The sequence below is a fragment of the Passer montanus genome, unplaced genomic scaffold (assembly GCF_014805655.1).
Source record: "Passer montanus isolate IOZ18808 unplaced genomic scaffold, ASM1480565v1 scaffold16, whole genome shotgun sequence".
NCBI classification, from domain to species: domain Eukaryota; kingdom Metazoa; phylum Chordata; class Aves; order Passeriformes; family Passeridae; genus Passer; species Passer montanus.
This window is the reverse complement of record NW_024363160.1, coordinates 7,530,756-7,674,934: the sequence shown is the minus strand read 5'-3', so window position 1 is coordinate 7,674,934 and position 144,179 is coordinate 7,530,756. Positions and strand designations below refer to the sequence as shown.

General features: G+C 37.4%; 1 long non-coding RNA gene across 1 annotated transcript; it reads left to right on the top strand.

Moving 5' to 3' along the window:
* Positions 1 to 44,264: 44,264 nt before the first annotated feature.
* On the top strand, positions 44,265 to 90,859 carry LOC120499375. Its single transcript, XR_005626865.1, has 3 exons — positions 44,265 to 44,331; positions 64,147 to 64,250; positions 90,786 to 90,859. It is a non-coding gene; the product is annotated as an uncharacterized LOC120499375 (long non-coding RNA).
* The last annotated feature ends 53,320 nt before the right edge of the window (positions 90,860 to 144,179 follow it).

Here is a 144,179-nt window from a genome sequence, read left to right as displayed (position 1 = left end):
TCTTACTGAACTCTATTTGTCTTTTTGCTGGTATTTTCCCAAACTAAAAGCTGGAATTTAAAGCACTGCAGCCTTTACTTCAGTCCCCTTGACAGCATAAAACAAAAGAGGATAAGTATCACTTTGCAAATGACAAGTGAATTTTATAAGAACAGGATATAAGTGGTCATATAGTAATAGCTTTATCACAACATTGTCTTAAGAAAAATAACACAATTTATGTAACACAAAAACAGTCTAAGCAGTTTGAAACATTATACCTTTATAGATATTCTTTATATTACGTGGTTTATAGATGTTATTATATTATGTGGATCTACTTTTTCACTGTTTTTTACTTCTTCTGTATTTGGCCCTGTATGCGGTGAAATTTAAAAAAAAAATTAATATTAAGGGCTAGTTCCAAAGAGAGTAGCAAAGTTAGGCACAGAAAGAAGTTGGCATGGGATAACTTAGTGAATTGGCAATGGGACTTGGAGTCTCTCAGTCTGTCTGAACCTTGCTGATGGGAACTGCACAAATGGCTAATAGGGATAAATGGTTTGTGCTCCTCACGTAGAAGTGGAAAAACTGCAGAGTGCTGGAATATGTGGCACTTTCTGAGAAAGAGCTGGAAGCAGGAAAAAAAGGACAGGTTTGTGGAAATAAAGTAAAGAGAGAGGTTGTTAAAATGAGATTATCAATGATGATACAAAGAACCATTGCTGTCTCTTCTGGATTTTCTTTGTCTCATCTTCACTGAACAAAAGATTATTTAAAATAAAAATATGGATTTAAATGTCAATTTTCTTTTGATCAATGCAATAGTTCTCAGCAAGGGGTGGGTTAATGGTTAAATATAAGTAGTTTCTATGGACAATTAGAAGGTGAGAGTGTTTAGAGCTACTTGCCAAAATATTTTGTGACCAACAAAATCCTATGGAATAGTTTTGTTTCAATAGGCAATACAGACTGCTACACTTTCCAAGCTTCAAGGTAACTTCAGTTTGTATGTCCTATAAGCTCTGATTCAGGCCTATCTGTTGTCATCATGTTTTATTTATCCTTTCTCTGAATGATTTACTTGTTGACAATTTGAATTTTAGGCTTCATGACATTCATATTGTAGTCATGATACATAAATAATTTAGAACAATTATCAATGTTGTGACTTATTTTAGTGTTTTGGAGATATGCACTTTTGAGAGGCTAAAGCAGGAAGAAAAGGACATTGCTTTGCAACATATATTGATCACAAGTATGTAATAACATCTTTGACTCTGAGGACATTGCTGCTTGCAGTCAAAACCACAGTTTGCTTTTAGCCTTATCCAAACAGCCTATTAAGCTGGCAGGTGAATTGGTCACTGCCCTTCTTTTTCCTCCTCAGCTTCTCACTGCAGTGTATTAACCTCATGAACATGTTAAAACAATGTTGATTTCAATGTAAACTGATAAAAGTAGCAGGGAAAAATTTCCAGCTTGGTATCTTCTTACCTAAGCTGACCAGAAGATTCTACAAAGTCTGCGGGGACTGGAAAAGAAAATTACCTGTCCTAAGGGAAAAACTAGTCATAATTTCTGGTACAGATACTGCTCCTAGAGCCTAAAGTCAGCTCTACTTCCCCTGTGGCAATTTCTAAGGGAACTAAAAATCATGCAGTAGAGCACAAATGTGCCCTGAAATTTTAAGGACGACATGCATTGACCTTTAAGCAACAGGCACACCGTGAAGAACCCACCTACCAACAGGCAATTATAAACCTCCTGGGATCCGTGGGGAATTCAGCTGCGGTTTCCTGCCTGCCCCTTTCCTCTCTTGGAAGCAGCCATATTTTGCAGCATGACCCTGACAGGGAACACTGTGGAGATGTGCAGAGGGGCTGAGCTGAACTGGCTCACCAATTGCTGCTGTGGTGCCACAAGTAAGAAATCTGCAGCTCAGTTGCTGCCTCTGCCTGGTGCTTTGTCACTGCACGTAGTAAAGAGAATTTTCTTTTGCTCTCAGTAAATTGCTCACTGAAATTCTGACTCTTCCTGGATTTTGCTGACACTGATGTGTCTAAGCCTTCTGAAGCTGGTTATACCCCAGTCTGGGAGAAGAAAACTTTTCTGCATGCCCATTCCAGCAGGTCGTGTATGGAAGAGAATAGAGCAGCAACAGAGCAGCTCTGCAACCTCCTGGGAGCAAATGGAGTGATAGCAGGGGTGAAGGCTTCCTCAGAAGGAGGGTTGGGCAGGCTATTCTGCCAGGACCTTTCTGCACGTCTGGGGGCTGCTTAGTGATGCGTCTTGCCAGCCAGTCGCTGTCCTTGTCCCAGTTCTTCTTCCTCAGAAGGAGGGTTGGGCAGGCTATTCTGCCAGGACCTTTCTGCACATGTCTGGGGGCTGCTTAGTGATGCATCTTGCCAGCCAGTCCCTGTCCTTGTCCCAGTTCTCGGCACCCTGCTGGCAAAGTCTGAAAGCAAGGGTCATGTCTGCTGAAGCACATGAGCCTTCCTGCACTCAGAGAGGTGAGATCTGAGCACACATCACATCCAGGTTACTTGATTTAACCTTCATTTGTTCCACAATGTTTTGTTGCATGGGGGACACCTGGCAACACCTTTCTTTCATTTTATTCTGGGACAAGTGCAACCTTGCAATGTGTGCCTCATGTTGCCTTTCTTATTTTACAGTTTTAATATAAGTTCATCAGTTATATACACAGTCAAACAATTTCAGAATAATTTTGGTGTCTTCCTCTGTAAGGTTGTATCCTGTAATTATTTTTTAGAATTATTTTTCTTGTGCATTACAAATCTGAGATTACATGCAGTGTTTGCATTAATTTAATTTTATTTCTGTTATTTTTTCCATGTAAGACTAGATTTGAATTTATATTCCCTTTAATGTCATTGTTATTGCATTCCTTTAGCAGTCACACCCATACTCTATCCATTCGAATCTGTTACCTGTGCCACTCTGGGCAAAAAAGAAGGGAAGAAATTTAACAAGGACAGCTGCAATTTTCCTAACAGGGTAGAAATCAGCCAATTGGAAGCCCTTTCTCAGCAGACACTGACAAGACAGCAGAATACTCTCTCCTCAGGTGAAGGCAGCAATCACGTCCCTCGCTAGCACTACGGCGTGTCAGTGCAGTGGAAGATGGCGAGCTGGAGGCTGCCAGCCTCCTCTATTTATAGCATCAAGAGCTTCAGGGTGTGAGGCAAGCTGTTTTTAACACAGTGGCATTTTCTTCTGTTTAATCATGGAGTGGCATAATTTTTAGAAAGTCATTACTTCTTCATAGAAAAATTAGGCTTCTTTGCCTAGTTAAATAGTAGGTGTTTGTGAATTAAAAAAAAAAATCACTTCTGCAAGACTAGATGTTTTAAAGGCCATTATGTAGTCTGGCAAATGTAGAAAGGAAAATCAATATACAGCATCAAAGACAAAGAGGAAAAATGCAATGAGACACATCAGTTCAGCTTCTGCTCTCTTTCCCTTTTTGGTCACATCCTCGTGCTGCCAAAATGAGCAGAAGAGATCCCATGCCCAGGGAAAGACAAAGAAACTTGCTTAGACTGAAGCAGCACTTGCAAGACCTGAGTCTTGCAAGCAAAGTAGTAGACTGATTTGTTATAGCAGGTTGGCTTACCATTCACAAGAACTTATTCCTCTTCAAAGACAAAGAAACTTGCTTAGACTGAAGCAGCACTTGCAAGACCTACCATTCACAAGGACTTATTCCTCTTTTACCTTTCCCCTCGTACTTTCTCATGTAATTCTTACAGAGATAGCCGAGCACTCAGACAGAAGTATAGCAGGGCTTTGTCTCTCCAAAATAGAATTTAAATAATTCCCACTGAGTCACACAGTTATACGGAGATGCCTGTATACATTGTGTTTATCAATTAGGGAAGAAAGGCAGAAAATGTCCATTGAAGGACTTCTCATGTTTTGACAATGTCACCTTTCCTGGTAGATGACATGACCTTCCAGAACTAGTTTATCTTTGTGTCACACAGAAAGGTGATTGGAAGACATCGGAAATGCATCAACCCAAACTTAACTGGAAAGGAAGCATTATTTGTGTGCATTTTAGTAGACTGAACATCCACAGCTTATTTTAATTCTTGTTGCTCAATAGAATTCATAAATGTAAAATAAAAAAAAAAATTAAAAATGAAAGAAGCTTCTGCACTGTTTGAGCAATTAGATGTTTGTACATAATTTGTACATTTAGAATTGTTCATACAATTTTTTTTTCCTTTCTTGCCCACAGAAAGCAGGAAAAAAGCAACAGACATGGAGTAAACAGGTGAAAGAACATGGTTTGACCTTAAGGTTAGAGCATGAGTGACATGAAAGGAGGAAGGAATGACTCACAGGTGTGTGAAGATGGATGAGTTTACTACTGGTTTAATATTACCCGTACAGTCCTAATGCAGGTATAGGACAGACCTCCATGTATCAGATCAACTTCACAGACAGCTGGAAAAACTGATGCTGACTTTCAGAAAAGTTCTGGACTCAGTGAGAACATGACTAGACCAAGTGGGACTGGCAGAAGGAGCCAGAGGCCATGTGGGCTGCCAAAAAAGTTGGAAGCACCAGACTTTGTTTTCTGATTTCAGGAGCTGCATCTGCTAAGGCCTTCCCCTGTGACCTTGATCATAGACTACATCTGAGCTTTGACACCCAGGAAGGCTGCAAGATTTTTAGCTTGTTTGTTGGATATGGTCATGCCTCATCTCCATATCTGGGTTAGTGCTTGGTGTGCACCAACCTCCTTCCATTTAAGCTCTGGAGAAAAACATGTTCTCCTACCAGGTCCCATTTCCAAAAATGGAGGACAGGTCTAGCCACATTGTGGATTCACAGATCACTTTAGTGGCAGCCTAAATCAACTTTTTTGCTTTGGTTCTTAATATACAAAATAGAACTGATAATTTTCAATTTTGGATAGGCCAGTGCCTTTCCTTAATAATTAAGCAGTGAACACAACCACTTCATAATCCCAAAGTGCTAATCTTAATAGTTTTATGTAAATACATAAATAGGTAAGGGAGTAATGAAATCCCACTATGTTAAAGCCAAGATATGGACAGTTACCTCAGGAAAACCCAGACATAAATTAGAGTCTATTTTCCTCCCTCCAGCCTGCCCCAAGAAGAGGTTCGTGAAGTCAATAGCGCCTTTAAGTACTTGGATCCGTGTGACTACCAGCAGCAGTTTTTTCATGAACTGGGCTGTGAAATATAGACTGTGAGATACAAATTATGAACCAAATCATAAGGACTTATCAATGTTTGTTTCCAACATTGGCTGTCTGAACTGAGAAATATATCTCTGAAGTCCCCCTAGCAGTCCTTCTCTGTAAAGACTTCCTCCTTTTAGCTCCTTGTTTTTCTTTGCAGAAACAACTTCCATTCCTTCCTTCCTCTCATCCAGTAATGAAAAAAGTGATGCATGTTTAGTTTGCTGCCGTGACTTGGCCTTAGGCCCCTTAATTATAATGTACCCAAGGCCTTAATTAATTTGTAGGACTGTACAGAAGATGATGTCCCAAAAACCTTCTGAGAGTTGAGTCAAAATCCTGTACTTATCAAAGCAGAAATATTGACTCAGGACCAGGTGTAATATATTTTCATCCTTTCCAGAAAATGAAATGTATTTGAGAACAAAATGCTCTTAGGTGTGTTACAGGTTTATGTGATGTTGTGCTCAAATGTCAAAATTAGCACTTGCATAAGTCAGTTGCAATAAGAAGAAAAATGAAATTTCATAGTTGGGGGGATAACACAGACCTTTTCTCTCAGGGCCTTTTGCTAATGCTGTCTAAGTCTAAAAACATCTGCCATTTACTTCAGCTGGAACATGATGGCACAGGATCCCCATTGCAGAGAAACTTTGGTAGCTGTTTGGGGTTTTACCAATAGAGGGCTCTATTGGTTTGATTTAAGTCACAAAGAAGGGGGAGCCAGACTTTTTTTGGAGAGGGTGGTGAGGTTGATATAGTAAATCCTATAACCTATATAAAAGTGGAGTCAGCTGAAGTGCATTGAAAGAAATGCCTAAAGGGACATTGTTTAGGTGTTACTCTATCTGTTTTGTTGTTGGTTTGTTTTGGTGTTTTGAAATACTGATGCTGGTGGACTTGCTTATCTGCTTTCAGAAAGGCACAGTCCAGAGTGTTGTGAGGTATTTTAGGAATAGGAATATGTTAGCAGTGTGATAATTTTAAATGACCTGCAATGTTTAAAACCTACCAAAAATAAAATTTTATGGCTGTAACTTCTTTACCAAATATTTTTAGTCATATTTGCTCTTACAACATATATTTTAAGCATAACACAAAGACAGATATGCATGTTAATGAAAAAATGAAAATCTGCATTAATAAACATGAAAGTGACTTAAGGGAAAATATTTGCTCTCCTAGCTGGTTGGAGTTTTTATTATATCCCACTTAAGATTGAACATTTTACTGGCTCAGCTGTAGGAGGCCATACAATAAAATGAAAAATAACCTAGAGTCTTTTGGGGTGTTTAACTGCTATCCAGTAGCGCCTGACCTCTCTCACTAAACAAGGTCTTGATGCCCTGACTCACCCCTTCACTGCTACAACAGGCCTTCCCATTCAATTTTTTAGTTATTGTTCCCCATTTCCCAGTGACAGAAACGATGCTGGTCTCCCAGCATATCTCGCTTTCACAGGTTAGATAGACTGCAGTGGATATGTTCTACAAAGCACAGCAGAAGGAATTCACCGTTATTTTAATGTGGACAGCACTGGAATGAAAAAATGAAAACAGCACTAACAAACATGCTTGTGGATGCATGATGGCAAGCATACACATCTGCATATAAATATTATATATGCATATCTTTTTAATGGGAGACTGTGATTGTTAGGTGCGCTTGCCTAAACACAAACTCTACAGCTAACCAAGCAAAAAACCCTCTCTACACAAACGTGTGTTTACATACATACATACATAAGAAAAATATATATCCAGTGTATCATTTCAATGTGTGTGAAAACAGTGCACGGAAGTTCATTTTATTGTCAAGCATAGTTTAAATTACATTTTTATGCAATGGTGCAGTGACAAGCTTCCCATAAAATAAATATGGGCTGCAAATGAAAATAGTTTAGCTTGCTGGTCTTATATGTTTTTTGTAGTAATGAATACAGACTTCAACTTGTGAAAATATAAAATGATCCTGCTTTCAGTATAAATGTCCCTCAAAAAATCAATTCCAATTTCATTTTTGTTTTAGTAAAAAAAATGAAAGAACAAAAAGATCAGGACTATAAATAATGACTACCTGTGGTTTTCATAAATAAATATCTCTAAAGCAGTGAAAAGCTGTAGAAATGCATGGATATTTTATTTTCTCTTCCTTCATGAATTTGTTGTGTTGCAGGAATGTGTATCAATAGATGTCTAGATATGGTGCAGATTCAGATTCAGCCATTTTCTCCAAATAAAAACATATGTTTCCCTCTTGATGTTGTTTTTTGTCCTTTGGAATCCATTAACACATTAATAATGGAAAGTCTGCAGTAACGTATGGTCTACCTATGATGTTTTTTAAAAAATCTCATAAATATGAATCTATAGGTACAAGAAAGCTGTATACGCTCATGCCCATGTCATAAATCATCCATCCTTTGTTTAAAAAAAAAAGGTGGGGGAGGAGCAGGGAGTGATGATTTTCTCACTGGAACCATTTAATCTTATCTAGGGAGGGTTAAGAAATACTGCTGTTGACACTTACTTAGATATTTTCACAACGTCATGTCCCATTCACTGTTCCTCAATAGGAAGGATGTTTTCCTTCTCTATAATTTTCAGGAAGGGAAAATCTTGTTCTGCTTTCTAGCTTTGTAAGAGAGAAATGACTGACTTTCCCCACCTCCAGGTTACAACTTTAACTCATAATCCCCCCCATCCCAAGGAAATAAATAGATAACATGATATGTGCAATGTGAACTGATTTGGGATGCTTTCAGTTTAGTGTCTCCAGTGAGGAGAAATGGATACAGCTCAATTGTTTCAATAACTGCATATCTGTTTTTATCCCGGGGTCCATTCTATGTTTGCTTAGAGAAAGACAAATGTACTAACCAACCTTGCATATGCACCACTGAACAGAGTGGAAACGACATTATTGCATTAACTGCATCTCATGGAGGTAACATTATCTAAAAGGAAGTAAAACAGCTTATAAACCAATAGCTTAGTTGTTGGTGCTAATCTTGAGTATCTGGTTTTTCATAGTACCCCGCTGGAAATACTGGTGTGCTACAGCATTTTATTCTTCTCTTTCTTCAGGGCATATTGGTACAGCCAGTACTTTATTCCTGAGAAAATATTCATATTAAATGGATTGCTGGATTTCAATGTACTACTCAATACTGATGACTAATATACTGTTATTCTGTCCCTCCCTCACCCCTCTATAATCAACAAAGCAAGCACAACAGCAGAGTGTTTCACAGTAATTTTTTGGTGATGTTTTGCCTTGCTTGATTGGAAAGTATTTCTGAGAGGGATAAATAAGCTTGCCACCAAACTCTCCTCTCTCTTTGCCTTGCTGATGTTACAGAGAGTAGTTCACTGCAAGATGTGAAACGAGGAATGCAGTAGACTGGATGCTTCAATGGGAAAAAATTTGCAGTTCACTGGCTTCATCTCCCATCTGTATTATTAGCACTGTATAGATTTAATAATTAGGTGATTGAAGACATTTTGATGATGGAGCGGTTTCTATGATCTGCAAAAGAAAGCATCTGTTTTCCTCGTGTACTGATTAATTATTTATACAGCAGAAAATACAGTAGACTACCTTGAGGATGAGCAGGTTGGATGTTTGTGTAAAAACAGCAAGGCCTGGCCTAGAAATTATGTCATTCTGACCTTCAAAGTCTCTAAAACGATTATTTTTCAGACATGCAGTAAACAAACAGTACTGTCTTCTGTCTTCACTTCCACCTTACTGTTTGCCCTCCTGTCCTCACAGAGTGCCTGTCAGCTTAAACATCACCTTTCCTTTTATTTTCCATTTCCTGTCTATGTGTTTTATTAGCACCTTTTTCTATTTTACAATCCACACTGATTCGACATCAGCTTCATCCCTCATAAGCTCTACTGTTAAGACCAGGCAGAGTTATGCATTGTGGGAAATATACAAAAGCACCCAAACCTCTTTTCTTCATGATTGTCAGGCGTGGATTGATTTTGGGAAATATATATTTCCAGAGGCTAGGACTTACTAAAGTTTGCAAATCAAAGAAAAGCAGATCCTTGGATCTCACAAAATGTGTTGCTTTGTATTATGACAATGGTATTCACATGCCTGACATCCTCATAATAATATTAAGCCCTTTTTTTCCTAGCATTATGTACTTTATACATTTGTATAAATGTCACAGCTTGTAATCACTTCCTTTGTCATCGACGATTAATCTAAAAAAATCGAATAATTCACTGCCCCTTGCCATTTACATATCGCCTGCTACCATCTGTTCTTCTCAGCAGCAGTAAATGATGGGTAATTAACTCAGTGCCTTTGTCTTTCCCTTGCTGAATGTCTGACACATATAGATTTTCCTCTGTGTGTGTGTGTGTGTCTGCGCGCGTGTCTGCGTGTGCATGAGCGCGCGCGTGTGTGTAGGAAAAGGAGAGGGGGATAGGAGCAACAGAGAGAAAAAAAAAGCAAAATATGCTGTAAGCCTGACCTGAGGAAAAATAAAGTCAGTACAAAAACATTTGCAAAGGAGAAACAGGACAGAAATGTTGGGGCTGTGAAGGGACTCTGTCACGTGGCCTTTTACTCGTTTAATGTCAAAAGAAAGTGGGACCCGGCTGCAGACAATAGCAGCCCTGCACATGCAAGTACCCTTTTCTAAAGCTGTAAGGTCAAGGTCAAGATGCAGCAGCGAGACAAAGCTTCATATGTTCCTCTTGTCAGCCTGGGTGCAAAGGGGGAAGATGAAAATGAGGCCAAATGGAGGGAATACACAATGCCATTTGGCTCCTGGACTGGAAGCCAGAAGGTTCACAATGTGTCATATTGAAACTATGATATAGTGGCTCTGCATATTGCATCCTCAGACAAGTGAGCATGAGGCAATATGCAGTGTAAAATTAAAAAAGAGAAAAGCAATATTCAAAGAGCTTTTTGCCCTTCCTGCTAAACCCTGCAGGCTACCCTGCCCCCAGCTGTGGAAGGGCCAGAAAAGAAAGCATTCCCTTGGCATCATAGGAAATATGACATGATAGCCTAAGCAGCATCTTCTGGCATGTCACTTTGATATTGCTTATAAGGAAAGAGAGAAAAAAAAAACCTCTGAAAATGCTTCAAAATACTTTTTAGTGAAGGTTTTTAAGATGGAGAAAGCATAACAATATGTCTTGACTACCATTAAATGACTGTTTATTTACATGTATTTGTTATAATTTATTTGCCCTTAGGTAGAATCTGGAAGCCTCCTTCAGGGTTGAGGGCCACATTGTGCTAGGCACTATAAACCATGTAATATGACATAGTGTTGTCACTCACAACATCCTCAGGGGCTGGCCAATGCTGAGTGTGATGTGCAGTGTCTTTCATTAAAAGAAAAAGAAAAAAAAAAAACCAACAAAAAAGAAAAGAAGAAAATAAGTTATTTTTAATGGGATCCTGTTAATCCCAAGGGAGTTACATTGCCTAGATGGAGCTTCATGCCAAGTCAGTTATTCTACTTATGTTATCTCTATGCCACATGTTACTGTGTGTCAAGCTTTGGATTTTTGAACACGGGAGAAACAACAGTTGGAGATAATTTCCCTATGATTCAAGACTTGCTCTTCCCAGCACTCTGCCACAAAACACTCTCTCCCAGGGATTTTTTTCAAGCCTTTTCAAGCAAGGCCATGACATGGGTAACATCTCTTGCTGATTTTACACAAAATTTTTGGAATGGTTTTACATCTCTTCAGTTTCCTTCTATTCCAACTAACCATATATTTTTACTCAAATCTGATTCCCATATTACTGCAAACTCCTCAAATGAAATTCCCTGCATATGTGACGATATTGGAAAGTGACTCGCTCTTGTTCAGATATCTTAGTTTGTCTAATAAGTTTAATTATATTTAACCTGAATAAAAGATAATTGTTCAATCAATCAGCTTCAGAGTTGAGTAGTGCCAAGCAATGTGGTGGAAAGTGAATAGTAGTACTTGTGGGAAGTCCAAGCAGCACAAACACTGCTAGTCCAGCTCCAGTTTCTTTCATGCAAGTTTTCATGACCTAATTAAAAAAAAAAAAATCAATTACAACTGACACTGGTCACTTCCAGATTCTCCAGGTGAAGTAGTGGTACTGCTATTAATGCCTCTCATTATTTTTCCTTTCAGACTGTGAGGAAAAGGTGTTGCTACAAACTACTGATAATTTCTAATATTTTATCTCCTGGATTTCCTTTAGCTAAAGTAGGGGGAATATTCAGGTTAGAGGACTGAATGTAGTTAATGTGGAACCACAAGGAATTGGCAAATCACCTCAAAAGGTCTACAGGAATGGAGATAAGGGCAACAAAAGTAAAAGAAGATAACTAACAAGGTTCTCCCTCATTAGATTAGATATGAAAATTATAATTTAAGATTATTAGAAATATCCTATGGCTATCAGCGGGATGAGACTTTTTTGTCTTGCTTATAGTGCATGGTAAGCATGACTTGTATTCATAAGTTTCCAAATATAAGAGGTCATTGAATATTAATAATTAGTATTTCTATTTTGTATCGAAATGGTGTCTAGCAGCCTTGATTGATGCCCAGGAAATCAGTGAGGAAAACACCAAAAAATTTGACCTTGCTCCAAAATCCTTAATGGCTAAGAGGCAACAGGGGCCATAGGTTGTCAAAAAGTGGTGTGAGAGAGAGGCGCATGGGGATAGAAAATAATAAGGACAGTAGTGGCACAAAAGGCAATTACATCAATCAGCACAGCCCTTCTCCCTGCCACACCTTTTGCGTGTGGCAATAAAAGAGTGCTTAGAGGAGGGAAATTATGAGGATTTTCTGTTTTTGTGAAGCACATTCCAAGTGAGCTAAAAAGAGGGAGAATCCGGGAAGACAGGTAGCATGAAAACCTTCGAAGAAAATTATTAATTTGGTGCTGAAGACCATCACCATATGTTGATTGGAAGAAAGTGTATCCACTTTCATTGAATGAAAAATGACAGGGTGGCCAGGGCACAGGATGTGAAAGACTTGAAAGGGAATAGAAGAAAGCCATGAATGATGATATAGATAAAGGGAAACTGGTGGAGTGATGAGGAAAAAAAAATAGAAAGAAAGAAAAGAAAGAAGGATTCAGCATCTCTGTTACTGAAGACAAGATGAGATTGAGTAGTACAAAAGAATAAAGTGAGAGATGAGGATGACTTAAAGAATAGGAAACTTCTGATGTAAAGTTAGAAGCTGAGTGATGTCCATTAGGAAGTGTAATAATCTGTAGCATATGGTGGAAGAATACTTAGCTAGACTTAGGCAAACAAGAAAAAACATGATGCAGACAATAATCTTGTATCATCTGGAAGATGCACTGGATGTCTGAAATCTTTTCCATCTCTTAATATCTCTGCTACTTCTACAATCTCTGTACTTTAGGGCAGTGTATTTATGCTGTGAAAATGCAGAAGTACACATTGACTTGTCAAGAGACCATGTAACATAGAGAAATACTTTAAAAATCTTTGCATATGAGAGGAATTTCCAAAATCTTTATGTGTGTGTATACACACACATGTAAATATTTCTTTATACAGTGATATATGTATCATTGAATTCCTCTGTTGTGTAAGATGTTTCCACTGTATTCAAACCAGGCTTCATTTGCAAATTAAGCAAATATTAGTGTGAAATAAGATAAATTTAAAATCCAACATTTTTATATATGCTATGTCATTAAAAGACAATGATTGTAAAAAACTTAACTGAAAACCACATTTGCTAGTATATGTTTTTACAAATGTGTAGTTATCAGATTTAAATCTTAGTTTCAAAGCTCCTATCAAGTAAAAGTATAAAGCATGTTTAAGATTTAAAATAAATTATATATAGAAGTAATGAAGACAGCATTTCTCCTTCCATTTTTACTACAGATTCCTTATCTGCAGTGCAGATTTTTAATGCATAGCTTGTATTCCACTAGCAACTGAAATCTGCTTTTTAGCTCATAGGTGACAGTTCTGACTCCAGTCTTATGATATATTCAAATTTTTGGAGGGCTTACTTCCTGAGGGTGTACAACCATTTTTGATGTAAGTACACTGTGTACATATGGAAAAATGAATGGATGGCTGAGCACAGGGAGTTGGACATATGCACATTCTTGATATTGCCTGAATTAGGCAGAGTGTGACTTCATAGATGTCTGGTTTTTGTTGAGTACTAAAACAGAAGCTTATTTACTTGTATCACTCACACTGTACTGTGTCACCACACTGGAAACTCCCTTTGTAATGGCTTTCTAAAACTCATATATTCATAGCCACGTGACATTCAGTGAATTCCTATTCAAGTATATTTGTGAACATCACAGTTTTGCTGAGAGATGGGGAAACTATATTGTATTAAAGCAGATAATTGTTAAAGCTTCTGAAGTTGGGATATGAATTAGAGGAAGAAAACAATCCTTCCCTTGAAGGGGACAATACTTTGCGCTAGGCAGTAGGTCACTAAGGAAGATTTTTAATGACCTGAAATTTTTATGTGAAAGAAAGTGTTGATGATCAAGATCAATGGGCTTCAGCCCAAGGCTCGCAAGTCCAGATGTCCCGTAGGTTCTTTGTACACCAGTAGATAGCTTGGTCTTAGAGTGCACAGGCTGGACCATAACACAAAAGTTCAAGGTAATTTTTCTCAAGCATTATACTGTACCAGCCAAAAAAATTTCTTGGTTAATATAATTGTGAGGGGATCTTCACAAGCCTGCTTTCTGTTTCCTACAGATAGATGTTTACAAGAATGTTTGTTAAGATCTCTCATTAAAAAAACAATTGCAAGGTACACCCAGTAAAAAAAGATTAAAATCAAGTATAAATAGTTAAAGAATTAGAAAAGCACTGATGTCTTGACAGCATTTGATAAAAACAAAGCATTTTAATTGATATGTTCACTGTATCACTCACTCTTGTGGTGCTCTTTGACATTTCAAACATAGATATTTGAACCTCAAGCATTTAATGGACCTGGCCTACTGTTTTGTATTGATCCACCTCAATGAAAATCACTGGTGATGTTCTTTACTCCCTCCCTGTAAAATGAAAAGAAATCAAATCAAACTCTCCTAAACTTGTTGATTCAAAGCTGTTTCATCTATCAGTATAGAAAAATTCTATCAGTATAGAAAAATAGGTTAACAGTCTTTTTCACAGTCTTTCTTCTGCAATCTGAATGAAATAGCCTGGCTTAAAGTAACCTGGATCTCAGTCATAAAAGCAATATGCTGCCAGAGTGGCAAATCCAGAATTTATCACTCATGCATATTTCATCTGCACTTGTCTTTATTATTCTTTACTGCCCAGGGATGAGAACCCATGGCATTGCTAGGATATCTGAGAACTGTTTGGCCAGTAAATTTGTGGCAAGTCAACTTCAGGATTTAGGAGCCAAATTTTTGAAACCTTATGATTAAAAAAAAAAAAAAGAAAAAGAAAAAAAAGAAAAAAAAAAGAAAAAAAAAAGAGTGGCCTCTGAAGGAAAGAAATTTTATCCATTTTTTTTCCTGTATAAAAAAAAAAAAAAAAAAAAAAAAAAAAAAAAAAAAAAAAAAGAGTGGCCTCTGAAGGAAATAAATTTTATCCATTTTTTTTCCTGTACTCCCCTTTTGCTGAATAATTTGAGCTTTACCTTTACATTTTCCCTATTGATTCCTTGCAAAAATGGAGATGGGTTTTCTTAGTCAAAGGACAATATTCTAAAGCTCTGAAGTAATTTGGGTCCTTCTGCATGTATGAAGAGATATTGACAAATCATGATGCAGCCTGTCCAAGATCTGAAGCCCCATGAGAGATTGTTTACCTGATCTTTTCTGCTTGGCTAGGACAGTGAGTTCATAAGCAGTCTCAGCTCTTATCTAATTCAGGATTGTCATTTATATCCTCATTTGACTTTACAATCCTACTGTTCTGTGTGAGATATTGCTCAAACTTTAATCTCAGGAAGGGAAAAAAGGAGTGTAGCATTCCACTATCTATTATTTTTGAAAGACCTGTAGGTTGCCACAGTCTCAAGGCTGAACATTTGAAACATTTGGGGACAAATCTGACCTAAAAATAATTTAAGTACAACACTGAATCTAGCTGGACACAATGAGAAGTCTAACAAAAACACTAATCCTATTTAGATAAAGGAAGCTAAGACACAAGAATTAAATTTTGCCTAAAATTGCTTATTCTTATTTTTTTCCTGTTACAGTAATGTTGAAAAATATTTTTTAATCATCTAAGTAGTGTATTTAATATGCAATGAGGAGTAAGTCTAGAATTAGCATACTAGCAAATGACAAAGCTCTTCTGAAAGTCAAAATAATCTGAAAGAACAGAGAGAAAAATCAGAGCACACTGCATTAAAAGTTGGACCCCAGTCAGTGCCAGACTGCCAACTGTTAATAAATTATGTCTTTGGTCTGTCATATTTGAGATGTTGAACTAAAATGTCAGTAAGAGTGTTCATATGCTGCTATTTGATGCTGAAGACTCATTATTAAAGACAGGTTGTCTATTCAAAAAATTTCTTCCCTTTTTGTCTTACTTCATGCTTAACCAAATGGACGTATGTCTTTCAACACAGTTGTCCTGGACCACTCACATGAATAAATCACGATCTCTATAAACTTGTGGTGTGTCTGTAGATATGATATTTGTAGGGAACATGGCTAAGAAGTGTGGGAAGTAACTAGAAGAACTGATGAAACTTATTTCAACACCTATTGAAATAATAGTTTGGCTTTTATAACCTACATGTTACTGCATTTTTAAGCTCTTTGATAGTCTCATGAGAATTCAAGGATGCATCTACTGATTTAATCAGAGTAGCAAATATGTAGAGGAAAATCACAAAATAATTTTTCTGCTTGTTGATGCAGAGAACATCTTTGCTTCTAAAATCTTAACTGAATATATTGCTAAGAAATTTTTGCCAGGCAGACAGAGTGGCAATAGAAAAGACAGAGATTATTATCAGTATATTTTTCAGAATCATAAAGCAATAGGAAAATAGTCAAGAATGAAATAAGTGTCTTTCCATAGAGTTTGCAAGAATACTACAAGAAATGTCAGAAAATACTGAGCCATAAAGTCAACCTGAAAGCTGAATAGAAATTGAACTAGAAGTTCTAAAAATTTCCAGATGTTGTCATGGTTAGAGTCACAGAACATGGTTGTATTCCTAATGTTTTGGTTTCAAGCAAAAATTTGCAAGGTCTCCGTTTTCTGCTTCTCCATATCTGATCACGCTTGTATATATGCCCCGGTGAACTTAAGGATATTAATGAGTGTAAGTTTTAGGTTATTCCCTGCAAAGAGTCTTGTACTAAATCTCCTGAAATATTGAGCTGGCATCTATTGAGTACTTATAACTCTTGTCTTACACAACAGAATTTTTTCTTTCCCTCTATGCCTTTCAATGTAGTTTGGACCATCAGCACTCAGTTTTAGGTGTTAAAACTGGCTCTCTTCCTGTTAGATCTCACATCAGAACACCTGAAGTTACCAGTCTATCTGCAAGAGAGGAAGTCAGATACTGAAGAAAAAATATTACTAGCAAAGGTATTTTAATATAGTTTTACAAAGCAATAAGACAAGAATCAAAATATCACTGCTGAATACCTGCAAAAATTGTTGTATCCACTGACTTGCACAAGCTGATGTTGTGGCACTCTTGCAGCGTAATCCATGGTACTATTTGCTTTGTCCAGTACTGAGTACCTTCTGTGTTTTTGTATCATGATCCATTTTACTTGAATAAGTTGATCAGCCCTTATTTCTCAGTTTGAAAGGTCTTGACAATAGAGATTTTTTTAATCAGTGAGCAATATTTTTTCCTAAAGTGGTTTATGGTAAAATTGCTTTTAAGATTGTGAGGAGGGGTTGTTACTGGTGGAACCTAGACCTAGATTCTGTGGCTGCCATGGAGATAGAAAGTGGGTATCTGGGCCTTGCTTTCATGTTTGGAACCAATATTCTTTGAAAGAAATATTGACTTTCAAATGAGTTTTATCCCTGGTGGTTTTGACACTTTGAGAAATTTGCAACTACCTCATATGTTAGGCTTGTACCTGAAATATCAGTTAAACCATGCACACAAGTCAAGCAATAGCTCAATAGCTTTTTTGCTTGTCCTTAAATATGAGATGATGTTTAGCTTTGGATAAGGCATTAAAAAAGTTCCCTGGAACAGAATTAAAAGGACTCCATGTTTTTAGGGCAAGTTTTGAGGCAATTAATAAACTCTGTCAATACTCAGTATGCCTTTTAGACTTGCTTCAATTGAATTAGGTTATCTGTATCCTTTCAATTTGTAGTTGATATTATCCATAAGCCTACAGTGTTACATTGCAAGGTACACCTTGGGTCTCCTACAGTTCTGACACTTTTTATTTGTCCAACAATACTTAAATCTTAAAAGTGAAGAAAAAGGATAACAACCTTGTGTGACAATGTCTGATGTAAAATACAGCACGTTTTGTGCTGCAGCCATGTCCTTAAAAATTTATCATATACTGTCCCACCAGGAGATTCCTGATTACTGGGGCAATAGCTTCATTTGTAAGCATCTCCTTTGGCAGCCCAGGAAAGGACAGCCAACTAACTGACAGCAGCATAGCATTTAAGTCATGGGTCTGGTGCAGAATTGAATATAGAAGAGAAGGAATGACTAGCTATTGAACTGCAGTAGAGAAATGATTTGTGCTGCCTGCTGTTTTATAAAGCCTACTATGCACAATAAGAGCTGTTTCGTTCCCCTAGATTTTAGGTTTACAGCTCACCACAGTGTTGGTAGAACATAACATACTGGCAAGCTTATTCCTTCTTATGGCTTGGGCAATTATTTGGCATTGATTTTCTTAAAGTTTTGTCTTGCATGTCAGCTTTTTGTTGGCAAACTTTTCAGAAGAGTTTGAACGAGTCAGTAAGATTTGAGCATACAGATGAGATCAGTACTTGGCTCATGCTTTCCTTTTACGAGATGGAAATAACAAAAAATGGAGCTTTCAACCCTCCCGTCCAGACACACACCCACAGAGGCAGCAATGGACATGCATTTGATTTATGTGAATTGATTTTGTTCCCTGATAAAAATCTCACACTTCTTAACCTTTCATCTCCTCTGCTTATTATAACCATAATACTCTGAATTGGCTCCACATGATGGGACTGCTTTCTCATTTGCATTTTTTAAGCAGTGACTCTGCTCTTACACAAAACCAGATGACCAGTTATGCTGAAGTGATATAATAGCATTATGTTGTGCTGAATTAAACAACAGAGCCTAATTATCTGTGATTTAGCTGAGTACTTTATGAGGTATTTTCAACCACATAGAAAAAGTGTGAAGTACCACTGCACAGATTTGGTAGCAGTTTCCAGGTTTTTTGTCTAGGTGAGAGTGACATAATGCACAAGACTGTGAGGAATCCTAAACTATTGCCTCCACACTGTTTTATTGTGTGATGATTGTAATTGGAGCCATTTTCTGGTTATCCTGTTCTCTATTTTGAATAGTTCAGGAAGTGCTATTCATGATATTATGTAAATCAAGAAGACACTTTACTAAATTGGCATTAGTAGAAAATAAAGATCACCCCCTTAAATTCTGAAAATGTTATTCTTACCAGATAGTCTTATTCATATGCAAGTAGGAAGAATATTTCCATGGCCTTTGATAACGATTTAGAAAGTATTTCTAAGAAGTCAAAAGTACTCTAAGTGAGCATTTCTGTCTTCTCTTGGATATGTATTGACCTCTGTATAAGTTCATCTTTAAAACTAGGGTATCTAAATTTAGACACATGACACATAAAGCTATGTTTAATGTAGTATTTAAAGTTGGCAGAGATACAGGCACCTGAGTTTCAGGCATTGCATGTGAAAATTGTTCCTTCTATCTATAGATACAATAACTCCTGAGGATGTTAACAGAGCTGTACCTGGGCCTGTAGTTCAAGAGAACTACACTGCCCTTCTTTATTGTGGTCCAATCTTGGCTTCTCAGGTGAATTCAGAAAGCCATAGGTCCAACTTGCTTTTTGTAATGAGCCTAGTGGGTAAAGCAGTGTGATTTGAACTCACAGGGGGCATTCCTGACAGAGTTCAAATCTCTTACGGCGTCTTTAGACAAAGATCTTTAAAAGTCAATTGGAAAACTGAATAGACCACATGAAAGGTGGGCTTTATAGTTCAGGTATACAATGTTACACCAAACAGAGGCCCTGTGAGAAGAAGAGAGAAGCTGAAGTGATGCACCAACTTTCCTGAGGAGAGAGCTTCAAACACTTGCTCATGAAAATAGTCCATTCCTGTAATGACACTTACCTCAGTGCCTAACAATCACTCACATGAATATGACTGCAGGAATGACCCAGTTTTTTATTTTAAGGCAATTGTCATAGGATATTTGGGTCTGTGTCATAATAAAGGTCTTTTGAGCTGGGTCAGCCTCTGAGTTGACATGTGGTATGGGTGAATGCCCTGTAGAAAGACCTGTTTGCAAGTCAGTTCTTTGGAAATTCCCAGTAGGATGGCCAAGCAAGATGGCACTAGTAGGTTACAGAGCAGCTTTGCAGTAAGGTGTCTCAGTTTGGCCATGACCTCTGCATGGACCACCTTGAACAGATGTCGGCCTCCTTCTGTGCTTTTGGCACAGATTTTAGAAACTTTGCTGTTTATAGTCTTGTGGTCATATACAATGAATCCATTGAGAACCTGGAGACAAAAAGAATGATCAGGACGAAACATCCTGATCCCTTAGGAGTTGAATTCAGAACCAGTTTTAAGCACAGAGCAGCCCAACAGACACCCAGATGACTTCCTTCAAGTTAATGAGTTAGGGCCAAACCTCAGAGCTCAGATGGCTTGACCTCCCTCTGTGGCTTTTGCCAAAGTCAGACACAGAGTCTTGTGACCTATTTACATGACACAGAAAGAGTAAAAAGTATAGAAGTTCTTTCAGAATTAAAAAACAGAACCAGGAGATGGTGATGGGTAATTGTGCCTCTTTCCCAAAGCATCTTCCCTTGTGAAATTTTTTGTGGATTTTCCCTTACCTTTTCCCTTCTCTATGTATACGAGATTCCTCAGAGAGGTGGTGAGGAGAAGGTATATCCTTAGAGGGATGCAGAACATTTTCAGAGTTTTCAGAGCATAAAAATGTACTAAAATCCCACAGCTTCTCTGTGGAAAACAGTTGTGCAATTCTCTTGGTATATTTGGAAAGCATGTCTGTCTGCTTTTAGCAACAGACTCATAGCTTTCCAGTGTAGATTTTCTCTTTAACAAATCTAATTTATAGTCTTATCTCAGTGTTTCCAAAAAAACCAATTTCTGGTTGAAAAGTATCAGACTGAACACTCATTTATCATTAATAAATTTAGATTAGGAAAGAAAAAAAAAAATCTAGTGTACTTCCAAATAGTATACCCCAGGCAACAAAAGTAAATTGTTTTAAGATAGATTTTAGAAAGTTTATGAAACTGCATGGCCATATAGTCATGCAGACAAAGGCAAAACAAGAACAAAATCTCAAAGGCACAACTTACCTGGATCCCAGATGACACTTCACTGACATTGGTGAATGACTAGAAAATAATCAAGAGCAAGATGGACTTCCTTTCATTTTCATACTATCCATATATTTTGTATACTGCTTTGTGTTAAGAATCTATATAATTTGTTCCTATTCCCCTTTGTCTGCTAAAAATATATGCCTGAAAGTCAATGCAAATGCAAAAATGGAACCAAAAAGTTTTTTGTCTTTTTTTGTTCCAGTGATTTTCTTCCTTCTGACCTTTTACTTGATAGCAATTTGGCCTGTCGCTTTTTAGGGCATTGTTGATCTTCCAGACATCATAGATCTGCTGATCTTTTTTTTTCTGACACCATTCAAATTGCTGTAGATTCTTTGCTCACCTTTCTGCCCACAATCCCACTGAACGAAGCCGTATTTATCCTATTACCTTGTCTTCTCCCAGGTCATTATGGGATAAATCCAAGTTTATGAGGAACCCTCCGCTCTCTTCACACTGGCAAGACGTGTTCTTGCTGTTTATAGCTGATCCAGTTTTGGTGCAGTCACTTCATATCAAAACTAAGGCAGCTGCAGCTACTTATGAAATCTACCAAATGTTTTAATTGGATGGATACTATTGCTAACACAGACACAGGATAATTTTCAAACTTTTGATTTTGAATTATTAAAGAGTGTTATGTCAGAAAAAATCCCAATGATAATAATTTCAACTATAGGCCTCAAGCCCATTCATTTATCCAATATGGAGTGACTGCAGTGACCAGCTGGGGCAGTAATGGCAGCTCACTTACTCGGGAGCTTTATCTGGCACTCTGCTGTTTCACAGAAGCACAATTGTCTTACAAAGTAGATAAAGTTTAGCTGTGCAGTTTAAAGATCACACGTACCAGTGGCTTCCCCTTGAGACAATTAAAACAAACAAGTAAATAAAAATTTCAGTGACTTATCTGCTGTTTAAATAATAACTGTCAAGACATAAAGAAAGGTACATTTGTGAATATTGTCTGAAAGTCTGAATACACTTTTTTACCAGTTGTTGAATGCTTTGGTCCTTTCCAGCTGGTGGGTAATGGGCAATATCTCACATTATCCGATAAATTAATCCTGGACTTCTGGTGAAAAATCAGCAGAGAAAACACAAGAGAAAAGAGATGGATTGTATTTCATCCAACTCATGGTTTTTCTACAAGGTATTAAACTGTTGTCTCTGACAACCACTTTTTTTCCCTGTCTAAATACATTGCATAGTATGAGAACAGTGACTTATTTTAAAAGAGACTAAAAGCAGGCAGTGAGCACTGGTATTCTGATACTCTGTCTCGCTGCAGATGCTCTTCCAATGTGTGATTGCACAACACATTCACTGGGTCTGCTGCCTCAGTCGTGCAGAACTGGTGCATGCTTGGTCCCAGACCTGCCTTGGGTGTCTCAGGTGGGGGAAGGAAGGAGTCTGGTGGCTGCCTGCCCTTTCTGCCCAGGTTCAGGGTCTGCTCTGCCTCTCCCATGCACAGTTTGATGGCAGAAGTGAGCCAGCAGAGTAGGGCACTGTACTGGAAGAGAGCCTGGGAAAGGGGGGCAGACCACCAAAAGGCCTCGTCTGTGTTGTCTGTCTTCAAAATGGAAAGAGAGGATAGGTAGTCCGTCTGAGCAGACAGAAAGTCCCATATCCAACCCAGTGAAAACTACATTTTGTACTGTAGGCATTTGCAGGCCTTGCTGCCAACAGCACTGGTAGTGTTGGGGTTAGCATTGCATGCACATCCTGGCTGTGTCTTCAGCTGACATTTCATAGAATCATAGAACAGTTTGGGTTGGAAGGGACCTTAACATTTATCCAGTTCTGAACCCCTGCCACAGGCAGGGACACTTTCCACTAGACGAGGTTTTACAAGGCCCCATCCAACATGGCCTTGAACGCTAACAGGGGTGGGTTCCCACCTCTGTACCCACAGCCTCTCTGGGAAACCTCTTCCAATGTCTCAGGGAAAAAATTCTTCCTAATACATAACCCAAATCTATCCTCCTTCAGCCCCATCCAACATGGCCTTGAACGCTAACAGGGTCGGGGACACCCACAGCCTCTCTGGGAAACTTCTTCCAATGTCTCAGGGAAAAAATTTCTTCCTAATGCATAACCCAAATCTATCCTCCTTCAGTTTAAAGTCATTGCCCTTTCTCCTATCACTACATGCCTTGTAAACAGTCCCTCTCTGTAGGAGTGTAGGAGAGTTCCCCTAACACCTTTCCAGGTCTCTTGTAGCCTCTTTTGCTACTGGAGGGGTGCTACAAGGTCTCCCCAGAGCCTTCACTTTTCCAGGCTGAGACCCCAACTCCCTGAGCCATGCCTCATAGGTGAGGTGCTCCAGACATCTGATCATCTTTAGGGCCTCCTCTGGACTCATTCCAACAAGTCCACATCCCTCTTATGTTGGATGCAGCTCTCCAGGTGGAGTGCCACCAAAACAGAGTAGATAGGGAGAATAACCTCTTTTGAAACCTTCAAACATGAATCACACTCCCCCAAATTTACTTATGCAAGGGGCACTCTGGGCACTGTGATCTCCCTGGGGAGCAGCAGGGGCCCTCTGGGGTGGCATGGCAGGTCCTGGCAGCCCATCCCATATCATTCCAGTCAGAAGCAGGAAAACTGGAAGGCATCAGGGAAGCCCAGCCCTGAGCATCTCCCTAGGGATGGGTTGAGGCTGGGACAGGGTGGTTGGTCTGTGGGTTGGGGTATGGATCAGGCCCAGTGAGGATAACCAGGGTCAGACATGCCCATGATGTGCAGGCAGGGCCCTGGGGATGAGGAAGGTCCTCACAAGCTGAGGTACCCATGGATGCGCCCCTGTTACAGGTCAGGGATATACATGGGAAATTAGGCTCAACAAAACTGCCTTGGGGTGCAGGACAGAGATTTTTGAGGGTTTTGACAGCCTCAGTTTTGACACTGAACTCTTGTTGCAGGGGGTTGACTGGCTGTCAAGGGCCCTGACAACAAATCTGTCCTGCTTCAGGAAGCAAATGTGGCACTCCAAGCTCAGAGATGTCCAGATATCCTGTGCCTTCATTGTGCGTGGAAAACAAGTGTGTGTGGAGAATAAAAGTCTACCTATGGTAAATACCATGTCCTTTGATATGACCATCTGCCATTCCTTTAATTTCTCTATTTCTATGTAGACTGTTCTCAGAAATTAGGATAAATATATAAAATAATTTTCTTTTGTTTGCAATGACACACTTGTAATACGTGTCATTGCAATGTTAAGAAGGACAGTGTAACAGCTATAGTAATATCAGAGAAAGTGATACAAGAGTAAATATACTTTTTTTTTTAAAGATCATTATAGATTTAAAAAAAAATCAAGTTATTTTTCATTTCCTTCAAACCACTGTGACCCCTTTATTGCTCTCACTGAATTTCAGCCCATTATAGATTTACTCTGATTGTCCTTTGTGGCTATGCTGCATTCATCCAAGCTATCAATTTTATTCTTTGTCAGGCAAGAGCTTTCATGTCCTTCTGGCATTTTTAAACTCAATCATATTTAAGATGCATAATTCTGTTGTTTTAGGAACTTGCTGTTCTTCACATTCTGAACTACCACTGTCAAAGTTTCTATGCATGAAGTGATAGGAAATCTTTAAAATTCAGTAAGCTTCTAAAACAAAAACAAAAGTGAGAAAAGTGGAATTTCACAGCAAAATCAAAACCAGAAGGACATTCATGTGCATTTTTCTGAACCTTACTCCTTACATACAGTAATTTTGTCATAATTTTATCTTTGTAAAATTGAATTGTGGCATTACCAGGAAGAAAATAAAAAATAATAATCTTGTGGTAAGGCACAGCATATGAGGTTTAGTTTTGCTTGAGTCAGAAAAGTTATTTTTATTTTATACTTATTTATAGGGATTTTTCTTTGACTTTTTTTTCCTTTTAACAAACAAAAATCTCTGCTCTCATCTAGGATAATAATCTGAAATCAATAATTTATTCTAAAAACTAGATAGCAAAGTCTTTATAACCAAACTGTTATTTTCTTAAACCAATTTTTTGCATATGTTTATTAAACTGAAACAATTATGGATTTTTTTGTTCTCTCATGCCATGGTGAGCACTTAATGTCTGTCATTCACTGCATGACTATTGGTGTTCAGCTCCATCCCACAATACGCTTTCTTTGCCTTGGGTGAGTGCAGGAAACCATTCCAAACCAAATACTTGCCTGAGAAAATTTAAAAATTAAGTGAACATACAGACTCCCCTATGCAGAGCTGGAATTAAGTGCTTTATCAAGGCTTGTCAATGCAGCCCACTGTACAAGAAGCAAATGTGCAGAAGGTGTGAAGGATGGATAGAGTAAACCAAGCCAGTCCACCTATAAATATTCCTATGTAATGTCTGCATGTTTCATTGAGCTCTGCTTTATCACACATGCTGAGTAGAGAAGCTGGGATATTAAATGTCACCATTTCTGCAAGCCAGGCTTTGCCTGAGAAAAGAAAACAGCAAAGATATAGAGAGCCTTCCTCACATTTTTGTAAAAAACATTCATTAATTAAATACATTTTGGGGGAAAAAATCCTTACATCCCTGAACTGAAAGCCTGAGCACTATTAGGAATGTCCTTGCCAAATTCTTTAAAAGTGCCCACCATCTCAGACAGTCAAAGAGGAAATCCTGGCAGTGCGGGTTGTTTGCGGGGCTCAGTGGCTATGATTCCTCCAGAGTTTGCTTAGTCAGAGCCCCAAATATTCTGTTTGGCAGTGACTTCTGTATTTGTACTTAGATTGTAATCATAGCTCCTTTAAAAATTTCAGCCCAAGATCCTTCTATGTGACAAATAAATTGCTGAAGGCAGAGGGGACAGGATGTCTGGAGCACAGTCCCCCAGCAGGCTGTTCTGGCTCCAGGGAATTTAGGGAAAAGGAAGAATCCTCTTGACTTTGATGTTTTGGATGTGGTTGGTCATGTTTGCATCTATTGAACCAAATAATTTCTTGTGGTGCAGCTAATCAAGTTATTGGTGATCAGCAATCAGGCTGCATGAGGTGAATTAAGGACACACTTTTTCCTGACCTATTTAAAGGAGTTCCAACATTGCAGTACAAGATTGATTTATTGAAGCAGAGGAAAAAATACAGTCTCTTTAAAATTAAAACTGGCATGTCTGTTTCGAAATTATTAGCAATAGTACAGCAAAGAGAAGGTAGGGCTGTTGCTGCAGGATATGTAAGCCTCAATAAAAAGAACACATCCGTAATTTCACAAAGTATCTGAGATCATTCAACCTATAAACTCTATTTTTGAAGAGGCAATTTAAACTCCCTCTAAATAAAAGAGTAAGGCAATCACTATTATCTCCTTAGAAAAAACACATGTTAAGCAAATAGTGAAGATGCCCTTCAATCTGTTTTTGTTTGGGTTTTTTTTTGTTGGTTTTTTTTTGCACAAGCCTTAATAATGGTATATTTGTCCTTTTCTATAAAAGTGGTAGAATGCATTCTTTTTCATACTCATCCCTGCCTGTTCTTGTTTTTACTTATTTTTTTTAGGTAGTGAAAACTCTTCAATATAAAGACATTAAAGGCTGACATAGAAGCTTTCTTGATGCCACAGATGTTAATACCATAAATTCAACAGCTTGCCTTACCTATTTTAAGTCATATATAGAAACTGAGTGAGATACCTGTCTGTCTGCCTCTAAATTATCCATACTGAAAATTAACAATTTTACACCTTTTAAAATGCTTTTTCTTATTCCTACATGCTTCCTGTGATTATTTTCTCTATATCAGCATTCCATTATTTATTTCCTCCCTGGAGGGATGGTAATACTAATTCATAAAATGAATTTTAAAAAAATGCTGTGATATGCTAAACTGCCAAGTAAAAGAGCTGCAGTATGCAACAACCAAGAAGAAATTTTGAGAAACATGCTGGAAATCCCTTAGAAGCAATACAGTGCTTGGTTTTATATTCAGGAACTGGTATAACAGTCTACTTTGCATTAGTGGTTTTTTTAGCATTGTCTGAGCAGCCTAAAGACCAGCTTACTGAAAGAGAAATATCTAGACCAAAAATATTTCATACCCATCACTAGCAATAACTATAAATAAACTTCCACATATACACTTCCTTACACCAGATTTTCCTGCGCTTAGTTAAAAAAAATACTCCCTATATAGGGAGCTGAGTTTTGAAATGCCTTTCAAACTAAATTTGGGGATTTGAATAGTACAAATTTATCTCGCTCTTTACATTTCACAATTTTTTTTTTCAGCCCTGAGCACTCTCTGTTAAATTTAGCCACATTTTGACAGTTAGACAGTGTTGCAGGGGGAATGCTGTGGGGTCTCTTTTTGGGAACACAGAGTTCTTCTACATTTCAGTTGTAGCAGAAATATTTTCAGTCTATTTTACGTGAGGCTCACTGTAGAATTTTGCATTAACACTCCCCTCCAGGATCTGAACAGTGACTTCATAGCTCTCTGCACATCTTGTTCATTTGGTGGGGTTTGTCACTAGATCAGTTGAAGTGAAAAGAAAGAACAGTTACATTCTGAATCTTCTTGGCTGTTTTCTTGTTCTTAGTCTTCTCTTCCTCACACAAGAAGAAGAAAACATTGTCCTTGTTAAATGATAATTGAGGCACAATTGGTGACTTGTATGTTTGTCAACACAAGCAAGATCAAATGATTGCTCAGCAGGAAGAAGCCACAGGAAATCCAATGATTTTTGGCTAATTAGGAAAATAATAATAATGTCTGCCTAATGATTACCTTGTACTGGGTTGTGGCCTTTTATCAGGCAGCTGCAGACTAGTGCTTTGAAGGGAACCAATGGTTTTCTTTGAAACTGGTGTCATGGACTTGGAAGATTTGTGACAAATCTTCTGAGACTTATTGCCTCTTTGTGTAGTTGCTATAATTGGGAAGAAAAATGAGCCTGTTTCTAAATGTATAAAGAGGAAAGTACTTTCCAGATTTTATTTGGAAAGATTTTTAAATTAGTTGAGGTGCGTGTGCACATAAGTGTATGTAATAATTTCCACCGGGATGAATGAATCTTTAGGATAGTTAAAACACACAAAAATGATTTATCTATGTTGTTTTCACATCATAACAGCAATAATAAGAAGACAGAGACTTACTTGCAATACAGCTTTATCAGAAAAATAAAAATCAGGAAAACATTGGGAGTGAAGTGAGAAAGAAGACTAACAATTTGGCGCTTGTGTTTTGTATTCTGGTTTCCCCTCACATGGATTTCCAGAGCTCTTCTGGAGAAACTGGCCGCTCATGGCTTGGACAGATGCAAATTTCACTGGGTAAAGAAAGAGTGGCTGGATGTCTGGGCCCAAAGATGATTACATGGAGTTACATCCAGTTGGCAGAGAAGTGTTCCCCAGAGCTCAGTCTTGGGCCCAGTTCTGTTTAATGTCTTTATCAATGTTCAGGACAACGAGATTGGATGCACCCTCAATCAATTTGCAGATGACACCACATTGGTAGGAGTGTTCTGGATCTCTTGGAGGGCAGGAATGCTCTGCAGAGGGATCTGGACAGTCTGGATTGATGGACCAAGGCCAATTTTATGAGATCCAGCAAGGCAATAAACGACAGGCTCTGAACTTGGTCGCAATAAGTTTGAACAAGAGTGGCTGGAAAATTTCCCAGAGGAAAAGGCCCTGAGGGTGCTGGCTGACTAGTGAGCCAGCATGTTCCTAGGGGACCAAGAAGGCTCATGACATCCTGACTTGGATCAGGAATAGTGTGGCCAGTAGGACCAGCTAGTGATTTTCCCTCTGTGCTCGGCACTGCTGAGGCTGCACCTCAAACCCTGTGTTCAGTTCTGGGCCCCTCACTAGAGAGAAAGACATTGGGGTGCTGGAATCTGTCCAGAGAAGGACGATGGATCTAGAGAGGGGTCTGGAGCACAAATCTCATGAGGAGCAGCTGAGGGAGCTGCGATTGTTTAGTCTGGAGAAAAGAAGGCTCAGGGAGAACTTATCTTCACTACAGCTACCTGAACAGAGGCTGTGACCAGGTGGGGGTGGGCCTCTTCTCCTGAGCAGGAAGAAATTACAAGAGGAAATGATTGCACCAGGGGAGGGATATGAGAAAATTTTCTTTATTGGAAGAGTTGCCACAAATTGAAACAGGCTCCCCAGGGAAGTGGCAAAGCCATCATCCCTGGAGGTATTTAAAAGATGTGCAGATGTGGTACTTAGGGACATGGCTTAGTGGTGGACTTGGCAGCATTAAGTTAACAGTTGCACTTGATAACCTTGAACATCTTTTCCAACCTAAATGATTTTATTGTTCTGATTTGCGTATATTTGCCTGCAGGATTAATCATGACTAAATTGCTAAACTCAACAAATCTTCCAGAGCTGCAAACACCAGACAGACTGTGGGCCACATATTTCCTCCCAAAAGCTGATTCATTAGCAAAGCAACAAGGACACTGATTCACCACCCCGTGGTTTCCATACCATTGATGCTCTGCTTGCCCCTGCCACTATCATGGCACATTGCATTCAGCAAATGGCAGGCACTGTCTTGGTGCACCACGGATTGAATCTGGTTCCTTTTGTAAAACATATTTACCACACAACTGGTGGCAATGTTAAGTCAAGAAAGCCCAAAGACTGAGTCAATTGTGGTGTGGTACAGGTCAGACCTAAGTATGTTTAGCAGAAACCTGTGGAGCCAAGAGCAAAATGCCTGCCTAAATTACTCCACCAGTTTCATTCTCAGTGAACAAAAGCTTCTCTGCCTAAAACCCAGATACTGACTCCTTTCTCTAGGGTTCCTAATAAAATTGTCTGATTTGAGAAGTGTTGAATAGCTGCAGCTCCCACTGAAGTAATTTGGCCTCAATAAATAAATTAAAGCTCAGAAATCTGTAAGCTGATGCTAACTGACCCATACGCTGGAGCCAGAATTCATGGACAGTTGCTACACCAGGACTGACTATAGCCATGGGTATCTGTCTCTCAGTGTCATGAGCACTAAAACTCTCTCCATTAGTTAAATACAGCCCTAAGGGTGAATAATGGAAAGATGTTGTCACAGATATTGAGTGGAAGTAGACAGGTCAGTACATTTCAGCAGTAATGCCAGCTACAAGGTGAGTTCAGCAAAGGATGCCACTGTAAGGTCTAAGCTAAAGGGTCCTCACGTTCCTTTTATTTCTTTCATTTTATTTATCATTAACTGACCAAATTCAGGTCTTCCACTTAAGCAGGAGGGCAAAGCTTGTCTTTGAAGCTTTGAAAATAGTTTCCCACCTCTGAGGAGATAAAACCTTGTAGTGTTGTCTTGCATGGCATTGTTCTCTGGATGACATTCACTGTTTCTTGTGCCAGAGGAGGGTTGTGATGCCTTTTTCAAACCTAGAAATTAAACAACACACACTTTCCAGATAATATTAATACAGTAGGTAATACAAAAGTGGATTTTTATTGGAGCTTCAGGGACAGTTATGAAAGAATGCACACAAAATATTCTCCCTACAGGGGTGAATACAGTTTTATAAGTTTGGCAAATTAGCATAATTGACAAAAAACACCAGTTAGAAGGACAAGTGCCGATGTAATTAACCCCCAGGTCATGCCCTTTCTCTGGACCCCCCTCTTGGTACTATCTGTACTTTGTTTATGAAAATGTGTCTTGAAGAATTGTTATCAACCTTGTTAGCCAGGGAGAACCAAGAGAGGATAGGGGCCCTACAGAGAGATTTGCCTTTCTGCCTAGGGAAAGGGCATGGAAAATTACTGGGAAAACTAGCCACTAATATACAATAGGCTACAAATATATGTGTAAAGAATACAGAGAATATATAAGGAAAAATGCAAAACTCAAAATGGCATCAGTTGGGTATGCAGAGGGACAAGCTGTACATATATGTGGCAATATTTAGCTCATATCATTAGTGTTGCAATTTTGGGAAGAGATCTCCTTCAGCTGAAGTGTTTGGATTATTCTGGGTCAGGAGAAAGTCACAATGATGTTTACTACCTAATTATCTGCTCTCTCTTTCCAGAGCAAAGGTTCGTCACTGACTTACTCGGTGCCATGGCACAAGGAATCACATTAATTTCTATGCTGCAAGGGCATTATCTCTTCAGGTTGAGAGGAGGGCATGATCATTTGGGTGTCATCAGTGGAGGCAATGGACATCACAATGTCCTGTTATCATGCGGTGCTAGACATGGTCATCTCACATGGCTGCTAGGTAATAGATGATAGATGCAAACTACCTCAGAGCATAAAATCCAGTCCACAGTTCCACACAGAGCTCTCAAAATATCACAGAAGTAGTAGAAATGAGAAGCAGTTCTCCTCCAAACCTCATTCCATCTCAATATTCAATCAATAGGAAAACTGCATATTGTGATGTTTTTGCATAATGTGGGCTCTCCTTCCCTCCCTGACAACCTCTTTCCCTAGCTCTGCTTGCTGGGTAAGAATCACTCAAGTTCAAGAGGAAAGGCAGCGTCAAATCCCATTGCTATGCCAGCCCAAGCAGCTTCTGAATTATCCAGGTTTCTGTAGAAGTCTTTTCTATGAAAGCAAGATTTGGTTCATGAGCCATTGCCCATAACTTAGCAATAACTTTAGCAACCAAGTTTATTTTGTCCTACAGTCACAAAAAGGAGTTTACAGGTAGCTGAAAGGCAGATAGGCTGATATGTCACATGTGCTGCTTCTTTCACTGCAGCCAATAAAATTGGTCACCTACTTAGAGCAGGGAGAGCCTGCAGGCCTGTGCAGACCATGCAGTGAGAAGTCAGAGAGTGCCTGTTGAACTGGCTCTTCATACCAGTTTCTTGATGGTATCAGATGAGCTGAATCTTGCCAAACTATGAAGCACATCTCTGCAGAGAGGACACCTTACTAAAAGTGATATGCTGGACATTTTCTACTCATTTATTGTTAGATTAAAAAGGACCCTGAAAAATGCATCTTACTGAATTGTACTGCACTTGCGGATGGATGCCAGGTAATTTCTGAGTTAGATTGAGAAAATGTGCTTTGTTCAAATAAGTAATTAATAGAACAAATATAAGATGTTGAATTCTGCTGGGCCTTGAGTTATTTTTTCTTCCTTGTACTTATTTAATCCACAAGTTACAAATATATGATTGATGTCCTGCAAATGAGCTATGACTTGGCATTACTTATTTATTTTATTTAAAATTTTTATTAAATTGAATAACCCTACTGAGGTCACAGTCTTTTTTCAGAGTCGATCTGGATGAAACAGAAGTGAAAATTTCACTCAAATTTCCATAAATTCTGATACATGGAAACACCAACATTAAATTTTAACAATTGTGTTTCCACAGGCTTTTAAAATGCTGCTAGCATTTCCTTTAAAATAATTAGGTCATGTTGCATGAATTACAGTTCTGCATCACTGTTACATATTTTTATTCTGTCATAGATAATTTCAGTCCTTCCTGGTATATGATTTCCTTTTTAAACTGCACTTGCTTCTCTCTCATCCAGATGTGCAACCAGGTACTCACGTACAACATGTAAAATCACAGACTGTGCAGCAATAGGCTTGTGTTGACTTAAGATTCTTCATCTCATGTGTTAGATGGGTTTAGGATTTTATAAAACACTTGATATGCACCTACTGTGGCTGCAATATCTTCCTATTAGAGCCCTGCTCTTTTCTTAATTCCTACCTTTATTGCTTAAGCACTCACCTTGTTATTATCCATAGAATTGGATAAATAGAATTTATCTGTCAAAGATGGAGGTAGATATATCTTTTGCCAGTGCAGCTCTTCAAGTCTGTAAAATTAAGAACATGAATGAGGACTGAAGCTGTAAATAATCAGCTTTTCAAGACAGAGAGTTGTTATGCATTGTATATGCACAGTAAATAGCCTATCTGTTCTTTGTTGTTGAATATAATGCAATAATGTGAATGCAATAATCAGAATTACAGCCTGAATTACTAACTTACACTCTGGTTAAAGAAGAGAAGGTTCACATTTTCAGATTTGAATGATGAGTGTGAAAGTTCTAAATCAATATTTGACATCATCTGATTTTTTCTACCTTTGCCTTAAAAAAACTGAAAATTTCACTTTTTTTTTTTTTCCCAAGTAACAGTACAAAAATATTTATTCAGTATATTTCACTGGGCTCTTTCCATCCAGTAGATTTTACTACTGTTCTGCACCTTTGACAGATCATGGAAACTTATTTCAAAATATTCTTAGAAAGACCTGCTTTGTTTTTGAAAATGTCTTTCATTTTTTTCCCCAGGCACTCTTGGCAGGCAGCATGGGGTTAAGGTGAGCCTGAAAACTGCACACTCTTCAATAAAAAAGTGTCTGAGTGAGCTTTCTGCTCTACATTTCACTGCCTGTATTTGGAGGTGCTGCATTGGTTTTGACAGCATTGACACTGGTCTGTCTCAGGCAAATCTGGTTCATTGCCTTGCATATTCACAGACAAAAACCACACAGATCGTTATATTCAATAAAATATTGATAGGGTTTTTCTCTGCCTTCAAAAGGCAATAACAAAATGGTGGCACAAAAGAATTCTCCAGTCAAACATATTCTGTGCTTAAAATGCATTATTAAAAACCTCGGAAACCAAATGACCACATGATGTTTTAGCTCAAGAGGGATGTCCACAAGCGTTTAATAAAAAAGGCAAGATTACAGAATTTGGCTCAAAGTCATGAGGAAAAAATTAAAATCAATACTACATGATCTAATGAAAACCAAAATCATTAAGGGCAATAGGCTTCTTTAAAATGCAAAAAAATAATTTCTGGAAGACTAGACAAGTCAAAAAGCCACTACACATTGTTAATATCAACTTTTTGGATTACAGATTTTATCTGTTTTCTGGAAAAATAATGTTTTAATAGAAGCGTTGGTTTCATTTTTACCATGGAAAATTTGTTGAAGAAATTAAGTTTTTATTAGCATTTAGAAGAGAAGGCTATATTGTATTTTAGAAGCTGAATGGTTTGTAACTTTGTTTATGTACTTTGATTAGCACAAGCAAAACCATACAGTCTTGCAGTGTGTGTCTCTCTTCAGGCCAGTTGGCCAAGCACAGGCACCAGTTTAGTTCTACCTCTCCAAAGTTGTAGTCTGATGTGAATGGAACTGTTTGGGGTAGAAATCCCTTTATTTTGGGATTGGGATTATCATGGTCTTTATTTTTCTGGCTTACAAAATAAAAAGATTTTATACATTTTCTGTCCCACCTGAACACTCTTCATGGCCCCAATACTTTGAATATTGCACGCTTCCTTAGACAGTCTCTTGTGCACATCCTTTGGAAAAGTTCCTCCTAATGAGATCCAGCCAGGGCCACGCTGCCCCTGTGCCCTCCTCTGCTCCTCCAAAAGGAATCCTTGGTTTGCTGATGTCATCATCCTTCTAGAACTGGATATCATCTGTGACTTACAAACTACATGACTGAAATTTGTGCCAGTGTTTAAAATTAAAGCCATATGCTTCCCATCATTATTTGGATGGATACAAGCAGTGCAAGGAAGAAGAGATTTTAAGTCCACATGATACCTCTATAAATCAATGAGATTCTGTGACACACTCCCCAAACTGTTACTTCTTGCTACCTTCTCTGTAATAATATGTTTCCTTTAATATTGGAAACATGGATATCAGGATACTTTTAGCTGATCCAAAATACCAAATGTATGCAGTGGACAACTTCCACCAGCAATAAGATTCATGTGATGCTTTAGAACACTATTAATTAAATCTCACACCATCTCAAGAAGTGGGTGGCAGTATCTTCATTTAGTACATGGGAAACAGCCAGAAAAAGATGGCTGGCTCTCCACTGCACAAGTCAACAAACAGCACTAGTATTAGAGCTTATCTATTAGTGTCAACTTGCTAGACTTGCCACTGTCTTCAAAAGCTCTTGCTTGCCTACCTCTTCATTTGCTTCTAAACATTGCTTCTGTACATGTTCCAAAACCTCTGATGAGAGGCTACATAACACCAGCTATGTGTCCCCACCTAGAGCCAAATTCAGTCTTGCAAATGTAAATGCAAATGTAAATTTTCCTGATATTAACACATTCAGGGCAACTCACCATAGTCTAAATAAGAGCTGTGTGCAAGACATTTTATTAACATAAAATGTCAGAAGTGGACACTGGTATACATTTTTTCCAGGCACAATTTTGCTTTGTAGTTTGCAAAGGACACAAATGCCAGTTCAAACTGACACAGTTTTTTTACCCAAAGCAAAGGCAGTCTTTTCAGAGACAATAGCTTCAGTTCTTTTCTCAGTGTAAAAAGCATAACCAGACATTTCCTATTACGAGTAAAAAGAATTATGCAGAGTGAATATCCTATGCACCAACATTAAAATTTCTAACCGATGAGAAGAACGATGGGTGTGCTTCTATTTGTAACACAAAATGATCAGAACAAAAGTCAAAGCTGTAATGCATTCACTTACTTAAAAATGTGTATTGTTATACAAGGCAATTAAAGAGTTTCAGACTATTCTCTATGTGATCTGCCTTTCAGATGAGACCTCAAATTGAAGCATTTGATTATGAAAGCTCAAGTGGCAGTTATCATTAGAGGTGTTAACCCTAATATGCTCTCCAAATTCTAAATGAGTTGATCATATTCTCTCTTCCTAGGTTCTCCGTAGCTTTTATATGATAAGATATTCTTCTTTCCCCTTCCTAAAGCCCTTCTAAAAGTATTACTCATACCATATGGCTATCTTTAATATCCATTTTGGTAGCAAGTATAGCGAGTAACCTTTTTATACAGCCTATAAATTATTTTAAGAAAATAGATAATTTGATATGCATAACATGTGCTTCTCATCTACCTTGACAGAGAAGTCATTAAATAAGAAATCACTTTTATCTGTGTGTTGATAGGGATAAAGCCTTAACCTTTTGCTTCAGGCTCTGAAGATAGACACCTAAAAGCTTAATCAAAAAAGTCTAAAATATTTTTTCTAGGCAGTCTCTTATTGAGGGAAGGATCCCCTTCAGGTATACCAAAAACTCGCCACACTCCCTTCAGGCATCACAAGAATGAGCTGCATTGATTCTCAAAAATTAGACAAATTATGTAGTTTTGAGGGATAGACAAGAACCCTTGGTTCTCTTGGCAATTTAAATTTTTTTTGATTGTGTAGTAATTATATGTACCAATATTCTTTTCCACCTCTCTAGTAAGTACTGTTCGTACTCACTGAAATGGCACAGCATCTGTGGTGGGACCTGTTTCAGCCTGTTTGTACTGCATTTAGCATACTAAGCAAAATCAATATTTGTGAGATAGGTAAAAAGGTTAAAACAATAGCAGGAGCAATACCTTTTTAGCCTCATTAGCTAAAATTAACTTCAAAGGTTTCAAGAAGTAACAAATAAACACATCTGCAAAACATAGGTTTTAATTTGCTTGTGATTTAAAAACGAACATTGCTTGTGTTACTGTATATTCTGTGATGCATGCAAACATAGTCATTGATTCAATTCTCATTAGTGGCAGAAAGAGAAATGACTGTCCTGTTAAATGTACAGAATTTAGTGATGACTACTGGCATTTATAAAATTGATGTTTTGCCAAATTCTATGTTCATTTTCCCCTTTGAAATCTCAACAGTATTTTTATACATAAAGTGTACTTGGAATACCTTCACTACTGAAAATCTGACTGTGGGAAAAAGCATGCAGTAAAAAAAAAGAGAGAAGTAAAATTTTAATAAACATTTATTCCCAGGAACACGTGTATGTACTGTGAATACACCACAGCGGTATCAAAGCAACTCTTCTTTTGAACTGAAGAATGCAAATTCAGTTTACCTTACTTCCATATCATTTTCTGGTTTAATCCTAGCAATATATTATTTTCAAAGTTAAGCTAGGTGTGGTCTGCCCTTGTTTCTACCTGAAAACTGGGTCTTGCTAATGATTCCAAACTTCCTAGATGTCAACATTTTTACAAGGTTAACAAGTTTGTTAATAAAGTTAGCCTGATAAAATAATCTTCTGTGAATAGATGTAACTTTTGATAATTTGTGACTGATGGTATTTTTCAACAGCTGGTGCCATGTTCTTCCATCCAATAATAAACACAAGTAGCTTTGTTTTTAGTCTAGGGGGGAAATATTTGGGTACCTTAGTGCTGAACTTGCCTAGTAGTTCAACATGCCTTCTTAGTGAGCAACAGAGTATTTAAAAACTCATTTAAGGTCTACATCTGATCCTTCTAGTGTCATATAATTTTAATTATTGCTGGCTGGAGCCAGGTCAAGCCCACATTACATCCAGAATTGAGTTCCTCCCCATGAGTCAGCTTGTCTGCCTAGATTATATTTATTGTCCCCTTGGTACTCTCCCTTACAGTACTTAACTATTCCTTGTATCTATTGATCCTTTCTTTCATGGATCCACTGATTTTCAGTTTCATCATTTTGCAGTACAAGGGATAATGATCACTTGTGGGTCATTCCAAATTACTATTACCTTGGGTGTTTTTGGTTTTGGGGTTTTTGTTTTGTTTTTGTTTTTTGGTTTTTTGGTTTTTTTTTTTTTTTGTTATTTTTCATCTCTATTATAGGTTATATAAGATGTTTATACTGTGGAAAAATTGAGTTCAGAATTGGTAATTTTTAAACTTTCCACATTAGGAAAAATTTTAGTGTTATTTACGTCTTGCTCTTTGAATATGTGCAAAATATGGACTATCAAAAAGGATTCTTGAAAGGTAAATTTATGTGTCTTTTCAGAGAGGAAGAGCTGTGGCACATGACTGCAAGATGAGACGGTCATGGAACAGTTAAACAGTAGTTAGTAAAAGACCCTTAAATATGAGGGTTCAGGGAAAATTACTCTGAGAATTCATGAGCATCTCCTAAAATGTAAGATCACTCTTAGCTCCCATCTCCAGGATGAAGAGTTCCCATCTCTTGGCTTTGCTGATGGAATAAGTCCCTTGGGGTTTTGAATTTTGGCAGGAAATATGCCTTTTGTAAGCCCAACAGCTCCTATGCACCCTACATTATTTGTGTGTAGTTCTGTTCCCACACCTTTGAAGCAGTGTCAGTAAGAATAAAGAAATACTTAGTCAAGCTCTTGATTATTATTTTCTTCACTCCCTTTATCACACTGCATAATTTAAAATAAGCTAATCTGGGGTTTAACCCACTTCATTTTGCCATCCTAAAAGTTAATTCAGCTAATAGATATCTCTTGATCATAGTCCATCAGCTGTCTCTAACTGCTACTTTGGGGTGGGGTGGTTCATCTGGTGATTAACTCTTTGATGGCCACAATGGCCAATGGCAGAAGAGATAAAAGCATTGTGGGTTTATTGTTTTTTTTTTTTTTGTTTTTTTGTTTTTTTTGGTTTTTTTGGTTTTTTTGGTTTTTTTGGTTTTTTTGGTTTTTTTGGTTTTTTTGGTTTTTTTGGTTTTTTTGGTTTTTTTGGTTTTTTTGGTTTTTTTGGGTTTTTTTGGGGTTTTTTTTTTTTTTGTGAAATATCCTTTAAATTAAGCTTAGCCTCAACTTTTTATTTCAGGTAAATTCCCGAGACATTTGTGTGGCAGGTAAACAGGCAGTAGGAATCAAGAGCTTTGGATATTTTTTTTGTAGAAGCTGTAAGTGGATAAAACTTTTCAGGCATTGCTTTAGAAAGATTACCTCTCAGACAATCTCTCATACTACTGTCAACAGAGAAAACAAGTTAAAAGCTTGAGTTAAATGGTTTGTACATAACACATGTCCTTTTGAATAACTGAGCTTGAATCCATTTGAATCAACAATACTATCTGTCATAAGGAACTACAGTTTTCAATATCAAAGCATCTTGAATAAAAGCCATTACTCATTTTAAAATAAAAAGTGATTTCATTTCTGCTCTTAGCAGCAGAACTCCTACTGTTAACTTTCCATTTCCTTACCATGCCTTTTTTGTGCATACTTCTTTGCAACACTTTGCAGTAGCTGTGGCTAAGTGTAGCATCCCTTACTAGATGATTCAGTAAGACTAGAGGGCAGAGAGCCCTGGGCATTGCATACACTTCCAGTTTTGCCCCATGTGCAAACTTCCTTTAGGTGTCAGTTCAAGACATACCACCACATTGTGGTTTGAATGTTTTGCTTTCATTTCACTTATTTTACATGTATGAATTCAAGAGGGAAAAGTCTGAGAAGGAAAAAAAAAGAGTTTCTGTCAATTCCACTAAATGCAAATGAAAAATTGCTGTTAAATCAGAAGTAACTGCTGTTACTGTGCAACTGTGACTATTTGCCTTTGTCTCCCTATGTGTTTTGGTCTGCAGCCATTAATAGCTTGGACTCCATGAAGCAATAGAAAAGGGGAGTGTGTCAGAGCAGCAGGCCAAAATTAAATTACAGCAACCTCGCGCTTTGCATTAAAATCTCCACTAAGCAATGGAGGCTTGTAATCGTCCGGATTTTCCTTAAAGACAATGGCCCTCCATGCAACTGGCTACACTCAGTTAATTCATGCTGTCAGCTTCCTTTATTGGCTGTGGGGAATGCAGTATTGATTCTTGAACTCAAAAGCAGCACAAAGAGCCACTAGTGCATGGTCAAAATGCAGCAATAAAGAGCTGGCAGCTTGAGAAAAGCAGCCATTCCATTGCACAAACAAGGTCAATTAGAGGACAGTGCAGCATAATATAAATAGCATTAGCAGCCCTCTTCAACCATGATGAGACCATGCTGGGAAGATGACAATAAATAAAATAGAGTTTAATGCAGAGTAAACACAAAAGCATTTAATGTAATTTAATTTAAAATGTTACATCCCTTTAAAAGTTCCATCAATTAAAAAATACTTATCTTCAAAGACTATTCTTTTCAGGTAAATCCCTGTATAAATTAATTATGTACATATGTAGCATTGAAAGGAAATGTATTGTTTAATAAATGGTTAATTCTTAAATAAAAGCTCTGTGATATTATGTCTCTGTAATCTCTTACTTTTTATTAATAAAAATCTTTCAGTGTCATTTGAGGGTAAAAATAGGACAAAAGTGTAACTGTATTTTTAGTTCAGAAGTAAAATATCTTGCAAAGGAGTCTTATGTCCTTCTTTAATATCTCACAATTATTATCTTTTTGATGAGAGACTTTTTCTTACTATTTTGCCAGCTCAGAATTAATTCCAAATGTAATATGCATCATTCTGCTAACACATAGAATACTCTAAGTGAATTAGGCTCTTAAAGTAGTTTATGGGCTTCAGACAAGCAGCTGAGAAGCCTAGAGCGTATAAGGAAGATGAAAAAGTTTCAAAACTATTTAATTGTTTAAACAACAATAGAAGCATTTGTTTCAAAGCCCTGTTAAATAATTAATGTGCCAAAAGCCTACAAAAGACTTAGGTTTACATCTCTGGTTTATTTCTGCAGTCTTACAATTTTTTTTGGCAGTTCATTCCTCACTTTTTTGATTTTTTGAAGCATTCCCATTGGCTTTGAGTGTACTTACATAATAGGAAGTTGGCTAAGACCTGTGACAAGTGTTGAGCATGAAGTCATCATCATCATCATTGTTTGTGCCAAACTGTACCTAACACGTAGAACTGTGTCTTGTACTTGCACAGAGCAATAACTATACAATTCTACATATAGTATGCTTAAAAACTATTAGGAGAGATAGAAGCAGCAAAGTTTTCACAGAATAATCACAGAATAAACTAGGTTGGAAAAGACCTTTGAGATCATCAAGTTGTTTTTCCTTGCAAAAGAAATGGGCATTCCAAATTGTTCTACGAGAATTCCTTCCTACATGATCAGTGGAAGACATAGGAGCTCCTTGCCTCAGACAGCAAAAGAAATTCCCTCTGGACTGACACCCAGTATGGGAACATTTTTTTCAGCTATTAGGTAAAGCAATGATTAGAATTCTGCTTTTATTTCTAGGAGCTTGAAATATCAATAAAACTTGAGGGTACTGAGGAAAGGAGTAAAAATTAGCTTCCTACAATTCTTGATGTCTAGGAAGCACAAGGTAAAGGATTCTTATCTTAATATGTCCTAGGCTGGTACTTCACGTTCTTGGGAAGTTCAGCTGTCCCTAGGTATTTTTTTCGAAGTTGCTGACTTTTTCCAGACAAGGTAAGCCAGAAGATAAAGAGAATGGAGACAAGACAAACACCAATAAAATGAAAGAAGTATCTATGAATTTTTTGTCACAAGTATGAATTTTTTGTCGCAAGGAAATCCTTATTATCTGGGATATTTTTTTTTGTCCTGTATTCTAGAGCCAAAACAGATTATAAAAACCATGATCAGACAAATAAATGCATCCAGTAATTTGTGACCAATTAGCTGTTAGCTTTCTTCACCTCAGTTAGGGACATTCTCCTTAGCCCCTTTTCCCTTCAAGTAAGTAAGCAAGTGGACTTGTTTGGCATTTGCTCCTTTTCTGGAAGACAAGGCTGACTGGGAGTGCAATAGAAATCATAGATTTTAATAAGTATTTTTGAAGCATGACTGGCTGGAAATTTTTTTGCATCTTTTAGAAGACATCTTTAAGAGAAATCAATGTGTTCTGCAGGAAAATCAGATAACTTATCTGTATATTTCCTAAGCCAAAGCACAATAATAGTTGTAGCAAGATTTGTAGGAAGTGGCAGCATTTTTAGTTTGGTCTTGCATTATCTATACTTTTTATTGACTTTTTGTCATGCTGTTCAAGACTTATGGAGACGAAAAAAAATTTCCTTTGTGCACTTCAGTAATTTTATAAAGATATTTTTTGTTTCTGACTTTAAAAATGCAAAATATTTTATCACTAGTGTAGAGAAAAGCAGAGTGTTTCTGTAAGCTCCTTGGTATTTAGGAAAATCAGGTGGGACAATGTGTCTTGCTTCCTCATACATAGTAATTATGTCTTAGTGATAGCAAAGTATTTCTTTCATCCTTCCTTTCCTTTTTGCTCATGATTTTTATTCCAATGTCCCATAAAAATCTATAAATATATCATGGGCTGTAATTATCTCTGAAACATGCACTAGGTGACTTCTAACTTCTGGTGTGAGACTTTTGGAGGTTTATTTTTAACTCATTGTAAGGGACATAGCCAGATTAATAAGTCATTAGTGTTCAGAAACCTCAACTCAAAAAAATTAAAATAATAACACCATTAATGTTTTCAAACACTTTTCTTCTCGACACCACTAAGTGTCAGTTCCCTTTGGGAATGAACTTCTTTCCTTCTTCTTCTTTTGGTGATGTAATAAATATCCTCTGAAAAGCAGCAGGTCTTCCATTGCTGATTCTGTATTAATATCTTGTTATCTCATTCTGGAGAGATATAAGTATTCTTTATTTTTATTTTTAAAATAGGCCTCAGTCATACAGTTTTAAATTCTAAAAAGTTTACCTTCTCTAAATAGGGTGGGTAATAGCTGAGAGAGGAATGCAAAGATTGAAAGTGGGGACTTATGACTACAGATTTTGCACCTCACAAGCAGATGAATGTAAAGGAGAGAAGGATGCTGAATAGTCCAAGAGCCAGGAAACAATTTGGAGAAAGGCAAGTGTTAAGGTAATGTGTTCCACAGAAATTCAGAAAGCTGCAGGTTTTGATTGCAGCTCAAAGTAGGAAAGTCATTTTCCAGGTCCCAAAATGGAAGCAAATTATTTGACAACATACTCCAGAGAAGATAGGAAGAGGAAAAAGGCTCAATATAAAAATGACAAATCTGTCCTCATTCTTCATTTGTGTAAATTCCTAGGGTGTAGAGAAGGAGTGTGGTTCTAGATCCAGGTCTTCCTATAGCCTCACTATGGGGAGATCAAGAAGCAAGAATATAAACAATTCTCTTTCTTCTGGGCTGTACAGGAGAACTATAAGGCCATATGGGGCCTCTTCATCCAAATATGTAAAGGAAATAAAAACTGGAAGCAGAATTTGCAAAACAGTGGTTCCATATCTTACCAAAAGAGACAGCCTTTGAAATATGTAGAAGAGAACATGCACAAAAACTGGGAATAGAGTAGATTACATTTTTGATGAAAAGGAAGTAACAGCTGAGACTGTGGAGGTTTCAGATGTTGGGAATTGAGAAGATAGCAAGTCCAACACTCATAACTATGTATTTAGTAATGCAGAGGATATCCCAACTCTAAAGAAAGCCATCATAGCATAAAAGTGTTTATAGGCACATTTAAAATGGGAAATTTTCAGAAAATATTTTATCATGAGCCAACAAGCTGTACAAGATGCACGAATAGAGAACTTTATGCTTGCCACAAAGATCTTGTTTGAGGATTTTATGTTCAAGGAGTGGGAAATACTTGACACTTTATAAACTAAAGCCCTTTCTGTTTTAGTAGCCTATTCACCCTTAAGAGGCAGAAGAACAGAGTAGTCTGAAATTAGTAGTACACAATCCGTTTGTCATATTACATGAAGAACGGACAGAGAACACTTAAAATGAGTTTGAAGAGTCCAGGTTCTTCACTATTTAAAAACATTTTGCATCAATTTTTTTTTACTCAAGTACCCTTGTTAGATTCCAGATGATACTTTTGTAAAATATATCTTAATGGCTCTTCCTGTGGGCCCTTCCTAAAATCTTTCCATTTCAAAAGCCCTTATATTTTTCTCTGTTTGCTTGTTTGTTTGGATTTTTTAGCTGCTTGTATATAAACAACTAGATATAAAAATAGTCTGCAGTAGGTAAAAGCATTTCAATAATGATAGAAATAAATCTAGTGAGAAAATATGCTAATATGATGATTAACAAAGAAATATCTTTGTAATTTGGATACTGTTTATTTTGGAAATTTATAACACAGTTAGCTCAATAAGACAAAAATAAAAATCTTGTATAATGGGTTGATTCCTCTTCAAAAATAGATGAAAAGGGAGAAATATTTACCTGTGGAGTTTTTTATGTGTTTGTTCTGAACTGATGGTACAAACAGAATGACAGCTCATTCCAAGTGACCAATCTTGGTACTCTCTTGTGTTTAAATCTTGTGTTCTGAAAAAACATCTGAGAAGTCTTAGTATCACTCAGTACCACTTCAGAGTCCTGTAAAATAATTTCTGTTTTCCTCCTTTCTCTGCCAAGAGCAATGGCTTAATTTCTACCCCTGTTTGAAAATATTAAAATTTTTAAAAATGGTTTAGGAAAGAAAAAGAAAATGAAACTACCACAATATTCTATCTTACCCAAATACCTCATATAATAGTCAGTATTTTAGATACCAGACTAGCATGTTCTCTCACTAGAGAGATTTTTTGGATCCACAAGACTTTTCTACTTCTTCAGTAAAAATTTTGAAGACCAATTTCCCTGACACCTTTTCAGTGGCTGAAATTCCTAGGATTCCTTTCAAATCGCATTGTTGCTGTTTAGAAGAAAATCTAAATATTTAAAATCACAATGTCTGGGAATCAGGATGTTATCAAGTCAATAATTTTCCATGGTTTATTTTTGCTGGCAGATACTGAACTCCACTCTGAGACAGCAGAGGCTTCATGAGATTATCCTTGAATATATAAGCAATCAGGTAATGCATGCAGTTTATCTAAAGCTGGTCAAACAACAGGGTATTAAAGAGGAATATATGTTATAGTTTAATATAACGGCATGCCTCAATAGTTGTTGGACGGGAAGTGAACGAAGCAGTGCTGTTAAAGCCCAAAGCATCCCGTTATTGGACAATAATATGTAAGTGGAATGCATTATTATGATTATAAATAGGTCATTTCCAAAGGAAACACACTCGATGCAGACGGGAATTACAAATCATGTGTAAAAAGAAATGACCTTTAACGGAACAAGAACAGTAAATAAAAGAGACTGCATGAGACTTCTCTCTGCTGAGAAGGAACAGCCCTTGTTTGTCAGGGTGGTGCTGGGGAAGTTACATGTCTCCTGCCTGTTACTTTGACTGCATCCACTTGGCTGCAATTTGCAGTGCATGCAGACTGTCCATGGAATGTGAAGGTTAGGAAGGGCGTACAAAAGGACTGAATATCCAGTTATTGCCTCTAGCTGTTTATCATTGCTGAGTCTAAAAAGAGAATGGATGGGATTTAAAGCAATATAAGAGAATCCAAGGCACCCTCAAACCCATTAAACAGACATAATAAAGACGATTCATAAACAGACCTGTGCACATCATCATTCAGACAGAGGTTTAAGCAGTTGTTTTGGGTATATTCAGCCTCAGGAAGTAAAAGAAAGATGATTTTACTCCACCAAAATAGCTGGAATTATAAACTGGTAATGTATGTTAGGATATAAACTGAAAGTTAATTATTTTATTTTTCCCTGACATTCTCAATCCAAAGTTGTATTCTCACTTAGTGATACATGGAGGGAATGATAGCTACCACTATGACCAAGAATGAAGACCTAAAGACCTTCTCCATTCAACAGAAAATTGCAACATCCTGTATAGAAATGTTTTTAAACAAACAGAAAGCCATAAAACCCCAGGAAGGATTGGGTAGGAAATGTAGGATGAGAATGCAAAATGAGAGCGAATTTATGAAGATTTATCATTTGCTTTCAAATTAGCCTTTCATTTAACATTCAGTGAGTCAGTGTATGAATGCTGCCTGAAACACTGAATTTAAACAAGAATTTGGTCTTAATGCAGAAATTAGTACCGTAACCAGCCACAAAATGAATGTTGACTGATCACTCCACCACTGAATACATCATCCAAAAGGGCTTATCTGCATACGTTTTATCTCAAAAGTTGCACAAAAGACATCCTTCTCAAAATAGAGACAGTCTGAAATCAGCACATCAAAAATTCAGTACCATGTAGCCACTCTGAATTCTAGGCTTGGAACTGCAATTGTAGTTCCAGTAAAAAGACCAGAAAGCTTTTGGCAAGAGCTTTCCAGTTTTGGTTCATATACAAAGCCTGTAAAACATTATTTGAGTTGAAATGTTTAGAGAAAATATCACATTTTTCTATAAGGGAATTTTTAAAATATTCCTTTTGTATGAAATCACGTGTATAGTAATGCATTTATTCACCTATATATATTCACATCTGAAGTGATCCAAAGCATTCAGATTTCTTTTTTTTTTTTGGTACTACTCCTACCTACAGAAAATAACCTGTTGTAGCACGGTATTAATTCAATACAATCCATTTTTATTTTCAATTTCAAATAATTATTTTAAAAAGTCATTAAAGAATATTGAACTCATGAAAGCCTGGGTTTATTGCCCTGGAACTGATATTCTCTAGAAAGAAAGCAGCTTTTGAGTCAGTAATAGCAGACCAAGGATTCATCACAGCTGTGAACATCCTTTAGCCACCATGTGAACGTTTCTGGTTTATAACCACCTTAATCTGTCAGGTTGTGACCAAGAAAAAGGATGCCAATATTATTAATTGTTTCTGAACCGACAACATTATTGCAGTTGAAGAGGCCTGTTTATATGAGCCACGAAGTAGTGCATGAAAAAGGGTATGAGTTATCTTCAGCCTTGGAACTTCCACATCAGTTTTGATTATCTGCATAAATGCAGTCCACAGTTTAATGCTCTGGTAGATTTATTTCTATTTCTGCTTCTGTTATATAGCTTTTCTGTATTCTTGTTTCTTGGACTGAAAGCAACAGCAATTGGAAGCTTCCTTGCAAAAGAAACTCTTGACTCTATTTGTGGAAATGAATTACAAAAGGTTCTTAAAACTATAAAAACAGAATGAATATGTACAAGGAGTATACTGCTAAATATTCAAGCTCTCATGTCCATTCATAACAACTAATGCCACAGAAAAAGATGTTGCCATTTCAGACCTAGAATTTTCTGTGGCATTGATGTAGCAAAGTTGTTGACAGATGGATTTGTAAGCCTGCAACACATGAAAGCAGTGAATAAAATATCAAACATGTACAGGAGGTACAATGTGAATTCATTGCCTCTTTTCTAATACACAAGAGAACATCAATAAGGTTAAAATTAAAGTTACAATATTTTTTCACCATGTGAATACTGTGAAACCCATTGCCACTAGATGTTATAAAGATCAAGAATTCAGAAAAATTAAGAATGAATCAAACTTTGTAAGTAGAGCAGTCCAGTCCAGTGTCAGCCTAATTAGCTATAAGCATGTGATATAATGAGTGTTAAACTTTACACTTTGAGATAAGAGCAGTCTTGGTTCTGTTATTAATTAGGAAGAGACTTAGGGTATGAGGCAGATAACTTTTATGAGCCTGCTGCAGGATTTTTGAAACTCCCTCTGGAGTACTAAGTGCTTCCAAATCATATACTACAACAGGTGGAATTTATCCTGACCCAGGATAGCAAGTCACATGTTTTTTACCTACATAAGTAAACTTTTTGTTTTTTTGTTTTTTGATATTATCATATTTGGCCTAAATTTAAATTTAAATTAATTTAATTTAATTTAATTTAAATTAATTTAATTTAAATTTAATTAATTAATTCCTAGTAAGAATGGCCCAGCTGCAAAAAATAGAATCATCTGATTTTTAGAAAGTTGCAATTTTATAATCTCAAAGTAAAATAAATATTTATCTGCAGATATATTCATTAATTTCTCAGTGTTTTCAAGCAAAAATCCCATTTAATAATGAAAAAAAAAGTTAAACCAACCCCAAACACACAATTGCTGACTTTTTTATTATTCCTTTGATTTTAACTCTATGAATCTTGTAAGCAGGTCATTAAGATAATGGCACTAATCATACTCATCTGAATATGTGTTGTCCTCTTTGATGTGCTTAGCAATATGCTGCTCTGTATGAAATTAAACAGTAGCACTAACATCCACAATAAGAAGAAAAAAGTGATTGTATGAGAAATATTTCCTTAATAGCTATAACTGTTTGTGAAGGCTAAAATTTCCCCAGTAAGTTATAAAAAAGGTCACAGCTCCCCTCATTTATTTAATACCATGAATACAGCCTTTTATTCAGGAGTTTGCCTGCAGTCAAAGCTAATTATTACCACCATATTACATAATTTCTCCTACACGGTATGTAGATGAGTAAATGTGTTGTAAACAAGCATCATGCTCCAGGATGCTCATAGCATGAGTGAGGAAATGAGCAGCTACCTTTCAAATCTCATTTCCAGAAGATGTTGTAAATTAAGATCAGGAGAAATAATGCTTCTGAATCTTTGAACTCAGCTATTAGATTTTCATTGTCTTTAGTAATTTCAAAAGTTAACCTGACTCATTGTTCCTATTACAGACGTATCATTACATGATTGAAGGTTAATGATTTCACAGGCATATTTCAGGGTCTTGGGACTCATCCAAGGTCTTCCTAATGAGAGGATTCAGAATCTCTGTCCATAGGCCCAACAGACAGCACATCCAAGGGAGAGCAGAGACCTCTGACAACCAAGAGACAAGTATTCATTTCTTTTTATCTGTAGCCATTATTTTTATAACTGCAAGACAGAGCTTTAGAAAGACTTTTTCAGTTATAACATAGAAACTTTATTCTTCAAAAAATTTGAGAACCATGGCTTTATTTAGAAATTCACACTAATAGTTGCTTACCTTCAAGCACTTAAAAAGTTACTGATTGCTGTAGTATTCTCACATGCTTCAGGTTAAGCTCCAGCTTAAGTGCTTTTACAGATAAGAAAAAAATTGCTCAGCGTCTTGCATGACTGAAGAGTACCTTTTAGGCAAGGAAAGAGCTTGGCAATCTTCTTTTCTTTCTAAACTTTAAAATATGTTTTTTAGGGAGTCACTGTGGTTTCTGTTTCTTTTATCATATTCTTTCACTAATATTTTATTAGAAATTACTTTGTGTGCTGCTGAAACCTTTCTAACACATGGTTCCTCTGCATACCCTCATAGTTTAAAAAGACACTCTCCATTTTTGCTTTAAGCTAGAATTCAAGAAATGTAAGAGAGTTTCATTGTCCTGAATTGCAACCCTCATCCTTAATAAACAGTATAGTGTGACTTCAAAAGTAAATCTGGTAATTATTTTACCATGTAAAATCTGGTATTTTGCAAATTTTTACATTTGTGCCAGCCTTTCCTTGATTTTTTTTCCTAAGTGACAGCAAAATAATGCAAAATCTTGAGTTTTCATATAAATTGAAATGACTATGTTTCCATTGCTTTGTTCTAGGAATGCAGTTTGCAATTAAAAGAATTAATGATTGTTCTTTCAAGCTGTCATGCCCATATAGGCTACAGGCATCCTTAAGTAACTTCTAAATGGATAATTCAGGACAGTTTTTCTACAGAATTGGAGTACAATGACTTTATTAGCTACCACAGCTGTGGTTTGAAGGAACCTGAAAGAACACCTCAAGAGTTCTTCCTGGTAGTTAAACTGACCCTTGAGACTTATGACTAGAGAACTGTTCCCAGCTTTTCGTGTGAAACCCATGGTGACCCAAAGTAGCCAAAGAAGTAGGAGATCTCCAAAATGTATCATACACAGAAATCAAGGGATGGTCCAAATTATTGAACTATTATCTTCTCCCAAATTGTCCTAGTCTCTGAAATACACCACCTGAAATCATATTGCCCCATCCTGGAAACATTCAAGCTCAGGTTGGATGAGATTCTGAGCAATCAGATTTAGTTAAAGATGTCGCTGCTCATTGCATGGGGGTTGGACTGAATGGTTTTTAAAGATTCCTTCTAAAACAAACCATTCTATGAATCTGTGATATAGACTAATTGCATACTGAGAGACAGATTGGTCAATGCCTTTTATCCCTTTATTCTGCCTGATGCCTTTGTTGGCTCTGTAGTAGGGAAATGCCTTCTGGCTGTGTTGCATTCCTCTATTGTAGGCCTGTGAATGTCCAAAACCAGCCTAGGAAAATTTTAGGAAACTTATACATGATGGTTACTTGGTTTTTTTCCCTTTCACCCTTTACAGCTTCTGCAAAGTTAGAAATTTTGGAGAGGAAAATTTAAACAAATATGGCATATATTCTTGCTTGCAAGGATGTGTAATATTAACATTACCTGCAGTCCTTTGAAATGTTTTCTAAAAGTAATAAATATTTCAATCAAAGATATTTTATTTCAGAACCACAAAATCAGATTATTATGAGTCCTTTATACAAATCTCTTTACTGCTGCTTTTTCTTAGAGTGCTACTATAAGAGTGTTTCTGTGAGTGTGTAAGGAATCCCACTAGTTTTCCTAGCGTTTCCTCTAAAATAGTCGTTTTCTGTATCTACATTTTAATATTAGTTCCATGCTTGCACATTGGTATTAACTTTTCCAACTAATTATATGGCAATAATATCCATAGTTCTTGCTTTTTAGCTAGCATTAGTGATAGATCAGAAATACTTCAGTCAAGACCTTCTGTGGAAGCTAAATGATTTATTACATATATGTCCTTCTAAAGTTTAGTTTTGATAATTAATTAATGTATGTATTTTAATATGTACCAAAACTGTGTGCTCTTTTAGTGAAACCCTTCCTCCTAATTTATTGGGATTTTATATCTCCTATCAGTAGATCTTCTGTTAATGCTAGTTTAACTGTAATCTGCAATCAATGCATTATTGCTAGTACAAATTATTCAAAATATGGGGGGGTGTTACATTTTTATGTGAGTCTTCGTTGTTATATTAAATATGTAATAAGTTTTGAACAAATGGAGTATGCAGCAAAAAGATTATGTTAATGTGTATGCAAAGCTGAGTATTTTGAGATTTTTTTTGAGATTGATTGAGACTGAGAAAAAAAAATTGAGATTGAAGTATATGAGAATAAAAGCCCTAGTATTTTAAAGAGGAATATACTTACTATTTTTAAATCTAGAATTATAAATTTAATAAATTGAAGGACATGCTTCTTCTTAGAAGAAAAAAAAGATTTTGTGAGGTTGTGAACAAATAACATAAAGTACAAGAGAGAACTTCCAGTAGCTCCTGCTGGAACTACTGGTACAGATTTTATTCCATCCAGTCTGATGGTGGAATGTCTGTTCCACATTTCCCCTTTCCATTTCCTCCTATCTCTGCCCACTCACTAGAACTGATGTGGAGTTGATGTTCAAATGTTGCCCATTGTATGGGGCAATCTTTTTACTCTGCCTTCTGGTAGTGTTCAGAGTGTAAATGGTTACAAAAATATATTTCAAAAAGACAAAAAAATTTGTAAGTCAGATCATTTAAATTAGGATGACAAATGCTAAAAGGTCTAAAAATGTTTTTATACTTGTGACATTTTATTGGTACACAATATCACTAGAATGGAGTAAAAACCAAGAATGTACCTGAAAATAATAGCAATACTGAAGGTATTGACTTAAGCGTCGAAATTGTACTGGAACTGTGATTTTGCATGCTGTTTGTCAATCTAGGTACACTTTGTACTTTCTTCACTGACTGTATTTTAAATTGTTACCACGTTAATAAAAAAAAAAAATTCTAGTTACCAAGAGGTTTATAGCTTAACTGCATGGATGGGAACAGGTCAGATTGGCAAGCATGAGTGACTATCCAATGTCCAAAGCATGTTAGAAAATGCCCATTCTGCCAAGTCTTTAAAAGCTTATGTGCTGTGTCCATGCATGTGCTCCTAATACCTGTATGTCTGAAGTTCAATTAGAAAAATATCTACAGAAATACAAAGCTCTAGCACTTTGCCCACACTGATGTGAATTTGATAAAAGCTGGTGTTTTTAAAAGCCTATGTACATAAATATACAGTGGATTAATAAAATAATGTATAGGATTTGAGCCTTAAAAATAATTTCTTTGTGTCCTATAGATACAAAAAAATAAAAACAACCGACGTCTACAATGCAGCTATGAAGGTGGAATCAATGCTTCACTGTTATTTGCCTGTAATTGGCTTTGAGCATCACAATGCACATGTAATTGGGTCTGTACTTGTATTCTTCAAGGATTCTGTGCTATTTCTACTTGAACCCATTTTTGATATGGTTCAGCTCAGCAGTGCCAGCTACCTCTTGTTATGCAGTTGAAAAACTGTGGCCATTAAAAACAGGATACGGTGTGATTTTGTTTTGCAGCACTGCATGGAAAATCAGTCGCTGTTCACAACAGCTCTGTGGTTGGTTGATTTAAAGCAGGAGGGGGACTTCAACTTGACAAGCAGACAGTTCATGAAAAAGGATATTGTATCTTTAAGGCTTTCTGACTGATTGTGTTTAACTGCGCTACCCAGCAGGCAGTAATTAGGCAGTAGCTTTGCTGAGAAACTTAAAGCAGAGGCTATGTTGCTCTATGCTCTTAAATTAAAAAAAAATAAAAATACAAGAAAGAGAAAAAAATATGGATTTGAACAAATGGGATTTTTACTGGTTTTTAGCCAGTATGGGAGCAAACAGAAAGCAGACCCCTAGAGGCTCCTAAAGTTATCTTTCCATGCAGATAGTCTCTAGGGAGCTGTGGTGCTTGAGAAAGGAAGCAATGAGAACCATTATAGAAGCACATGACACTATTGCTGAAGGTCAGAGAGGTATTGGAATAAAAGAGAAGCTGCTGATACAAAATGACATGACTGCTGCATCTTCTGGACAAGTTCACAATTTTGATTGGAATGTAGCTCGAACACCTCATGAATGTGATTAATAAATAAAAGTACATAATAATGATGATGGCTGAACTGGTGCTTCCCCAGACTGCTGCAGAGCACAAAAGAGTGGGAATCTAAGATAAAAGGCAGCAAACAAAATACGTGGTTAATGCTACTGCATAAGGAGAGTTTGATTTGAAAATGTTATTGTCATTTTGTGGAGTGGACACTGCAGTGCACAGTTGCAAACACTGAATGCAGGAATGAATTGTCAGCTTTCTCTTCATGAGTGTTATAATAAAGTAACAAATTGCAGAGGGGAGTAAGAGAAAGTTAAGATATGGTTTTGTCACAAATAACATAGGAATTTCATGGAAGCACTCTGCTGTCACACCTCTATTGTCTATAGCTGGTATTTTGATGGTTGTGCTTGGACGTGTCATCCTTTAAGAGCAAACCAGGCTTTGAGAAGACTCAGGGCCCTATAGCCATAGATATATACTACAACCACCTAAACCATATTTTTTAAAATGTAGTTCATTTGTTTATGTGATGGCATTATGCTGCTGGAAAATGAAGTTATCTATTAACGGGATAAATTAAGCCTATATTTTGATTTGGCATCAGGTAGTAGATATTGTAAAAGAGTCACATTTGAAATGTGATGAGCTCTATTTTTGCTGCATAGCTTCAGTTCTGAGGTCCAGAAAATGTCTTTTGATGACTATGGCTCTGATTCTGACTAGAACTGCCCTCTACAGTTCTGACATTGGTTCTGATAACTTTGAGTGATTAAAGTCAGTCTCCTTCAACAAACTCTCTGGTTTGACAAATCTTTTTTATTTTATCTTCTTCACTCACATGTTAATGAAAAAAGTAAATTAGCATGTAAGTTGGCAAGAACACTGCACTGAGCAACATGCATTTTCACAAGACCATTGTCCTGAGGTTTGCAGTTTTTTAAAAAGGTTTGATCTGAGTAAATTAAGAAAGCTTATCAGAATTCTCTGACTGAATGTTTATAAGAGCCAGAACGTCTTTCCAATTACAGCTGGGCTTGCAACAGCAAGAGGGATTCAATGCCACTGCCTAAAATTCACCCATCTTTATTTTCTCTTTTCAAGGTCAATCCATTTTTTGTACTTCATAGATACTCTTTGAAACTGGGATACCAAGAACATCAGGGATTAAATTTCCAAAGTATTTTTTTCCTAAGTGACAATGAGCCTAATTCACTGTCAGTAAATGCCAGATGTTTTTTCCCCTCAGTGTTAAGTTCTTCAAAACTGTAGCTGTATAGGACACTATTCACAGGGGCTTAACACAGGGAGGAAAATTATTACTTTAAGTCAAATAAAAATAATAATTTATTAGCTCACATTTTGTAATTCTGTTTTTAAGCATAAAACACTAACTGCATATCTAATGTGAAAAACCTATCGGCAAAAATAAGCGTCCTGCTTGGTGCTTCTAGCTTTTTCTGGGGTGTTTCTATATGCACATTTTAAGGCAATGCCTATGAATGTCCATCTTCTCTTGGAATCTTCTGGGGCCTATGAAGTGTCTGTCTTTTAATCTGATTGTAAAATATTGCCCCAGCTCTTTACCACAAATTTCAAAATCAATTTTTATATCTTGCTAAAACTACAGACCTCTCATTTATTTCTATGGTTATTCTACCAAGAACAAACAAAGTGAAGAGCCTTTCTGTGTTTTTCTGTTAGAACTCTCCCTCCCACCTACTTGTGCACATGTGCCTGGACACAGATGCCTACAATATACATATATATGTGTATACATGTCTGCATGTACATACATCTCTACTTATGCAATATTTATATAGGTAAGAATACAGCAGCTGAAACTCATGCATGCTTTGCTAAAGTCATCAGAGACTCATAGAATGGTTAAATGCTTTTTCTGACCTGGATGGTTTTTCACTTTATCTTGAAGCTTTTTGAGTGGTATGTGTAATCTACTGTTATTTGTTGTTTAAATCTGTCACCTGGTAAACCCTCTGTTTTTTCAGATGGGAATCCACACTGATGGAAATTTGGTCTTCTGCAAGTTGTTTCACAGTCTCCAAATCAGTTCAGCTTCAATGATGCCCTTATGAAGGCTGATTATTTTGCTATATTCCAGGCTGAAATAATTGTGTACCTGGCTATCTGCTTCTGCCTTTTCCAGCACCTTTCTGAGGACAGCTCTGGGGCACTCAGTGGGGCCCACAGCAGAATCCTACCAAGGTGTCCACACATTCCTCTTGTGGGAAAGGACAGACTTTACCAGTCATTTTCAAAGCTGTTTAATTAAGCATTCCTCCTTTCTAAGAATAATAGCCTTTAACAGCCTACATTTCCAACAGCAGCTAACATACCATCTCTGTGAGGTAACAAAAAATATCTGCTAGTCATGATGTAAACCCTGCAATGGCATTCTAACAGTTTTTAAATTTAAATTAGCAAACCATTGATTAATCGTAATGATCAGTCAACTCCAAACTAGATTAAGAAACTTGAATACTCTGAGAATAATATATGGGTACCAATTTCAAAGTATGGTACAAATATAGCCATTTTGGATTAATGTATATTTCTCAAAATGTAGCAGGATGAATTTAATTCATTTTATGGTGTTCATGGCTTTTAAAAATTATTTTAGTGAATTACTATAGAAACTGTATCTTATTCTTTTAATTAATCTTTTATTTAAAGAAATGTTTTCATCCAAGATATTAAAGAAGAACATTATAAACATGCTCAGGCAAAAGGTAATAGATTTGGAGTTTAATTGTAATGTTCTGTTAAGCATTTTAATGGAAAACCTGATGACCCAATTATACAGCAAAAGTAGAAAATCAGAACACAATATCTGGATTTGAATTTAAAAATGCTGAGATGCATAATACATAGGAGTTTGATATCCATTCTACTTCTTGTCAAGAAGGTAAAAAATTATCAAGAATTAACAGACAGCAGAAATCAGACCCTGGAAAAGAGCTAGGCATTCTGGAGAGGAATATAAATTATAGTTTAACTTGGAATAGTACCCTGCATTTCCATGCAAAGCAGAATCAGTATTTTCTTTAATTTTCCTGCACTGACATTCCATTCTTTCTGTACTACCACTATTCATAGTGGCATCAGCAATATCTTCCCAGGGTTAATCCTCCCCACTATTGAAAGACAGCTACAGAATTAGCTAGTTTAAGAAGAGATTTTCCATGACACTTGGAGCTCAGTCAGATTGAGTCTAGGTGTTTCTCTTACCTTGAAAATCTTTCCTTTCCATCTAAACTGTGGTTCCCAAACTGAGATCCTAACGGGCTAGTTGGTGAGGCTGGGAAGAATAAAAGAGAGGCTTAAAGAAGCATAGTATTTTTATTCTTCAGTTCTAAAAAGTAAATCTAATACTGTACTAGTCTTCACTCGAACCTATAATACTCCCAAAAGTCTACTCTACTAGGACAAAAAGTTTGAGAATGACTGCAGTTTTCAGCTATTTTGTCTTCTAGAAGAGCAGATATAAATAAAATTTTCTATTCAGTGTGTCACAGAAAACACAGAAAAATGGTGTTTCATTCCGTAAGTGGTACTTTGGGTCTCTAATGTTGAACAAAAAAGTAATGAAAATGGGGCAGTGCAGATGTAATTATTAATGAAAAATGAAGCTGTTATGCAAAGTCCTTAAGAAAAGTACCTCAGGTACTTAAAAACAGAGGTAAATATGCAGACACGTGAGACCATGAAGTTATCAATTGTATTTAATGCCTCAAAAGAGATGACTTTAAGGGTATCTAACCTGCTACCAAACTGTACCAAAAAGAAGGTTAGGGCACAGATCTTTAGTAGCCTGCTGGTGCTGACTTTTTAGCTATCCAAGCCTTGATTTTACTGCCCCTACACACAGAAATGTTAGCCACCATGTAAAAGTGAATGCCAAGCATGCCACAACTACAGCTATCCTCTACAGTGTAAATTGGTAATTTTATTTTACTTGAATAGTGTACAAAAATCTGTACATATTTACTACATTATCAGCACAAACCCCATTAATTTATATCTAACCTCATACAATCTTCACTTCTTGCCAGTTTCATGGGGCTATGGTAGACCATGGACATGCTAATATTGATTTCATCTTCATTATGGTCTACCTCATCAAGTGCAGACGCTTGAAAATTCATTAACTCAACAATTGTGGTAGGATTCTTGAGGGACCAATGCCGTGTTAGCAGCTCACTGGAAAGCTGGACTTTCCTTAGGGGAAGCTGACAGAGTTTGTGGCCTTCAAATGTATAACCATTCTTAAAACCCAAGCAATCATTCTGGTGGTTCAGAAATTCTGAAGTGTCTTTTACGTATCTTTCTGTATGCAAGTTATGGGCGAAAAAAGGTATCTGGAGGATTGGTTGCTCTAGATTTGGCTCTGATCATTCAAAGAGGACTAGCTGCAAATGTGCAGACTGAAGGCAAAGTGGCAGTGGCAAAGCAATGAAAGAGTTCAAGATCTTTAAGGGAAGGAGACAGGTGACCCTGTAATATAAAAGTAGTGCATTTCAAACAGGGAGCCCTTAATAGTTTCAGAGAAAGATGAGGTTTACAGATTTTAAAAAAAATAAAAATCCTATAAAAAATCAGTATTAATAACTTCAGTAGAGAGGAAGAGTGGAAACTACACTAAGAGACCAATCTTGTAAAATCATCAGCTCTTTAGTAGAAGTCTAAAATAAAGAATTTAGAAACTATGAAGTAGCTCAAATGACTGCAGATGAACATGAAAAACAGCAAAAAGGTATTGAGACAAATTCAGAAGTGCCAAGGGACAAACCAAGAAACTTTCTACAAGATACATGAAAGGTGAAAGGAAAGCCGTTTAAGTAGGAGAAAGACAAGGAAATTAAGACCATTACTTCACAGAGGTTGAAAAACTGAAACTAGTTTACATTGTTAATTTCTGCTTATGTCTACACTACAAATTCTGCGAGCAGACAGGGAGTTAGTACTACTAACACCAAGGAAAGTTATGAAATCTCAGGCTAAGACAACCATTTAGAAAAGTACAAAAATAACACAGACATTTTCAAATGCCTGCATGTAATGAAATTCCTACTGTACATGTAGCTAAAGCAACTCTTACAAGTGTTTTCAGAGGTGATTATTCAGAAGAATTGAGAAGGCCATATGTAAAGACTGCAATAACAAAGTAAAAAGAGAGTTAAGAAACTACAATAACCAGCTTCACTTCTCTGTGAGAGATAGTCTCAGATAATTAAACAAATTATTTATGGGCACCTCAGAGTATATAAAAAGGTGTGCAGTCAGCATGGTTCAAAGACAAGCCATGTCACACCAGTTCAGCTGTGATACAGTCCTGGCAGTGTACTGGATATAAGAGAAACAGTAGACATTACTGTTCTTGACTTAAATAAATGTTGTCTCAGGCATCTCATAAGGAAGCTAGATGAAACTCTTTGACACCAGATACGTGCAAAACTGATCAAAAATTATTTTGAGTACCAACCAGTTTGGCACTATTCCACATTTTCATTATTAATCTGGAAGATGCATAATATAGCAGTTTGCTTATTAAATTTACAGTGAATTCTACTGTGGGAGTGGCTGCAAGCGTGCCAGAGATGGAATTAGAACTTAAATTGATCTGAAGAAATCAGCTGGAAAAAAAATGAACACATTTCAGTAAGCAGGAATACATAAATCTGCTCTGAGACATGATGAACAGAACAGGAAATAGGAGGCAATAGACAAGGTTTCAGATATGTAGAAAAAAGCTGGGAGACATAACGGGTCACAAATTGAGTATGAGTCACCAGTGTCATAATACAGTGAAGAAAGCAAATACTGTACTAGTGTATGTAGTGGCAAAATAAAGAGAGAAAAGTGGAAAACATAGTCAATAATTAATTAGCTGAACAAGAGCATTCGTTTTTAATAAATATTTAGAAGGATGCATAGAAGTATCATGCTGCATTACTGTACATCCAAGAATTTGCTAAATATGAAATTCAAAGCACCTTAGGTAATAAACTCCAAATAGTACAATGTGTCAAATAAGCACAGCATCATATGATGGTTTATTTCTAATTCTGCTTGGTGCTGAACAATTTTCCTGAGAGATGTTCAATCCCCTCAGTTGTTACTAACTTAGCATTTGATATATTTAAAGTGACTTTTTTTTTCTTTCCCTTCATACACAGTAAGGCTGTACAATGTTGTCTCTTGACCTTTGGCTACCAGCACAGAATGGAGCTCTTTGCACTTTATTGGTTCATAAGGCCAAAGTAAGAAAAATAGAGTTAAGTAGATGGACTATCTTATGCTGAGAAAAAAAGTTCAATATATCTGCTTATAAGTTCTGAATGATGTGTTTGCTTTTTACTTTGAGAATGTAAATCTACTAAAATCAATACTCCATGAAAAATTTTGAAAACGCTTTTTTTTTTTTTAAGATAGACAATTTTCATTAAACCAGAAATTTTAGTAGAATAACTAGAACAAAAATCCCTTAAGCAGACCAATTTTCATGCTTGAAGACAAGCATGTGCTTAAGTGTCATGCTAAACAGGAAGACCATTACTGTGAGAAGAGCAGTAAAATCTTATACTGAACTTTATGAATGGACTCCTGGAGAAGAATGCTAAATTTGCAAATGTAAATACAACGTCATATGACTTTAAAGGAAATTGTTGGGTTCTGTGACTGGCTCTGTCACAGATTTACATAACAATGTATAAGTCACTTAATCTCCTTTAGTTTCTCCATCTGTACAATAACATCAGTTCTGGAGCAGTGTGGTGAGACTTAGTTAATTGAATAGAAATTATTTAAAGATCCTTTAGTGAAAAGTTGTATTGATGCTTTCAAAAACATGACCCTTTTTAAGCTAATGATTGTCTTTTCTCTTCCCATAGAAATGACACAAGCCAAAGAAGCAATTCTTTTTTGATTGGCACTTGCTACACAACTAAATTTTGAAGCAGCCTAAAGAATTTTCACAAGCCAGATACTCTGGGTCCTGGGGAGAGAGTAAGAGAAGGAAAGCAAGGAAAAAGAGAGAAAGATCTTTTCCCTTTTGGTCTTCCTGGGATGGCAGAATTTGGTAAAGCAGATGTACATGCACACAGAAGGAAAGGCTGTCCAGATGTCAGCTTCCCCCTTTCCCTGACTTTCTGCTGACTCAGTGGAGCAGACCTAATGCTGCTGGTCAAATGTCCAACCTCCAGTTGGGGCGAAGAGTTGCCATGGCTGCAGAGCAAACAGGAAGGAATCAAATGGGGGAGGGCAAGGGGATGGGTACAGAAGAAATGAATCCATCTAAGAAGCAATAATAATCCAAGTAAAGTGGCACTCCTGTAGAGTGTTTTGTCAAAACAACAAAGAACAAATTTTCCAACAAAAATTATTTTAAATATTTTGCTTGAGCACCTTTATTAATTATGCTGCCATTCTGCCTGCTGCTATAATAATAGTTTTACAATTCTTTCATTCAAAAATGCTCTCTTAACTCCTGGCTGAGGACAGATGAATGTTGATGACAAGGAGAATAGAAACGAAGACCTGACATTAATGAAGATTCAAAATGCATGTGTGAATGGCAGAGCTTTATCTGTACAACCACAAGAAACTGAGAAAGGTCTAGAAGAGCAAATATCCCAAGCAAAACCTTCTTGCTTGTTTGTACCAAATGTTATAATATACATGTATGTATATTGATACAAAAAACAGCAAGTGGAAACAGTTGTGAGAATACAGTAAGATACCATGGTGACAGCAGACTTTATAAAAACCCAAACAGATAGCAAAGGCCTCCTGAATGTAATGAGCCTCATGGCTGATTAGGCAGAGACACCACACTGTGCAAGAATGAGGCCTAAAGCAAAGAACAGCCTGAAAGAAAGCCATGAGAGAGAGGGGGAGAGGGAGAGAAATGGGAGAGAGAGACAGAAAGGGACTTGGAAGATTGAGCGAAGTAGACTTAGAGCTAGAGACAAAGGCAGACAAGAGATCTGTAGGGCTTGCAGGAGAAGGAGTTTGGTATGTAGCAGGTAATAGAGGGCTTAGAAAGGAGCAGTTAGCCTTGGGCCCTCAAGGAGTCCCAAGAGCCCAGGGAAAAACAGACTTAAACAAGGAAATGTGCGTGTGGTAAAGGCATTGGGGGAGCAAGAAGAGAGGCAGCATGGCAGCTGCAGGTGATCACTGCAGAAGAGGGCAATGTGTATTGGAGAGGCAGCATGAATCTATGGGCACAGTTTAGAGCTGCCAAAGGCTTCTGCTATGTGTGTGCAGTTTCAGTCTTTGGTCTTCTTGCTAAAGAGTGCAATTTCTATCTTCCTCTTAAAAGAAGAGCCAAAAAGATTTTTGGTGAGCACTATTCATCTTCCTCTCAAGTGCCTGTCCCTTAGTCTTAGGTTCACAGTAGTTGACTCTTCTTTAGAGGTGGGTTTTGAATCTCATTTGGATGCTCTACATGAAGTTAGGGTGAGAATGATCATAATTCTTATTAACTATACAAGTCACTGTATGTTTTTAGTTTTAAAGGCTGAGGTGAAATCCAGTCTGAAATGCAAGGGTTGTATGACAAATATGTCTCCCTCATTTTATGCCTGGCAACTGTCAGTGGGTCAATAACATCCAACAGCTCTAAAACTGAAAATTTCATTCATCACGTGAGAATTATCTCACTTAAGCAGACTGCTTCCCCCTCCTGCACACATATAGGCAGGTGAAACATTTGAGCATCCTGAACCCTCCTTTCCCTTTGGCTGTCTTCAGACCGTGCCTCCTTGCTTGTAGAAGAAGTAGGAGACTTTGTTCAGAGGTACACATCTTTTCTTAGTGTACTGCACCAAAAAAGAGGATGATTTTGGCCTCATGCAAACATTACCCCACACAGAGGTCTCCCAACACACAAACAAAGCTGGCACAAAATGAACTACGGCCTTTGCCACTGCAACTTGAGTCAATTGCCAACTACAGCAAGATGCAAGACTCATGGATAAACCTCCTGTCTTTATTTAGTTACTGTAATAAGAGTGTAAACTTGGAATTTAATTTTGTTCCCTTTTCCTTGAGTCTCATTATGAAACGGCAGCAATTCATTGATTTTCACACTTTTATCCTGCCACCAATGTTGGTGCAAGTGCTGTACTTCACCAGAAAAAATGCACTGGGTAATTCTAAGAAAAAAAAATAAAATTACTTTCCATGAAAACTCTTAATATAAACTTATATAAATAAGGGTATTTTTATAATGTATATGTTTAGGAAAATCTTGGTGTTCACAAGTTTAAAAATCCCACTCACAGTCCCTGTAGTTAATGGGTGAATCTCTTCTGCTTTGTATTGTCATAATATAAATTTGAAGTGGTACTCAGGGTTATCCAAAACCTGGCAGAATGAAGAAATTTGTTGACAAAGACATCAAAGCTGCAGTTAGGTATTCAGCCAAGCTGTAGGGTCAATAGAAGGAAAATTTTCACGTTCCAAAACTCCAGGTCGACAACTGGCCATAGAAAAATAAAAATGACCAATGATTTAGACATAACAGAAGATTTAGAGAAGATGAAATTTGAAAATTCATTTCATACCTGAATGTCTTTTTGTAGGAGAGGACTTCACTCTTTAGCTGAACTTTACCCTGCTTTGATTATGAAATCCTTTCAAATAATGAATGGTGTAAAATAATAGCTGAACTGAATCCACATAGCTAAGGAAAAAATCATTCTTTGAACTTTGAACATTAGCTTCTCTAAATCAACTTTTGAATAACAACCCAGATAACCCCCCATAGGTCTGTATCATCTTCAGAGTTCTATTCAATACATCTGATAAGGGAGGAGAGGGAAAGTCACGCCATGGTCTTTATGACATGACATCACAGCAGACAAGGTTCCTGCCCTGAGGAGTTTGTAGTACAAAACCAATTCAACCAGCTACTGAAACTGAAGGCTTGAAGTGATGGGAGTATGCTCACACTAATATTCCTGCAGTTGGAAAAGTACTTTGTGCAAAACAGCATACATATTCATAAGCAAAAATCTTTGCTAAAGCAATTTCAGATAAGTAGCTTTAGCTAGCCTCAGCTAACTTCTAAAAACAACTTCAAACTTTGTGTCTGTAAACTCAACACCTTTGAAAAAGAGTAAATATGCTGTCAAGAGATTCTGTGTAATTCTCAGTGGCTGTGATAATCTAACACTTATGACTAATCTATCCAATTTGTTTCTACCCTTGGTTTTTCCCCTTACTTTGTTCTTGCACATGTCTGTACCAATTTTAAGGTGCTTCTCTTTAATTACATAGGAAATATTTTGAAATCTAGAAATTCTCCTGAAAAGGAAATTGTTACATAAGATTCTAGACATTTTCTTTTAATTTGTGATGGCACAAAAATGCTGCTTTAAGCAGCAATGACATGCATTGTCCCTTTGGTGCCAGAGATGTACTGGCTATTAGGTATTCTTCATTTGTGCAAATGTGAGACCAGCTTTTATATTTCTCAGAAGAATCTGATATCTAGATGGAAAAAAAATAGCTAGGTACAGGCTTTTTTCAATGGCTTATGAAATAATATTTAAAGATATGTTAAAAAATGTATATATCAGCTAACAAATATAATCCTGTAGCACTAGACTGTATGTATGATAAAAGCTGAATGACATTTTAATGAGCAATGAATTACCTAATAGTTAATAATTCATCCATTGATTGATTGATAAATTAATTTATTCTAGTTAATTTTAATGGACTAATTTCCAGTACACTAAATATCTGAAAATGAAGGCTGGTGGGACTTGATTGTGTGTCCAGAGCAATAATTTGGTGCCCCGTTGTCACAAAGGCAATGTCACCAACAACACCACGGGAGGTTGAATTTCACCTGCAAGATGGAAATGATCCTTAAGTCCTGTATATTTCTTTGAAGGACTGTTACTCACCTTAAAGCAGATGGGAAAGGAATGACCAGGTCAGAGTACAAATATGGGACTGCTGGGGAGTGTGAGTGGCTGCAGCTCTCAGCCATGCTCACTGCCCACAGCAGCACTGCTGGACACTGCTGGACACACTCTCATATTGCTGTCATCTGCAGTGTGTGACAATTATACAGCATAGCCATGAGCAACTGAGTTGAAAAGGTAGATATTATGCAAGTCTCCAGCTTGTGTAAATTGGCAAAGCTCCATTGAACTTAGCTGAGGATCCAGCCCTGTGCATTGTCATATTATTTGGAAATGCTAAATTGTGTAAATATTCATATTCTCTGCTGTCTGATTTTTATTTTAATCTAGCTGAACATATACCCTATAAATTACATATTAATATACCAATTAGTGATTTTTTAAAATCATCTGATTAAATTTTCTCTTTAGTGGTTTAGTTTGTTTTGCAGCAAATCTGGTTTCTTCACGGCAGTAGTAAAATAATTGTTGAACAGAAGGGTCCTTGAAAATGTAGTAGAAATCTGAGACCTTTATATAGAATGACACTCTGCTGACTTTCTTTTATGCTGGTTTTTACATATAAATGCAAATGTACATCTCATTCATTGTTGTATGTAATGTGATTTAGCTCAAATTGACTGGAAGTTGTGGATGTCTGATTTAGAACTGAATATGTAGATTACAGCTAATTACACAATGTGAGTCTTTTAGTACATGGGAATATATTTCAAATTCCCAGCTTTTTCCCCTAACTCAGAATAAAAAGTACATAACTTTGAGCTGAAAAGTTCTATGCCATGACCATTGCACAATGAGTATGCAGTGATATTTTTTCACTGTTTTCTTTGTTTTTGTTTTGTTGTTGTTTTGGGTTTTTTTAGTTGTACCCCATAAGGAAGCTCCAGACAGGAAAATTGAAGTACTAGCTGAAATATCATATGAGCTGTGTTGTGGTCATTTCTGTGAAAAGACAGAAGCTTGCAAGGTAAAATTTCATCTAGAGAAGCAAAAGTGTGAATGTTTCTCCTTCTTTTTTATTATTGACTTTATGAATTAATCCTAGTTTACTTGTTTCAATTGGTGTAGACATATTTTTGAATACTATTAGCATAGCAATCAGGCCTGTTCTCAGGTCATTGAATGGTGTCTTGATTTCCAAAATAAATAGATATGCAGTGTGAAGGGTGAGCTGTCACTTTGGGAAAGCTTTGCTGATCTAAACTAAAAGTCACTTCTAATTGAAAACTGTAAGAGAAGGAGGGTTAGAGAAGCAGGGAAACCACTCAGTCACTTTTAGGTTTCATGGGGCTGTAGTAGAAGATACAGAATGAGGAGGAAAATGGGTATACTATATGGCAAAATAAGAAAAAGCATTAATTTAGACCACAATAACCACTTCAAAATAGAGTGGTTTTATTACTTTCTTTATAGCACATTTTCTCCTGGATTATTCTTCCTTTATGGAAGTCACCTGAGGAAATCTTGACTTCCTGTGATTTCCCACTGAACACATTTGTAATTCCAGCATTGAAACCAGCTCTCCACTCAATCACCCAGATAGGTGGCATGTTAGGCCAGTTCTAGACTGAAGGCCACTGAAAAGGTTACAAATATTGCCATTAAGTTTAACAGACTTTTTATAGATTTCTAATGACCAAACATGACAATGTTTTCCATATTCTGTTAATGACACTTATGTCTTTCAAGAAAATCTTATATTCTCACTGAGGGACATTTGCAGAGCAGCACCACTGTAACATCCCATATCCAGGACTGTGTGGCAAACAGCCAAGTTGTTCTCTCTGTTTTCCTGGCTGGATTTTTTCTTCAAGCAAATCAGAAAGTTCATTGAAGCCATTAAAGAAAGTTAAGATTGCAGATTAAAATAGTTTATGTTTTATCCTATTAAAACATCTACCCTCTATCCAATGCTGTATTTCTTCCTTCTTTCCATTCCTGCCCTGTAAGGGTTAACAATTGAGGCCTGTCTATAGCTCATTTCTATAGTAACAGCAAGACTGAGACTTTTTTATGGGCACCTAATAATTAGAAAGTGCTAGAAGGTATAACAATATAATGAATCAAAACTGATAGACTTGTGGGTTTCCATAGAAACATGTATAATTATGATAATCGGTCCCTGGCGTACCCTCAGAATCGTATACATTCAGTTAAATGCAATAAACATTAGGCACTATTTAGTGAGCTGTGATGCAGATTAACAGTGTGAGATACAGGGAGGCTATGAATAAAATTGCTGTACAGTTTATCTCAAACTAATTTCCCAGATTGCTTTAATAGATGTGCTATGTGGATGTGAAGAATTGAAAGTGTATTTTTGTTAGTAGTAAAGCTAACAAAGATAATATTTCAAGAAGTGGCTGACTGTTAATTTTGATGCAGATCAAAATGTACTGTGGCATGTTATTGCATGGGAGATCACTAAATCCACTGAGAAAATGACATGGTGGGGCTCAACTGAATTATTTATATTTTGGACATGATATGGGGATATTTGGGCTGTCTGTGCTCCCCTTGGCTTGCTGGTTTATTTCCTTCTTTACTTGACTCACATTTTAGGAATATGCTTGCTATTGCTCATGGTCTAATTCTAACTCTATCTTTCCAAAGCAAACAAATTTCAAGTGACTTCATATACAGCTACTCACCATTACAAGATTTGTATTCTTAGCTTCCCATAGAATGTTCTTTTTATTTTTATTTTTTTTGTTATTTTATTTATGAGTAAAAAGGGAATTACAATTATGTGTTAGCCATTTCCAGGCCATTTAGAACTGCTTGTAGCCATGCATTGGTTATAGAAATATTTAGAAGCCATCACTCCAAGTAAAAGCTATTCATAGAGACCTACAGGTACATTGCATTTGAGAGAGAGCCCTGACAGTCATGTTAGAACATGCTCTGTGGGTTAGGAGACTCATCTGAGCACTCCTGGGTAGGCCACAGAAACTACAAAAGTATTTAACTGTATTTAAATGTTTCCTTAATTCTCTTCTTTAGGCTCAAATTTTACTTGAAGGATGAATTTGGCTTGATGTAGTTCCTTTATAGAAGACAAGTTTTGTCCTAATGAACACTTTGTTTAAAACCATTCATTTCAGAATGCGAGAAAATCCTTTGTGATACAGCTGTTGAATATTAAGAACCCAAATACTCAGTTATCAGACATAGTAACTTCAGGATTGAACTTGGTGCCCATAAAAATGTGTATTTACCTTAAATGCACTTTATTCCCTAGGTAATTTCGGGAAAACTGTGTTTCTCAAAAAATTCCTCCACCTTCAAAATGAATCCGTTTGTCCTCCTATGTTTTTGGGGTTTTTTTCACTGTTAATCTAGATTGTGACTTGGTTACAATAGTGGTTATGTGATGATCAGTCAGAGGTTAATCTGTTGATTCAGTCCTGAAGACTTTGGTTCCCAGGAGTCCCATGTGGTGACCAAGGATTCTGGGGCAGCTGACACACTATTATGTTCAACACTCTTATTTTGAACATAAGGCTGCCTCTCTGTTAGTCCTCAGGTACTTGTCTCGGCTAAAAAGAAGAGCCTTTTATCAAAATGGTTTCCACATCTGGTTTCCCCCTTGCCTTACTGCTTTCCTGGCACTAAAATGCCAGAAGCTGACAGGGGTTCAGAAAGCTGTTAGACAAATTCATGGAAGAAAATCTATCAAAGGCTACAAAACATAGAGATAACACCTCTGGGTCGGGATGTCCCTGAGCTGTGGATTTCTGGTGGCTGAAAGCATATACCCAGGGAGCACCAATGCGTGTCTTGCTCTTATATTCCTCCCTAGGCATTTGCTATTGGCCACTGTTAAACACAAGATACCTGGGTTAGATAAACCCTTCATCTAACCCAGAACAGCCATTGTTACATTCTCATGTAAAAAGACTTGACTGCTAACACTGATACGATAAAATATTTTCAAAAGCTTTCTAGAAAATATAATACACAACATGCACTGTAAAATCTTTTTTATTTCTTTTCTTTTTTTCTTTTTTTTTTCTTTTTTTAAGAATGAGGAACATGATTTATTGATGACACTCTGTCATTTTGAACTGGAAAATCAGTTTTTTCCTTCCTCTTGCACCATGTGTGGATGGCCTCTGGCAAATGTTCTGGAAACTGAAATGTTGAAGTAACAGGGGTGTTTCCAGTTATCCCAGTCTATTTCCTTTGCTTTCTTCATGCCATGATGAGTACTGCTCTTCTTTTAACATGTTCAGAAAAATAAGAGGTAAAGTCAGCCCTTGCACATTTAGTTCAACGTTGGGTCATGTGTCTGGCAAGCACATGACAAGCACAACCCCAGGAGTATTCAGAAAAATAAAGAGGTAAAGTCAGCCCTTGCACATTTAGTTCAATGTTGGGTCATGTGTCTGCTGGCGAGCACAACCCCAGGAGTGGGTCAGCCCGGAGCACGACAATAAATAAAATAGGGACTGGAGCACTCAAAAATCAAAGTTTAATTAAAGGAAACAAAAGGTGCACTAGCAATAAATGTGCAACAAAAACATAAGCCAAGGAGTGGGTCAGCCCGGAGCACGACAATAAATAAAATAGGGACTGGAGCACTCAAAAAACAAGGTTTAATTAGAGGAAACAAAAGGTGCACTATCAATAAGTGTGCAACAAAAACATAAGCTGTACACTGTAGGGAGCTACTCCAGAAGGCCATGAAGTGAAGCAACCACAAAGTTATATAGAGGGCAGGGAACCAGAGAAAAAAGAGAAAGATAAATCATGCCTTATATAGAACACAAGACTAACCAATCAGAAAGCAGAGTTCATAACATACCCTAATATGGAATAGCTTAATCTGCATAACTGCTCCCATTATTCCTTTCTTCTACCCTAAATATGAATGCCTGGAGCCTATGGTGTACCCTTTCAGGGCACAGCCCTGATAGGCTCATGGGCCTCTACTGTTCAACCCATTTTTCAGAGGGGTGGTGCACATTTTTATAAATATTTTATAAACTGAACAGCACCTTACTGCTCACTAACCTATCCATGTCCAAGACCATCCCAAATTCAGAAAAGAGCATGAGTACCTTGGGCACTGCAGCCCAGGCAGGTAGGAGCACTATTCAAGCCCTGTTCTTACTCTGCTGCAAGGACAATGCCAGCACAGAGTCACTCGACTCCCTGCCACTGGGGCCTTCAAGGATATAGATTGCAGCCTTCAGCATTCCTCATACATTGCTATTTTTATAAGGAGCTCAGGCAAGTTAATGCTGCTGGCTTGGGCAGGGGCTGGATGCGTTTGACTCACCTGGAAGAACAACAGGCTCTGACAGGGCTCCAAGAGTATCAGGTGTCAAGCCCTGATCATATGTGTCGCTGCAGATGTGGGAGAGAAATTAGGCACACAGGAAGCAAAAAAGTCCTCCATGTTTAGCACAGCTGCTCATATTACCATTCTTTAACAAACCCGTTTTTCAAACGTACATCTCTGTTTTCACGTCTGTACTTTTGTATCCATCCCATGAGCTAGCCCATGCTGATCATGACTATTGACCTCTTATAGGCTGTGTGCTCCTCAGGGCCTGCCCAGAGACCTTGTGTGCTTCTAGAGAGCTGTGCAGAAAGAGCTTTTTGTCTGTGTGGAGGCTTACACCTGCTGCTGAAGCCTAAAGAATAAATAAGTCATCTTCATCATAACATTATCCCGTGCAGCTTGCTGATTTTGCAGAGCTGCAGCAGTGGTTGAACAAGCAATCAAAAGGAGTTTTTTTTAAGAATTTGGTCCATGAGAGTCTGCCAATGGGTGGAGGTTCCTGTTTAATGATTAAGTCTGCTCCAGTGACTGGACTCCAGCTGGCAGACACAGCAATAACCCCTTCAGTTGTGTTTCTGCTTGTTCTGTGATAACGTAAAACAAAGGTCTCCTCTAGGGGGAAGTTTTCTGTCGCTTTCTGAATTAAATTTATTTTAGACTCGTTGTACACATTGGTTCTTGACTTTCACCTCTTTCCTGTTGCTAGATTTCTTTGTGCTGGCAAGCATCATGTTCCCCTGTGACTTCTTTTGTCATGGCAGAGTGAACTCTTTCTCACAGGCTCACTCAGACTGTTCACAGCCATATTTTCATTTTGCTTCTTTGTGAGTCAGAACTCCCTACAGCTCCACTTCTTGTTCTTCTTTCCCTTGTTTTTTCCCTTCTTTCTGCTGACATTGATTACCTTTGCACGTGCATGCATTTCTAACCAGTTTATTACATATGTATAGCTACTGACTACAATTTTCATAATTTGATAAAAACAAATATTAGTTTTTCTCTGCTAAGTAAAATAAATTCAACTAATTATTTAAATGAAGAGAACTGGAATGATAGGCAAATCAGGATAGAAATACATTATATTTCAACTTTTATTGTTACCTGTATTTATCAGTTCATATTTTTTTATTTAGTATTTGTCTTCATCGACAAGTAGTTTCAGACACCCACAAATCTTAGAGCTGTAAAAAATTTCATATCGAAGAAATTATGCATTTTATTTCTTGCAAAATTATAGAAAAAAAAAACTTTTTCAAGTGTAAGTTATTTTCACATAGATTTCACATTAGAGTTTTGTGGGAGATGTTCTGAAATTAATTTGTACTGCCTTTTGCTAAACTGGAGATAATTCACGAACTTTAGTTTCTACCAGATTCAGGTTTTCTGGAAGTGCTTGGGATTGTGATTGCATATGACTGACCATATTGTCTCACTGCTTGTCTTAGCTTGAAAAATAAATCTTTAATTAATGCAGTGACTGCCTAACCTTAAAATTCCTTTTCTTGTGTTGGGCAATTTTAAACTGTTTTCCCTTTCATTATAGCATAAGTTCCCTCTTCACACTAAGAAAGGCTATCATGCTGGCTGTGTAGTGACTCTGTAATTGTTGTATATGGAAGAGAGAGAAGACATTAACGAATACCCTATTCTTCCTGATTTGACTAAAAAATTCAGGTACAATAGGCTTAAGTCTGATGTGTCCTACTGGAAGAGAGGTTCTTGACTTCATCCCATAGGATATGAAATGGCTCATGCTTAGGCATTGGTGTGCACTTCCTTATTTTCTGGTTTGTCCCGCCCTTCTTCAGAAGGGAGAGCTCATAAATAGTCTGATTCTAGCCCAGGAGTTTTAAAAGCTTTATTGCTTTTGTAAGTTTCACTCTCTGAGCTCAGGTAGGGAAGACCTGTACAGACCTAAAAGCTTAACCACCAGGCCTGTGGGAGGCAGCTTTTGGCTGGACATTCCCGTGAATCCTATGGAGCAAGTTGATAATGAAATTGCCATTTCCTAAAACACCAGCTTGAAAATCCCAAGGGATGCCCATAGACTGGGAGACAGTTTTTTGTCTGAGCAGAGAGTAAGGCATTATGATTTCAAAATGCTCTGAGTAATAACCTGTAATGGGTTACATGCAGGAAATATTACAGAAGGAAGTGTGGGATGTACAAAAATAGTGTCAGTGAGAAAAAAGTGTAAGAATATGCAAGCTAAATATGAGAAAATCAAATGGCCTTACAGACAGTCATGAGAATGTGTGAAACTGGAATGCCTGACACAGAGACACATTCAGCTCTCAAAATAAGTTAAATTGTCCCCTTATATCCCCCTTAAAGTGCAGGAATGACAATATTCTTGTATAAGTGTACAAACTCCTGTATACATGGACACATGCAGAACCCATCCATTTTCTGTCCAATTTCACTGTTTGTGACTTTTCTTTTACTAAGATAAGATAGTATAGTAAAATAGACTGTTTTGCTTGTCTGCCACTTCAAAAAATCTATGGAGAATTTTAAAGAAAATAGATCTAAATAGATTTAAAATGTTTTAAAACATATAATTTACTTTCTCTTTTAGTCTCAAAAATTAGTTTTATCATGTTGCAAAAACTTCTTGTACCATGACAAAAGACAATTTATTTTCATTCATGAAAGCCTAAAATTTATTAATTTTAAACTATGTTATTTAATTACCAATCTTTTTAATGTCAGTTTTGAAAAATAGATATGAAGCTTTCCTAATTCACACCAGAAGTTTTACTTGTATTCTAGGAAATATGTATAGAAAAATACTTAAATAAAATTGTCATGGTAAATTTAGGCATTGTATTAAATAAAACCATATAGTTGAGCTGTAATTATTATAATAGTATAGTAAATATAGAGATAATAACTTGCAGCTATTAGTCAATATGATTACTGTAGTCTTACTATTATTAGGACTGATTTACTGTAGTTTTAATAAACTAAGAATAATTACAGTTGTTTCAGTGTAATAACTATAGATCAGTTCCATTTTTAGGCTGAGATCTGGAACTTTATTATTCAGTAATATTTATTGGGATGAAAATATAAAGAGAACAACCATTAAAAATAAAACTTAAAGTGTGGTTTAAAATAAGTTTTTACTCTTTACTGTATTGTATAGTTATATAGAGCAAGAAAAAATTAATTTTATTTCCAATAAAAAATGAAATAAATCTCTTGATTTCATTTTCTTTTGAAAATATAGGAGCAAAGATCTCTTCCCTGTTTAAAAATTAATTGAGTTTGCCTTACCATCCTCTTACAGATACTAAATTCTCAAAATTTTATAAAGAATATACCTAGTGCATAACTTATTCTTCTTATTTTTCCATAAAGAGTTCACTAGCTCAAATGGAAGCTTCTTGGGAAAGTGGTTTGCTTTCCAACTCATTTGCAAAATGTTGTGTATATTTGTAGCTCTTTCTAAGCTGCTTATGGTTCATAGGTTAGATGTTCACCCTCCCGTTGGGTCTTTGCCTTGTGGTCCATTTCCAGGGGTGGTACCAAATAGTGCCACACGGGTTTTCCTCGTGTCATTCCATAAACATGGTGACATAAATACATAGAACTGGTATTCTTACTGAGCTGGGTCCTTTGTCCTCATGTGAGGCTGCTACTCAGCCAGTGCTTCAGACCTGCCTTTTCCCAGCAACAGTGAGAAGGGACCATCATATCTCTGAATAGTTACCTTTAGATCAGAGGTTACATGGGACCAGATCTAGAAGAAGAACCCCTCTGCAGCCTGAACACACACTGTCAGAATTCCAAATGTGGGTCCCTGTTTGCTGTGTTCCAAAATCTACATTTACCTGGGCATCAGCAACACAGTTATGGAGTTTACACTAGGCTCAATATAGAATTAAGATGGCCTAGTTGAACACTAGCCTGCTCTAGTGCTAAGTTGCTGCATAGCATTATTCCTCTAAATTTCCTCTACTTCTCAGGCTTTATCTTTAAAAACAGTCCAGATCTCAACCTCACAAGTAAGGTATTGTAAGTTATTAAAGGAAAATTCTGGTACTAAAATGATCTCATCATAAATGGCTAGTAAGTGTTTATGTGAATTCAATATGCCAGTCTTACCTATGCATAAAAAAAAAAGATAATTGAAATTTTAATGAATGCCACAAAAGGCTACCAAGACGACTACCTAGAGCTTGGCATTGCCTATTGTGCTCACTGTTGTAATTTTCACCTTTCTGTTGTGTAATCATTGACACTTTCCTCACAATCACGTCAACAATTAATATGGCAATTAGCAAAAAGACAGGAAAGTCCTGCAACCACTGGTTATTCCAAGACCACATGAAGTTTCCAAGCACTAGGTAATAGTTACAAGCATCAACAATGGCCATATTCTTGTATTTCTGTATTTGAATTCACACAGCTCAAGCTATCAAAGCAATTTCAGCTGCAGAAAGTTTTACTCAGTGTAGTGGTTGGCAGCCTGTACATTCAGTGCAAACATCCCCAAAGCTGACTCCCCTTCCGTGTGAGTGGATATGTGGGCAGGTGTGAATTTGTGTGTGACCCACTCACTGTGGTTTTTTCAAATACAAAGTAAAATATGGAAAAAATTCTAAGGCTCTTGTCTTTCTGAAAACCTCAGCAGACTTCAATAAAGACTTTACTTTTTGGCTGGGAAGATGTGCTTCTGCAGTGGTTACCTCATGTCCAGGGGACACATTGTACAGATACATTCGTGTATAAATGCATTCACCCTAGAAATGAATGCTTAGCTTAGGAACAGACCTGGTCCCAGAACACAATTTTTGTTTTCCTGAGCAGCAGGTGATAGCATTACACAGCTGGGCAATGGTCTTTTTACACAACAAATGGAGTTTTACCTAGGCTTAGTGACTTGTCTTGGCTATCTCAATAGCTAAAGGAAAAAGCAGTTACCTCCAAAGCATGATTCATCTTGGAAGCTGCTCTTGGAAGAAAATCTTAGGATGCACAGACTAATGTGAAGTGGAATTGATCCAGGCCAAGGAGAGTAAGATAAAGGAAATCAAATTAGCTCCAAATAAATTAAAGAAATTAAACCAATTACGAGCACTATGGTAATAATGAAGCGTTTTAATTATTCATTTCTTTTCACAACATATTTTGCATCTTATATGGATCATGCAAAGACACTGTTGAACCTAGCATCTATCTGTAGATCTAGGCTGGAGTGCTCTGAGACCCTTTGAAAGAGAATTAAAACTGTTAAATACTTCTTTGAATTCTTGGTTTGGACACATATACTATATACTTCTGTATTTAATATTTAATTCAACATACTGAACAACACAAACTGAAGTATCTTCACTGTTCTTGTACCTCAGCTAAGAGTCATCAACTAATGTTAAACCTTAAATCTCATCTTTGTCAACAGTGTTTCAGAGAAGGAGAAAATAATGAAATTTACCAAGAAAATTCTTCAAAGCTACCTTTCCATATCACTTCAGCCAAAGAACAGCTGCACGGTCCAGGAATCTATCTGAAAACTGGAATGGTCATAAACAGAACAAAAGAGAAATTTAAATGAAGGAAGAGATTAATAAAGCCAAAGAAAAATGCTGGAATAGGCAGGAGATTATAGGGTTTTTTAAATTGTACTTTTTACCTTCTCTGCTCAACCAGATCAAACTGATAAAGAAGATTTAACCTTAGAAGTATGAAATTCAAGTATTAACTCTATTTGAAAGTTTGAAATTAATATCTTCTTGAGGTTTACATATCTCTGTTTAATAAAGAACAAAGTTTGAGCATACAGTATCTGTCTGGAAAAGGAGAACCTGAATTGGCCTTTTGGGAAATGACATCATTCAGTTCCCTGATTGTTATGCCAATTCTGTTTCAAAGTACTAAGTCCCTGAGTACTCAGAGACCAGCATAAAACTATTAAATTGAAATAACTCTTACTTCAGAACCTTTTAAGTTCAGCTAGTTTATTCTTTCTGGATTTAACATAGAGGTTTTTGCTCACACTAAGTTTATGGAAATATTGTGTTCTTGCTAAATAGAAAGCAATGGTTATTGAAATTTTTATCAACCTTCTACTGTTGCACAAATAGACTTTAATAATTTAATTTCTCTTTTCTAAAGAGACGGTCTGTTTTGGAATGTGAGATGGATTTCATTTTGATTATCTATTTCTACAACAATACAAATCCATGACCAAGCTGGAATCCTACTTGCCAACATATTTAGTTAAAATTATTAAGTTAGTTTAAATGTGACCATTTTATGTAATGGTAATGCATGCAATTGGAAAGTCAAGTTTGGCTTGTAGGTTCATTTCTATTCATGACTACATGCAGGAAAGAAAAATAAAACAAAACAACAACCACATTGTTCAAAAAGAATTTGTAGCACCAACAAAATGCTTTCACCTTACATATATTCTTTATAAATCAGATTTTAATACAATTTTAATTTTTAATATGTCTTTCAAGATATGCTTGCACCTTTCCTGATGAAATCAAACAAAATTATTTCTTTCTTTATAGCTGAATAATTTTTCTTCATTAATAAATAGACCCCCTACATAAGAATTTTCTTGCTAAATTTGTGTCAGCATTCCAACCTTAAGAACGCAGATATGGTATAAGGAAAAGAGAAAGACATAAGAGTGAAAACTAAAGAGACAAAGTACCAGGAAAATAATTTGGAAACATTTGGCAGGGTAGAAGCACCTTCTTTATTTAGTCTTACTGCATCCAGGCACAGAACTGGGAAAATATTCCTTGTTGAAAAAGAGAATGATTCCAGAAAGGAAACATCTACATTCATAAACAATTTCTTTGGCTATGAAAAAGTTACAAATTCTTGAATGTGAGCTAACTGATTGTATCAGAAGGAATAAAACGAAGGATGAAAGCTGTGAGATCATATCTCTGGGATGTAAGAATAGATGAAATAATTAGGATACCCTTAGGAATAGAAATGATCAGAAGAAGTTAAAACAGGATCTGAAGCAAAATTCAGAGAAAAGAAAATAAATCCAGAGCTGTTATGGATCCTCACTTAACTGTTTGGAGGTGATCATTAAGTTTAATTGGAGATCTATGTGAAAGAAAGATGTTATTTTTCAAACAAATTTAAGTAATTCTTAATTAGCACACATAATCCCACCCCAAATCCCCCAAAAATCCCACCCCAAACCCCAAAAAACTCACCCCAAACCCCCAAATCTCACATGTAAGAATAGATGAAATAATTAGGATACCCTTAGGAATAGAAATGATCAGAAGCCCAAACCCTTCTCCCAAAAAATGCATTAAGGCAGTAAGTAATGCAGAAGACAAAACCTAAAAAATCAGAGTTCTGTACAATAAATTTGTATCAAATAGTTACACAGGTAAAGAAAAATTATGAAGGTTTGTAATAAAGAGGTTTTCATTACTTTTATTTTTAAATAAGGAAGGTAACTTTTAAAGAGGAAATGTGTACTCCACATGAAGTGTAGAATATTTTTTATTAAATAGTAACACAGGCAGAGGAGGAGAAGTGGTGTGGCCTGTGAATGGTGGGATCATACATGTTGAGCAAACAGAGAGATGCATTCAATTCATTCAGGAGAGAGTGTAGAGCCAAGACCCAATTTTTAAGCCCCAGCTCCAGAGGTAACACAGAGACACGGTCTTAGAAAAGTTGCACCCCAGAACTGTGAGGAACATGAAGATAAGGGGCTTCTAAAGAGATGAATGCTTTATCAGAGCAGAGGTCTAGGTGTTAGGAGCAGAGTTTCAGAAATAAAGAACTTTTCTCAGAAGCACATTGGAATAAGCTTTTTCTGGGTAGCTGAAACAAAACAATAAATAAACAAACAAATGGATAAGACAGGAGCCACAAAGATATTACACTAGGGATAAATATGATTTAATTTATTGATGGAGGATTAACTGACAGTAAAATGGAACTATATCTCATTTGTAAGGCTTCTCTTTTTTTTGTTTGCAGTGAGTCTTTGCTAGAAACAGTATTTTTTATTCTTAAGATCAGTTTTTAAACAAGGCTATATGAGCTTATAAACTTCACCATTGCCTGAAATTTCATCTTTAAGCTGAAGCAAGTCATACAGTTCATCATCCCGTACCATCCATGTCAAAAATTGCTGTGTGCTTACATGGTAACAGAGCTTGTTTTCATATGTGAGCAAACCAGTAGTTTTACCAAATGTTACCATCATACAAGGAAGCTGCTGTATAACATGAATTATACAAAAATCAGTTATCTTTCAGGACATGTTTCAGTCTCCCAGTTGTGAAGTTCTGCAATTTGCTGGATCACTTTTCACATAGCATCTTACACCTTTAGTTGTAAGCCCCCTGCCATGATCCAAGAGAGGTGAGTTTCGTGTTTAAAAGCATCAAGGCATCTCTCCTCCTTTTCCCTGTGAAGCTGGAGCCACAGTTTACTGTGCACTAAGTATTCCCTGCAGTATCCTTCCATATGAAAAGAACAACAGAGTCTGGCTTTGTGGCTCAAGAAGAATAAAACTCCAGCTAATTTAGTAGTTCACATGCATTATTTTGTCCTATGCTTCCAACATGTAATTTACTCAGACAACAGCAAATTCAAATACAACAAGCCCAATCAACACAAGCTATTTACAGCAGCACCACAAGGAAATTCTCCTGAAGTTGGATCTCATGAACTGACATTGTTACTGACATTCCAGTAGAACTCAGGAATTCTCTTCATAAAAAGATAAGGAGATACCAGGCAAAGGACACAATAAATTGTAGATACTGTATGTATCCTCTATAATTCTCCTGAAGTTGGATCTCATGAACTGACATTGTTACTGACATTCCAGTAGAAGCAGCTTTCACTCATGAATTCTCTTCATAAAAAGATAAGGAGATACCAGGTAAAGGACACAATAAATTGTACATGCTGTATGTGTCCTCTATTTTTTTTTTACTTCTTTTCAAAAGAAATACAGAGATATTCAGAAGAATATCTCTATTTCTCTGAAAATAGACATATTTTCAGAGAAATAGAGATATTTTCCTAATTATCGCCTTTTCAGAACACTATTAGAGAATTTAAAGACTGCTCTGTAAAGTAGTTTTTTCGGGGGGAAGGAGGCAGAGACGTTTTCCATGTCCTGAGGACTTCGGATGAAATATTGAATGCTTTGTGTCAGGTAAGTAATAACTGAAATTTCTCACCAGCAAAGGCTGTTTAGTAACTCATGTAAAGTACACTAATATTTTCATGACACATTTTAATACAGATAAATTTTCACCCTTTGTATCTGACACTAATGAGAAGATATCCCACATGAGAGAGGGCCAAGCCTGAGTGCAGAAGCAGAGCTGCTCTGCTGTCATTCCCATTTCTTAACCTCTTGCTTAGCTCAAATAGACTCTTACTGGAAATAGGCATGGGGGCTTGCCTGTCCTGCCACTGTCTTCACCATGTCCAATTGTTGAACAACTCTAACTGTGAGTTAACCAAGAGTAGGCACTGTAAAAATTTAAAGGTGAGCAGGTAGTTCTCATGTAAAGCAAATTAATGAAGCACATTAGTAAAAATAATTAAGAAAATTAGTAAAACAGTGATAAATTAAGCATTTTAATAATAGTTTGGGCAGAGAATCTTCTGAAATTCAACAAAAGCAAATGTAGGGTCCTACACCTGGGGAGGAACAACCGCATGCACCAGCACAGGCTGGGGACCAACCTGGTGGAAAGAGAAGGATCTGGGGGTCCTGGTGGACAACATCTGCTCTCTTCAGAAATGCCAAGCAATAGGACAAGAGGGAAGGGGCAGAAACCAATGCATGGAAAGTTCTACCTAAACATGAGGAAAAATTTCTTTACTCTTCTGAAATTCAACAAAAGCAAATGTAGGGTCCTACACCTGGGGAGGAACAACCGCATGCACCAGCACAGGCTGGGGACCAACCTGGTGGAAAGAGAAGGATCTGGGGGTCCTGGTGGACAACATCTGTTGTCCGTGAGCCAGCAGCGTGTCCTTGTGGCCAAGACAGTCAATGGTATCCTGAGGTGCATTGGGAAGAGCATTGCCAGTGGGTTGATGATTATCTTGTCCCTGTCCTCAGCCCCATCTGTGCGCAGCTCTGGCTCCGCAGTAGAGCTCTCCAGCAGAGACCTGGAGCTCCTGGAGCAGGACTGGCAGAGAGCTACAAAGCTGATCAAGGGACTGGAGCATCTCTTACGATGAAAGGCTGAGGGGGCTGGGCCTGTTCAGCCTCAAGAGACAACTGAAAAGGGACAACTGTGAATATACATTAATGTGTAAAAATATCTCAAGGGAGAGTGCCAAGAAGATGATCCATGCTCTCTTCAGAAATGCCAAGCAATAGGACAAGAGGGAAGGGGCAGAAACCAATGCATGGAAAGTTCTACATAAACATGAGGAAAAATTTCTTTACTGTGTGGCTGACTGCACTGGAACAGATTGCCCAGAGAGGTTGTGGAGTCTCCCTCTCTACAGATATTTAAGAACCATCTGGATGCAATCCTGTGCCATGTGCTCTGGGATGACCCTGCCTGAGCAGGGAGGTTGGACCAGATGACCCACTGTGGTCCCTTCCAAACTGACCCATTCTCTGATTCTGTAAATACAGTACCACAATAATATCAGAATATGATGAAAATACAAAGGAGTAATCTTTTTGACATTGAACAGGACATTTTTGACACCTGCTATTTTAATAGTAGCAATTAAGAGTTACTGCAAATTAAATATTTCTCAGGAACCCACTTCTAAATCAAATCTCTCTACTCTGTGGAAGCCAAAGTACTATTATTTTTCTTTATGAAATTGAATAAGCAACAAGATATGGAATCCACAGAAGAAAATGGGTAATTACTTAAAAAAAAAAGCCCTACTTAATAAATTCATTTTATCTGAATAGAAGTATTTGAATTAATGGTTTGGGATACACACTGAAAGATGAGTCCTTGCAGGCTTCATTTTCTATGTTAAAGAAACAAAAAAACCCAAAGGGTTAATGCTAACAAGATCAGTCTTATTCCAGAAGCTGTAACATTAGTTTATGTTTGTTGTGTAGCACTTTTAAGTCTTACAGAGTTTTGATAAATGACAATTGTGCCTAAAGGAGGAAAGTCTAATAAAGTGAAAAATACTTGAGTAAAGGAGGAGGTAAGTGGTAATGAGTACAGCAAAAGTCAGAGCACAAGAATAATTATCATTACTGTAGTCCAGAATTAGAAATGTTTTATAGCATGAATTGGAACCCAGTTCTGTTATCTGACTATCATCTTGTGTGATTCCACTAAAACCAATCCTGCTAAGAACAACATTAAAAAAAAAGATAAAAAAGATAAAAGGTGTAACCAAAAGAGGAAAAATATTTTAAAGTATTAAGAAACTGATTCTGTGTAGTACAAATTAGCTGGCACTCTCATTCATTAATTCAGAATGTGTTGGAAAACACAGAGTTCAAAAGAAAAAAAAAATGGAAATATGTAAGTGATTTCAATGCAATTGCTAATTGGCCAGAAAGGCAAAAACTACTTGAGCAAAACTCAACTGCTGGACCCAAAGGGCAGCAGCCCTACCTGTTTACAAAGCACTTTGAAGGTCTTCTATTGCCTGTCATGATTTTGAATTAGATCTGTGTCCAGACAAGTTTTAAGCTGCATTTTTTTTAAATCTGGAATTGAGAATTTGAAGCATTTGGTTTCCACAACTCCATCAAGTTCTGAATTGAAAGGTTTAAGATCCTTTCTCCTGTTTTTTGAAACTGGATTTAAACATAGTATTATGTTTAAATACACCCTCTTACACTGGGTCAAATAGGATTTTCTATGGCAGTAATTTGTATTAAGTATGCATGAGGATCTCTGTGAAAAAACATTGTACTCATAAGTAAGGCCAGGCAGAACAATTTTCAAAACCAGCAACCAGAACTAGAGATCCACCATAAGGCATCAGTGCTGCAAATTATGTTTTCAGTAGCAGGCAGACCCACAGAAACAGATGAGGTATTCCTAGCCAGACACTGAGAGCTGGATGCATGGACACGTCTGCAGACCTGCTGTTCTGTGTAACTTTTTAATCTGAGTCTCTTTGCTAAGTTATCAAAGGAGTGAGCATTCAGCAGAACCTTTTGAGCCTGATAAGAACACAATGCACTTTTGTGCATACAGTCACTTGTTTAGAGATTTGCAGCAGGATTCAAAGTGTATGCCCTTGGCTAAAAAGTCTGTCTCTTGCTCTGCATATGCTCACTGTCTGGTTCATCTCTGCCCAGTTTCTGCTGCTGCCTTTAGGTGCTAAAATATTATTATAGTTATTTCTTGCTTTCCATCCCTTTCTTTTCTGCTCCTGCCCTTTTCTCTTGCCATGTAGCTCCCTATGTCTCCTTTGTTTAGAAAATCAAGTAGTCACTTAAGTTCGCAAGTGCTTCACGATTCAGTGAGTTTTTAAAAGAAAAATAATTCCTGAAGGGAATTTTCTTACTAAGGCTTTTGTTTTCAACCTTCTTGGTACCTAATGGTGTGATTAAGAATTCCTAATTTTGTTTCTCAGTGCAGTTAGTTTATAGTCTTTTCTCTGGTGATTTTATTTTCTGTCTTTTTGCAGTCCAGTTTTGCTCTACAGTATTTGTGTGTATTGCGGGATACCCAGACTTCAGATTCCTGGGACACTCTGCCTGGTATGATGCCATACTCTCAGCATCTGTCACTGTCTTATACAGTTGTGATTTTAGCTTTGATTTGTAACATTTTTATCTGGGGATGCATCTCTACAGCTTGGTTGAACTCATCATTGTGCCTGAGCATTGAATTCAGGGCTAAAAAATATTGGTTTTCAGCAATCTACAAACCTTTATTGTGTCAGGATGCCTCAGTTTCTTACCAATTAGAAGATAACTCTTACCTTTTGTTGTTTCTGAAAAACTCACAATTTTGCTCTTACCATCAACAAATTATGTTTGTCATCTATTAGTCCTGGCACTTAAAAGTTCTCCATCTTCCTGTCCTGGACTGCAGTACTTCTCATTATTTGCTCATTTTCTCAAATCAATATAATCTTCAAATATTGCAGGGTGAAAACATGGAAAGTGCTCGCTAGCTTTTGTTTGTGTTTTCAAACAGAAACAGGAAGAGTTGTCAGTATAGCTGTGCAAAGATCTAATGAAAGAGTAATCAAAGTACAGATAATGGCCTCCTTCTGGCCACATATACACCCATGCTGCACAAAATATGTGTTTCAGGGCACAGTGGGGTGCAGTCTCAATATCTGACTCAATGCCCAGGAGCAATAAGTACATTCTGCATGATTCAGAAGCATATTTTACCAGCCTTTAGAGTTCCTATGATAATACAGGTCCAGATAACATCAAAGTGATTTATGGGTTTCATGTAACAAACCCACGACATTCCCATGGGACAGTGCACACAAAGCCTGATTCTCATTTGATGCCACTCAGTAGGGCTCCCATGAAATCAAGTGTATTTTGGGGAATACAAAACACTAGCATTCTCTGCTCTGCTAACAGACCTGGCTTTCATTACCAAATATCAAATTCTGCAGGGTGTATATGATTTTTTGCAAGCTTGTATGGTTTGTCTGAATGAGAGGTGTTGCATGACCAGGAAAGCAAACTACACAATTGTGAACCTCTAAATATAGAACACCCTCAGTGCTGAACTCCTTCATTTCCATATAGCACTGAGATAACTATGTTAGCCTGGTGTATAATAACACCTGCAGAAAGTATGTAAAAGTCAGTCAAAGCCATTTTGTGCAATATGTTCTCAATTCCAGCCAGTAGTGCATAATTAAATACAAATATAATTTCCCAGTCAGCAGCATATATTGTAGACTCCTTAGGCATCACTGATTCTTTAAGAATGCACTATGAAGGTTATTTGACCCACTCCAAAGAATACAGCACATACATTATTACACAGCATAATTACACTCTCAGGAATAATATCTTGGCAATATTAGAAGAACTACTGAAAAGCAAGATAAACCACAGAAAACTACAAAATGGTAAAAAATACTTTGAAGACCTTCTTACCACATTCAAGTTAACATGCTTGATTAATGCTTCAAATGGATTCCCAAGAAGAATATGAAAATAATTTTTTTTCCTCTGTACATGTGAAAATAAATGAGGAGGTGTTTACTTTTATATTTCTGTAACTTACCCATGATTTTCTGATTATGTTCCATTCTGTTTATCTGTTAGGTCATGGATAAACCATTAGAAGAGCAAAGAACTAGAGTAGGTCAAGGTATACAGCTACAGAGAGGTGACTCCTGTATGTAATTTGATCTCATAGCCTATACATTTAGCCTTTGTGGATCAAAACCAGAGTACACAGACATAAATATCTTCCACTGTTTTCAAAAGTCTTTGACCCAAACCTTGAATCAGACACTGCATTTGTTTTGATACAGAGTGACTGACATTTTATAGAGAATTTCAAATTTGGAAATCTGATTTCTTTTAACTAGGATAAATACAGTAGATACCAAATTCTGTCAAAGAAAAATGAAAATAATAATGACAATTTCAGGCTGTTTCAAAGTCTTGTATCAGTTTTTGAAAACTTCCTATCATAATACATTTCATATAGTGGAGAATGAGAACCTTCAAACTGCAAGTTATTTCAAAAGGAAAACACGCATTTAGCTTAAATATAGGTTCTTTTTCTTTAGAATTTTGTTCCAATGGTCAGCTCTGAAGAATGGTAATGATTGTTGGCAGTGTGTGATTTTAGAAGAGATGATTCTCTCATAGGATTCAAACCCTGCAATGCTGTGATTCAAGAAAGTAAATTTCATTGCTTTTTTTCCTGTTGTCATCCAATTTATGTATCTTGAAGGGAATTTTAAAAAGTATCTGTGTTATTACAAACAAATATATTATTTTAAAATCAGAACTTCTTCAATACTAAATAGTAAAACTTTTTCCATCACCAGGACTAGGTGAGTTTCTGGAGCAGTGCCTACAAGAAGCACAGCTGAGAAAAACTTTTCCCATCCGTTTCTATCTTGCCTTAAGGTCAACAGCCATCTGGTCTGACACTGCTTCCCTCTCTTTCACATTTGAGGCTGAGCCATTTGGCCACTTGTGCTCCTGAATAAAGCTGAGAGTTGAATTATAGAAAATTAGGGTGATATTCCTAATAACCATTTTAGTATTCTAATTACTAAACAAATATGCTTCTGACAGGTTTAATGTCATAAAGTTACCCACAAGTTCATGAAAGGATCATGGCAAATGAAGAATTGTTTCACTTTCAGAATGAGACAGCTCTGCAAAATGTTAAGCCCAGTTTTTGAATACAAGCAGCACATATGTCTTAATAAGATCTGCTGATACAGGCACATTCTTGAAGCCAGTGTGTCTTCTCTTCTTCCATTTTTGGTATATAGATGAATACATGTATATATAATATATATTTTGACTGTTTCCTTCCATGAACATGCAAAATGTGTGCTACATATTCTACACCACATGGAGAAAACTTGTACTTATGCTAATCTTTCTGCTTTGTTGGCAGAATAAATTTTGAGACCTTTGAAGTATTCTTTTAGGAAGAAAAGACACGTAGCATTCACAATATCACGATGATGAATCAAAGTATACATTGTATACCCTATGATGTGTACAAATGTATTTTTTCTGAAGATGGTTTCCAATTTATGAAATGCAGCCCTGTGCAGTGATGTGCAGTGCTCTCCTTAGGAAAGAAATACTTGCTATGGACAACATTGTACATCCCTGTGCAGAGCTGTCTTCAAGGGCTGTTTTGTCCATCTCATGTCTGTTCTCTGACTTCTCTATGTGGCTTTCATCATGGTATTTTCTCTTCACAGAAAATTGCTTCTGAGGGATGAAAGTGAAAAATGTTTCTTAGGTCTGTTTTGGCCCCAAATATGGGGGAGGGAGGTTTTACCCACTTAGGTTTCTTTATTTCTTGCTGATAATTTTTGCTGACTTTCTTCTTTGTCTTCCCCTTACCTTGCTACTTTCTCAGTTATGTGTGGTTGGTGGCTAAGAAAGGAGACAGGATGCAGAATGAGTAACAACCTCAGATTTATGAAAGCAGTGCTGCCCAGGTCCTCTGACCAACTTCTGCATGCCTTCAAACAACCAGCCTACCCTTTGCTTCATGCAGTGGAAAGAATAAAATGTCTTGCTGCACAACATGGGCTGAAGGAGCCTGTTGGAGTTTGTAAGCAGTACAGTGGAAGCAGGTGATGGAGCCTCATGAGTCACCTGGATGCGTTAGAGGTCCAGGTGAATCCAGCCAGCTGGATCAATGCACAGATGCAGCTAAACTGCTTCACATCCCCCAGGTAACCTGAACAGCTCAAACCACTGTCCTCTGGGGGCAGCTATGTCTCAGGTTAGCCAACTGATAAATCAGGTCCTTCTTCAGGTGAAGAAAATTTGTGAAATACTTAGACATTATGATAACAGAGCTGTTGAAAATACTTGAAATGCTTTTGTGAAATGTGATTAATTTCATTTTGACAGAGAGACAGAAGTGAGCTAGAGACAAGCACTGAATTTTCACACACCTTGAGGATGCTTGTATGTGAAAAGTTGAAGTCAAGTCCACAGCTGTTTTAAATTCTTTGGTTTTTGAGAGTTCTTGATATAGATTAATCATTGTTAAATGATGAGCAGAACTATGAGATTGGATATTAGGCTACATATACTTTTGCATATATAAACATACACTAAATGTATCAATTCAGATGTATGTTCTTTTGTCTTTGGTAGCCCTTGAGGACATAACAGTTGTGCTGTCCTAGATCAAGTGAAAAAGTATGGAAAACAAACTGGTTTATTTCTTTAGTGAACAGAAAATCAACCAGGATTTTTCTAATTATTGAATATCATGAAGTCAAGAGAAATCAAATTAATTTCACAAAAACTGCTGTTTCTATGATTCAGCATTCAGTGGATGAAAATGTAATAGCCACTGTTGAAGGGCATGCAAATTTAGATCCCCAACTAAACTTGCTAAGTGGACAGCTCTTTTTTTTAGGTGCTTAAAAAGCCAAACAATTTTTTAAAAAACCTGTCAGTTGTAAATGGTAAATCCTCAAGTAAAAGAAGTTTTACTGGATCTGACAGCTTCTGAGATTTATAGGCAGTAAATGAAAATCACCCCTTTTCAGAATCATTACTATTTTTATAGCAATTTTCATGAAGCTAGATGAAAGAAAATTGAAAATCTGCAGCATATTCTCTAGTTTTGTGAGATACCCAAAATGTTGCATTTTGTATTTTCGTGACTTTTTTTCCATTATGTCAGTAGGGACAATTTCTCTCACATGCTTAATCTCAATCTTCTAAACAGAAGGCAGATAATTTATCTAAAAGGCTAAAAAGTCTTTGATTAATAACCAGGGGAATTGCAGGTATTAAAATCACCCCCAAGTGACCCCATATTGTTCCACGAATCCATTAGAAACTTATTCTGAATTACAAAGAAAAATTAATTAAAAAGTATAAGGAATACAGAGCTCAAATAAAGTATGCTCCCCTGAGTTCACATGAAGATCTATATGCATGCAAAATGTCATAAAATCAGATTTAATTTACAGTATAATTTTATTCTTCAACAACAAGAGCAATACACGAACACCAATTTTTATATTTTTTATTACTACTGAGTTCTTCATAACAAGCCTACCCATTACAATGACTCTTGCATTAATGTCAGAGAAAGAGGGATTAGAGAGAACAGACAAATATACTTTGGGAAGTTGAATTGTTGCAATGGGTGAATCCCATCTGGTTTGGCTGAATAGAATAATAATCTGTAATGTTCTTGTCTTGACTTCAGTGGATGAGCAAAACTTTAAATGAGTTGTAAGGAGCTTTACAAATAATTTTTGCAAGTTTTACTTATGTATATTTTGTCCTAATTTTGTAAATATTTTGCTTATACTTGTTTTTCCCAGCCTGTTCACTTTTCTAAGTAGGTCATGATAATTTTCAAATGTTTTTTAGATGTTTGGAAAAACAAGCCATGTGCCAAAAATGGGCTTGTGTTCCCCATCTCTCCTGTGCCTCACGCTTCAACATGATGGAGGTGTGGTTCTCAGCCCTGTTCATTTTCAGGAGTGTGCAATCAAAATGCTTGCCATGCTTCCTAGGGCCTTACAGGGTTTGCTTTGGGTCTTACAAAAAATTGCAGACTAAGTGTGATGTCTAATTTGTAAGCCTCTTTGAAAATCCTGGACAGACACCCATGAGTTAAATCACTTCATTTTGTAAGTGGCTGTGATGGTCTCACTAGGGAAAGAGCTTGTTTAAATCCACCCTGCTGGGGCATTTCTGAGTGTGAGTCTTTCAGTGCTGTCCTGCACAGAAGGTGGCATCTTGATTCTTGGTCATTAATGCCTAAATATGGTAAAAGCTACCCAAATCCTAAAGAGCCCTAGTGAATAATTAGCTTGAACGCTAAGAGCAAAAAATGTGTCTGTTATTTGCAGACACATCAGAAGTGCAAATACAAACCAGATGAAAGAATACTGCTGCAATATTTCTGGTGTAGTGTGAAAAGTATTGGTGCAATCACAGAAAAGTTGGGGTTGGAAAGAACCTCTGAAAATTCATTAATGGAACCCCTCACCACATGCGAGGGCAGCTACAGAGGGTTGCTCAGGTCTAAGTCCATTTAGGTTTTGAATATCTCAAAGTATGAAGACTGCACATCCACTCTGGGTAATCTATGCCAGTGTTTGACTATCCCCACAGTAAAATAGTTTTTTCATATACTTCAGAGGGATTTACTTGTGTTTCAATTTGTGCTCATTGCCTTTTGTCTTGTCACTGAGCACTCATGAGAAGAATCTTTCTGTCTTCTTTATGCCCTCTCATCAGATATTTATGTATGCTGACAAGACTGATTTCCTTGTGTTTCAATTTGTGCTCATTGCCTTTTGTCTTGTCACTGAGCATTCATGAGAAGAATCTTTCTGTCTTCCTTATGCCCTCCCATTATGTATGCTGATAAGACTCCCTGCACTGTCTCTTCTCCAGGCTGGCCAGTCACAGTTCTCTTATTCTCTCATTGTATGTAAGATGCAGCAGCCCCTTAATAAGTTTTGTGCATTTCACTGGATTCTTCTCCAGTATTTCCAGTATCACATGTGCACAGCAGACTGCAGTGACTGAAGAGGGAGAACCACATGCCTCCACCAGCTGACGTTCCTCTGCCTAATGCAGCCCAGGACACCTCTCACCTTCTTAGTGGCAAGGGCACAGTGCTGTTCATGTCCTGCCTGGTGCCCAACAGGACCCCCAGGGCCTTCTCTGCCAAGCTGCTTTCCAGAGGGGTGGGTTCCCAGCCTGTGCTGGTGCTGGGGTTGTTCCTTCCCAGGCCAGGGCTTTGCACTTCCCCTCACTGAACAGCATGAGACTCTCATCATCTCACTTCTCCAGCTGTTGAGGTCCCTCTGGATGGCAGCATGACATCTGGGGTATCAGTCACTCCTCCTAGTTTTCTATTGTCTGAAAACTTGCTGAAGGTTCACTCTGTATCAGTGACAAGGTCATTAATGAGGACCTTGCAGCACTGGCCCATTATCCACATCTGAGTACATGACCAGTGCTGAGGATCACAGCTTTTTGAGACCCAATAAGCAGATATTTATGTGTTGCACTGCAGCTGAAGACCAAGCAAGTGTGCACAAGTTAACTGAATGAATTCCTGGATGAATTCAACAATTTCTTCCTTGCAAAACTTAAGGATTATAAACATATATATAGTAACAGCCTGTGTTATTTTTTGTCAATGCTGTCATTTATGTTATGAAAAAAAAAGTGGTACTTTGGAAGCATGCTAATTGAGAAAACAAGCATTCAAAATTTGTCAAAACAGGTGCTATTTATATAATCAAGGATTGTGAATTCATTCTCTTTTTTTCTTATTTTTACCAGACCGCTCTGAACCCAGAGCAAATTTATTTTCATTCCTTCTGGTGCATGTTATAATTCCTATCTGGATCTGTTGGAACCATGGTTAGAGTTATATGGCATGATGCTTTCATCTTTATACTGAAAATTAATTTGAAGATGCAGCCCCACTTAAGCTAGACTAAATTGCTTGCAGAGTAAGATGTTAATCAGCAGAAGCCAGAGTGCCAGGATCTGGGTCATTCTTAATAATTTAGGATTAGACTGTGTGGCCCATGTGAGTCAACAGCACATTGTACCATCCAAGAAAAAAAGGAGGTTTGTGTGCCTTAATGAACTTGCTCCTTGCTGCTGAGGTCAGCAATCCTTTCTGGTCATGTTTTTCCAGACACATACTGCTGGCTGGCTCTAGCACACCAAAAAATGGAGGAAAGACTGCAAATTTTACCCAGACCCCAATCATTTGCCCTCCACTTCCTCCCATCCCTGACCCCAGAACAAAAAGTAGTATTTTTATTTTTATTTGGAGCCATATGCTGAATGCCCCCAGGATATAACACTCTGAGAGGTAGCAAGGCTTCCAACACTCAGGTGTGAGAAGTATCAGAAATGTGGCACGTCCTGGACTCAGCCTCACTGCAAATAAATGGCTGAAAAATCTAGCTGTACCTCAATTATTGAGCTGGTGACATGCTAGAATGTCAATTATCCTGAAATCCATCAGAATATACAGTCCACATTTCTGACATCCAGGAAGGCATAGGAAGTAACACTTGCATTCTGCTCACCATTACTTGCAGAGGTTACAATCACAAGGTTTTGTTAGGAGTCCTCATTTGTTCCAATGAAGGAAATTTCTTTAATTTCCTCAGTGTCAACCCATGGCAGTGTTTGATTGTAGTAACAATCCAGAATGGACCTTGGATGACACTATTTCCCAGAATCTGGATGTGTGACACTATCCTCAACAACATCTTGTGATCTGTGCTCTACTCCAAATTGACTGACTCATTTTATATTATTTAGAATAGGCCAGTCAGGAGCAGGGAATGAATGTGAACAACATACAAATCAGCCATACTTCCTCTTTTATCACCTTGGCATCAAGGGGCAATGTAATGGGTCCAGCTGGTAGGACTGAGAAGCTCTGTGTGGGGAGAAGGAGGCAAACAAAATTAAAACTCTATGCATGACCTCCCCTATATTCTCTCTGTCTCTTTTTTTTTCTTTATGTGAGAAATACTTGTCTGAAGAAGACAAATCAAACTCAGCTTTCAGACAGATAATCAGGTGCATCAGACATTTGACCATCTCAAACACCTATGAATTGGGAAATGGTTCAGAGAGAGGCAGCTCCTCCTCTTAAAAACTGCAGGCTCCAGAAAGTTGTGGAACAACACAAACGAGGACAAGGACAAGGAAAGTTAAAAGGGAAAGGGAAAGTAGGAAGTTCCACATTCTGATGACTGAACATCAAACTGACAAAAACCAAATGTTTACTCAAGACCGAAGAGATAGCAGCTGCCTGGAGCATTTTGCTCGGGTTTTCTAAGAGCTAAAAATAATGCTGTGTGTTTTTTAACACCAAGTTAACTACAAAGCACAAAACCATAACTGTTTCAACTGCTTTGCACGTGCTCCCTCCTCACTTTCACAGGCACAGCATCCCTCTTCAGATTGATTTTTAACTGCTTGCAGACTTGGCTCTTGAGTAGACTCTGTTTCTCGTCCTCCTCCTAGTCATGTTTGTCAGGAAACTTTGAAGTTGTTTTGTGTTTCTGCAACACCACTGCCCATTACCTGGCCCCTGAACAGCCTGCAAGGACAGGCAGCATTCTGAGCCATCTGGGAAAGTAAATTCCAATAGAATAAAGCCCAGGACTTCAATGCACAGAATAAAAAGCTTTTCCTAACTCAAAATACAGCTCTAGTTTCTGTATGAAGTCCGTTCCTCTGCAGTCAATTCTTATTGTATAACAAACAGTCAGTTGAGTATTTCTCCTGTATATCAAACTCAGCTTTTAGAGAACCCTGTTCAGATGACTCTGAACAATAGTTATTTACTGGATGTGCCTTGGCAGCCTCCCTCTAAATCAGCAGAATGAAACGGTTGCTCTTTTTTCTCAGTATGGGCACCACTGTGCTTCAGTACCACATAGTCATTTTCCCTACTTATTTTATATTGCTTTTGAATGAGTCTGTGAATCCAGAACCTTCTACCCTTATTTCTTTTTGCAGCATCAGCATTTTAATCTATTGCACTGACAGTAATATGTTGGCTTTCATTCCAGGATTCTGATTGTGAAAACCCCAGATGTATGAATGAGGGCAGTCACCTTGAGAAGTATCCCTGAAGTCTGGCAAGGAAAGGCTGCACAATCTGTGCTGTACCACAGCGACTGAAGATTTTGGCTGCCATCCTCTGCAGGGAAACGAAGGCACAGAGATGCTAAAGGACACATCCCAGTTTTATAATTTCCTACATGCTGGAAGTAGGACAGGTAAGGACTCCTTCTAAAATGGGCTCACTTTTAGCACTGATCTGTTTGAATCCTCCATAGTTTAAACCTCAACATCTCAAAAATCCTTTATGTAGGACCCTGCCTTAGGAGACAAAGACATTATATCTGAAAGCAACTAAATCCAGGCTGGTGCCTGGCAACCCTTTTGAAGCAGTAAAAGCCTTCAGTTCAGTATCAGCTAGAAACAACTTGCAAACTTTAACTGCAAGGTAACTGTGATATTCAATACTCAAGTATTGACTAGGATGGATTCGTCCTACAGTGGGAGCCGCACACTTTGAAACTCCTCTTTCTTAGAAAATACCCTAGCCCTGTCAAAAGCTCCAAAAGACAGGTATCATGGTATCATTGTGCCCCAGGAAATTGTTTTTTAAGAAGATCCTTTCTGTCTACTTTGGTGTCTGGCCTCAGAGAATTGAAAGGTCGGTGTCCCAACAGGAAGCAAATGATTTGACTTTGAATGGGAGGCAGGACTTTAACACGTAATCCTGTGTCTGCTGTTGTCTGTTTATTGATGGTTAGTGTCTGGTTAAATGTGGGGTAGAGATGAAGATGAAGATGTAGTTGTATGAAGGTGACTCTGCTAAGGCAGTCCACAGGGAGACTGTTCCAGGTTTTGGTTTATTATGGTACTTTGTTAGGGCCAAGGTGCTTCAAGTCGAATGCATCTAAATAATCTCTCTAGGTTTTCCTAAATTGGAAACTGTAGGAAAAAACTTAGGAAAAACAAGAAATACAGTTATAAACAAAGCAGCTGGACAGACTCATTTAATTTTTCAAAAATAAACATACAACTGTAGCCTGATCTGCTATGGAAATGGGAAAGACTTTTCTTTCTGTTTTTGTTTTTTCTTATGCTTCACTGATTTCAATAATACAGTGAAAAGAGAAAATGACTTTACATTTGTCTGCTGTGTGGTGCTGGCTCTCTGTGACTTACACAAATACAGGCAGCATTAAAAATGATCATGAGCAGGGCAAAATTTAGTGTTGCCTTGAGCTTTTGCATGATGCAGGTTTTACAACTGTTTGATTCACTCAGACAATTACCAAATGTTTTGGTAAACTGTGTATCATGTTTGTACATAAAAAAATGACCAGGCATAAAAGAAGGAGGGGAATGAATTACATATAAAACAGACTGAGTTGCTGCTGTGGAATTTTCCAATGCAGCATGAAAATCCTATTAGGATATTTATAGGAGCTGAAATAATACAACTTGGAGAGTTTTCCACTGGGCAAAACAGTCTTTAGCCTTGATTCCTCTTTTTCATGTGCTTAACTTTGAGCAATCCCATTTCTGTTCTTCAAAGGAGGTGTTTTAACTCGAAGTGTGTGAGCAGGAAGACTTACATAACAAGGATATAGTCTTTTAGGCTCTAGAGGTTTTCGGTGATGGTTTGTTTGGTTGTTTTTGTTTGTTTTTTTTGTCTAGATTCTTTTTTGTCATTGTTATTTTGTTTTGTTTTTCTAATGTTCTTAGTGCTTTGCTGACCTAGAAACTAATTCAGGGGACTAACAAAACTGAATAGCCTTGTTCAATGAAACAGGCTTGCATAAACTCATTTCACACAAGGAGTCAAAGATGTACAGTACATGTGGATCCCCTAGATCTTTGTTTAAATATACCCTATGCAAATCACAGACTTTGACTTCCTAAATTTGAACTCATGCTAGATGACTGGATGAAGAAAATTGCTTTGTTTTGTCTTAATCCAAAGACAATTTTTGAAGCTGTCAGCATTTAATGACAAACAAGTTTTACTCAGGCAAAAGGTTCTGAAAAGTTAAAAACAACCAACAAAGTAAACAACTGGGTTTTTTATTACTTTTTTTTTCCCATGGAGAACATTTTATGGAATAGATGATGACAAAATTTGACTTAAAGAGAAAGAAATATTTGACCATAAGTTTTAGTCAGTTGTTGAATAATTTTTCCTACCGAGTGGTTTTTTTTTTTACTTACTTGTGAATTCTGATGATTTTATATTTACTTCTACAGCTTTTGAGAAGCAGTTATACAATCTTATAGACAATTCAAGATTTTGTATTTTTCTCCCATACAATTAAATGTTTTCAGAACTGCAGAATTCCCAAGCATCAGAGGTCAGACTGTACATCAAAAATGCCAACCAAAAAGCATAGTGGAAAAAGCTCATTTTTACAAGGCTTTTTTTTATATATATTTTTTTCTTTTTTAAAAGATTAATGCGCTTATTTTTACAAGGTTTTTTTTTTTTTTAATTTTTTTTTTTTTTTCTTTTTTAAAAGATGAAGGTTGTGCACTGCTCAGCATCACTTTTCTTGGAAAAGAAAATGAAATTCAGGAAGGTGGATCAGGAAAACAGCATTCTCCTGCCATAGGTCTGTATGTCCTGGCCTGGGACTGAGTGTGATATGTGCTCTGTAACAGTGACACAATAGTGAAAAAGCCAAAACTCTTTTGTGGTGCTTTCTCATGAGATTTTAACAGACACTGGATATGGCCTCTGTACTGAAGTCCGAGCTAATGTGGACTCCTCTGAGTGAAACACTGTTTAATTAGTCAGGTGATATATTAGGATAGATGTTCTCAAGGTACAGATGGACAGGAGCGTGCATCCCTCATCAGTCTCACTGCACATTAGAATCCTGTGCCTATCCATCCTTGCTGCTCCCACCCATGCCTTTGAACTTCCACCATTAATACTTGTCCTCAGTTCCAGCTGAGCTTCCTTGAAACTTATTGCCTAGAGCAAATGTTGCACCTTGAGATACAAACCCAAAATCAGCTTTTGCTCTCTTAAATCATCTATGCATTGATGTATTTCTAAAATCAGACTCCGGAGAGTGAATTCTGCAAATTACACTGTGATATTTTTGAAGGCTGTTGAAGGATTTTACAAATATATTTGGGGATTTATTCCTTACGAACTGTGCCATCTCAAATTAGATAGATACTGTGTTAAGGCATCAAAGCAACAGCTTTAATCTGTTTTCCCCATTTCTATAGTTTAAGACCTGAGCTTTTTCAGAAAGAACTGCTGTTAATAACAGCCTAACTTTCACTACATATTTTCTCTTGTTTTTCCTCCTGTATTTATCCCCCATAACCTATTTAACCTATTAGAAAAGAGTGACAGTTTGGCAGGTGTCTAAGAGAGAAGAAGAAAAAATTCATTTGTTTTGTACAGCCAGTCTACATATCTGAAAATCTGCATTGTAGAAATGATACCTAGTAATATGGCAGAAAAAAATAACTGATGTTTCCCTGCACAATGGATCAGATGGAAGTTTAAAAATACTTTTATAAGTGCATTTGAATGATTAAATATGTGTCCATGTGTTAATTTATAGGTCTTTTTTCCAAGGTTTGTGACAGATGGTACTGAAATTCATATTTTTGTAGCTGTCTGTAAAAATGATCTTTATCCTGATATGATTTTCTCCAGCCCACAAAGCTGGCAAGTAGGGAACTTTGCCCCTCAGTTCTCATTTGCAAGGGTGGCAAAGGCCAAATTCCTTGCTTTATAACTTCCCCCAGTACACAGTGGGTCACATTTTGAAACATTTACTGCAAAGCTCCTGGAGCACCTTTTATTCTGCCAGTTTATTTGGGGAAGGTTCTACGGGAAGCATGCAGAGCTTTGGCAATGCAGAATATCTTAGGGGCTGTGCTTCATGCATAAGGTTTGAAACAGGTGAGTGAGGATTACATATGAGGATATGTGAAATGAAAATAAGTTTATGGAAGAACAAAGGGACTTCACCCTTAATTGTACATTCTTCAAAACTTATGCTGACGTATTTCAAACCCCAGCATCATTCATATTTGAAATACATCATTTGTATTTCAAAATACAAATGTTGTATTTTGTATTTCAAAATACAAAATTTGTATTTCAAAAAAATAAATGTTGAGACCATGTGATTAGAGAAGCAGATCCTGTTTTCTTGTCTGCAATTTTTCTTGTGTTTGGCTTGACTCTAATGAGGGTGAACTTTTGCTCATTTTCTTTTGTGTCTGTTTTGATGGTGTTGTATAGTACCCCAAGCACCTCAGCCATGCCAATAGGGCTTTATAAATAAGTTATTGATTTTTATTTGCATGTATTAAAAAGGAGAACATCTTCAGAAGCAAAAAGAATTTTCCCACTTAGAATTGCTTTCTAGAAGTCTGATAAGTAAAAGGTTTCATGAATATTTAACTGCTTTTAAGATGATTTAACAGCAGTAATCAAACAGAAAAACTGTCATCATGGTATCTAGCTCCTCTCTAAAGGCTCCACTAGAAAGTTCTCTGCAGGACACAGATGGTCTCTGGGCCAAGGCTTCAGAACCAAAGTACCAATCAAGTAGGAGAGGTGAGACAACACCATCAGTCATTTTGGAGAGTTCACTCTTTCATTCACAGAACTCTGACACTGGTTTCCCTTTAAAAAGAATAGCCCCTTTAAGAAATACTTTTAAAAACAATCATCAGTTTTCACTGGAACAAAATTTTATATATCTTGCGGTTTCTGTGCAGGAAAAAAAAAATCTTTTTTTTTGGGGGGGGAAACCCAGACAGAAAAACAACAAGTGGACTTTCTGCTTTATGACACACAACCTTGCCAATGCAAGAAAGCAGAATAAAGTGCTAATCAGCTCAAGACACCTATGCTGGAAAACTTCTATTCTATGCAAATCACTGTTTGGTTCACTAATAAATAAAAAGAAAGATTAAAAAAAATGACTTATCTATTTTGTACTAACCTTCCACAAGCTGGTCTATTACAATTATAAAAATTTGTAAAATAAAAGGAATAAAAAAGTAACAGAAAAAAAGGGTAAAGAAATAATAAAGAATGCTTAAAAATTAGAAAATATTAAAGTTAACATATTACAAAAAATGCAAGTAATTTCTTTCAGAAACCAACCAAAACATTTTTAAGACTCTGCTTTCAATGCCTTCCTTCTGTTTGGCCTTCAGTTTGCTCCTGTATGCATCCCATGATAAGTTACAAGCATTTATTCCTCAATCAGAAAAGAAAGACAAAGGAGCTGATTTGACCTTATAACATGGCCCAGTATCCTATGGGATCAAGGAGTCGTAGGTTAGTTTCCACACTTTTGTTGCTTCTACTTGTGTGTGTATCCAGACTCCTGCTCATGGTGCTTTTACATAAATTAGAGTGGATTTGAATCCAACAGAATATTATGAAGTTTGGTACACTTTCCATATTTTATTACTTTAATTTTCAGTGGTTCTTGCTGTCACAATGGGCACAGACCATTTAACATTGTGCTTTGTCATGTAGGAGCCTAACCTGAGAGTCTGGATTGAGAGCAGGATATTTTTTTCCTAGACTGCCTCAAACAAGGCAGTCCTGCCTACCCCAAACTGGCCATGGAGGATGACTGCCCATGGCTTCTTGTTGCACAGATTAATGTGCTATTTTGGAGGGAGTTTTCCCTTTTCTCCTGCTGGATTCTCCTCCCTGCTTTGTACTGTGACCTCTGACAGTCAGCAGGACTAGGGCCCAAGCAGCCTGTGAGAAACCTACTCGGGAGGGGTAGAGTTTCCCAAGCAGCTGTCTTTATACCTTTCCTTCCTTTCGGGAAGAATCAGTCATCTTTCTCCAGCCTAAGAGGAGTATAGTATTCAGGCTGTCTGACCAAGTGATCTAGAAAATTAATTTCCTAAATGTTCCCCAAAGAGCAGCATCACTTACTTTCTCTCTCCCTCCTTCTCCTTCTCTCACTAATAGTCATGTTTTCAACAGCTTAATAATTCAGACCCATTTCTGAAACTTATGGTGTCTTAGAAAAACCCCTACACTATTAGTATGCACTTCTATTTAAACATTTGCTAATGCTTTACCTCTTGCTTCTGTCATGAGCTGATTTTTCTTTGGATGTTGAAGATGTTCCTCAATTTTGTTTTTTAATTTATCCCTATCATTTTCGCTGGCAAGACCCCAGGGAATAGGATGACCCTCTAGAAGAAATGGTATTGACTGTCTCTGAAGCTTTGTTGGCATTATGGTCTGAATCCCGCATTGGCTCTGGATCAGCTATTCAAGGTCAGGAACAAAGAGTACACAAGAAAATGATGGATATTAAACATTTTCCTTGGTATTGGATGCAGAGGGATTTTGCTTTCTGAAAACTATATGTTGAGTCACTTTAACCTAGTGGGATTCTGATATGCCCAGAAAATTTTCCCTGGATTTGTTGTCCTAAAAGCCTTTTTTTCCAGGAGGAATTAGTAATCTGAATCTTTCATTTTTAGGTATTTCACTTGCCTAATCATAATTACCCATAGCAGAGATCCAGGATGTAGAAGGAAACCTTTGGTAGCTTTCCTGGGAGAGCCTCAAGAAGAGAGAGCTGAGCTGTGCCCTGCAGCCATTGCCTGCTCCTGTATGCTCCCAGATCAATAACTAAAAAGGTGCAAAGCCAGTTGGCCACCAGGGCAGCAGCATCTCTCCCCACTAATGAGGGTGACCTTTCCACCCACTGCTTCACATGACTGAAATCAGGGGAAATTAGTTTACTCAGCCCAGAACTTATATAACTGGTGATGCTCAGGCTGAAATTCCTGCTCATGGTGTGATGAATGCATTGTGGATCTATTTGAAAAATTGTAGAAATCAGACTGAAGATAAAAGGACTGCAACTGAACCAGCCAGATCCTCTGTAGTTTCTGACAGACAGGTGAAGAATAATGATGTCTCCAAAGCGTCTGTCCTTCCGTTTGGAGAATTACACATTTAACTGTAAAAAAATCACTGCTGCTGAACCAAAGGTCCTGCTGCTTACACCATTTACAAAGGCCCTTAAAATCATGGATGAGAACACAGTTCTGTGAAGAAAGGGAGGCTGCTGTGTGGGTTGAAGGGTAACATTTAAAAGCTTTGCTCATCCCAAAGCAGCCGCGTCACTTCTCATTGGCTGTTATGCTCAAGCTTAAAAAGGGACCTTGAGATATTAATTATGTATCCAGCTAGCTATTTAATCAATCTATTCAGTACTAAACTCTTACGTAGTAGCTAATATTTTTGTGGAATACTGCAAATATTTTAAATAAAAATAAAGGGAAAATTTTATGCCACTTTTACATTACCTTATGCAACAAAAATATATCATCAAAGAAAAAAATCAGTTAAAAATATTACATTGTTACAAACTGAAATGCACATTTTTTTTACATAGCCCTGCTGCTTTCACTTGAAATATACCTGAGTGTACTATTTATTATAAAGGCAAAATGCAAAATAAAAAATGGGATTCAAGAAAAAGTGTTCCTTAATCTTTTTTAATCCATGAAGTCACCATTTTTAAAAGGTAAATTTTAAAAGGAATTTTTCCATAACTTGCCTTTCAGAAGTTATCTTTTAAATTTTTCCATAGATAGCAAATAGCCTTAGTGTGCGTAACTGTTAAAACTCATCGTGATTATTTTCCCCTTCAAATACTTTAAAAAAACCCTGCAGGAATGCACAATGCAAAAGACCTACATTTCTTTAACCCAAATGCAGTTATATCTGGAACTATACAAACAATAAATGGGTTTTTGGTAACTGCTAGGAAATTTCACCTTTTTTTGTTCTGTAGTGTTAATTCCCACAAATGGTAATTTAGAGAAATATAAGAAATTGAAAGAGACACTATACTTTAACAGCAGTGCTTTATTTGTTACCCTTGGGATCTATTGAATCTCAACAGCCTTAAATACTTCAAGTTTCTACATTGGGTAAATCTATGTCTGACCTTATTGGTTCATGAATAATGAGGATACATAGCATTTTTCTCTTTAAAATTCAAACCTTCTATGAGTTCAACATAACAATGCATTCAGGGCACTAGACTACATTAAGGGTTATCTTCAGGTGAATGTGTAAAAATATATCCTTATTTTAGTTAAGAACAAAATCTATTGTTTGATTAAAGTGTGTCCTAAAACTCATTGTTAAAAAACACTAGTCAATTAACAATTCAGAACAGAAAAATGTCTTAGATCAAGAAGAACAGGAACAGGATTTTTAATTAGATGTTGGCATTTGATGTATATTTCTCAGAGTGACAGGCTGGAGGAGCCAAAAGCCAGCTTCACTTTAATCTACCATTGCTCAGCCAGAAGGTCCCTTGAAACAATGATCAGAAACAAAGCTCTACTCTCTACATTTGGTTTTGTGTCCCACTTCTTTCCAGAGAGCTTTCTGGGCTCTTCAGCTTTCTCCGACCAAAACTTACTGAGGTGTTTCTGATAAACTCAGAAACTCCAAACATAAGCTGATAGACCATAACTTATAATATTAGAATACTTTTGATAAGTGGATGGTGTCCTCCTGCATTTCCAAGACCTTTCTACTGGCCATTATGTCTTTTTCAAACTTTAGGTAAACCTCTTTCTCAATAAATCTTATATTTAAATAAATTCTGGTAGCTTTTCTCTTCCCAGATGTCTCAGGCTTTGGGGCTTTTCAAGGACAGTAGCACCCATCAAGTCTCTTTCTGAATATGCCTCCCATCCCAAAGACATATTGGTTTCCCATCTTGCATTGATTGTCTTGTCCTCAGACTGTTCCACCAGGGTAAGAACCATTAAAGTTGGTCTATACTGCCCCTGATCTGGATGAATTATGCCTCGGGTCCTTAGGCAGATAGCTCATCCACCATAATATCCAGTGACGTAGGAATTTCAGACCAACACACCTAGAATCCATAGCTTCTCTGCGCATTGTATCTATTTTACATTTATACTTAATTTCTCAAACTGCATTCTAGTGATTTATTCAGGGAAATTTGGAGACATTAAAGAGGTGACAGGTTACAAGGATACTTCTCAGAAGTTATCAGTTGGCTTTGGGCCACAGAGGCCCAACTACAGAAAAATTTCACAATACTTTGCGGCTAGCTACACTTAGGACTACTACAGAAGTCTCCTGAAAACTTATTAAGTATAGCCAAAATCTCTGGCAATCTCATATAGAAAGCACTGATGTGTGTGAAAATGAAAACAAATGTAGAGTATATATCTTCCATAAAAGAAAATCAGTTAAACAGTTGTAATTTTTTTCTGCCCAGTGAAATCCAGAAAAAAAACCAAAACAAAATACATCAAAACAAACTGAAATTCAACTGTAAATCCATATCACAACATGCCTTATGAGAGAGAAAAGTATAGCAGGAGTGTGCATATGTGCCACCAATAAGAGGTTACAATTGCATTTCTCCCGTAGAGGAGACTGCAGGCAGTGAGTGGGGTGCAAAATTCTGCTTATCTACTGAGTCTGGTGGGCACTGCACAGTGACCCTGCAGTCGAGATCACCACCTCACAGTCTGGAATGTTATGTGTGGACTGTGGGAACGTGGGCCTTTGTTCCTCTTGGCTTGACTAACACATGTTTAGTGTGTGGGTTGCTTGGTAAGCACATTTAAGGGAAAGGCCAAGCCTGTGTGCCACAATCCAGGAGGGGAATGGACCACATCCAGGAAGTGCAGGGTGAGTTGAGTGTCACCTCTCTGTGACACTGTCACTCTCTCTGATGGCTGCATTGACCCCTGTCACTCTGTGTGACCAGCAGTGCTGGTGGACAGGCAGTGTGGTACCCTGCAGCTGGGCTCAAGTGTGCATGGTCACTGGACAAGGGAGGCTGAGGGCAGCTGGGTGCAGATATCCAGCAAGATCACTCTGACTGTATGGAGCAGTGGGATGGAAAAGCCAGCAGTTCCAGGCTATCAGTACCCAAAAAGCTTTGACAGCTTCACCAAAGGGTTTCTGAGCCCCAGACAAAAAGATGAAGTCACATCACACACCACGCTGCCTTCAAGGGTCAAGCATGATGTTTAACAAGTGCAAGTGCAGAGTCCTGCATTTTGGCCACAACAACCCCCTGCAACGTTGAACCCCCAAGTCACCACTGGGGACAGTATGGCTGGACAGTGCCCAGGCAGAAAGGAACCTGGGGGTGCTGGTGACAGCCGGCTGAACATGAGCCAGCAGTGTGCCCTGGTGGCCAAGAAGGCCAGGGACATCCTGGCCTGTGTCAGGAATAGTGTGGCCAGCAGGAGCAGGGAGGTCATCCTTCCCCTGTACTTGGCACTGGTGAGGCCACACCGTGAGTGCTGTGTCCAGCTCTGGCCCCTCAGTTTGGGAAGGACGTTGAGAGGCTTGAGCACATCCAGAGGAGGCAACAAGGCTGGTGAGGGACTGGGAACACAAGCCCTGTGAGGAATGACTGAGGGAGCTGGGGATGTTTAGCCTGGAGAAAGGAGATTCAGGGGTGACTTTATCACTCTCTACAACTTTCTGAAAGGTGGTGGTGGTCAGGTGGGAGTTGGTCTCTTTCTCCAGGCAGCAGCTGACAGAATGAGAGTCTTAAGTCTCACAGTCTCAAACTGGACCAAGGGAAATATAGGTTGGATATTAGAAGGAAGTTTTTTACAGGAAGAGTGATAAAGTGATAAAATGGCCTGCCTGGGGAGGTGGTGGAGTCACCATCCCTGGATGTATTTAAAAAAAAGTTGGATGTGACACTCAGTGCCATGGTTTATTTGAGGTATTAGGGCTGGGTTGGACTCAATGATCTTGGAGGTCTCTTCCAACTCAGTGATTCTGTGATTCTGTGATTCTATCTACCACTTTGGGCATTTCCCTGATTATCAATGGTGAGGAGTTACCTCCTGAAACTTGAGCCCTAATATAGTTTACCTCACTTATTTGTCTTCCTTATCCATAAAAGCAAAGCAAACTAAAGACAGCTGACAGCCTTTATTAAAATAACCATATAAATCTAAATTTATAATAAATAACCTTTTAAATATTCATTTAAAATAAACTTTTAAAATTATATATGTACTCTAGCATAAACATTAAAAAATGAGTATTATTTTTTAAAATTAAATAAAAATTATGCATGGTTGGGAGCCTAAAATGTTTTTACCATATTCTTTCCCAAATTATTTCTAGTTTTTTTCACTGTGAAATAAAAATATTAATACAAAGGATTAAAAAATAAGATAAACTCTGTCTACTTATAATATTTTTTTTAATGAAAAAAATCTGAAATCTGAAACATGGAATAGATAATGAAACAGCACTTTTAAGTTTATGGTTGTTGCTAGATATGAGGATATTTTTCCTAAAAATCAGCTTACTTTCTAAGTTCCTTTATTCAGACCCCATTATGTTTTCTTTGCTAGGTTATGGACAACAAAAGAAAAGGAAAGCAAATATCATAGTTGCTCTCACATAAACAGGCACTTAAGAAAAACACTGTGTTTCCATTCTAGCTGCATTAATATGGTACAGTGCTTTTTCTCTTTACATACATTTAAAAGGGAAAGTACAGTCATGTCAGGGATTTTTTTTTCCCATTGGTGTGGAAAAGTGACAACAAAACTGACAAGCAGAAATCCACTACATAGTTGATGACTGTCAGTTTTACACATATCTTCAAAAATTTCTTCCACTGCCCTTTTATCAAGAAGTCAGCCCTTCTATCTTCCTGCTCTGGTGTATTTACAACTTAAAAAAAATTTCTAAAGTATTACAAAGAGTCCTGTAATGACATTCATATGAACACTAGCAGTATATTATGAACTCAGAAATATAAGGAATGTCCAAAGTGTAATCCTGTTTAATGGTATGCATGGTAGAGTATCTTTAATTATATGTGTTGATGCACAAAAATTGTTACAATAAAACAAAATGATGTTGTGATTCAAGTAATTCTATGACATCTTTTAGACTTCTCTTAGTGGAGCTACTTCATCACAACTGGAGTAATTCACTTAAGAGGCAAGAGTCACAGATGGAGCTGACAGCAATACTGATTTACATAACATAGTATAAAAAACTCTCTGTGTGACACTCTGAACTGGGGATACACTGATAAGAGGAATTGATTTTGTGTTAGTTTTGTGAGGAACTTTGAGAGGACAAGCTTTGCAGAAGTGGTCTATACATCACTAGAAAAAGAAGCAAAGTCAGCAAGCAATCTTCTTTGGCTTCATATTTATTTGTTATTTTTTTAATATTTTAGGGAATTCTGCAAATCAATGGACTGGTGCCGAACAGTTCTCCAAAGTCCTTTTTGAGATGGGTAAACAGTTGTCTGGGTATAGCTCCTGAGATCTTTCTCTGTTCCTCTTTGCAACAAGCATACTAAGACCAGAATTTGGCAGTGATTTGAGTACCTAATGGAACTTAGACATTTATCTTTAGCCATTAGGCACTGTATTTACATTAGGCACCCTGCTTGCATCTTTAGGTGTCAAAGTGTTTCTTCAAATGTGAAAATACTTTTGTGAAGGTTTTTGGTGTGCAGTTTAGTGAAGATCAGTGAATATATTAACTGATTTTGAAGTTCATATCCATTTGTGCTGACGAAATTCATCCCATCAATGTTTGTGGAATAAGAACAAAAAAGGATATTTGGGTATTCATGTAACTTTGAAAAAAAAGCAAAAATAGAACAGCCTATTTTTATGTTCCTATTTCTTATCATTCATCTCTTGTTACTAAAAATCATTCATGTAAAAACTAGATGTTAAATTATTATACATACTCACAGGCTTTCATTTGTTGTCACTACTCTGCCACAAACATGTCTAGCTCATGTCCCCTGTGATCTTTTAACAGGACAAATTTGTGTTGGTGCCTAATCTCTCAGTGAGTATCTGATCTGTGTATGTGCAGGAAGTATCTGGCCTCAGGTGCTTCACCATGAATCACTTTTCCCATTGACTTGGTCACCAACCTATCTGTGAATAAATAGGCATAATTCAGTTGGAATTAAATGGGCACAGGTACTGTGAACCAAGAAAAAGATGTCTTAAAGTGTGTTACTAATTATTTATACACTTCATCAAAGGCTCAGTGCTCTTTTTTGTGCAACTCATAATCCTTGTCTAGCCATGGCCATATCCATTTTTAACTTTTCTTTTTTTTTCATAATAGTCTTTTAGATAAAAATAATTGGGTACTTAAATATTTCTAAAGCTAGCAATTAAAAATACTTTATTGCATAACCAATATATCTTGTGATGAATACATTATGACAGAAGAAGACTGCCAAGCAGTTCACAAATTAGAATCCAAATACAAGTGCCATGTTCTCTGCATATTCCTTAAAACAGCACAAACCTCTTTATTGTATTATTGAAGTCACTGATGAGACAGTAGAAACATGGTCATTTACTATGAATTCCATGTTCTATAAATCCCAAGCAGAGGCAAAAATGCTTTAACCTGGATAAGTCTCTATAACAAAAATCTAAAACTGTTTTCATACCAGGGGAACCAATTGTGTGCCTACAGGGAAGGTAGGGAACTGTGGTATTCTACATGAAGTGGACCCACTCCTTATGGGTCCCTTCCAACTCCATATATTTTGTTATGCTATGACAAGCACATTTATGTGTTATACTTTTTATTTGTTACATTTGTTATATGTGTTATATTTGTTATTTGAGTCCACCAGTTGTATCATTATACATGCATAGTTATATTCAGCATAAGCTCCTGACCTGTAATGACTGGGTTATTTCAAACTGTTAAGGAACAAAACTTACCCATCAGTGGTCTAAATTGCTATCAGAATGAAAGAGTAATTTGTGATAGGAAAGGATTTTGAAACAAGGTGAACTCACTCTCTCACCTTCTGTAAATTGCAGTGGAGCAATTACAACAGACCTAACAATCTGAGGACACAGTAAGGATTTGTGGGAGATAATTAGTAATATGAAATATTCAGACTACATAATTCCCACTTAAAATACCTCAGGTGGTCTGCAAAACTTTTTGGAAAGGCTAACAGCTGAGGGCAGTTTTCATTTAACCAAGACTGCACTACCCAGGGCTCTGTAAAAGGGCCTTGATATGTAAAAGACTAACCATATTCAGTCTTATGATAAGAATATTCAAATGCACTGCAAAGATGGGGCATGACTCAATATCATAGTTGCAAGAGCACCCAGCAGGTCAAAACTCGCGTCTGACAACTGCTTTCAGGATTACTAATGCATTTTTTACCACGTGTGGTACATAATAGATAGGAACTGTCTTTGAAGCCTGGGTTAGACTCCTCTTCCCAGGCCCTATGTTTCCTGACCCTGTGACTCTTATTTTCTGTGGAGCAGATTTGGCTGAGCAGAGAGGATAGAGTGTGTTTCCCTGCAGCATTTCTCCTCCCTTCAGCATTACCCCAGCAGTAGCTCTCTTTAGCCTGATAACACTGCTGGCTGATCAATCTTCAGGCAAAGAGGAGGATCAAGCCTGACTGCCATCCATTCACTTGGGCATAAACCATAAGGCTGGGCTGTGAAAGAAGAGCTAAAATGAGCCCTGCCCCCCCAAAATCTTGAATTGCAGCTGCAAAAGTCACTTTTTGGACTGAAAACAGATGTCTCCCTACCTTCAGGAGGGTAGGTGAAGTACTTCTCCACAGCCCTAAATAAGGAGAAAACACCCTTTTGCTTAGAATTTTGAACTGTCAGACTATGAGCACCACACATTGCACAATCTGTGCATGCATGTGATATTATATCTTCTCTGCTTAGCCTATGGAGGGGTTGGGTTCTGTTCTAATGCTGTGTCCTCCTGTGCCTAGGGACCTTAAATGCCTGTTGGGCAGAAAGAATCCAAATACTAGAAAGACAGATGTACCATCTGAGTTAGCAGCCAGAGCCACATCCCCAAGAAGCAGCACAATCCCAGATCCTGGGAATTCATTTGGAATGACTTCATGAGGTTTCTTCAAACACCAGGGGTGGTGCTATCCTGCCTATCCTGCCCACCTAAACCATCCAGCTAAACTGATGCACTTGGTGCTTTAAAAAAAAAAAAAAAAAAAAAAAAAAAAAAAAAAAAAAAGAGAAGTTGGAGGTAACACTTAGGTTTTACTTAAAGTGTAAAGAACTCTGAAATATAACTACCTACCACAGAAAAAAAGCTAACTTCTGGAAAACTTGCTCTTTTCTTATCTAAACCATGGGAAGGCTATTAGATTTTCCTTTTTTTTTTTTTTTTTCTAGTGTCCTTATAAAAGTAGTGTCCTGCTTGACTAGACATAGAACCTGTCAAGGTTAGAGTTGATCTGTGGATATGGCTACTAATTTTCAGAGATAAAATTTTGAGGGGAAAAATTTATGCTAAATAGGAGACTCATTAATACGAATATAACAGGATTTCAGTATTTCCCAGGAAAAAAAAAAATTTCTGGGTTCATTAGATGTTTTTATATTGGCTTCAGCCTAGTTTCCAAAGGCTAAGCACAGCTTCAGGTGCTGTTTTGGAGGAAAGACAGTGCAATGCTGTCAGAAGGACTTCCAGTATGATGAACGAGATTTTGGCAGAATATGCAATTACTCCCGGAACAGCCTTGATAAACATCCTGTCACAAAAACATTCCTTCTTGCATTTAAATATGGTTTGGTTTCCTCAGGTATTACTCATCACTTCTTCATGCATGTAGTGATCTTATTTGAAATGTTAACATTTACAATAAAACATTATTTTGTCTCAAATATACATCAATTAACTCTTCATATTCAATCATATGAAAGATTATGATTAGAAATGAAACCACATCTTTTCATTATTAGAATCTACTTCTGTCTTGAGTACTTATCAACTATCTGACTTTTTTTAATGACTGGGATAAAGAGCTTGCCACTGGAAATAGAGAGTGCTCTAAGGAATCTTCTGGACATCATTTTCTTTCAAAGTTTCTTAGTCAAGATATTTAGCACATTTGATACAGTTAATGAAGAATTAAGCTACTACTCCTGGCTGTCCACTCATTTTTCTTGACAAAAAAACCTTGTGGTAGAAGGTTATGCTAGTAGAAGATCTGACACAAATTATTTTGACTTGAGTGAATCATTGGTATGAGTTCCTGGATGGAGTGTGGTATGATTTCTCCACCTGCCACACCCCTCTGTATCTGTTGGGTGTGTTGCAGTTTCATTTCCTGATGCAAGATAGAAAATAAGAACAATTCCAAAATCCTCTAAGAGAAAGCCACAGAAATTCCATCACAATAAAAATCTGATTATGTGCATTTAATGGTACAGATTCAAAATATGGATTCCTGTCTGGACTTTCATGAACACTCTTGAAACATGACAGATAAATTAACAGTTTGCTCAGCATATATGCATTTTGTTTGGTTTGGGGTTTTGTATGTAACGGAACTGTTCCCATTTTATGAGTAAATTTTTTTAAAATTCTTTTTTCTTTAGATATCTTTGGTTTTTTGAGACTTGAAACAATTTCCAAATATATGCATTTTGTTTGGTTTGGGGTTTTGTATGTAACGGAACTGTTCCCATTTTATGAGTAATTTTTTTTAAAAATTATTTTATCTTTCGATATCTTTGTGTTTTTGAGACTTGAAACAATTTCCATCTAACTGTAAAGCTGAGTTATAAATAGCTGAAGATCCAGTAATGTTTTTTTTAAAAAACTTTTTTATTAAAGACTCATATGTAGACAGGTCCAGTGGAAAAAAACCAGGCTTTAAATAAAATATGTAACCATAAGCAATTCTTTATCCTTCTGATTCTTTGTACATGAAAGCCAATTAGACTTCTTGTCTGTATCCGAATGACGCAATTTGGAATGCTGGAATATTACCTTACTACCTGATGACTGAGAGTGAATGTTCAAAGTGGTGCATGAGATACAAGGGTGCAAATCCTGTTAATAGCTAATGGGATTTTTCTGCACCTCCTGTTTGCCACACGAAGAGCCTTGAGATTTTCAATATCTGTATTTGTTCAGAAATGACGATTTGTAAATACAGACCCTTCTCAATTGGCCAAATGACCTGTGTTCGATGGGTTAAGCCCATCATTACTGAATTGATCTTTCAGAATCTATCTAGTGCTGTTTCCTAATCCTTTCCTGTTTTCTACACTTATTCCTCTCCCATAACAAAATGAGACACCTCCACACATCACCATTAATAACTTCAAAGAAAGTGGGCCACTGACATATCAAGTTGAGTAATTTCTAATTCCCTGGGAAAAGAAATTCAGAATATGCTTACATACATGCTTCCCTCCAAGAATACTAGTAGTCCTGTTCAGCCAGGTGGGATATGGGAGCATGACTAAATGTGTAGAAAGAAACAGAGAATGTTTCAAACCCTTAAAATATTTCCTGTCATGATAGACCTCATGGACTTTACTAATCTGGTTACTTACCCTAAATATTTTCATTCTGTATTAAATTCTGCCTGTGTGACTGCTGCAGGTGCTACAGAAAATTGGCTGAGGCAATTAACTATTAACATCTATCTCTACAATGTCATTCTTAAACATTTCCTGTTTCTTGTTCATCTAATTCTTGATATTCCCTTTGCTACAGGAATGTCTAATCTCTTATTTCTTGAAAAAAACACCACATCACAATAAGACCTTGATGAAACCAAACACTGAGTTGCCAGCATAGGAAGGACATCGACTTGCTAGACCAGGGGAAGCCACAAAGGTGATTAAAGGGGTGAAGTACTCCTCCTACTGGGATTGTTCAGGGTGACCTAACTGAGACCTTCTAGTACCTGAAGGGAGTTTACAAGAAAAATGGGGAGAGATTTTGCAAAAGCATTTAGTGACAGGACAAGAAGGAAGGAATTTAAAGTGAAAGAGAGTAAACTCAGATCAGACATCAGAAATAAATTTTTTACTTTGAGGGTGGTGAGGCAATGGAACAGGTTGTGCAGAGAAGATCTGCATGTCCCATTCCTGGGGGTGTACAAGGCCAGCCTGGATGGGGCTCTGAGCGAGCTGGTCTAGTGGAAGCTGTCTCTGCCTAAGGTGGGGGGCGGTGGGGTTGGAACTAGATGATCTTTAAGGTTTCTCTCAACCCAGGCCCTTCTATTGATTCTATGAAATAGTTGCCATTGGATAATTCATATTTTAGAGAAAAAAATCCAGTGTATTTGTTTTAAAATGATGTATAGCAAAGACATATTTGGAACATACAATAAAATAAAAGAGTGACCGTTATACCTTGAAATTTGTTTAGGCAGGCTTCCTTCATAACTCCCAATGAAGGACTTAAATTTTCAAGTGAGACTTAAAAATTTCCCTGAACCTGACCAAGATTCCAGCTCTAAAAGTTGAAATCAGTTTAGTTTACACATTCAGAAACTTATTTTTTTCAGCGCAAAACATCTTTCTTTAAAGTATTTGCATATTTATGCTTGTTCATAATTGCTTCTTTTGAGGAAAATTCCATTTGTTTGTTCTAATTTAATTTGATTTTAATAGAACAAGGAATTTTTTTTCAGATTAGATATCTGAAATAAAAACTCCTGTGCACCATCTACACTTACTGTAAAGATAACTCTTGTAAGAACTGTTTTGCTCATGCTTTAGAAAATACTTTTTCTAGTAACTGTGAAGTAAAATCTATTCCTTAACAGTAAGAAGAAAATATAATGATAATATAATGATAAAACTTGCAACCATAGTGCTTCCATCAGCGAAACACTTCTTCTGGTTAAATCACTGTGGTTGTTACAACCTTCCATTTTTCAAGTTGGTGAACATTAGGTCACTCTTTCCATTAGCAAAATGATTGTGCTGACACATAGAAAGTATTCCCAAAATGATTCAGCGAATCAGTGTCAACACCACTTGAGATCTCCTGATCCTCAAACCATTAGCTCATCCTGACTAGACAAAACTTCTGTCAGGAAAAAAAAAAAAAAAAGAGAGAGAGAAAAAAGTTGTTGTATTCCTCTTAGGAAAGTAATGAAGTAGGATGACTGCTGCGAAAATTTTCTCCATATTTTCACTCAATTCTTTAAGGCTTTTTGTTGGTAGCTTAACTTCTTGTGTCTTCTGTTTTGTCCAAGGTTTGAGGAGGTGGTGAAAATATGAGAAAAGAGGAAGCGGGATGCAAGAAGTTTAAAGTAATTAATTGAACTTATGCCTCTAATTACAATGATAAATGAAAATATTCAATAATTTTGAGACATTTTGAGAGATTTTGGGGAATTCATTAGATATTTTCTTATGAATCTCAACTCAAAAATAAGTTAATTTAAACTCTTACAACGGCTGAACTGAAGGAAAAAAATAATTGGGGAAAATGGGTTCAAACACTATAGAAGGTTTCTGATCAGTCCTGTTCAGTTCTGAGGACTCAGCCAAATAACCAGAGGCTGTTTCATGGTTATACATCCTACAATTACTGTATATCTTGTCAGAGCTCCCCTTGATATCAGTACCTCAAAGTTTCAGGCTGAACTCTGCCTCTTTGGGCACAAATTTATGGTGATCACAAGTAACTCCTCTGAACTTCAGTTAAAGGACTAAAAAGAGTTTTAAAAGGGTGTTTTTCTGAAGAAAAGCCAAGGTCTTTGTATAATTATTTGACTGCAAAAAGTAGAAATTAATCAGCCACCCAAATTCCACAGCATAATACCAGAGGAGATATAATTTGAACCACTGTTTAAAGTGTGGTTTCTTTCATGTACCATTCAAAAGACTTTGGAGGGACCTAAAAATTACTTTTCTAAACTTAGATTATAATATTCTGGTCTTCAGTGTGTAATAATAAATCATTGAGAAGATTTTCACTGATATGAGAGAATAATTCTCATTCACTGGACACCTCTGCTGTTCTACAATGACCCAGGCAAGCGCTGCTTTCGGGAGCTGTGCAGTGCCTGGTGGGATTTAGGACACACCACAGCAATGTGAGTGGGGAAGTTTGGGAGCATGGAGTAATATGGAGACACCACTTCAAGCTGAATAAAAAGCAGACTCAATTATTGTTGACAGATGATTTTATTATGCAGATGGCAGATTAGCTTTATAAGGAACAGTTATAACAGAAGGTGACTGCCACTTTACTAACCAGGACAAGACCAAACAAGCAGATACTCTGGCTGTAACTGCTTCCTAAATCATCTTTAGTCTTAAAATTCTCTGTGCTTGTCCAAAGGGCTTAGCCTCTCCTAGCTGGAGATTTCAGCTAGGTTTTAATGTCCCTCAGAGCATCTCTCTCTTTAACCATATTCTAAATGCACTTAAGACATTAATGTGCTGTATGATTAGTTTAAGAGTTGAAATTAAAAATATTTTACCAGTTGAGTGATAATTAGAGCAAAACAAATGGCAGTGCTTCTTTGTATGTTGGTACCTGTTATGACACCAGACCTGTTACCTCATGTCTACAGAAAGCAATTTTTCAAAGGGCTTTGACTTGTAAATTCTTGACTTACAGCTGCCCTCCAAAGGTAGGTCCTCTCCTTCTGAAGAGAAATCTCCTTCTGGCACACAGATATCAGATGCCAGCTATGTGGTGATCTCAGGAAAGGTGCAAGAGTGATTCTTGACTGTAACCAGCCTTTCTGTGTTTTCTGGTATCCTCTAGTAACAAAAAAAAACCAAAAAAAAAAAAAAAATCAGTATTTTAAGGAAAGGCATCTTATACTTCTTCCAGAACATCAAAACAAAGGAGAGCATCCATAAAGTCAAATAAAAAAGGCAAAGTGAAAGAAACATGTCAAAACAGTGTCGTTTACCCAAATCCTCTGCTGAAGGTGTAAATTGCTAGTCTGACACAACTGCCAGTCTCAGCTCCTCTGGTTAACAATTATTTTAATCATAAAAATAACTCTTCAAAGGAATAAGAAAGATGGAAAATATATATATAAATATAAATATAAATAAATAAATGTGTATATATATATATGCATAAATATATTCTGCCCCAAAAAATAATCTGTGACCCTTAAGAATATAAGAAATATTTTTAAGTGTTATTAAATGCCAGTAGTGTGGTAAAAATGTCCTTGTGAAGTGCTGGACGAATACTTTTTGACTTATTTTATGGACTTTTTTGTTAAGCCAGTCTTGACAAGAAGATACATTTTAAATTCTAGGGAAATGTTTTAAGACCAGGATTAGTTATAAATTGAAATTACTGCCCAAGGTGGCTGCACTTTTAGGAAGAGACAGGCTTAGCAAAGTTTGTCTTCTCATATGTAGAAGTATTGAGTACAAAAATTCCTGAAGTCTTTCTTGCTATTAATTCTCCCAGCTATTGCTATATTATTTAAACTATTGAGAAATAGTTGAAAATTATTTGGTAATGGATTTTTTTTCCTAAGTGTTATGAACAGTTGACAAGTAGGGCAGGCACACTGAGTCTTTCAAGAAGTGAGCCCTATCTAAGCTCCAGGATTTTTTCAGCACTGTATGTCCAAGTCTCTTAACCTCTCTCAATACTTTTTGAGGAAATCAGCTGAGCCAGACCTCTTATTTTATTTAATTTATTCCCAAGCAGCTAGTCTCAGAAAGCTGCTCCAAAAATTGCAGAGATCTTGATACCTGATAGTTTGCATAAAAACAATTACACTCAATTAACATGGATCTGGTTACCTGTGCAAACATGAACTGTCAAGTGATTTGTCCTGGGGTATTAAATCTAACAAGACTGGCATCATAACTTAAAAACAGTTTATCTATGCTTTACAGACTGATGGGTAGGGAGCCACTGGCTGCTTACAGATAGTGGTCTCTTTTTGCAAACTGGGAGATACAGCAGGAGTTGCTTGTGGGCCATGACCAAAGGGCCAAAACAAAGTCTAGAACTCATAGGTCTCCAAAGAACAAATTTATTCAGGTAAATGTTGAATAGTTTAGACAGATGGTAAGACTCACTTTTTTTTTTTCTTAAGAGCATCAAGATGTCCCTCTGAGAAACAGATATTTTCTTATGCACCCTAAAATTGAGCTTAGCTGAGATTCTCCATCCTGCAGGGAAAGTGCTCGTATATGATAATTGTGATGATAGCAGGAAGGAACTTGTGAAAGCACATTATACTCTCAAAATGGGAGTGGGTTGTTGGATGGATATAATTTTTTATAAGCTTTATTTTAACACCCGTGTGTGCTCACTGTGTTTAGGCCCTGCTTATGAGGCTGGAAAGGGAAAAAAAATAAAAGATTGCATTTTGCTGAAGATCATATTTAAAGAAGAAAGAAAAAATTCTCGAACAAGTTCTACTTTGTCTATTATAATTGTAGAAAAATCCATTCTGTATTTGATATGGCTCATTTCAAATAATAAATAGATGTTTTTCTCTGGAGATCTAGTCAATATACACTTTCCTTTGGTTGTACAATAAAGAAAAAAATGTCATGCTATGAGAGTTATAGTTTTCCTAATTCTCCACAGTTCTGGCAGATATTGATTGTGCACATATCGATATTTACATGAATGTAATCAAGCAAATGTAGTAGCTGACTAGTATTTCTTACTGAATATGTCCCATGTATATGTTATTTGAAGCATGTGAATTGCTTCTATGATTAATCTGACCATAACGATTTTTGTTGTGCAGTTCTATGAAGAGTGAAACATGGCTTGTGAGGTGAAAAAAAATGAATCCAGGATTAAAAATCCAGGACAGCACCACAGGAAAACCCCATCCTGTGGTAGACTTCTATCAATGGAAGGTAGAAACGCTGTTTGGGTTGGCTTCCTAAGTAATGGCCTCATGTTCTAAGTCTCAGATCAGTATTTTTGAATGGTCAGTGGGTTTTTTTCAAAACTACTGATCAGGTAGTTTCATGGACACAGAACTTTCACTTTGTAAGCTTCCAGCTTTCCAGGTGCTATAAAGAAAAGCAAATTGAATCTAGAAGTTCATAAATATTATAAGGCAAGAAATCCTTTATTTACACCATTTTTTGCTGCTTGCAATGTTATTTGTTAGAAATCCACTCTTATTCAGAAAATTCATATGCAGAGTAGCTGTGGCTGTAGTCAAGCTTTCAAAAGCTCACAAATGCCTTTGAATATCAGTCTAACTCCCTTTCATACAGGCCTGTCAATTAATGGACTGTAAAGACACACAGTTTTTTCATGACGAACATGTCTTATGCAGCTTAAATGTTTTGCAGAAATCAGAACAGCTCCAAGTATTTTTCATGTCACTTTGCTGTGATGATCAGTAAACACCCTTCAAGAAACCTGCAAATGTTTCAAAAAAATGAAGACTATTTCTCATCACAAACTGTAATTACTTTAATTATAGGATAATTATATAAATAATGTGTCTGAACACAGATTCCATTTTTTCTTTGTTTTCTAAATATTATCATCTTTCTATATTTTCTGATGTGTAAACAGGAAATATTCAAGTTTAAACGAAGAGTGGGTAAACTGCCTGCAACACAAACAGTGAAAATAAAATGATAATTAAGCTATTGAAAACTACAAACTAACAGATAATTTTTAAGCAAGCAGGTGTACTTAGCCATCACAACTTCAAAATGGAAAATATATTTGAATTATGTTCTAAAATCTCCGTATATTAAGACGTCCAGTCTATCATTGACAACCATGTCAGAAAGTTCTGTATATGGTTAGAAATGCCTATTTTACTTTCAAAGTGTCAATAGAAGGGTAAAATACCTCCAGAGATTTTCATTAGAGCAGTGACTTGGGATTATATTACTATAAATACATATCTCTATATATGCACTGCTTTTTCATATGAAGGACCAGGAAAAATAAATATCAGTGCCCAATTAATGAGAGTGGATACAGATACCTTGCTTTATTTTGCTTTGTTTTAGACACCCCATTTTTGACCTTGACTTTTAATGATCCATATACCACCTAGCATGTTAGATGTGCAAATGTCACATATTGTGAAAGCCACAGTCCTTAACATCATCATACTGGGGAAAATTGCATGGCACATAAATTGATAAATCCACAGGTTTAGTTTCACAGGACTAATAGTGATTGATAAGTGAACTCCAAATGATCTGAAATAGATAGACTTTGTTTACCTGCATTTAGCTGCAGCTATCCTATGAGTTCAATGTACAACAGAAATGATATATACTGCTGTTTCAAGCTGTCCTGTATAATATAGTAAATTCTCAGATGACTCTTATACAGCGATGCCAGAATTTCCTGCAGTCAGTTCCCACTGATATTCAAATTGCTCATATTATCCAAGATTTTGAAGTGGTCTGTCATTAGTTGCTCTGAAAAATCAAACTGTGTAATAAATGTGCTCAATATCAATGTGCTTTCCTAGAAAATTAAAAAAATTCTGATCAGTGCTAAGAAACATTTTTTTTCCAAATAAATTAATTAGTCCAGCTAGTGAGTAGATGTTTACACTACCAGCATGGCTACAGTCCTCATGTTATTTTGTTGTTTAGTAGCATCAACAATATTTTATAACATAATTGCAAAAGTTCTATGTATTGGTCCTAATTTATAAACTGAGAAAACACAATTTTGCTACTGCTGTCAATATCCATATAAGTTATAGGTTTCTATGCTTCCGGATGCATTTTTGTGAACTCAGTTCTATCCTAAAAGCAAAGCTTGCACCGGGGCAATATATTTGAAAGTATTTTTATATATGTGGGTATGTATTGGCAGGGAAGTAATTTCCCAGTGGATAAAGTCACAAGTCACATTCAAATGGAAAAAATTCTGGCTCCAATTCTGAGCCATAAATGATGGCTTATTGCTTATTACCAATGTTTGGTAATCTTAACGCCAAAACATATTCCTTGCTACATTCTGTTTTATTAACACCTCTTCAGATTCACAGGGGCTGCTGCACAGTCACACCAATGCAAGTTTCTGCAAATCTCTGCAGAGATCTCGGTTAGATCCCACAGCAACAAATCTTTAATGTATGCTTTAGAACTGACAGCAGACCTCAAGCCAGTCTTCCTTTACTGCAAAAACGAGGGATTTCTTCACTTGTGAATGGAAGCTGTTCACGTTTTTTATGGAGAAGAGACTGTCATACTCCAGGTGTGCTTTTGCTGTTCATTTGCATGTGTCCTCTTGCTAAGATCCTTACAACTCAGATGCAAGCAGAGTGATTTTCCTTTCTTTTCCTTTTAGAGCAACATGGAAAAATGCAGAGTGGGTCAAGCAGGAGACTTCCTTGGCCTTTTGGAACATGCCCAGCTACTGAAGGCACTGGCTTACACTATGTGGCATTGCTGGCATAAACAAGTATTTACAGTTTATGCAGCAAAGAAGACAATCACCTATAGTGTCCTTCTGCTGCTCTGGGTGTACAGCTAACCACGCTTCAGGAAACTCCAGTATTGCCACTAACATAAAGATAAAACAGAGAAAGAACAATCCCACTGCAACAACAAGGATCTCTTCAGTAGCTGAGATGTCTTCACTTGTGAGTAGAAAGCACAGGGAAATAAATATCGTAAGAATGGCACTAAGGACAAGATAGACCTATTTATATTTAATAGGACTTTGTAGACTTCTGTGGCCTGATTGCAGTGACATGGTACATAAATGATGTAATTTCATTGGATTAAAAGGAGTTATTCATTTATCTGGAGTTAGCCAGCATCAGCTCTGAAATCACCAGATTGTACCACTATTTATCGGTAAAATTCTTATTCTAAACATCTGAGTTTATCCCTTCAGGCATAGTTAGGCCATATGTAGTCATAGAATTTCAAATTTTGCTTGGAGCATAAATCTGAGGCTAGACAATTGAAAGAGAGTTTTTATACATCCTTACAATTTATGTTTTAGCATATAATGAGCAAGGGCTCCCATGTATGATGATTAGGTATTTATTTCCTCTGCAAGCCAATGGTCATGGATTCTCTCATCAAAAACTGTGTACTTTCATTTCCTCTCTTGTTCTTTCATTCACCTCTCCATTGTTAAACAATTAAGTAGTAAAAGCTATTAATATTATGCTTAAAAATTCATCCTATTTCACGGTTTTTTTCCAGTCTTGTTACACTATTTTCATGTGAAAACATGGATGAAAACACTTAGCAAAACAAAAGACACACAAAATATCAGAAGTAGGACATTTGTAGATAATCTTCAAAACCTATTGCCATATGAATTAAAGAATGAAAACCATCAACATGTTGTAGCTTCTAAGACTTTTTTTCTTGTATATATATGAACATTTGTTCTGCTTTAAAGGATGTATGTGTATGAAGCATTTCTCAATAAAAAGCATCAAAATCATGCATGAAAGGTCACTCTGAGCTCTCGTAAATGCATGGTATCATCTGCTACATGAAATTAGGAAAGCTAGAATGATAAGCAGTTTCCTTTAATGGGAAAAATTGGCAATTTCTCCAACAAATAGCTCTGTATGATGGCAGTAGAGCTCAGAGAGGGGGGAAAATTGAGGAGAATTACACTGCAGAACCAACATCTTTTCCAGCCCTATGAAAAAGAGCTGTTCATTAGACCAACTATTCTCCCTGGGTCTGACAAGTGTCTATCCATGTAAGGATTTTTTTGTTCTTCATATTTAGGTAACAGGTGAATAGTTTATAATTTGCAAGCCTTCATTTAGTATTACTCTCTGTTTTTTCTTTAAAAACACTTATTACGTTGTAATGCAACATAGCAAGCAGTATATGTAGTTTATAGCTTAAAAAAAAATTGTGCTCTTAGTTTGTTCTTTGATGCTCAAAAAACTACATAAAATATCAGTATTGTTCTGAAAAATATGTTTAATAAATTATTGGGTGTTCACATAATGTATGACAATAATGCCGTATATTCACATGTAAAGCAAAAGGTTTTTTACCAGGATATTAGTAGACATCATGCAATAATAACAGTAGGTGGTTGTCCTCCTCTGGCCATAAATCTGATTACATTTATGGCCTCTCATACCTACAGTTCTCCAGATGTGACCAAAAAATAAGAATTCTCTTTCTCAGTAAATAATGGCAGTATCTGTTTAGGCAATGCTAAAAGCTCTTGGCTTTTCTTATTCCAACAATTTTGAGTTAACTATATCTCCTGGCTCCTGCAAAATGTCATGTCTGGATTTATCAGTTGGAAGAGGAATCTCAGAACATCTCAATGTACCTGTTCTAGAAAAAGAACTACACAATGCATCATGATCAGCTTTCTCATAAAAATAGTTAAATACAACTGGTTGAAGCCATATCTTCCACTGTAATTTTTATTTAATGGAATTACATCTAATTCAAATTGGGGCTCCAAAAATCACATAATTCAGAGATGATGGTAAGGTCTTAGAGAGCTCCAAGGTAAATCCTGTATCTTTATATTTTGCTCAGTCTTTACAGAACATCTTTAAATTCAACCACTTTCTTTTCAGATGCAGTATATAATTTGGCCATGGCTTACTGGAGCCTGATTTGGAGTAGATAAACCATTCAACATATTAATGCATTGTAAAATGGAACTACCTGAAGGCAGAGAATTCTGGTCTTTCAAAATGATGATGCATAGAGTGCTGAAATATAGTTAAAGGATGGAAAAATTATTCTTTAGTCTGAATTCAGACAAAAATGGTCAATTTAAATGTGTAACTAGAACAATGATATGGGGTCACGTTCTCAGCCCAGAAATGTCATCATTCAAGAAAATGGAGTTTCTGCTAAAATAGTATATGCAGACAAAAATGGTCAATTTAAATGTGTAACTAGAACAATGATATGGGGTCACATTCTCAGCCCAGAAATGTCATCATTCAATCAAGAAAATAGAGTTTCTGCTAAAATAGTATATTAAAATGCCAAATGGTGAGTGAAACCTGAGATGAGACTATGGAAACAAGAAGTTACAGCTTTTTACAAGCAAACAAGCCATGGAAGCATTAACTAGCATGTGGTTTTAATAAACCACATAGAGGTGCTAATCTTTATCCCACAAAAGACAATGGCAATTCTACAGCTAACTGTAGATTGCCCAGTTCATTCTGATAAGGCATGCAAAAGTAGTATTTAAAGAAAGGGAATTATGACACTTAAATTTAGTATTTTATGTCAAAACACTCATTTACGACTGCTGTTAGGAAACCCAAATTAAATTGGCTGTTGGTTCATGACTCATTCACAAACCCTTTTTGACTGGTGTCAATACATGAGTATTTTATGTCTTTGATAACTGGTTTAGCTGAATGATTTTTAGTCACTCTGCTCTTCAGGAACTGCTCATTTTGATTAATCATTGTTTGTGGGATGGTGTTGGTCATACAGTATATTTGCTGCTTCTTGATTAGCTGACTGAAACTTTAACAAAAGATAATGAGTTATGACTAACAAATGAACAGTGAGTAATGAACAATGCATTCCAGGTACAAATTTGGACAATATTACAAAATCACAGACTGTGATTTGAATACTGTGAATATTGGGCAACAAATATTTGGAAATAGCTTCTGTTATGGTGGTAAGAGTAGCTGTAGTATGGTCAGTTATTTGTGACTGAATTTCAAGTGTATTTCTTGCATCATTCTAACAACTCCAATTCTGAAGTAGATACATAAATGAATGCAACCTCTTTAAATGATCTGGAGAAGTTCCAGTTGGAAGTGTTTCTAAATAAACTGCTGAGTGTCCTTCTTAGTTTGTTCTTTTACATCTAAAGTCTCTCGATATTATTTGTTTTCAAGACTCAATAAAAATAAATCTCCACCTGTGAATAATGTCACAATCAATTTTTAAAAATGACACACAACCCATTAGTTTTTGACAAAGGTTGTAGCTTCTCTACTGGCTTTAGTCTTCTCAGATTATACTGGTGACATTCTGGTATGTTTGCAGTAAATACTGAATAAAGAGCTCTTTTTGCTACAGTAGTTAGCTGCTTGCAAAATCTAATTAAGGCTTCATACTCCTTAACCATTAACATTATTCATTTAATAAGCACTAAATTAGGCAGACATATGTGTCATATATCATCAGGAAATCAAGCACAGAAGGTCGTGACTTTTATGACTTTCTGTGACATTTGAGTTACAAAGACTAAATCCCATACACTCAATTATCTTTCTCCTGTTTTTTAGGGCCAAGCAAATCTAAGAGATTCTAAAATAAACTTGTTGGGGTGCCCTGTGTTAAGGCTGAAATAAGAGAGGGATTAACTTTCACTGAAAGCAAAACTAACTTGAGCATTGTGTTCCCTTACAGGATCAATCAAAGAAACAGATGCAGACCTTGCTGCAGTTTCATAAAACCCATTAACAGGTAGTGAAATTCATTCTGTTCCTAACTAGTCATCATGAAAGATGCTATACCTGTATTTTCTGCACTTTTTTTGTTATTTTACCCCACGGGTGCTGCTCTGAAATCCAGCCATTATAAGTCAGAAGGAACCTTGAGGCACACATAGAGAAATTTCTCTCATTGAAGTGGGAGCTGCAGTTTTCATTTATTTAGGAGGTAAATTTAGATAGCACTATTGCAAGAGTGAAGTCAGAATTTAAAACAAACCCTTCCAATGTCTGCATTTATTGTGCTGGGCTTTGTTTAGTCAGGTGGATTTCATTCCTGCGCTTCACATTCTCTGATGTTTAAAATGGTCTCTAGAAAGACAAATCAGTTTCTCTTTTCATATAAAAAAGTTAATACAAACACCAGATAACTTTCAGAGACTTCAAAGGAAAACGATAAAAAATGCTTTGCAGACTTATAGAAAACAATCCTCAGCACTCATCCTCTTCGCATTTCCTCAGCTCCACAATGAACAGGAATGCTTAAGGAAATTTGGCTGAAAAAGCCCAACTGAATCTTCAGAAAGCATTTTATGTTCAATTCAGTGCTGGAAAAAATAAGAGTGGACATTTTTCTAATCTCAGCATCAAAGTGAGTACCCTACTGTTTCTGAAATGTAACCCTGGAATTCAATGAATATAAATACAACTGATAAAACACACTTATTTTGAAAGCAGAATTGAATGGGGTTTTCTTTATCTAATTTAAAAATAAAAAAATTATTTTTGGCACAATCATGCAGTTCCCAAACAAGGAAAATGAAAATCCAGCATGATGCATTATTTCTGTATTTAACCACTTCACCTGCCTCACTTGTATATCTCATTATAGAATTTATCATTCAGTTTCTTAGGCCCACTTCCATATTACGGTGAGTATTTTGCATTTTTCAGCAAGGTACATTTAGTAGTGTATTTCTAAAATGGTCCAAGAGCAACACTATTCAGCCAACATGAAGCAATCAACTCTTAAGACACAGTAGGAAAAAAAAAAAAAGTAAAATTATTCTATGACTCAAAATGTGGCTTGGGTTAACCAGTCTTTTTATAAATTAAGTTTCTGTTTGCAAGAAGGAGCAAAGAATTTTAGAAAGCAAAGTGGGGCATCTAATGTAGCTCCTCAGTAACTAGAAATCACTCTGATTTTGGATCCGTGCTACATTAGAGGCTCGCCCATTTCCTTCACATAACCTGAGTGTCCTCCCCACTCCCAGAAACTTTCTTCTCTGAATTGCCTTAGGGCCAAAGACCTATAGGTGGGGACGAAGCAGATACTGGCACTTCTTATTCCTTACATATTTTGGTAAATCTGAAATTACAAATTATACTCATTATCCCTTACTTTTATTTTCTGAGCTGTGCTCCTCTTTTCTTAGGCCATCACACAGCTCCAGTCACCCAAGAGAAACTGAAATGTCTAGGGAAAAATTCTGAGAAAGCACAGGCAATGATTTTTCCTTCACTCTGGCAAACTCTGGCAGCAGTCTAGAGAGATCTGTGACTAGGTCTGTGTGCTATTTATGTGTGGTGGGCTGAACATGTCTAAACAACAGGTACCCACCAAGCCACTCTATCTCCCCCCCTTCCCAGCTGAACAGCAGAGACAAAATAAGATGAAAAATTAAGTTGAGATGGGGCAGTTTACTAAAGCAAAGGCCAAAGTTTGCACACAAACAAGTAAAGAGAAAAACTAATAATTTTATTCTCTACTTCCCATCAGCAAGTGATGCTGGGCCACTTCCCGAGGCAAGGCTTCAGCACTCCTGACAGTTCCTCCAGAAGGCAAACAGCACAAAAAACAAATGCCCTCCCCCTTTCTCCTCCTTTCCCTTTAGCTGTTATGTTTGAGTTGATGTTATATAGCATGGTCTATGCCTTTGGTTAATTTGGGTCAGCTGGCCCAGTTGTGTCCCCACCCAGGATCTTGTCCAGCTGCTGGAGGGGTGGGGAAGGTTGAGCAAACAGTGCTGATGCTGTGCCAGCTGCTCAGCAATAGCCAAAATACTGATGTGTTATCAGCTACCAATGCAAAGAACAGCACTGTGAGGGCTGCTGGGGGGAAAATGAACTCCATCTCAGCCAGATACAACACAAAGTTGTGCTGCTTTAAAATAAATAAATCATAACTGTTTGTACAGCTCTTCTGGTGTCCCACATGGAAGGGGAGTTTCAAATTGCTCAGATGGAAGAGCACTCTACTGTAACATGCTTTGCAAAGAGGAGATGTAGAAGAAAAGGGGCAGAGCTGGAATTCTCAACCATTTGTTTTGAAGAAGACAGTGGATAAAATCACTGAAAAAGTAACCCAAACATGACTTTGCTACTGCAAAAATCCACTCTTTATCCCTAGTGTTTCTCCCTTCTTTCTCCAGACATTTGCTGAGTTTTGCCCCAATTTGAGGGTGATAGTACTGATTTTCCCATGCAGAAGAGTTATGATGCCCCATTTTCTTAATCTAATTACTTAATTAAATTAAGATGTGATCCTTACACCTGCAAATACATTGTCTTTATGATACAGATCCTCACAGAGTCTCACAGGGTCCTACATGCATAATTTACATTAACAGTAATGATCATTACCTGCTCAAATGTTTCACAGATTAATGGAAACTAGATTTCTGCATGTCTCAGTAAGTTGTTCCAAAATGCTGGTTTCCAGTGACACAAGGACGTTTGGAGCTCTGACCACTTGTGGAGTAACTTTTGCAATGAGGCCAGAGCTGGTGGCCCCTTCTGACACATGAAGAACTGTGAATGCAGATGTAGAATTTCAGCTGTTTTGCTTCTCTTTCATTAGCTTTCCATGTATACATGTACATGCATATTTACATATTTACATCTCTGATCATACATTCATGCATGGGCAAGTTAGCGTTTATATACATATATATATATATATATATGTATGTATGTATGTATGTATATATAAACTCACACATTATATATTCACAGTCACTGTGGCCATTACCTTAGTTCAAAGAACGAAACTTTCACTGATGTTCTGGTCTGACATCTCCTAATGACATATTCATGCATAACCCAGTAGAGAAATCAATAACTAAGTAATGACTTACATTTAAATACACATTTCTTTGTATCCTCTTTAAAACTGATTTTTTTTTTAAACCTTGATATAAATATAATCTTCATGCATTATCTTGGTTGTCAGTGTGTATTGAGATTGCTGAACATAAGTCATATTGGCAGTATTGAGTGTATTTTCTCCCATGTGTTTTATATAAAATGGAGTCCTGGGCCTTACAAATATTTGAGCTGGAGACCATCTAGAAATTTCAGATATTTCAGGTTTACACCAAATAATTATGGAAAAATATTGGATTGAGGAAACAGTTGGAAAACTCAATTTGAGCAATGGTGGATGAAGAAAACATGGTGGATCAAGAGGCTGAAGTCTAATTATGAAGGGAAATACATAAGACTTTCTTTTCCTGTCTAAACTGTGTGATCAGGGAACAGCTCTCAGCTCAAAGGTCCTGCTCTGCACTTCAACTGCAGCCCACGTGGGTACAGGGATGCCTCTAATTTGTGCACTCTTCTCTCTGTCCAGCTCTCCTGAAAGAGGAAAACTGAAAGACAAACAACAAAAACGTGAAGGTTTCACAGAAAACTCTTGGTCCCCAATGGTGCTGAGCAATACCAGCTATATAAAATACTGTTGCTTTCCATTCTTGTATGTCTCAGGAGAGATGTTTTATACACAAAAATCTCAGCAACTGAAGAATTTGTCTGAAATTCACATGGTGACATGCTTTCCTTTTCACAGTAGCTCTCTGTTTGCTGGTGCAATGATCTTTTGCTGTTTTGAAAAAAAACAACCTATGATTTTCATGAGAAATACATGCCTCTAGCTAATGTTCTTTTTTTTTTCAATATATGCTAGTTAAACACCTATTTGCCATTCCAAATCTGAAATTAAGGAAAGGGATATTGTTATGTATTTTTCCCATATTTTGAGAAATATTAACATCTCCATGCTTTGAAGTAAAGTGACACTGACAAGAAAGCACTGTCATGTCAAGATGCACTTTCTACAGATCTCCTAAAAAGCCGCAGAAAAACAAACTCAAACCTGGAAAAATTATATGCCTTTGAAAAACATACCTTACAGTCTCTTTAGAGATAATTTTTAAAGATTTCCTCTTTAATAAGTTTTCGAGTAGCTGCAAAAAAACTACGTATGAACCAAATTACATATGCTTCATCATTGCAAACCATCTGAATTTTGAAGATTGAAATCTGGCAGAGAAAGGCTGGGAATGTCTCTAAAGACCACATTAAGTGAAGCACAGACTCATAGCACTACGCAGTTTTATTCAGAAGGGATTTTTAAAGAATATCTCCTCCACTTCCTCCTGGAGTAAGCAGGGATGTCTTCAGCTAGGTTGCTCAGAGACCCATCCAGCCTGACCTTGAATTTTTCTAGAGGTGGCCCAAATACCACCTCAGAAGATAGTTTAGATCATTAAATAAGGTGTTCAGCTCCTGGTCAAACTGACTCCATTAGCTGAAAGACAGCTCTTGAATCTTCATACCCCATTCTGCACAGACTCAGTGGTCCTGTAATGTCTAGTAGGGATTGCATCTGAGGTTGGTGATGAAAAAATCTTCAATTAAAAGAGAAGTTATAGGAACTCAAAGTGGTTAAATAAATAGACTCTATTCTGTTATGAAGAATTAACTTTTAGCAACGAAAACCTCTACCATATTACCATTGTGAAATCAAAATGTAATTGCACAGTATCATAGTGACTTCCATAAATAGCGTGCTGCATCACCTAAGATTTAAGGACATGAGAGTCCTAGCGAAATTAAATTCTAAGTGCTTTTCCAACAGTTATCAAAGAAGAAAATTATATTGGGGTTTGGCCAATGAATTCTTGCTGCTCAGACTCTTTGCCCAGCAAATCACACAATAATTCCTTCCAGACTGTGATGAACTTAAGAATAAGCTGCAGCTCACTGAAAAATAGATATGAATTCTTACACTTTATAAAGAATTCCTTCAAAAAATTCTGGCATTTCTGACATGATGTAATCTTTTCATTGGCAGCAAGTGCACAATGGCAGACTAAATGTACCACAGGCATTTTTGTGCTATGCCAAAATAACAAACAAGGCTGTGACTCGCTGTACTGAATATGAGCTTCCAGTAAGTGTTGTTAATAAGTCAGTAAAGCCTCTGTGGTATTGTGATATCAATAAGAATTCGAGGGGTAAAATGCATGAGATAATATCAGTCTATCATGTTTTTTACACTCTTGGGTGAGAAAAGTCCTGGCCTACTCATGCCCCCAGAGCTGGAGTTATCAGCATTCTACTTCTCACCTCCAAGGTCAGGATTAATTTCCTTTTTTCAATACTTTTACCTATGAAGAATGAACTAAATAAATGGAATCGACAGATAAAGTATTTTATGAATAAATTAGGAAGTCTTTCCCTCCTGTCATTGTCACCTCTTGAAGTGACAGATTAGCTGCTGATCTGAAATCTATCAAGTGAATTCTTGAGCTAACGCCCTCCTGCCCTCCCAGGAGAAAACCCTAGCTAAATAAAAAACAGCTATAAAAAGATCTTTCTCATAGAAAGTTAAAGACACAATCTTTGAGCTGCAGGTCTCACTCCACCACACAGATTCAAACCTTATATAGGCATTTTCTCCTGTGAGCAGCAATACTTTTCCTTTCAGAAAAGCAGGATTTGCAAAGCCTGACAGACTCTACAGACCTCCTTATTAGTTGACATTCACCAAGTTTTAACTAAGATCTAAATCCATGTTGTTTATTCACACAGAATGTGCCTTTGGTCTTTATTGCTAATTAATTCTTTTTTGCAAACTCATCTGCCTAACGTTTAAAGTTGTTTTACAAACAGGAGGTTCAAAGTTGATGCTTCCTCTTCATCTTCAGTGCACCTAGCTTGGTTTACGTGTTGTGGCACATATGGAACGTAGCATCGTTCATTGATCTAACACACTCAAAATGTGTAGACACCAGGGAACAAATTAAGGGCAAAATCCTCCTCTCAGATCTGTTGTGCATGGATCAGAGATAAGCAGTACAAATTAGAGCTTTTCTCAGCTGCAATGCACAAATGTTGTTTTGTGAGTTCCCCTCTAGGCTTCAAAAAGAGGTTGTGCCGTTTGTGCAATAACATCCTCTTTGGGCCAGGCAAATCTCCAAGGGTGTGTGGTCTGGCCAAAAAAAGACCATTTTATCTTTCAGGACTTTGCTCCCATTAGGCATTTGCACACACACACTTCACTGAACATGAGATCGAATCAATACAAGCAGGTCTGCTCAGGAATGAAACATGAGCACTCAATAAAATAAATTAAGAAGGAAACATGTGTACAGTCCCCAGCCTGATGAAGAATTCAAATTGCCTCAGAGTGTTTTTACAGGTTTACACATAGAACTTGTTTAATTTTCTGTTAATTCCCTATGTTGTGTGCTTATTGCAGTTTACTTTTACTCTAATTAAAATAAAATATTAGACAAGGTTGCTGTGTTTATCCTTCATCAGTATAGCCAGGAGAAAGCCAGTGCATGGGTTAATGATGGATTTTCACCTCCCTTTAATGTTCACAGTGGCTGTGAATTTAGATTTCTGCATGATTAAAAGGAAGGTTGTACTGCATACTGAACTACATGTGAAGCATGTCTGCTCTGTCCCAAATGCTGCATCATACTTGGTTGGTCACTGAGGTAGGTTCTCATCAGGGTACTCCTACCTGAGATCCAGGGCATGACTATTCCTTGTGAGACAAATACTGTGATATTTGTACCCATGATAGGTGTAACATGTTTTGTTGTGTCAGCCAGAATATTTTTTCTCACACACTGGGGGGAGCAATCTTGTGTTTGTCCTTGAAATAAGATTCTCTGAAATAACCAAATATATTAAATCCATTTCCAGATACAGCATCAGCGACTGGTGCACTGCTAGGGAGGCATTCACAGTGTTCATGCTCCAGTAATCTGTTCCCAGGAAGAGATCCATCATTTCAGTACTCTGAGGCATCTGGGCTCCAAGCTCTGGGAGGGACCTGGGACTGCTGTCTTGGAAATGGGTTTGATCGATGTAGTGCCTAAGATGTGGGAATAGTGACCGCTCCAGTGTCTAAAGAAAATTCTCCAGCTCCTATGAATATTAAGAATAGCTGAAAATCATATCATAAATCCAAGGACATGTACAAATTAGCCTTTACACTACTGCCTGCTTTAAGCAGAAGGCATTTCTTCGTGCCTCTTTGAATACTCCTCATTGAAATCTTCACTAGTCTGGCTTCTTCTTGATTTGTAAATGTAGATGAAATTAATGTGGATTCTAAGATTTTTATCTTTTGTATTTACAAAAGACCCAAAGCCAGTATTTATTTTTAACATGTCACTATTGTCCTGTATAGTCAATAGAAGATTTTTAAATACTAAGGCTGTTGCATTTTTCTCTTTCAGCTTCTGCAAGTCTTTTTTTTCCACTGGGACAAGTGCATGACTAGATAGCATTTTGATGCCTTTGCATGATAAAATCATCCTTAGCTGAGAACAGAAATACACCCTTATCTACTGACGTTGCTTATGAATGAAATACAACCATCCAGAAAGATAGTGTCTTTTGTTTTTCTAAATTGTTTAGTTGAAAAAGAGAATTGTATATCAGTGATCCACTGATATACAAGTAAATGTCCCACCCTGGCATTTCTCTGCCAAGCTATCTCTCCAATTCTGGAAATTACTGATCTAAAAACTAAAGGTGGAAGGCAGAGTTTCTGTAGGTGAAGCACAGCACTTCAGATATCATCACAGAGCCTATTCACCAAATTACTGCAGATAAGAGACTTTTCTTTGCATAAAGGGCATTTACACTCTTCTCAGAATTGCATTTTTATCCCCAATGACTGAACAGTATGATTAGGAGTTCAGTATTTGGCATACCAAAAAGGAGAGACATAGTCTCATTCAAATGTACTTGCTTCCAGAAATGTAGAGTGCTCTTTTCTTTTTTTTTTTTTTTCAAATATGCACTCAGACATTAGGTGAAGAACTACAGATTTTTACTTGCCTGTAAACTGTTCAGAAGCTAGTGATCATATCTAGCTCATACTTCTTAATACAAGAGTTTTGTTCAAAAATGCAACACATAAATGAGTTTAGCAAAATCCACTGGCCAGGTGCCAGTGTGTGAATATTGAATATTTTTATAACTGGAAAACTACAGGATTTTATATAATTTGAAATTCTAACTTTTTCATAGAAATCAAATGTTTTGAAAAGAGGGTAGCCTGAACACTGAAAAAGAATGTTCACCTGGCCATATGTTAAGTTATGAAAATTCACCAAACCTCCTTCAGTTTGAATGTCAGTGGGTGAATAAGACAAATTCTAAGTATTTTTAGAAGTTTTTAGAGTGTAGAAAGCATTCCTAATGTGTTAGAAGTGCTTTTAAAGAAGTGTATGTTTTTAAATAGTGAAATCAGAGGGACATAGTCTCACTCCAGTAGTCTCCAGAGCAGCCCTTCTGTGAAAAGCAAGCTGGATGTGTATTCAGGCTGACAAAGGGAATACACACCAATGAATGACAAACATTTGAGACTGAAAGGAAAACTAGTGAAAAAAGAGTGACTGCAAGTATTTTCCAGTCCCAGGAGTTTCTACAGGAATAAATTTCTGTACTCTATAAGTCTCTATACTAAGTCTGAGGTCCATCAGAGTCTACCATAGCAAAAGGTCTCTACTGCTAAATATTAGTTTTGAGGTTTGAGGACAAAAACAGCAGCACATTTTTTTTCACCTTTTTCACAGGAATAGGTTTCCAAAGACAAGAAAGATGCTGTTATATGGTGATGAAGCTTTGGACCACTGTAAAGAAGAAGCATAATAAAACAAGAAAACATCAATGCTAGCAAAATAGGACCCTTAGGAATTATCTAAAGGTCATAGAAAATGAATAAATATTAATGCACTTATCATGCAGAATCTGAGAAATGTGCTGTTATGACTGAAATATTATTCAAAGACAAGTATTGTAATTAAGGTTTTTCTTTACCCTAGGCAGTGATAAAGAAATGCTGGGTTTATCCTCAGCCTTTAGCCAGCAAGTGTTTTTTCTCCCCTGCTTAATTCTAATGTGAGTTCTTAATGCAATAACCCTTTGCGATTGAATGAACAGCTAGTTAATACTTCAAAAGTGTGGCATTCCTGTTGCTAAGCATTTAATTTGCCCCCCTCCTTTTCTCTTACTTCCAGGTGCTTTCCTGGACTGCAGTGCTTGCTGGTTTGTGTAACCCCGTGATGTCAGAAGGCTTAAGAGCCCCTGGAGCTAATACAAAATGCATGAGCCGTACCATATCTTGAAATTCCTGCTGTCGGAAGTGCCGGCTCGGAGGGGAGACAGGAAGCCTGAAGGGGAGAGGCAAAGAGAAGTCCCAAAGGAAAAAGAAAAGGGGAGAGGCAGGGAAAGAAAAGAGAAAGACAAGAGAGCTGAGAGCATAAAGGCACAGGGGACAGGGAAGACTAAAGAAGACTGGAGCTCAGGGCTCAGTGCAGCACAGGGATGCTGGCTGCAGGGAGGCAAACCTCGCTGAGCGGTGCTGACAGCAGGCAGGGGGGCACTCGCAGCCAAGCACTGATATTAAACAGGTGTCCATCCTTCTTTTCTTCCAGGATGGACACCTCCTTCTTCTAGAGGAAGAAGTCTGAGCCCACCAGGGGATGGCGTGAAACAACTGCAGGCATCATGACTTGGTGCTGAAGGACGGCAGGACATGGTGCACAAAGGGCTGAACCTCCCCACAGCCAGCCCCTGCGCAGAGGTGGAAGCCACACGTGGAACAGGGGCTGTAGGGCACACACGAGAAATGAGCCTTCTGACACAACAGCATCGGCAGCGTGGTTGTATCAAACTATCCCACTCTGAATGACAATGAGGACAAACAAGTGCTCCTGGCTCTCTGCTCTAAGTCTGGGCGCACACTCGGGGCTCGCAAGCCTCCAGCACAAACTGGGCCTCCCTCTCAGCCACAGGGCTGCACCTGGCAGGCTCTAGTGCTGTCTTCTGTAATTTTTGCTGTTTTCTTCAATGCTAGTTTTCCCTGTCTTGTTATAGTGAGGCAATTAATACTGGCTATGTGTATAATGTGAGGTATAGGAATGTTTATGGAATCACAGAGTGGTTTGGGTTGGAAAAGACCCCAAAGTTCATCTAGTTCCAACTTCCCAGCCATAGGCAAGGACACCTTTCATTAGACCACGTTGATCAGAGCCCCATCTAACCTGAACTTAAACACTTAAAGGCACAGAGCATTCACAATTTATCTGGGCAACTTGTTCCAGTGCCTCACCACCCTTACAATAATTTTTTTTTTCCAAATGTCTAAACTAAACCTTCTGTCTTTTAGTTTGAAACCATACCCTCTTGTCCTATCACTACATGCTCTTGCAAATATGTTGTGTTGGAGGATAGTGAAGCTGTCTGGGAGGGCCAGAGGCAGTTTCAAAGCTATGGTGTTTTTGAAGGTTTGCAGCATTCCACTTAGTGAAGCTGAGTTAAAGCTCAACCTTGTGCTGTTACAGCACAAATATTCCAGGGAGCAACCACAGCAGAAATGCACACATAGATGAAAATGTTTTCTGCACATTTATATTTGGGCAAGAACTCTTTGAGACAAAGAGTACTCTCTGCTACTACTACTACAAGTGAGACAAAGAGTAAAGTCTGTTCAATTGCTGAAGATCTTTTGGGGGGCTGACGTTACAGGGGGATACTCAAAGGTCATGTTTAGCTGTGTAAATATGCTGTTGCCATTAGGTCCTAGGAAACTGATTCATTCCATTGGTGCCTTCTTTCTTCTTTTCTTCATCCACTTTCTGTCCTCCTTTCTCCTCTGTTAGTTGAATGTGCTTCTCAAGGGTGAGCTCAGAAGCTTAGTAGTAGCAGAAGCTCTTGTATATTCAGGCATGCCTCTTTGGCCTGCTCTGCTTACACCTAATTTCTGAGAAAAAAACAGAATATTTCAAAGTGGATGGACCATCCCCAGGTAACCTTTCTATTTTTGATGAGACATCTGCCATCAGTTCCCCAGAGCAATGAGAAAACTGGGGCCCACAAGGTGGTAGCAGGACTGTATCACATTGTTGTTGCAGAGGAACCAAGAACTGCAAGGTTTTCCAGGGCCACAGTGAGATGTGTGACACCCACACATTGAGCAAGAGATGTCTGTGTGCACGGGGTGCTTCTTATTTGGGCTGTGCTGGAGGTAAAGCATGCTGGAGGAGGATGCTCTCCATTCAGCCTCACGTGGACTGGGTGATCCCCAGATCTGAAGGTGCCACAAGATCTGATTACTCTTATAGGTCTTGTTACAAAATAATCAAGGCTTCTCTCTGGTTTCAGTGGCTTGTAAGAACCTGTGCAGTGCCAGGCTTTTAGAGGCAAAACTGTGGGGGAGTCTATACAGCAGAGTTTGCTTTGGATGGTACTATTTCTGCTCTTCATTGCAATAGGCCAGAAGGAGCCATTTGCTTTTACACCAGGAATGATGTGATGCACGTAAACAGAAAACCCTTTTCCTTGGCCAGAGCACATGGATGAAGCCCGTACTGTAAAAACGATGAACACACTTCTTTGTTCAAGTCTTTCTTGTCCCAGATTTGCTCAGATGCTGTCTTTGGGATATATGATGCATGCCCTGCTACTCCCTGAGCATCTGCTGTGGGGGGCTATGAGAGACAGAGAAATGGACTAAAGGGACCTCTAGTTTGAGCCAGTATGTTCTTATGAGGCAGCTCCTGCTGGCATTGCAGGTATTCCAGCATTTCCTCTGTCTGTGTGGCAAAATGAGGGCTCAATTAGAGCAAGAGAAAGAATATTCTGCTTGGTTGCCAAGACTGGTATACATACAAAGAGCACTGAGGGCACAACAGCACTGGCTCTACAAAATGCAAATCAGAACCTATTGTTGCTGAGGACCCTCTCAGTATCTCCTCTGGCTTTTAGAAAAGCCAATGCTCGTGCGACTGTGTGCCCATTGCTACCACTCCTCATATGCTGTGTAACAGATGCATGTCTGCATTTTCATATAGACATGCACCCTTTCCTCAAGATCTGTGGGTTCCTCTCTCATGCTGGCCTCCTGGTATCTGCATATCTCAGGCTCAGCCATCTCTGGCTCCCCCAGGCTACATTTGTAGTAATAAAGCAGACAGACACATGGCGTGGCCATGTGTTTGTCCATACGGTCGAGTCGCTGCCATATCCCGCTGCTGTTTTGGTCAGGTTCTCTCACCAGTAATGCTGGACACAGCTGGGAGGTAGCACAGGCCAGAAACTATTCCCATGAGACAATTTGAATCTATTTTGGAGTGTAAGAAAATATGCAGGTTTTGTTTTTTTTTTTTTTGCCTGGCTATAAAGGGAAAGAGAAAAATGCCCTGGCCTTTTTTTCCTTATCAGAAGGAACATAGTCTGGGTCTGGATCCAAAAGAACAGTCAAACTCACGGGGTACAAAAAGGTAACCTGGATTCTCTGAATTTTAGAACCTATTTCCGTGTAATGGTACATACATATTGCTTGCTCTCTAACATTGTAGAAGACACCACTGATCAGTCCAGAAACTGGCATAAAGGTTCTGACAACTGTACATTTTCAAAACACTGAGAGTGAGGGGGAATGTGGGTTGAGAAGTAACTTCATGGAGTCTAGAAATTGCCACTTAATCCAATCTCATAATGTGCAGACAAAATCTACAGTCTGCATCTAGGACATGGTCCTAGCCATCCCAAGCCATTAAATTCTTCCAAAAAGACTATAGAATGTCAGATCCTTTGGTACAGAAGAACAAAACCTTAAAAATCCCAGTGTGCCACAGAAAGGGAGAGCCTGGATAGGAAAATGCCCAGATAATCTGCAGAACTGTAGTTTGGTGCAAAGAAACTGAGGCAGAGTATGGGAAGCTCACAGATTTCAGAGTGGGAATTTAACAATGTGAAAAAGGTTTCCTGCTTGTATAGTTGGAGTTAGCCAGCCCCATATAATTATCAAAGCTGCCAGTCTGTTTTTTCTTTATTTACCAATTTCATTTGATGCAAGGGGGAAGTCTGGGTGTGAGACTGTACGTGCCTCCCTGCAGCTGAGTCTTGCAGTCCCAGACTATCCTGCCTAATTCAGATATGCTCACCTGCTTCTGATTTCTTGGTCTTCAGCACTTCCTCTCCTCAGAAGCAAGAGTTGTACTTCCCAATATTGTATACTATGCTTTAAAAGCAACAATGGGGATAAATTCACAGGTAATTCAGATTTCAGGAGGCTTCTGATCAACAGCAGTGCAGCATGCATGTGATGGCATCCCCGGCAGCACAGCAGCTGGATGCTGCTGGAAACAGCACAAACAAGACAGCTTCAGCTACAGTGGAACTGATCCTGCAAACCTAGTGCAAGCAGAACTGCTGAGTCACAGACCAGCTGCACCTTAATAGCTCAAAAATCTGGATGCAGAGCTGATGATTACAGTCTGAAGCTGAATATAGGACTGCCTGCTCCAGCAGAAAAGCAAGCAAGGGAACAACAGAAAGCCTGAGGAGTGTGACCACCTGTGATTTCAGGTGTGACATAAGCCATCTCTTGGTGGAGGGCAGCATCATCCTGGTCTTGTAAAGTAAAGCCATAAACTCCTTAACAGAGAAAAAAGGGGAAACATTGTTTTCCTGTGCCATATGCATTATCATACAGCAAAGATTGACTCCAAACAGCAAAAGAGAAGAAAGCTAATGAGATGCTGCTAGTTTAGCAGCACCTTATATTTATTTAACCTAACGCCCTGTAGGACAGTTATGTCATGAGCAACCTTTTCCTCTTCCTTTCTGTGTCCTTACCTTGGTGAGGGGTGAAATTGCCTTTGCAGCTTGGTTGCTGAATTGTACCACTTGTAACCAAGGTCATGATATCTCTGCCAAACATCCTCAGTATTGATTCTTCATTTTGTTTTGTTTTGGAAACATAACACAAGAATATAATGAAAACCAGGAGGGTGTCAGGCAAAGCTGTTTGAAGCATGCAGTACTGCTGCTTTAAGAGACAGCTGGGCAGTGTAGAGAATGAGCACTGTGCACAAGTCTAGAATGATTTGGGCTACAAATAAATTATTAAGCTTTTCTAGGAGATGGACAGGACATTTTCACCTAGGCTGAAATGTGTGTCATCACATACAGGAAGAGGATAAACAGGCCTGGGCCATCTTGATGAAAATTGATAGTGACTTACACATCCTTATTCAAAACCAGTCATGTCCCCATTAAGGCATCCTCAGACAGCAATTTTCAGAATAATCCTACATAACTCTTTCCAAGCCTTCCTAATCATTATTTTGTGTTGATTGGAAAAAGGCTTTATTGTGCTGAGTCAGAGATTCCATGTTTGTCTGCTGAATAATAAGAAGGGAAGCATTTTCAAGTTTCTTTTCATAGTCACATGGCTGTGGAGATTATGAAATGTGGAGATTTCCTTGTGGAAGATCCCTGCTCTAGAAAGTAATGCTGTAAACTTTAGCCTAGTTTGGTCACTGTAGGTTGTTTTTTTCATGATAATATGATTTAATCTCATGGCAAAGTGTTCCAATACAATGAATTCATAAGGGCAAATTGTGGGGGGTTTTTTTCATGATAATATGATTTAATCTCATGGCAAAGTGTTCCAATTCATAAGGGCAATTTGTGGGGGGAAGAAGTTTTAGATTACAGTGTGAAAAGTTTGTGCAATTCATGCCCAAATCCTCTCACAAACGACTAATGCTATTTTTTTTTTTGTTTCCCATTCAGAACAATGGTAACATCACAGCATCAGGATATATTTTTAATTATTGTTTCAGTTAGAAAAGGCAACCAGGAGGAATTCAGACTCTCAGATTATAGGGATCTGGATTATAAATCTCTTCCAGCTCTTAATCTTGCAGCATTTGTTGCCCTGGTCCAAATTTCTTGTCAATTTTTACGATGCCATGAAAAGAGCCAGCATGTTTGAGGCAAACATGGCAAAAAATAATTTTCTTTAAAGTTAAATAACTGTCTACTTGCACCACCTCTGAACCCCCATTTTACAGCACTGCAAATGGGAAGAGAAATGGGAAGGTGGAATTCACCCTTTTGAAGTTTCAGTGTTGGAAGGGGCATTTAGAGGTCAACTTCTTCATATCCCTTCAAAGAACAAGGTTCAGTTACACCTAACCCACCACACCTAAGCCCAAATTGTCCTTAAAAAATCTTCACTAATTGAAATCTGACCTTTATCTTGTTATCTTGCTCTAGTGCTTTCATAAATCTTGTGACTAGATTGCTCTCCCTTATATTTATTAATTTAAATATAATATGTTGAGAAGCAAGCTTATTTCTTCTGAGCCTCCCTCTCTTGGACTCAGGAGATGACAGACCACCTCCATTTTTACCAAGAAAACTTTTATGAGATCAGAGGTCATTATCAGCCTTCTTTCTTGCTTTTCCTTTTTATCAAAAACATAAGGCTATTTCATTCAGACTTTACTCCTTGGCTGATCATTCCTGCTGCTTTCTTCTACCTTCACTTGGTATCCATTTGTCTTTAAGTGCAACGCCCTAGACTGGATACAGTACTTCGACTGAGTCTTCTACAGTGGCAAGTAGAGCAGAATAATTTCATTCCTCTGTCTTGCAGCCAACAGTGTTCTTAGAACATCCCAGAATGTGATTCGTTCTTTTGAAGCAACCTCATATGCAATTGTGACACATTGTAAAGTTGGAATTATTTTCCACCCAATTGCTACCAGACCATTTTAAATCCTCCTCCCCAGTTCCAAGGCTCCACTTGTCCTTTACAAATCTCTGTTTTTCTGCTTTCAAACTGCAGATGCTAAACTGGCTTTTAAATCCTATGTAGGATTTGAATCCTATTTGAAGTCTTTAAAATGCTGAACCTCTTAATTAATGTAGGTGCTCTCCCTGCTCCACTGGCCACATCAGCAGTGAGAGTATTGAACAGAACGTGGTCAAAAGCAAATAGGAGCAAATAGGCTTGAAGTGCCTCCCCAGGTTGACCACAAACTATTATTAACTACAGTTCATCTGAGACTTTTCACTGCATTTAAGTACTAAAAGGAAAGGGAGCTCCTTTGACAGCAATAAATAAATTATAACTTCAGTTTCAGTATGACTCAGCCAGACTTGCTACAGATGGAAGGAAATTTCACCCAGGCAGTTGTATCACAGGTTGCACTAATACAAGTAATATTTTGAATACATCTGCTGCTTCACTTCAGCAGAAGAAACATACCAGCTTTAGCCTGGATAGGCTGCAGCGCTTTTAAAAGACATAAATGCTTTTAGGCCTGTAAGTGTTGGAAAAACACATGGATTAATTTTTTGTGTCAGTGATCTTGAAAATCTGGACTTGGAAGTGCCCTGCAATGTAGTGAATATACAGTGAAGATATATGTCACGTCAGAGAGAGAGAGCATGCTTCCTCTTTCCTGAGAGGTACTTTCAGAGGATTTTGCGAGACTTTGACTCTCAGTTTAAGGCAAAATTAAATTCATTTGCTCTTTGCAAATGAAAGTGTTGGTCACTGTTGATGAACCCTTGACTGAGAAGAAAGGTTAAGAGCACAAACCAGCTGCAAACATTTTGAGGACTTGAGGGTAAAAATCAAGGGCAGGACCAACAAAAGGTACTTTGCTGTTGAGGTCTGCTAAGGGCACCTGCCCAGGGGGATCTTGTTAACAAAGCCTTCTACTTCAGATACAGGAGGCATCCTGGTCACAAGCTTTCAACCTGAGGGGGCATTTTAACCACCCAGGTGTCTGCTGGGGAAGCAACACAAATGTCTGTGAGCAACCCAGGCACTGGAACAGGTTGCCCAGAGAAATTGTGGATTTCCCATCCCTGGATGCATACAAGGCCAGTCTGAGTGGGGCTTTGACTAATCTGGTCTAGTGGAAAGTGCCTCTGCCCAAGGCAGAGGGTTGGAACCACATGAGCTTTAAGGTCTCTTCCAACCCAAACAATTCTGTGATTCTATGATAATATATTGCTACATATATTGCCCCTTTCCTGATACAACATTGTGACTATAGGTTGAAGACATCCTTTCTTACCATTGAGAAATTACTGCTTAGTGTTTAAGAGTATGGGGCACTGTCAGGACACCTCAAAAGGCTTTACTTCCTTGGTAAGTTCTTCCTTGGTTCAGGAAGACCTGTCCTTCCTCACCCTGTCTTGTCCTAGAAATCCCTCCAAAGACTTAGGTAAAACCTGTGAAACTGCAAAGTAAGGAGTATTGTTGAGTCTTGTTCCAGTGACTATTTTAATTTACTCTGGAAGGGGCTCTGGAAATGCAGCTCTAAGACAGCATATGCTTATGGAGAGGGAGCCTTTAAACAGTAGATTAAAGCATTGCCTTGTGTAATTTTTTTTTTAGTATTGCTACTGCTCAAATCCATAGAAATTTCTGTCAACACCCTCCCTCCTGTGAATGAAAATAATACAGTGACCCTGGCTGATGAATCATCACTGTTTCCATCTTCAGTGAGTCTGAGTCTACGTCTACCTGGGCTCCCACAGCACATTATAAAAGCACTCAGAGAGTCACAGACAAGGGAAACTGCTGCCCAGGTTTTTAAATGTCCACTCTTTAATCAATTCCTGGTTTTGAGTGTTCATTTTCAGGGAGTTTCTGATGTCCTCATTAACCATTCGGTCCAATTGGCATTGATGCTTTCCAGTACACTACAAATTCAGGATGAAAGTACTTACTTAATCTGAGTACATAAAACCAGTGACCACTTCTGACCCGGCACAAATAAGAAGTTGCATTATTATGATCGTTATGCTTGCAGTTAAAGGCAAGGGGAGCAATTTATTAACACAAAACCATCACCTCTTCAATGGTACTTGTAGGAGCTGAAGTACAGTCCTTCTGTAGAGCAGAGGTTAGACTGGTACCCATGCTGTAATAGCCAAAGATGCAGAGGAAGTTGTGAGCATAGCTTTCTCACCCTAAAGAGAGGGCTCACTCTTAGTTCAGGTAACCATATCAATAAAAAGTATTTAATAGTTACCCTAGGCTGAACAATACTCTCTAATATCAGGTACTGGGGAGAAAAACAGTCCAGAGAAAACACATCTTCTTTTTGCATATATATTAAGTAAGCCAAACATTTCTCAATATTGACTTCTAAAAATGATGCACCCAGCTGTTTAACAAAAAGCTGCACTGAAAAAGAGACTCTCATCAAGAATGAAACACAGCAAAAGGTAGATCAGGGGGGCTCAGAGCTCCCCATGACAAAGTGTAGGAGAATGAAACTGGCTTGGTTCCTTCGGGCTGGCAGATCTGGAATTCCCTTCATCATAAGCACTGTTTCACTTCACCTCAATGAGTCATGCTGGTGAATCCTGAGGTTAATTATTAGATAATTCTAATACACTTCAAAGGCTTTTGGAGGCTCCTGAGTCTTCACAGCTTAATATGTTCATTTATCAAGTGCAAGTAGGAGAAATGAGTAGTAATTAAATGATTTTTTTAAGACTTTTAAAATAATCTATTATTTTCTAACTCCACTCATTGGGCCATCTCCATGATGCTGCAGAAACTGAAAAGTAGCACTAAAAGGGATAACTGGGTTGAAATAGTTTGGCTTTTAATGATGGTTGGCATTTGAATTTATTATTTGAAATCTTATAGCATCAAAGTTTATTTGAATATTCCTCAGGCTAGAGCAAGCATGCACTTAGGTCAGTGGTTATCTTTCCAATCAGTTTTAGAATCGCAGAATGGGTAAAGTTTACAGGGACCACAGTGGGTCATCTCTTTCAACCTCCCTGTCCTAGAGCACATGGCACAGGATTCCATCCAGATTGCTCTTGAATATGTCCAGTGAGGGAGACTCCACAACATCTCTGGGCAACCTGTCAACCAGGCTCAGTCACCAGCACAGTAAAGAAGTTATTCTTCATGTTCAGGTGGGACTTTCTATGCATCAGTTTCTGCCCATTGCCTCCTGTCCTGTTGCTTAGTACCACCAAGAATGGCCTGGAAGTGGTGCTATATTTCCAAGGGGTCAGCTATCCTCACCTTTATTTAGATAAAAAATATTTTCTGGCTTTCTAGTCCAACACCATTTCACAGGTAGAGACCTCTCTCTGAGCATCAAGATGCCTTGTTAATCATCAACTGACAGTATGACATGAGCAAAATTTAGGAATACAGAGAAATTACATTTAACAATAGGAACCAAAAATGTTTCTGGTTTTAATCTATTACCTCATATCAGAGAGGGGTTAATCTCCTACAATTTCATTCATTCCAGGAAGAAAATGCAGTTAAAAGAATGAGTAAGATAAAAAACGTCTTCTACAGAAATATAAAACACAGGTGCATTTCTGCATGCATGCGGTCCAAAAAATAGTGAAGAAGATTACCTGACCAGTGTCAAGAAAAAAAGAGAACAAAATTTGCTTGATTTTGTCTTAGCAGAGTGGCACAATGCTCTGCAGAGCAGCAGTCTGTCAAAGGAGATCTAAGAACTTCACTTTAGAACCCATCGTTCCACAGAAAAATTTGGTCCAGTTGGAATTCTGCTGAAATATTAGCATACAAATAGAGAACCACAGTGGTATATAGCACAGGCCTCTCTAAAAAAATTCCAGGAATTGCAATGGCTTGGATTCCTTCTGCCATCCATAGAAGGCTACTGAATTCTTACATGGTTTTTTGTTTTGTTTTTAAATAAAGAGGCTAGATAAAAGAAAACAGTCCTTGGGGAAATGCAATATAATTACATTTCTTCTTGTCTGATAAGTGCAAAATCAATTCTGCAGTGTTTTACCTGCATTCTGCACTGTTCTTTAAAATGTCAGCAAAAGGTTTTATTACTATTTATTACTAGTTATAGAGGAGGGAGTTAGTTCATTCACTAACCTAGCAAGGACACCGTACTATCTAACTCCTTGTAAGAAATTTCGTTTTCATATTTACTGTGTCAGGAAACAATACTGACATAATAATAGAGTGCAGTAGCTCTGAGGGAACTGAGGAGTCTGTGAACTGAGATATCCCCTCAGCAGCAGGTGATTGTAAAGGAAGGTCTTCACAGGCAGATAGAGAGATGTGGGAAGAAACTACTGACTTGTGTTTAAAAGAAATAAATCAGAAAAGTGGCTGAAGGGTTGAGGATGGAAGAAATCAGGAAAGGGTCTCAGCTCAGATTTTCCAGACACTGAATAATTACAGTATTTCATCTTGTACATAAAAAGTCAGTACTCATCATTGATCAGCCTGGGCTTCAAATATAAGTGAAATGACAAAAATGGAATATAGACCTGAATTACATATTATTTACAGCATTACTCCTTTGCCTGTATGCATCATATCCATTGTATATTTCTTTACTCCAATAAAGGATCTGAATGTTAAGAAAAAACAAAATCCAAAAGTTCCCTTTCAGATACTTCTTGCTTTATTCCTTTAGGCATTTCCAAATGATACTCTCTTTTCTGTGAAGGTCTAAGAAATGTCCACTAGTAACAAAAGATATCAGATTCTTAGATTTATAAAATATTTCTGAATGATGTACCACAATTAAGACACTATGTCACTTATATTGCACAAGCACACAAATAACATTGTAGTTTTGTACTCAGCGGACTCCTTTCCTTAGCTGAACAGACATAAATATCCATCAATACCTCAAACACTTTTTGACTATTATGTTTCCAAACAACTTTAAAATTCTGGGTAGTACACAGATAAGCACTTTATAGGCAGGTACACAGCTCTAAATTACTAACATATGATTTCTACTGATCATACCAGCAAACAAAATATTCTCCTACTCACAGCTGGCAATCTACTGCCTGAGAGAAACATTAAACTCTGATTCAGTTCTGCAGTGTGTGTGTCTCCAGATAGAATTCCTTTCTCTCTCCTTTACTCTGGTAGATATGGCAACATACCCAATTTTTACTTTTAAGTCTCTCACATTTTGAAAAGTTCTTTAGTTATACTGATTTTTTTTTCCTGAAAAGTGGTCACTATTATGACTTTGAGTAGTAATCTTTGAACTGTGGAAGACATTGCTATTGCTCTGACTAATGACATAAAGGCTTAGCCTGAAACCCTCCCTCATCACAACCAGGTCTGTGCACTTCTTCCCTTGTAATCACTGTGAAGGGACATCTTGCATAAAGGCCCACCGTGTCCCAAGGCTCTCTATTTTTATACAAAAATGGACAACAAGTGGGGATAAAGCTACATCTCAAAAGTAAATATAAGTGCTCACTTACCAGAAACAGTAACCTGGCCCCCAGCTGGCATCTTTTGATTACATATTATTTGGAAACTAAACTATTTGGATTACATATTGGAATTATCTACCTGCTCCCCAAAATATGCATTAAAAAACCATAAAGAGATCAGTGGTTTTAATTTAAAAAGAAAAAAAATTGTCCTTTTCTCTCCTAACTCAGTATTATTTCCATGGTATGATGTGGCATCATGATTATACTTTCCCTCTACTCTGTTGTAGAATCATCCAGGAAAACAGATCACATAAGATATGAAATGTGAGGAGGGGCAGAGGCTTTCAAGCCTTCTGTAGTCATCACAAAAAAAGTGAAAATAGTACAACCACCCCCTTCCCCTTTTTTTATTTTTCCTTTGCCTTTGCAAATCACCTCTAAAGTTTCCTGTTGTCATGCATTCACATCAACTGTGAGCGAGCTATTATCTTTATGGACTCAGGATGCTGGTTTCAGACTTGTCATCCCTAAGCAGTGATGCACATCAAGTATTTATTTATTTATTTGAATGCTTCAGCTTCTGAGACTCAGGCCTGCCCAACGTTCTGACAATCTGGGTTAATTACTGTAATGCTTCTCTGGCAGGTCCTCCTTAAAACATCTTAGTAATATTGTAGCTCATCCAGGATAATGCTGATTGCTACCTGCACAGGACGTCGTCAGCATATTACTTCCACTTTGTGGAGAGTGGGCACTTACAATTTGAAGTGCTCAAACCAATTTTTAGCACAGATAAGCAGCTTGAAAGACAGGTTCTCCAACAATCAAACCTCTGATCCGTGGCCTTCTCAGGTACCTTCCTGTTTGTTTGGTACTCTAAGACTTACTTCACTGAATACCTTACTGCTCCGTCAGTCTGAAGGCAGCACAACACAACATCTTGTTTCTCATTTTGAATATTTATGTGAGGTAAGCCTCTGTTTGACTAAGTCTGTCTAATTTAAAATACCCTAACAAAAAACTCTTAGTCTACTGTCAGGTAGAGTCTTCATATCCTCCTTACTCCTTGTTTTCTGTAAGGGTGACTTTGCAAAACTCCTGTACAGAGGGAGCCCAGATGACAGTTCCTTTGCTATCTCCACCTCTTGGTTTGTCCACGCAAGAGCTCAGACCTTGTGACTAGACCTTTCAACTAAGACAAACCCTGACTGACTGCAGACAAGGTAGGAAAGATCTGTTAAGCACTCAGCTACTGAGGGATATAGTCAACACATGTGGGAGTCCTCCTGGTTTCAAACTGACCCTCTGAGAATGCTCAGAGGATGCACTCAGGTATCTTTACCATAGAATGGTTACCTGCAGCTGAAGAGTAGTTCAGCTAAACATTTGACAAGACAAAAATCATTAGGTGTCGTTCATCTTGACATCTTCAGCATCTTGACATCAACAGCTCCAGATTAGACAGCTTAGCCTTTTACAAGTGGGAATAGTTAAACTTTTCAGAACAGTATGTCTGTAAGTCTGTGAGACCAGTGAAGATCTGCCTAAGCAGTGGGGAGGACTGAGTAGAAGCCAAAGAAAATCAGGCTGTCACAGGCTAAAACAGCCCATGGGCTGCTATAAGCTGTGAGCTGTAAAAGTAGGTAGTTAGGAAACTCATCCAGCAGCTGGTAATGGCTAAATTTACCAGTGATTGATAGTGAAAGTAAATTAATGTTGATCGCTTTAACTCTTTCTAAGACAGTCCCTTTCATTTAGGGAGATTTCCATCTACTTTGTTGCCTTCTTGAGTGCCTTCTGTCAACAGTGCTCAAACAAGGACAGAAGGCATGATCCAGAAGTAGCACCACTTTGAAACTTCAACCTTATGACCACGTATTCAAGCTATTGACATGATTACGTGCAAGCAATCCTATAAAGTATTAAGTTGCAGCCCAGTCAGGTGACATTCTTATGCTAAGCTCTTCTTACAAGAAACCCATGAGCAGTCTTTTTACTTAATTTCCTTCTTATAAAATTCAGTTCATTGCATCCAAATCAAAGTACAAGAAAGAACAGATGACCAGCTGACTAAAGAGTCAGTGTTATGTAGCCTTGCAGTTATGCCAGTACACTAGATCAAGACATTCATTCAAGTGGTAATTTTACTTCAACAACATTTAGCTAGTTACCTAGAGGCATGGGAATGACTCATGATGAATGAGAAATATCTAAAAAAATTTATCAGGCAGAAGAATTTAAACCAACATCTCAGTCCAAGGACAAATGGCTATACCTGTGCATTTAATTGAGAGCTTGAAGATAAACTTCATTTCATGATGCATGTCCATTTCATAGAAATTAAATGGAATGATGACTCACTGTTATACAACAACAGCAACAACAACAATAAAAAAGCTTACTTTTGACCACAGCTGTATTGTGGGAGTTGAAGATTTCAGGCTAAAATTGTCAAAATTAAAAAAAAAAATACCAAACATAATACTGTTATTTCAAACAAAAATCCAAGGGCTGTAGATGCCTAAATCCTGTAAGTTACTTTGAAAATACTAATTTCAAGTTCTAGAGACAGTTTTGATATATACTGGAAAAGTGGTGTGAAAAAATCCCATTTGTACCCAACTGCAGGTAACCAGAACTGTGCTGGGGAGGTGCTTCCCTATATTTTAGACAGCAGAAGAAAAAATGTTAGAGTAGAGGTAAGGAAAGAAGGATCTGGGGGTTTTCTTCCAGTGTTATATTGTGAGAAGTTACTGATTCTTACTTTTTAAAAATAGGGTACCATTTTATGATCAGCTTCTCATAGCATTTCTTAAGTCAGTTCCCTATTCAATGCTTCAGGTCCACCTACTCTTTTTGTTCTTTAAT